Source organism: Electrophorus electricus, chromosome 6 (assembly GCF_013358815.1).
Source record: "Electrophorus electricus isolate fEleEle1 chromosome 6, fEleEle1.pri, whole genome shotgun sequence".
Lineage (NCBI taxonomy): Eukaryota > Metazoa > Chordata > Actinopteri > Gymnotiformes > Gymnotidae > Electrophorus > Electrophorus electricus.
Genome location: NC_049540.1, coordinates 4,504,926 through 4,642,464, shown reverse-complemented (window position 1 = coordinate 4,642,464; position 137,539 = coordinate 4,504,926). Strand labels below are relative to the sequence as shown.

General features: G+C 41.9%; 18 protein-coding genes across 23 annotated transcripts; 11 read left to right on the top strand and 7 right to left on the bottom strand.

Annotated features, from left to right (window-relative positions):
* Positions 1–16,884: 16,884 nt before the first annotated feature.
* btg4 (B-cell translocation gene 4) lies at positions 16,885–18,237 on the bottom strand. The gene is made up of 4 exons (XM_027031834.2): positions 18,065–18,237; positions 17,850–17,987; positions 17,520–17,763; positions 16,885–17,085 (listed from the first exon to the last, which is right to left on the bottom strand). Exons 1-4 carry the CDS (start codon positions 18,235–18,237, stop codon positions 16,885–16,887), a joined length of 756 nt encoding a protein of 251 aa, XP_026887635.1.
* Positions 18,238–22,541: 4,304 nt separating this feature from the next.
* Positions 22,542–28,936, top strand: hoatz (HOATZ cilia and flagella associated protein). Of its 2 annotated transcripts, XM_027031835.2 has the most exons (8): positions 22,542–22,643; positions 22,757–22,826; positions 23,035–23,070; positions 23,153–23,223; positions 25,846–25,893; positions 26,744–26,803; positions 27,376–27,428; positions 28,533–28,936. In XM_027031835.2, the coding sequence occupies exons 1-8, from the start codon at positions 22,632–22,634 to the stop codon at positions 28,597–28,599; spliced, it is 417 nt and encodes a 138-aa protein (XP_026887636.1). In that variant the 5' UTR covers positions 22,542–22,631; the 3' UTR covers positions 28,600–28,936. The 2 variants fall into 2 exon arrangements, with proteins under 2 accessions (XP_026887636.1, XP_026887637.1); XM_027031836.2 differs by lacking the exon at positions 25,846–25,893.
* Positions 28,937–29,427: 491 nt separating this feature from the next.
* On the top strand, positions 29,428–33,331 carry layna (layilin a). Of its 2 annotated transcripts, XM_035526710.1 has the most exons (8): positions 29,428–29,638; positions 30,134–30,151; positions 30,537–30,834; positions 31,069–31,226; positions 31,771–31,815; positions 32,316–32,405; positions 32,537–32,639; positions 32,952–33,331. In XM_035526710.1, the coding sequence occupies exons 1-8, from the start codon at positions 29,563–29,565 to the stop codon at positions 33,307–33,309; spliced, it is 1,146 nt and encodes a 381-aa protein (XP_035382603.1). In that variant the 5' UTR covers positions 29,428–29,562; the 3' UTR covers positions 33,310–33,331. The 2 variants fall into 2 exon arrangements, with proteins under 2 accessions (XP_035382603.1, XP_026887621.2); XM_027031820.2 differs by lacking the exon at positions 30,134–30,151.
* A 1,598-nt stretch (positions 33,332–34,929) lies between these two features.
* Positions 34,930–51,354, top strand: sik2a (salt-inducible kinase 2a). The gene is made up of 15 exons (XM_027031821.2): positions 34,930–35,350; positions 36,326–36,442; positions 38,118–38,181; positions 40,581–40,742; positions 43,926–44,050; positions 44,227–44,350; positions 44,851–45,080; positions 45,390–45,542; positions 45,878–46,021; positions 47,543–47,747; positions 47,965–48,237; positions 48,637–48,761; positions 48,938–49,057; positions 49,482–49,570; positions 49,744–51,354. The coding sequence occupies exons 1-15, from the start codon at positions 35,219–35,221 to the stop codon at positions 50,204–50,206; spliced, it is 2,526 nt and encodes an 841-aa protein (XP_026887622.2). The 5' UTR covers positions 34,930–35,218; the 3' UTR covers positions 50,207–51,354.
* Positions 51,355–52,360: 1,006 nt separating this feature from the next.
* ppp2r1ba (protein phosphatase 2, regulatory subunit A, beta a) lies at positions 52,361–61,252 on the bottom strand. Its single transcript, XM_027031830.2, has 15 exons — positions 61,143–61,252; positions 59,702–59,792; positions 59,497–59,597; positions 59,159–59,391; positions 58,454–58,601; positions 57,934–58,089; positions 57,258–57,372; positions 57,064–57,134; positions 56,016–56,150; positions 55,412–55,585; positions 55,056–55,116; positions 54,301–54,455; positions 53,913–54,055; positions 53,737–53,828; positions 52,361–53,635 (listed from the first exon to the last, which is right to left on the bottom strand). The coding sequence occupies exons 1-15, from the start codon at positions 61,218–61,220 to the stop codon at positions 53,619–53,621; spliced, it is 1,770 nt and encodes a 589-aa protein (XP_026887631.1). The 5' UTR covers positions 61,221–61,252; the 3' UTR covers positions 52,361–53,618.
* A 2,861-nt stretch (positions 61,253–64,113) lies between these two features.
* alg9 (ALG9 alpha-1,2-mannosyltransferase) lies at positions 64,114–72,635 on the bottom strand. Of its 2 annotated transcripts, XR_003412189.2 has the most exons (16): positions 72,254–72,635; positions 71,494–71,629; positions 71,148–71,282; positions 69,639–69,709; positions 69,395–69,483; positions 69,089–69,224; positions 68,604–68,691; positions 68,297–68,402; positions 68,017–68,139; positions 67,745–67,899; positions 67,474–67,603; positions 67,089–67,236; positions 66,675–66,804; positions 66,139–66,269; positions 65,182–65,421; positions 64,114–64,896 (listed from the first exon to the last, which is right to left on the bottom strand). XR_003412189.2 is itself a non-coding variant. In XM_027031839.2 (15 exons), exons 1-15 carry the CDS (start codon positions 72,451–72,453, stop codon positions 65,298–65,300), a joined length of 1,902 nt encoding a protein of 633 aa, XP_026887640.2. In that variant the 5' UTR covers positions 72,454–72,635; the 3' UTR covers positions 64,114–65,297. The 2 variants fall into 2 exon arrangements, 1 of the variants encoding a protein (XP_026887640.2); XM_027031839.2 differs by having other exon boundaries at positions 64,114–65,421.
* Positions 72,636–72,761: 126 nt separating this feature from the next.
* fdxacb1 (ferredoxin-fold anticodon binding domain containing 1) lies at positions 72,762–77,030 on the bottom strand. The gene is made up of 5 exons (XM_027031832.2): positions 76,081–77,030; positions 75,601–75,757; positions 75,261–75,464; positions 74,986–75,144; positions 72,762–74,599 (listed from the first exon to the last, which is right to left on the bottom strand). Exons 1-5 carry the CDS (start codon positions 76,253–76,255, stop codon positions 73,543–73,545), a joined length of 1,752 nt encoding a protein of 583 aa, XP_026887633.2. The 5' UTR covers positions 76,256–77,030; the 3' UTR covers positions 72,762–73,542.
* A 110-nt stretch (positions 77,031–77,140) lies between these two features.
* gig2p (grass carp reovirus (GCRV)-induced gene 2p) lies at positions 77,141–78,449 on the top strand. Its single transcript, XM_027031833.2, has 2 exons — positions 77,141–77,299; positions 77,599–78,449. Exon 2 carries the CDS (start codon positions 77,611–77,613, stop codon positions 78,259–78,261), a length of 651 nt encoding a protein of 216 aa, XP_026887634.1. The 5' UTR covers positions 77,141–77,299; positions 77,599–77,610; the 3' UTR covers positions 78,262–78,449.
* A 140-nt stretch (positions 78,450–78,589) lies between these two features.
* Positions 78,590–80,114, bottom strand: ufc1 (ubiquitin-fold modifier conjugating enzyme 1). Its single transcript, XM_027031838.2, has 6 exons — positions 79,968–80,114; positions 79,626–79,693; positions 79,491–79,554; positions 79,317–79,393; positions 79,141–79,231; positions 78,590–79,053 (listed from the first exon to the last, which is right to left on the bottom strand). Exons 1-6 carry the CDS (start codon positions 80,088–80,090, stop codon positions 78,973–78,975), a joined length of 504 nt encoding a protein of 167 aa, XP_026887639.1. The 5' UTR covers positions 80,091–80,114; the 3' UTR covers positions 78,590–78,972.
* A 203-nt stretch (positions 80,115–80,317) lies between these two features.
* si:dkey-71l1.1 (uncharacterized protein LOC569883 homolog) lies at positions 80,318–85,626 on the top strand. The gene is made up of 10 exons (XM_027031837.2): positions 80,318–80,502; positions 80,845–81,044; positions 81,458–81,525; positions 81,766–81,858; positions 81,956–82,057; positions 82,142–82,247; positions 83,494–83,616; positions 83,776–83,852; positions 84,033–84,135; positions 84,222–85,626. The coding sequence occupies exons 2-10, from the start codon at positions 80,900–80,902 to the stop codon at positions 84,359–84,361; spliced, it is 957 nt and encodes a 318-aa protein (XP_026887638.1). The 5' UTR covers positions 80,318–80,502; positions 80,845–80,899; the 3' UTR covers positions 84,362–85,626.
* A 5,193-nt stretch (positions 85,627–90,819) lies between these two features.
* On the bottom strand, positions 90,820–98,923 carry bicdl2 (BICD family like cargo adaptor 2). 2 transcript variants are annotated; one of them, XM_027031824.2, is made up of 10 exons: positions 98,870–98,923; positions 94,704–96,249; positions 94,052–94,267; positions 93,397–93,513; positions 92,888–93,034; positions 92,335–92,481; positions 91,839–91,913; positions 91,675–91,757; positions 91,360–91,474; positions 90,820–91,222 (listed from the first exon to the last, which is right to left on the bottom strand). In XM_027031824.2, exons 2-10 carry the CDS (start codon positions 94,965–94,967, stop codon positions 91,040–91,042), a joined length of 1,347 nt encoding a protein of 448 aa, XP_026887625.2. In that variant the 5' UTR covers positions 94,968–96,249; positions 98,870–98,923; the 3' UTR covers positions 90,820–91,039. The 2 variants fall into 2 exon arrangements, with proteins under 2 accessions (XP_026887625.2, XP_026887624.2); XM_027031823.2 differs by lacking the exon at positions 98,870–98,923 and having other exon boundaries at positions 94,704–95,127; positions 96,000–96,812.
* mia (MIA SH3 domain containing) lies at positions 97,482–98,832 on the top strand. Its single transcript, XM_027031829.2, has 4 exons — positions 97,482–97,642; positions 97,890–98,023; positions 98,329–98,439; positions 98,553–98,832. Exons 1-4 carry the CDS (start codon positions 97,507–97,509, stop codon positions 98,574–98,576), a joined length of 405 nt encoding a protein of 134 aa, XP_026887630.2. The 5' UTR covers positions 97,482–97,506; the 3' UTR covers positions 98,577–98,832.
* Positions 98,924–99,416: 493 nt separating the features above from the next.
* On the top strand, positions 99,417–100,675 carry c6h11orf1 (chromosome 6 C11orf1 homolog). The gene is made up of 3 exons (XM_027031828.2): positions 99,417–99,656; positions 99,752–99,821; positions 99,941–100,675. The coding sequence occupies exons 1-3, from the start codon at positions 99,426–99,428 to the stop codon at positions 100,123–100,125; spliced, it is 486 nt and encodes a 161-aa protein (XP_026887629.1). The 5' UTR covers positions 99,417–99,425; the 3' UTR covers positions 100,126–100,675.
* Positions 100,305–103,640, bottom strand: cryabb (crystallin, alpha B, b). 2 transcript variants are annotated; one of them, XM_027031825.2, is made up of 3 exons: positions 103,315–103,640; positions 102,411–102,533; positions 100,305–102,210 (listed from the first exon to the last, which is right to left on the bottom strand). In XM_027031825.2, exons 1-3 carry the CDS (start codon positions 103,504–103,506, stop codon positions 102,019–102,021), a joined length of 507 nt encoding a protein of 168 aa, XP_026887626.1. In that variant the 5' UTR covers positions 103,507–103,640; the 3' UTR covers positions 100,305–102,018. The 2 variants fall into 2 exon arrangements, with proteins under 2 accessions (XP_026887626.1, XP_026887627.1); XM_027031826.2 differs by lacking the exon at positions 103,315–103,640 and adding an exon at positions 103,011–103,114.
* Positions 103,641–104,304: 664 nt separating this feature from the next.
* hspb2 (heat shock protein, alpha-crystallin-related, b2) lies at positions 104,305–106,993 on the top strand. Its single transcript, XM_027031831.2, has 2 exons — positions 104,305–104,744; positions 106,129–106,993. Exons 1-2 carry the CDS (start codon positions 104,651–104,653, stop codon positions 106,554–106,556), a joined length of 522 nt encoding a protein of 173 aa, XP_026887632.1. The 5' UTR covers positions 104,305–104,650; the 3' UTR covers positions 106,557–106,993.
* Positions 106,994–110,616: 3,623 nt separating this feature from the next.
* Positions 110,617–113,722, top strand: zgc:193711 (uncharacterized protein LOC569781 homolog). Its single transcript, XM_035527504.1, has 4 exons — positions 110,617–110,748; positions 111,680–111,729; positions 112,863–112,888; positions 113,371–113,722. Exons 1-4 carry the CDS (start codon positions 110,717–110,719, stop codon positions 113,698–113,700), a joined length of 438 nt encoding a protein of 145 aa, XP_035383397.1. The 5' UTR covers positions 110,617–110,716; the 3' UTR covers positions 113,701–113,722.
* A 290-nt stretch (positions 113,723–114,012) lies between these two features.
* fkbp6 (FKBP prolyl isomerase 6) lies at positions 114,013–117,673 on the top strand. The gene is made up of 10 exons (XM_035526873.1): positions 114,013–114,027; positions 114,803–114,850; positions 115,068–115,185; positions 115,330–115,419; positions 115,501–115,703; positions 115,938–116,057; positions 116,211–116,408; positions 117,183–117,292; positions 117,380–117,455; positions 117,627–117,673. The coding sequence occupies exons 1-9, from the start codon at positions 114,013–114,015 to the stop codon at positions 117,453–117,455; spliced, it is 978 nt and encodes a 325-aa protein (XP_035382766.1). The 3' UTR covers positions 117,627–117,673.
* A 10,951-nt stretch (positions 117,674–128,624) lies between these two features.
* Positions 128,625–131,366, top strand: fzd9a (frizzled class receptor 9a). Its single transcript, XM_026995941.2, has one exon. It carries the CDS (start codon positions 129,193–129,195, stop codon positions 130,930–130,932), a length of 1,740 nt encoding a protein of 579 aa, XP_026851742.1. The 5' UTR covers positions 128,625–129,192; the 3' UTR covers positions 130,933–131,366.
* Positions 131,367–137,539: the final 6,173 nt, after the last annotated feature.

Here is a 137,539-nt window from a genome sequence, read left to right as displayed (position 1 = left end):
CAGTCAAAGACAGTAACAGAATAGGTGCAAGAACCTTAAACAAAACACAAGCCAGATGGGAATTTAAAAAAAAAAAGTTACTGAAACAAGGAAGAACCACAAACACGTACATAAGCATGCTAACCACAAACAAACTCACAAGAGGTAATATAGAGAAAATATAAAAGACCAACAACCAGGCATAAAAACACAGGGCTTTAATAACAAACTAATGAGGTAATAACAAAGCACATGTGAAAGCAATAAGGAAACAAGACCAGGAAGACAACAAACAAAGAATGCGGAAAAGTGTCCCCATAGGAAGCGTAATGTCAGGGAGCGGTGACACAGGTGAACTCTGTCTATCTTAAAGCTTCACTAAAGTCCAGTTATATCCTGACGAATCCTGCTCTCAGCAGGCAATAGTTTTCCTTTTTGTTTTTGTTTACTTGTTTGTCCCTCACACTCCTCTGTATCTGCAGTTGGGTCCACCTCTGTTGATTTTTTAACCATCAGAGAGCTTACCATACATGGCCACTAACCCATCAGGAGTCCTTTCATGTTCTGCCCAGGGTTGTTGCTCCCTTGCAATACTGTCATTACATGTATGTCTGTAAATTTCTGTGTCGCAAGGTGTATGATCATGCTAAAAGTAGGTAATTTTGTGCTATAGTGTCGCTTGATTGCTGATCTAGCTCAAACTTGGCAGTCAACAATAAACTGTCATTGCATGCATGTCTGTCAATTTTTGTGTTGATATGAAATCATAAGGCCTGCTATTATATGCATTGTGCAATTATGTAGAGCATCTTGATGGCCTATTTTGCTCAAACTTGGCAGATCTCCTTAAAATGTTAATTTAAATAAATCTGTCAAAATCCATCAAAATCAGACAAACTCAAATTCATTTTCATGAATATATTTTAAAATTTAACGTGGTTGCAGAGAATACTTACTGAGACATACCATTTAAATTTCTTTATGACTGATCAATGTTAAGCTTGTGAAATGTCTGCTGAAGACCGATTGGCCAATGGTGATCACAGTTTTTGAAATGCTGGTTAATCATTAATTTTCTTCATATAATCTAGCTAAAAGAAGCATCATACAAAATAGCTTTCTAGGTTTTATAACACCCTACATACATTCACCAAAGTTAGAAGGCCTCCATAGAATCATGTGCCTAAAAGTTCTGTGAAGTTTCATCAAAACTGGATGAAGTAATAGTGAGTTTTAGCTGTTTATGCAAAATATGTGCATTTCCAGAAGGTTTAATTTGCAGTTATATTGTTTTGAAATGTCAAAATTATTTTTGCATATTATGCAAATTAGCAAAAACCTAAAAAAAAAAAAAAAAAGTCTCTGGAGCTTAATGGTTCTCTGTGCCTTTTTATTTTGGCTTGAGTCAAGGAATGCATTGAAAGTGGAATTTTGTCTCTATGCCTTATGGTGTCAGAGAAAATAATCAAAACTTTAAACAAAGTGATATACCGCCACCATCAAGCCAGTGCACCTTGTCGTCAAGTTTGATGTTTATGGGCCTTATGGTCTTTGCTGCAGATTTCATTTTAGCCAAGAGAAATTATCAGAAGAAAAATCATTAAATGCTTGGACCCTATATATGAAGATGTCACATTCCTAATGTTGTCCAAGTACTTAGATCAGTGAAGCGTGCATGAATGATATTTCACGCCATGGCTTCTTTATTGAATACATGCAGAACAAAGAATGCAAATTGGATAAAAAATGACTGACACTCCCTGCAGTAATGCCACCACATACCTTGTGTGATAGAAATGGTTGACTTGAAGCACCTCTTAAATCATCAGGGCTTACCTTGGAGTGTGATTTCATTTCATGCAGCTAACTTTATCTTACCAGTGTCTTGATGCTTTTTTGCAGTAGAGTTGCCCAGAAAGAACGCTTCCAGAGTTCTGCATATGTCATGGCACAGATAGACCTTGAAAAAGACTTTATGACGTTGCTCCGTTACTTTGAAGCTGTTGGTAGTGGTTAGCCTCACTCAACCTAGTGGAACAAAATGCAAAAGTTAGAAATGCAAAGCAGATGTAGCAGGAATAAGAACGAGATTTACAAATTGCAAACACAGTGCCTGCTTTTAAAAAATTATATGTATGTACATTTGTGTGTATGTTCATTGTTCACAGTGTTAGTGCTAGTGTTAGTGTAAATGTTCATGTGTATGCTCATGTTCATTGTTGTCATTTATTATTTACATCATGCTGCACTAGTGTGAGTGCCATCACGGTTGTAGTTTCCTCATGTTTTGTCTTGTCAAATAAATGTCTATGTTGAGAGACATTTCAGTATCCTGTTCCTTGCGCTAAGGCACTCAAGCTGTCACAGAATGACTGACCACCACAGGACTCTGACTCTCTCAACAAAAGGACTGTTCATGGGGTTACTCTCAAGGTTGAGTCTTCTAGACAGCACCAAACTCGTGCGCACCAAGAGGAAGCGATAGTCATGCACTAGTGGGTATTCCTCTAGCTATGGCTAGTCTAGAGGGAGGCAGTGGTAGCTCAGTAGTAAAGGTTCTTGACTTGTATTTGGAAGGTTGCTGGTTCAAGCCCTGCCACTGTTGGGCCCCTGAGCAAGGCCTCATTTGATTAAGTTGTACTCAGTCATAATTGCAAGTTGCTTTGGATAAAAGTGTCAGCTAAATGTAGAGGGATCCCTGTTTCTGTTACCCCAAGCTGCTTCTTGGGCCCCTGGATGCTGGGCATAGGACCTCAACCACCCTGGACTTTCTGGGGAGGGGCTAGTGTTCCCAGGCTGGGACCATGGGGAGCAGATTGGTTCCCATATACCACTACATGGGTGGCATAGTGGGCCTGGCTATTGTCTTAACCTTCTCTCTTCCAGGTGTTGGTAGCATGCACATAGCAGGTCCACATAAACATCTATTTAAATACAGACAAACAATACACACTAAACCATATGCAGGTGTGCACAGACACCAGAGGCGTGGCTACAAACAAGAATAATTACAATAAATTCCCACTGCATGCGGTGGGGTGACCAATGGAAAGAGGAGCAGTCCGTGACACACAGCTTTCAAAATGGGAACAAAGATGCAATCACAGACAATGGAGAATTAACCAAAGAAATAAAAGAGCCACTGCGAGGATAAAACTAAGTATAGAATTATATATCTACAAACACCCCCTTAGATCTCAATTTCCTACAGGTCCAACAAAATCAAAGTGATACTCCACACTCTACACACTAGAGTTGCCTACACAAGCAAATTTGTGTTGTCTCTCTGTTCAATACCTTCCTTAAAGAGGCATGACTTCAGACATATGGGCACTCTGGGCAGAGTGTGATGCTTGTGATGCCAATCTCTCACCTGTGCTGTCTTGCATTAAAGAGCAAGCCCCATCAGGAACCAAACTTCACATCATTAGTGATTGCCCCACAACACAGTACCGATCAAAGAAGGATTTCTACTTGTTCTAAACTTTTCCATTTGAGTTTGGATTCCAAAGGCTGAGTTGGAATCTCCTAGAAGCTGGACATGGCAAGAGCCCTGAGGATGGGGTAGGGGCAGCTGTTAAAAGAACAGCACATGCCTTTGTTGCAAGAGGAATAGAGCTGCCAAATTCAGAGGTCCTTTTAAAGATGTTATTCAATGAGCAGACAAAAGTAAAATTCTTCTGTCACAGATGATGTCATTGCAAAGAAAGATGGCTTAATTCCCCAACAGCTGGACACTGTCCACGGAACCATGAAGATTAATGAGTTATATAATTATAGTTATATGTTGTTGACATATTGTGGATAATCTGTAACACATCACTAACATACAGCCTTTCCCTACTGAAACACATTTTCACCAATACTCCAGGGCACATCAGTTGATGAGTACTCAGCTGCTTTTGTTCAGCTTCAGATGAATGAAAGTGCTACAATCCACAGTCACTGACCATGCACCAAGAGCCCACTACATCCAATTTCCTTTAGTGAAAGCACACAGAACAAAGAAGGAAAATGGACGGGCAAACTACTGGTGCTCCTCACAGCAACGCCACCACGTACCTGGCCTGGTCCATCCTTAACACCATATTCTGCTGCCTTCCCCTGGGAATTGCTGCGATTGTGTTCTCATGCCGAGTAAGTCATTGGAAGATACTTCTTAATTAATAATAGTAGTGAGAAACCTTTTCTGTTTGTTATGAAAATTTGTTTCTGTAAAACAAAAATCAGAAAACAACCTTTGATTGAGAAAAACAAAACTTTTCCATCATAGACTGACACGGCTAACACTATTGGAGATGGCGCGAGAGCAGAAGAACTACATCCAATAAAGCTTTGATGGATGCACAAGCAACCTTTCTCTGGTCACCAAGATCAGAGACAAACTCAAAGAACATTGGGGTGTTGTAAAATATGACAGGTATGTGGATCCAGGAATAATTCAACTCGTAGATGCAGAAGACTGCAGTCTTGTCAAAAGTATGAGCCGTGTAGGCTCCTCTCTCTCCCTTTCTCACATGCACCTATCTTTAGGATTTAGTTACGTGTCATGTTTGAAAGCAACTGTTTTGCCGAGCATTGTTTAGCTAAAGCATTAACCTAAAAATGATCATCTTTGTCCTAAGTGTCTTTGTGAGTGTACTATGTTTAGATATTTTTTCTGCTCTTTTAGTTTGCTCTTTTTCGAAATTGAATTGTCCACATATTAAGCAAAATTAAGTTCAAATTACCTGCTTATCTCCTTTTATGATAAATGTGATGGGAATATTTTGTTAGGTCACTTGGCAAATAAATATCAAATATTTAAATTATATATAATTAATTAAGAGGAGGATGGGCCCTCCTTTGAGTCTTGGTTGCTCTCAAGGTTTCTTCCTCATGCTTTAGGGAGTTTTCCCTTTCCACTATTGCCTTTGGCTTTCTCACTGGGGGCTTGCACTTGGACAATTTTTAAAGCTGCTTTGTGACAACATCTGTTGCAAAAAGCGCTATATAAATAAATCTGATTTTATTTGATATAAAGTCAGTTTTGGCCATCACTGAGTCTTTAATTCAAAGCATATAAAGGTTTAACAAAAGATTGTCATATCACAAAATTATTACAAAATTTAAAGATGGTGAAAAGAGCCCCCAATTGAAGAATCACATAACTTTAGTTCTTACCGTTCTTACTGGCAAGTTTGCAAATTGCAGATTGCATAAATCCTTAATTGTCGTTCTGAATAGTCAAAACGCATATTCAAAAACTATTGTGGATAGTCAGACGAAAGCCATTTTATATTAAAACCGCCCGCAATATACTCTGCTACGAAGGCTACACTTTTGTCCTGAAAATCAGATACACCTTACAACTGTTCAGTTCTCGGTCCTGTGCGCGTGTGCCCATGAAGTGTATTTATAATTCCAGGCTATTTCCCAGAGAGAGCATTGCCATGATGGGATCTTTCCAAGCCACTTCTCCGCCATTCTTACGCCCTTTCCTGGTCTACGTATGCTTGGCCAAGCAGCGATAAGGCCTACTGGGTATTTCGGTGATGTGAAGACACTCCACGCCCCCCCAGCTCTGTTCACAACCCACCTCGTATATCTAGACTTGCAGCCTGTTCCCTACCCACATTCCTTACTGGACCTTTTGCGCACTCGGTTCCTTTAGTGAAAGCACGCAGAACAAAGAAGGAAAATGGACGGGAAAACTACTGGCGCTCCTCGCAGCAACGCCACCACGTACCTGGCCTGGTCCATCCTTAACACCATATTCTGCTGCCTTCCCCTGGGAATTGCTGCGATTGTGTTCTCATGCCGAGTAAGTCATTGGAAGATACTTCTTAATTAATAATAGTAGTGAGAAACCTTTTCTGTTTGTTATGAAAATTTGTTTCTGTAAAACAAAAATCAGAAAACAACCTTTGATTGAGAAAAACAAAACTTTTTCATCATAGACTGACACGGCTAACACTATTGGAGATGGCTCGAGAGCAGAAGAACACTCCAGAACTGCCCGAAACTTGAATATAGCCTCGCTGGTCCTTGGGATAGTTTTTCTCATTATTTTTATTGTCTTCAAAGTGGTTGTCGAATCTAACGCTTGAGAAATTTTTAAAAATCTGTACGTTTGGAGAATTATTTTCTACTATCTTCTTTTAATACGATTGAATATTTTAAAAATTTTATCCTAAACTGTACGTGATACTACACAAAGAAACTGAACTCGTGCCTTTTTCCTGTTTGATAATGTTTGGAGCAAGCAAAGATTAAGGTGGATTTCTGTTCAGAAATTTTTTTTTATATATCATTTGTCAAAAAAAGGTTTTAAAAATGTACTCTATAATAAACTATAACGTACTGTATAATCAGTTTATTTTCAAAAGGACAAATGTGGATATGAGTGGATTTTGAATTTGTTCGATTCTTTATCCTTTTTAAAAGAAAACCTTGTATCTTAAAGTGTATTACATTTTATATATACATATACTCCAAATAAAGCTAGTAAAGTTTTCCACTATATTTTCAGTGTTTTTCTTCCTTCTGTGCGATTTCAGCGCGAAGTGGGGCATGAGTGGGCGGGGGATTGTTGAAAAAGAATGTAGACCTACAGAACTCGCAAGTAATTTTTTTTATGTTTGAAAGCGGCATCAACTGTCTTGTGGGGGTTGTGTTTGTTTTTGTTAGTTTTGTTTGGATTGTGGTTGTTTTTTTTCTGAAATACAGAGCAATGATGCTCGCGAGATTAATTTATTTTTAAATCTTATTCGTTTATTATTAAATGTCGATCCTATGTCTCTAATGTTCGCAAGGCACCTTATTCGTTTATTCTTACACGCGGAGCCTTTGTTCTAATGCTGGACGGTTCTGTGCAAGGCTAAATCAGCTTTCATGGTTGGTTTTTATTGTTATGTCAAGTGAAATAGTATTACCAACAGTTAATTTTATATATTTTTGCAGAAACAAACAAAAAATTTAATCTTTTGCACTGTCCAGCATAGAAAAACTAATTAGTACATGTACTTCAGCCAGTAATATAAAGACATACGTTTTCCCAACACAACGTGCTGTGGTCAACAGCTCCAGTTCTAGAGGTATGTATTAATTCAAAACAGCCCATCACTCACTGCTAACAGTACATCATGAAAAGTTGCAAGGTTAGATGCAAAGATTGGTTCCTGCAGTTCACAAATGTGTTTCTTACATCTCACATCCCACAAGTACGGAGATGCCAAAACAGCTTGAGTACATAAACCAATAGAAACCCCTGGTCTTGATGGAAGTGTATGAAGTGTATGAGTGAAGCCAGCCATCCCTGAACACAGCAGGGCAGTGCAGGACAATGCGGTCTGGCAGGGTCAGGGTCATGGTGGGTTTGATTAGCCTCTTCTGAATACCACATGAGATCAGAAAATTGTTGCCAATCCAGCGTACATTGTCGTGGAAGCAGAGATGTTGTCCAGGGATGTTTCAACAGCAACAGCCCTTACAAAATGAAAAAAAATAAAACGCAACTCCAGATTAAGAATTTCCTGCTGAAGCCCAACAATGATCCGCTAATTCAGGACTGTTTCAGAATGATCTATTGTTATTAATAGTTATGATTTATTTAGTTGTCTGTTTTATCCTTATCCCAGTTTATCACAATTTCCCTTTGTCTTATTGGCTTTTGTTCTATTTATTGCTTCAGTTTTATATTTGGCCAGTTATTGCATGGGCTATTTATCAGGTGGAAACAATTATTTAACTATCACTATTTAATTATTATTTAATAATAATAATAATAATTATTATTATTATTATTATTATTTAACACTCTCTTCCTGTGGGAAGGGGGCAGGGGTTGTTGACAATGTTGTTAAGGACCCATCTCATATATTTATATAGTGAAAGGACCGGCTGGGTCCTCAGGCTCCATTGGAGGGGCTATGATGAGCTCCAGATGTTTTTAGCAAACAGTGTTTAATTATATATTGAGAATTTGTTGTAAATGGAGTTCTTTGCAAAAAAAAAAAATAGATCTTTAGGAATGCAGAAACCTGTAGTCAAGTCTGTTTCATTTATTCTGAGAAACACATTTAATATTGACAGTACAATATATCAAATGTACTGAATCAAATTATATGTTAAAACAGTGTGTGTATCTATATATAATATAGACAACATACTACATAAATGCTATATATTCCATCAACCATTTGCAAACACACAAATACAGACAATCACACTGTAACTTAAACCTGTCTGGCTTGCATATGCCTAAATTGCCACCTCAACACCTGTCAAGACCTGATGCACAACAAGCTCTGTTCTTCTGATTACATGTGAGATGGGAGGGAGCAAGACAATTAGCCAACAATCTCAGTGGAACATGTAGGAACACATAACACAGCAAATCCAGGATATATGTATTATAAACAACTTTGGAGTAATGCATAACTAGGTCAATTAAATCTTAATAGAAAATGTCCCTTAGTTAATTTTTATGGTTCAGCATAACATCTTAATTTATACATTTTGAAATGGGTTTTCCAGTCTTGAACAACTGTAGCACTAGATCATGTTTTAACCCAGTGAGAAAGTTCTCCAAACTAAAAGCTATTGACAAGGCTATGGCAAAATCATAATTACAAAATAAAGCCACGAGCTTCAATTTCGGGTCTAAGCATGGGTCTTGCAAGTCTGACAGGAAGCAATGTGGGTTCAGAAACCACCTGCCATGGACATATGACATTCTATCTTTGTATACTATTTCCTGACGATGCCGTGGAAAAAGGACGACAATAAAATAAAGTAATTAAAATCAGAAGTAGGTCATTGTGCATGGTACAGACTCCCAATGGGCTATCTGCCTCATACTTTGCATGCAACATCAGACTTTGATCATGCTCAAAAATATATGCGATTTTGGATATTAGTGCAAATTAGCTCAAAATCTAAGTGGTAGGAGCTTATGGGTTCTTGAAGCTTTTTTGTAGATTGGAAGACTAGTAATTACTGGAAAAAATAATTTTGTCTGTATGACATACAGTGTAGGAGTTATGGACCGGAACGCATTTGGATACGTCATAGCACCACCTATAGACTGATCCAGCTGGCATCATGCACCTGAGTAGTGGAGTGCCTATTGACCAAGTTTCATGTCTGTAAGACTTATGTTTTGTTTCAAGTTTCAAGTTTGGTTTATTTGTCACATACATAGTCATAAACAGTATAACTCACAGTGAAATGGTTGAGAAAGAAAACAGGGGTGCATAGAGAAATATATATATTCTATATATGTACAAAATATATTAACAATGTATGTACAATATATGTATATTATGTTTATATAAACAATGTACAATGTATATGGTTGTGTATATATATGTACACAATGTACAGAATGTACAGATCCATTTTGTAAAATGACATATTTACAGTTTTTATGTTACATGGTGGTAATCGAATATATATATATATATATATATATATATATATATATATATATATATATATATATATATATATATATATATATATATACAGAGTTATGTTACATGGTGGTGGTGGTCCCCACAGTTTATCAGGGCCCGAATGGCCTGTGGGAAGAAGCTTCTCTTCAGTCTCTCTGTCTTGGTCTTCAGGGAGTGAAAGCGCCTCCCTGACCTCAACAGAGAGAAGAGCCTATTGTTGGGATGGGTGGGGTCCTTCACAATCCTGGCCTTGGTCTGGCACCGCTTGTGGTAGATGGTCTGCAGGTCAGGAAGTTCTGTGTGAGTGATGCGCTCTGTTGAACGCACTACCCTTTGGAGTGCTTGTGTGTCCTTGGTGCTATTCCCAAACCAGACTGTGATGTTCCCCGTGAGGATGCTCTCGATAGTGCAGGTCTGCAAGATTCATTTTAAAGGAGGAAAAGAAGGGAGAAAATGAATCCTAACAAAAATAAAAGGGTTCCAGGTACTGAAATGCTTGGACCCCAATGCTTTTGTAGGTCTGGGTTGAGTGTTTCTAAGCAATTAAACATTGGACACTCAGTGCATCAAGCCACAATAATTTCTGAACGTTTCACATGTTGTATGTACAGAAACACTGACTTCACTGCAAAGTTTAACTTTAAGTCACATTTGAATGTAACCAGTAAGCTGTTTGGCCAGACAGAACGTGTAACAGCTCTTGAAAATGTTCTTACAAACTTTCCTCTACAAGCTTACTTTACTATGGCTGCTGTATTGGTGGTGGGGGCAGGGGGCTGTAAGATGATCCCCCAGTCAAATATGCTGTTCACAAAAGCGGCCCCTTTCCATGACCCCTCGGGTGAAGGCGTTGGCTAAAGTTCGCCCTCCTCTCGTGCGCATCGGGGTCGGCAAGCAGACAGTGAAGGTGCTGCTTGGTCAGGCCCACAGACACCATATTTACAGAAAACTGCTTGAAGTGAAGGAGCACAAAAGCCCTGTGTGCATGCAGCCTGTGCCTGTTTTCAGGAGGGCATTGGTTGGACTTCACTGTTTCGGGATTTGATATTGGGGCAGAATGTTTCTGTGTATCTATGTATATAGATAAAATGTTTATGAACTTATAAAACTTTATGAGTAATTAGCAAGTGCAAGTGCAGAATCAAGTACAGTAAAATATAAATGAGAGACCAAAAAACAATGCCTTTCAAGGCAGCTAAGCATGAGTGGTCTGTTTTTTTTCAAGTTCTCTGTGTTCTGGCATGACTTCACTGCCCTAAAATGAACAGAAGGATGAAGTGTCTGACCTGTGTCCTATGCTTCTAACCAATCGCTGTACAAACCTCCAGGTGGCCCCCATCACCCTTCCCCCTCCAGGAACAGCCAATCAAGAGGTTTGTTTACAGAGGCCTCGACAACTCCATTTCAAGAAATTACCCAGATGTTTGTAAAGCACAGCAGACTGCAGACTGATAGTGAACTTCTTCTCTGAATAAACCTTATTGGAATCACGTATCCACAGACAATACTAAATAAATATGTGGTATAGAACAAGCATGCACATTTCATAATTAAATGACAGACACATACAGCCATACTGTATATGGTATTTAATATTGCAAACATATAGTAAAATATGTGTGTTAATTACAAATAATCAAAATCACATGTTTTTACAGACATGTGGCTCATGCATCCCATTCATGTTCAGTTGTATTGAGATTCAGTACTTTGTACTTTTGTGGGTCTTTTGGCACTGTGAGGTGCTCAAATATTAGCTGATGACATCAGTCTTTATCTGTGAGTTTTTTTGAGCTTCTGCTATACCAGCAGTGCACCCAACCCCACCCCCGTACCCTTTCAGTGATGAAAAGTGTAAAAAGACTCTTTTTCCCCCACTTGTCTAAAGGACTGAAAATGCTTGGACTGTTCTTCTCTGTGCCTTTTCATAAGCATGGGAACTTTGGCCACTTTTATTAGTGAAACTGAAGTGAAACTACTTTTTGTGACACTCATTTCTTCACTTGAATATGTGGCACTGTTTACATCAGATAGAGGCTTCTTGTATATAAACTGCTACATATTTGTTTATTGAGGTCCTGATTTTGAATTGGTGTCTATTAAATAGTTTTGGATTAAGTGGTAACTTCCAGTATCCATATCATACATTGGCTCTAGCTTTTAATGCATTGTGAACCCTCTCAGCATAAATCTACATTTCAAGGCTGGTTTTGTAAACCATTTACATTTTTTTTAAAATTGCTTGCTATGCCAAGTTTCTCAACTTCTAAATTATTTAACCATTACACAGGACCACCACTCTCTATGAAAGGGACATCAGGTTCCTCAAGATCTTGACAATGGCAGCACTCCTTGAGGAGACCAAAGGGACGAGACACGGGAGAAGATGGCCACAGTAGTGGCACCTCTTCGCATACACAAGGCTTGAAGCATTCCAAAATTATCCCACCACTGTCTTGTCTCCCTCCATCTTGGGTGTCAAGCCAGCAGATCTGGAAAGAGGTTAGAGTTAGGTTTCAGACCACAACACTACTCTTGGCTGGATATTTCTGGGTGGCAGACCACTTAGCAGTGACACCACGTCATGTAAAAACTTCAGCCACACTATTATACTAGTGTAACACAAGCTACCATGCTACTACAGTGTTTGCTTCCAAATTTCCGCCAGTGTTAAAGCTGCTGTAAGTGACTTCTTGAAGGTCACATAATAGTCCCCCTTAACAACCATTTATTTTGCATGTGCATACTGCACATAGAAAAGCACTAAGCGAGCCTGTAGTTGGGAGCAGAAGCTTTAGAGAAAGATTTGGATGAAAGGAGTGAGATTGCAAATAGCAAAAATGTAATATATATTAGATGGTCCCCAGCAGCTTTCAGCCATTCATATTGCATTGCACTCCTATAATGGCTCATAGACCATTATCACTTCCTTTATAGATGTTAAGACAGTGGTGTACAAACCTCCACAGCCAGCATAGGCCAAATGACTTTTCCTATTAGCTGACTTTTTGATACAAAAAAAAAACCCTTATTTTGGATTGCTGGTGTGAAGGATCTGGTTTAAGGCACTGAGGAACAGAAAGATGATTTCAGAAACAGGAATAGGATGGTTCTTTATTATCACAGGCACAAGTAGGATGCAATATGGATAAAATAGAATAAACATTATCAAATAGAATATATAAAGAATTAGAACACATACAGTACATAACACACCTGCGATGAACACAAAGCCATAGTCTCATCATGAGCATGGTAAGGGCTGGGAGTTCCTGGGATGTACAGAAGTTCAGTTTTACTGGGGTTGAGCTTCAAGTGATGGGCTGTTATCCATGACACAATGTCAGTCAGGCATGCTGAGATATGCCTGAAAATCTGAGTGTCAGAGGATGGGAAGATGTCATCATCATAGCAGTGGTAGGAGAAGCCATGAGAAGATAGTGATATTCTAAGAGATTGAGTATAGAAAGAGAAGAGAAGCGGGCATAACACTGATCCCTGGGGGACACCAGTGGCGAGTCTACATTTATTGGATGGGGATCCTCTCCATGTTACCCAATAGGCTGACCAGACTGAGATCATGGAGGTAGTTCTGGATGAGGAAGAGAGAGAATTGATTGCATACTCGTTCAAGAACCTTTGAGAGGAAAGAGAGAAGCAATACCGGTCTGTAATTACTCATGTTGTTGAGTGTCGCCTTCTTTAAGATTGGCAGTGTGGAACACAGTTGGCACATGTCCAGAGGATAAGGAGTTGTTTATGACAGATGAAAGGAAGCAGATCTCTTGAGATTGTCTGGAACAGAGTGTAAGGAACATGCTCTACTGAACATGTAGTCAGACTAATTGAAGTCAGTTTCGAAATGTTTTTTTGGTCAGCTTTTGTGAACTTTCATTTACAGTAAGTCATGACATCTGGGGTTTTCCTTTTTGGGAAACCTCAGAAAAAAAGAAACACAAGTAACAAGTCACAGATGGATCCCTTACTCATAACCTCCCCCGCCCCTCACTTTACAAGTTTGCGCTCTGATGATGTCCCCTCACTCTGCCGTCTGTTTTCCCTGTTGTCACTGTTCATCTCTCGCCTTGACTCATGATATGTGGCTTTTTGCTCAGTGGTTAAAGTACTTGACTAGTAATCAAAAGGTTGCTGGTTCAAGCCCCACCACCAAGTTGCTACTGTTGTGCTCCTGTGCAAGGCCCTTAAGCCTCATGCATTATATAAATCAAACAAATCACCCTCTTGCCATGTAACACACATTCTTGGACTTGCATGCTTGCACATGCACATGCACACACACATACACATCATGTACCATATATTATCATTATCTTCAGGATTTACTGTATAAGAATGTATATCTAAATGTATATTGACCAGTTTAACAAAGTACACACTCACTGATCAGTTAACTGTCCATTAGAAGTAGTCCTCTTTAAAAAAAAAAAGAAAAAAAAAAGGGGGGTGGGTCAGTGGGAAGCAAAAACAATGTCAGAATGTCAGATTAGTCAGATCAGATAGAGCTACAATAAGTCTGCGTACAACACTTAAGCAATAGAAATTATTTTTTTTGGGGGGGGGGGGGGGGGGTTGACTACTGACTCCCTGAAGCGTACATGATTAATGGGAGAAAAAGATAATTTTACAGTAAAAAAAAAGTGTCAACTCTGCAGACTACATATTTTTGCTAGATTTAATTCATAACATAGCTCTGATATGCATGATATATTCTTGTTTTCCAGGTACCTTTAAGGGCACAGCATTCAGTAAGTCACTAAGTAGCTGCAACTGTGTATGGCTTCATATAGGCAAACTATTTGATTATCATGAAGATATCTTTATACAAAAATGCATCAAAAATGCTCTTTTTGCTCAGTATTAAGAAATATTGCATCATACAGCCACATACAGCTGAAGCCATCAAAGGTGCTACGACTACTTCAGGTTCAAGCAGACTGAATCAACCTGCGTGAATCAAGGAGACAGATGAACAATGACAACAAGCCAAAGAGACGGCAGAGTGAGCCAAAATCATCAGAGCACAAACTTGGAATGTGAGGGTTGGTGGGGGGGGATGATGAATAAGGGATCCATCTGAAATTAATTGACAGGAAGGGATGGTGTATAGTTGATGAGGCCAGGAGTGAGCCAGGCCTTTCCAAGTGAGCCTAACAGATTGTGTGAAAGTTTTCCCAACTGAATAATGGCCTCTGCAAGGCCATCCTACTCCCCATCTGATCTGTCTACTCATCTGTCTTTTAATAAATAAATGCTAACTAGTGGAGTTCCATTAGTAAAATCCTAAATGGAGTTTACCCATAAGAAATATACATAGATCCATACCAGGGGTAGAGCTTGCACTTTCAGGATACAGTTGCAAGTTAAAAAGCCTAAAATACAGGCTACAAAAACTGCTTAAAGCCTACACTAATGTACCCAAAGACATAGAACTGTAAATGTAACAAATGTAAAAATTGCCATATATATGAGCAGTCATGCAGTAAAAATTACTGGTGTACAGGGAGCACTGCAAAGTCAACGTGTCATATGCTTAAGAGGGGGCACAGAATGGTTAAGAGTAAGGTGAATGGGTTGATGATGAATTGAGGATTCAGGAACTGAGCATAATGTCACAAGCCAGGAAGTGGTTCACTTTCTGAGGCATGCTCTGATATTTTGATGATCTCACAGTATAGATTGAAATAAAGGAAATGACACATTTTTATTTAAGAGGAACTTGAGTTTTTGATTGGTTGGCAACTTGGGTAAGGGTTGATGGGGAAGTAGTGGTCTCTCTCATATAGAGGAAGTGAGAAAGTGGTTAGAAATGGTGTAACAGACTGCTGTAGCTGGAGGATACAAGATTACATTTAGATGTCCATAGCCACCAACCCATCCCCGCTGAACCCTTGTGAGATACACATACACTAATAGTTTTACATTTATACCCTAACCTTTGCCCCCATCTGCTGCTTTACATAAACACTGATAAGATTTATTTCTTACTGGACAGGATCCACTGCTAAAAGAATACCTAGCCAGTGCATCCACCAGAGCCTCTTCCTTTGTCTGTCCCTAAGGCCTTTAGAGAAGAAACAGATTGTAGACTCAAATGAGACATCCAGAGTGCATTTTCAATGTGGAAACACTCACCAAAAATCAGCTAGCATTCACTCAAATTGTCCAAAATGAAAGCAGGGGCATTCAAAAGTGGCAAAACAGCATATTTTAAACACCACAATTTATACTTCCTCAGATGTGGACTCCTGTGAGCTCTGCTTGACTCAAATTTGCTAGACTCTGGAAGTCATGCTCTGAACCAAAACATTCAAAAGGCATTGGTTATATAAACTTTTTTTTTTATGTTAGTCAGAAAAACAAGATCTGCCAAATTCCCTTTACATGAAGTGGTAGCTAGTGAATGGATTGTGGACAAAGCATTGATATTCATCTAAGCCATAGAAACTCCAACACATTGGCCACTCCTTGTAACTGGATCGAGGGGAAGAAAGGATTTGGTTTAAAATGAAATTTGCCAGAACAACCTCAGTGGTGATGGAGTAATAGCTCAGCAAGAAGTCACTCAGCCCACATCCTACCTCCACAAGTTTTTCTAGTTTACCAAACGGATTTCTGTGGGTTGCTTTTCAACTGAATGAGAACTCCCCCCTTAACCAAAACCACCTCAAGTGACTTAAAGCCTGCTTCATGTTGTGCATTAATTTAGACATGAGTTAACAGGGAGCCAGTTATAATTCATTTCATAAATCCACCAACTGTTGATTCACATTCTTCAACCATATCTATGTAAGCCTCTACACAACAGGGTCTTGTCCCAGCACAATATGCCAGCCAGCCACACTCAGAGCTTGAGAGAAAGAAGGGAAAAAAACAACCCCAATGCTAGCCTTCTCAGGGCATTTCCAGAAAATGTTCCTACACTTCCTTCACATATTGTGAATATGCCCACAAATTTAAGAGTTGGGCAGGGGGGGACTGCAGAGACAGTTGACAGCAAGTACAGCCTAAATGAAAGCAGAGGTTGTGTACAAAAACTGAACACTTTACACCATCAGCTGCACCTCAAATGTCAGAAGCAGCAGAGTAATCTTCTCCCATCACCCTTAGCTGGGCAACTCATGTTTAGGTGACCCCTGGAGGACACCCTCCCCTACACAAAGGGTCAGACTAAAGCAAAAGTAAAGGAATAAACTGACCTTGCTGCCATCTACTGGCAGCCATAACTTGCATTAAATACCAAAACTTTTTAAAAAAAAAAAAGACTTTATTTATAATGCTTTTCTTCATTTAATACATACACAAGTTATAAAATATGTATTTAAAAAAGTGCCTGGAAGGCAATGCATTAGATTCTCATAAATAACATATGTATAAACATTTAAATTAGTAGTATCCACAGCTGTGTGGGCACAACTGCATTGCACAAGACACACTGGAAATGGCTCCCCTATGAGCGGTTCTTGCTAACCCAGTGGTATTTGTCCACACGTGGCCCACAGAAAGAATAAGAAGGCCTGTAACCTTTGAAGGCACCATGTGGGGGGTACGGTGCACTTTGGGGCTGCTGATAGCAGTCTGGAGCATAGGGTTTCCTTTTCAGATAGGGTGCCCAGGATTGCATGGATGGCGGTTGGCCAAACTCGCTGAACTGCAAAGATTTGGGGTGAAGGGGAAAAAAAAAAGTACAAGCATAATTCACATCTGAAAGTTGACCTGACAATTGTGACATCAATTTTAAGCTTGAATATAAAGATTACATTTCATTTTCATGATTTAGCTGGGAAGACTAGTGATCAACACAAACTGGATAAATCACTAAACAGGACCAGCGAGTCAAGAACAGGGACCAATTTCCCCAAGACACACTTTGAAATAGTATATTCTTATGCACCACTGCAAATCCATCTATTCAGTCGCAAGAGGTTTTTGTTGGAAAAAATTAAAAAGGTGGCAAGACCACCCAGAGGGTGGCTAGAGAACCACTTTTACTGATGGAAGAGCAGAACTGAATGGATGGTCAAAAACCACAGCCAAAACCCAGGTCAAGCATATGCTTGAGAGGGCACAGAGCTCCCACCATACCTGGTAGACACTGTTTGGGTTGGACACAGTAGGGATGCACTTGGGTTCAGGAATTCCACCCCCACCTACACCACTGCTACTGCTGCTCATACTGCAGTCACAGCCTTCTTCATCTGATGAGGTTCCCGAGTGGTAGTCAGAGGAGGCACGCTCCACGGCGTTGTTGATCCGCCGCGAGAACTCACCATCACCTTTTGACCCCTCCAGCAGGGTCACACAGAACGGTGCCGTCTTCTCACCATACCTGTGGTAAAGGGGTGCGTCAACTCATGGCAAGGAAACACTAGCATTTAAGAGCAAAAGCAGCAGTGTCCTTCAAAAGAGTTTTACCGGCATGACACTTCTCCTGGGTCCACCCATATGGTCATCTCTTTTGGCAAACCAAGGTCGTCATAGTCAACGTCGACCTGTTTGCAGGCCCGCTCAATTATAGGGTCTCTTACTTGGGCTTTGTTCATCCTCAAACACCTGCAGAGATTTGGGGGGGTGGATCATTTAACAGAGCACTGAGGCGCTCATGTTTGCATTTTGTGCCTCTGCCTCACCGGAAAGCCTGTCCTTTGCATGGCTTCTCAGGGTACCAGTGGCTTTTGTAGGTTTCAAACAGGACTGAGGTCAAAGCTGCAGCAAACTTCTCCCTACCCAAACGGTCAAGCCTCCCATGTTTCTTTGCCAGCATTGCCACAAAGAAAACTGTGGCAGCAATCTCTTCCTTCATTTTTTTCCCCCACCAAGTTTACAAGGTTGCTAATGCAAAGCAAACTACAGTCCACCTTTATCCCCCTCTAAAAGTCAAATAAAACTATCCTAAAAAGAATGCCAAACAAGCAAACAGATTTACTCATTTAAAAATAAAAATCACAAACACTCATAACATACAGACGTGAAGGCACCCAGAGAATCCAAACTCAACCAGCAAAACACTAAAAAAACCCAAAATTAAACCCAAAACTAAACAAACAAACCAACCTCAGCCTCATAAAAAGCTCACACTAATGACCAATTAGGTGTCATAACAGGTGTTTCACATTGGGGGACCTTTTGATTTGAGTTACATGTCTTTACAAGTGTCGGCCAGAAGGGGGCGGAAAAGGAGACATTGCACTGGGGAAAAAATCCTCTATTAAGGAGCCATATACTGTGTAATGATTACACGCAGTTTAGGACAGCAAGTAAAGGAAACCAGTCATAGTACAATGCACCCTTTAAATGGTTTGTTTAGCCTGTTATACCCATAGAGAATTTGGTTTGGTTGCAGGAAGAGAGGTGTGAGATTAACTGTACCACTGGTCTTCACCAACATGCAAGACAGAAACACTATTTGAGTTATTTGAATTGTTGAGAATGTAACATACTTTTAAAATGGTTTTCATGTTTGCAGCCACACTGGTCTCCTGATTATATATATATATATATATATATATATATATATATATATATATATATATATATATATATATATATATATATATATATATATATATATCAGAAACATACACAATATAACCCGATAAATATAATATCTGTGCTTGCCTACTTTTGATATTCAAGTACATATAAAAGAAAGGACTGTCATTGTTTAACTGAAGTAGAAATATGAACAGAGGACTTTTATCACAGTAATAACATTTTTTCCAAGGATATCACGTACATAATTCATGTATGTTGTGCACACCTGCTCACAGAATGTGTTTTCTTCATGTAACACAATCAAATATGAGTGCATATTTTTATTAAACTGCACTAGATAAATAATTTGTGACTGTCCTAAATAGCAACTGCCTCCCACAGTATGCATATTCTTGTTTAGTAGACATACTCTTACTCCAAGCTTAGTACTACAAGCCAGTTTTACATCAACAATTATAAGTAAATGCAGAGACTACATGTGAGAGTGTGTTAAAATCTCAATGCAAGCCCACTTAATTATTATAGGTGACTTTCTTTCCGAGTCGACCTTCCCTACGTTCCTTTGTTAACTTCAGGATATGTTTGCTGATGTAGTGATATGTCATAGTGATGTTTTTCAATTAGTGCATGTGCATTTTGCTTCTTCAGATATGGCATTAGAGACATGAAACACACTAAGAGTATGTTCAATACAGGAGCTTTCGCTGTGATGAATAAGTCACTAAAATAACAGCAAATCCGTGAATTTTTGAAATGAAAAGACACATGAGCAGAAATATTTTTCTACTTTGGTGATACAAATGACTTGGCAAACAGATGTGAAGTCTATTTTTTCCAGAAAAGTTAAAAGCAATAATTTATAGAACAACAAGTGGTGAATTTACCAAACGGTACATGTTATGTTCCCGGGGCAAGTCCAGACCTGTCTTCAGTGGGGGCACAATACATGCAGAAAATGGTTTCTCTGGTAACCCTGTCCAACAAAGCTATTGTCCACTACGAACAGGTTGCGTGGGTTATAACGTAGCCTACCAACTGAAACATACCAAACATGGAGAAATGCTAAGGACAATGATGATCCTTTGTAGTTTGGGTATTTTGTATCTATGGAGTCGTTTTTATTTATTTATTTATTTACTTATTTATTTATTTATTTTCTGTTTGAACAATAGCAAAGGGTAGTCTACCTTACATCTTGGTTACCTTGATCCCCCGACCAAGGTGAGTTCCAGTGACGCAAGATAGCTATCTAGCTAGATGTTTAGGCCAACCTTAGCAGTCGGTACTTATTAACCAGTTACTTGTTCGCAAATAATGTCCAAAAGCTGCTAATACCTGTCTAAAAAGAGATTACCGGAATAATGGATTACTAAATTCATAACATTTTTTTTTTTTAATCATTAGCTAATATATGTCTAGTAATAGTTCATTGGCTGGTTTCCATAGGACATATCGGAAGTTATTTTACAGAATACAGGAATCTGTAGTATATAGGTTTTCTTTATTTTTAGTAGGCTACTAGGAGAGATCCGTTCTCTTTCTGTGACAATAACCGTGATATGTGTAAAATGACAGGGCCTATTTATGAAGCATCACCTAGACCAGAACTCCCACAGTACTGTGCTTTGGCGTGCGCGTGCGCGCCTTTCCTCGTACAACTGTGCGAGCAGCGCCCACGTTCCCGCGCGCAGTGGCTCCCGCCTCTGTGGGCGCTGAATTTAAAACGTGTCACAGCTATAAAACGTTTCGTGCTATAAAGCCCGAAAGTGTACCGTGGAGTCCGAGCGTCAAAGTCGAGGATGGCAAAGATGGCAACACGGACGGCCTTCAGCCTGCCCTGTTCATTTACGTTTTCTCTTCGCGTGGTAATTTGGTGAGTAGGTATGTGACCACTTTTGGCTACTTTTCTTGTTGGATCAGAACGACCAAAGCAAACAGGTGCATATGTAGGAAGTAGCCTCCTACTTTCTGTTCCGTTATTTTTGTCACCTTTTTTGTTTGTTTTGTTTGTTTGTTTGTTTGTTTGTTTATTGATTAATTTATTTTATGGACAGCAATTCATAACGTTAGAGTGGCTACTTAAGGTACTTTTTTTTGCAGAGGCAACTGGTCTGCTCACCTGAACCACTCCCAGTGATGTGACGCCACCTGGACCGTGACAACCAGATACACAGTACCGACAACAGAGATGAGAGACGCAATACTGTGGAATGACATTCCATCAGGTCAAGTCTTTTTTCAGGAGTAGTAGTTAGTCATTTTGGTCAACTCTTCCTGTGGATATATGTAAAATGTATCCACTTGGTTGTGCTTTTATTTTTTCTTTATTTTGCAATTAGAAGGCTATACTTATATTACTAAAGAATCTGACGTTTGTTTTTAAAAAATACATTTTATCCAGATACATAATGGTCTAAAACTTAATTGTTACTTAAAGTAATGTTCTTTAATTTAATTTTTATCACATTTTATGGATAACTGAACATGCTGTTTTTTTCTCTACTCCAGTCATCCTAAAAACTGGGAATTAAAGACAGGACTCAACATACTAAACAGATACAGTACATGGAGTTACTCAACTTGAGTTTTTCATTCTTTTCAAACTATTTATTTGCCAGAATATGTATCTATGTCTTTGTGTGTACATTTCATCTGTGCCTGAAAATACCTTAGGTTACTTATGAATGAAACTCCATATGGCAGAAGTGAACTTGCACACATTGTCTGTTTGGTGTACTTTTCTTGCTGCTGTTCTTACCAGGATCGTCTGTTGGGGTTGGTATGTAGGCAGTGTTGTTAGCTGATTGTTTTATACAGTCTGCAATCACTAACCATACTGCCAACACAACGGCCTTCAAGCAAACCTGGATCAACCCACTTCCTTTGCAGCCGCTGTATAGCCTAACATATGAGACAGAGTAATAACGTAGGCCTATTTGTTGTCATGGTTTAATGTCATGGTTTAATATGAGACTCTGAGACTGAAAAAGAGTAGCCGACTGTTTGGTCATCAGGCAGTGTAGTTAGCTGATTACAATGGTCAGTAATCACTAACCTCACTACCGGCTGAACAACAGGCATTGCACGTTTTAATTTATTTTTATTTTATAAGCTTGTAAAGAAATGCATATTCATAATAAATAAAAGCCTCGATTAATAAAGTGTTTGGCTTTTTCATTGTCTGTCTACATAGCCCGTGCGTGATGACATGTTTTAGTTAAGTCGCTAGTTTCAGTGAATGAACAGCTGCAGTCAGTGAATGAACAACAGAGATAGTCTAGATGGCAGAAATTCAGTTACTTTATTTGAACTATAGATAAGTCATAATTTTAGTTCTATTAAACCGTACGCACCTGTGTTATTTTAAACAAAGCATTGGCTGATTTAATTTATTGCTTCTAGTTAATATTTAGAATTTCTTGGCCACATTAATAGCGTCCCCTTAGCAAACTGCCATGTTTATTTCTCAGTTGCCCCATTCTGTCTCTAAGCAAATGCACGGACTAACAATAGCTTGCCACAAATAAACAAATTGAGCACGTCATTTGAAAACTATGCTTGCTTTGTGTTTCACATAATTTAAGCGCACTCTTTCCTTTGTCTTCAGGAAATTATCGTCTCCTTGACTACCGCGGCAAACAACGTTTGCTCGCCAACCATTTAGCGCTTGCAACTTGGTAACCGAGTAGAAAGACACCATGAATGAACAGCAAGGTATACACATTTCAGAACACCTTTCTGATTTTGAAAAACATATGATATTTGAAGGGTCATCGCAAGAAGACGTAGCTTACGCGAAGGTTTTCTGGAACTCTCTCTGCTTGCAGCCACCAATAGAGTCGAACTTGTTCTCTGTAGACATTAGACAGCGGCTGAAGATAGCCAAGGCAATGCGACGTGAGTGGCGACGTTCTGTGTGTTTGTTTTGTGTACCAGTGCGTAGATTGTCAAAAACAGCCCAAATATTTTAGATGGCTTGTATTAACCCCCTTTTGAGAATATATTAAGAAGGGTAGAGAAAAAATAGGGTAATTTAAAATTAGCCTGTTTTGGCCCTGTATGTAGGCCTAAATTAAATAGTACTTCTATTGTTTCTTTTTCTTAGCTACCCAAGAAAGTCTCAACCCCCCTACATACTCCAGTAAGTACCCTGTTTTCATCTAGGCTACATGTCCAGTCCCTTTTTTTGTTACTGCAGCTAATCTGACTATGTTCTCGACCAGAAAATGACGAGGTTCTTCAGAAGGCTTCCCTGAAACAGAGGCAGGACGAGAAGAAGAGATATATGGAAATGGTGAGGACTAGTCCCGCTCCAAAGCGCATCAGTCCGAGTTGAATTCCTTGATCAAGCGTTAAGTTTTATTAGGCTTGAATTGGCCCTAAGTGGAATGTCCGCGTCATGACTGCCTTAACGCTGACTCACGCAATAAATAGGATATGATGAGAAAATTCAAGAGAAAATGTTCCAAACTGCCGCCGCAGACCAAGTGATAACGTGGCAGATTGGCTCTTATTCCTAAATAGAGTACATCTGCATATCACTCTCAAGTGCTTCGTTATGTATCATAGTGCTCTTTCCTACTCTGTCCGAAAGAGGCCTCCATCACTTCTATATGAAAAGATGCAACGTAACAGTTATTTTGTTTTTCTCAAATATAAACGTTACAGTGGAAGTAAAAGAACATTTCAATTTGCATAAAATACGAACCTATTGAAGCAGGCCTATATTTATTTTAAAGTTAACCCAATTTTTATTCGAGTATTTAGAGAAACGAAATAACGTTCCTCCAGGACCATGGTGCAACGCAAAAGAACGCAAGTGCAGACAACAATAAAGACGTAATCAAGCACCAATAATCATTATAACATATAGGGCAACACCTACCAGGGCATGGTACTGAGTAAAATTAATTGATATGCAAAAGATTTAACATATATAAGTATTTAGCAGATATGAATACAGCAACAGCAGGCACTGAAGTAGCAGCCAGTACATCATGTAAGAATACACTATTTATTAAATGGAATACAATATTTATCAAAAGCTGTAGACTTTTAAAGCTTCAGTTATTTCTACAACTGACAACTAACAAACTAACTATAATACAGTTATAGACAGCCTACAGCATACAGCATATAGTCCAGTGAAAATTATGAAAATTATGTTTATATCATGCTGCATTACATAGTAAAAAGTAAGCATGTCGACCAGGATCATTTCTGAAAAAAAGAGCTTTTCTGGAAAATACAGCACTTTGCCATTAGATTGACTTGCAAGTTGAGCACATTATAGATGTGTAATTATACTGATGTAGCATAAGTCTAATTGCATTTTTCTTCTACTCTCCATAACTGCAGACAGCACTGATTGCTAGCCAGCATGCAGTGGGCAGTTATAAATCTGGGATGAAAGATGGTTTGAGATCAAAGGGGGGCATTTGCTGGGTGTAGACCTGGCAGGCAGAATCTGCTGCCTTTAGGCAAAAAAAAAGAGCCAGCGCACTGCATTAACAAAATGAGCCTCCTGCTGGCATAACGGCGCACTTAGGTCTACAGCATAAAGTGGCTTAGGCAGTATCATCCCCCCACACCCCTCCCACCGCCTCACCCCCCACCCCAGTGATTTAGGACAGCCCAGACTGGAACTGCCCTGGCTGGACTGGATTACAAACAGTGCTATGAATCCTTTTTTCAACTGTGGAACATGAGGACAGATAAGAAGATAATATCCAGCTTGCTCATATCTATCTTACACATCATGAACCATTGGCAGCCTTATTAAGTATAGCTCAGTGCAGATTCTGGGGAGGGTCGTCACTTTAAACAGCCTGATCCCCCTGTTTACGGCTCCTGATGTGCTGCTTGCCTCATGTTACAAGCTAATAAACATCCTCCCGACTGAGTGTCTATAGTCTGCGTGCACCTGATGCTTTTGCGACAAGACTAATGTGATAAAAGGAGTCTGGAGCGCTTTGATTTAGAGCACCCCATTGCTGTCTGTCCCATGTAAATTCTCCCTCTGCAGCACACCAGGGAGCCAATCCAGTAATGCTATCCCAGAGGCCGGCGTCTTTAACAGGCTCCTTAGCCCCACTTAGCCATGCGTTTGCATGGTGATTGATGTGCCTGTGGAGTCTCTGTCTCCGCAGCCTGCTAACCGCAGCCACTAATCGGATTAACGGGCCTAGGACTTGCAGCATGTGCTTACGGATCAGTCCATCTGAGAAGGACTGGGAGAATTTAGGAAGGTAGAGCTATCCTTCTGGGGCATTCCGCTAGAGTAAGAAGGTGAAGATCATTCTGGTTGAGACTGAAGCTTTAGAACAGATTCAGGATGCTGGCAGTGCCAAACAAGTGTACTTGAGCTCTGCTGGATTAAGAAAGGGCGCACAGAAAATCTTCCAGTGAAAATTGTATGCTTGAAAATGATTTGTGCCACCCTGAGTCAGGTGTTACTGTTATTCCTAACATTTAGCATGCCACCATCACAGTTCCTCTTGGCTCAGTAACAACTGAACCCCCAGTGTTGGTTGGATGTCCCAAAGGATCATGAAGTTCTAAAATTACTTAGTGTGAATGTTGAAATGTAACCTGCCTTGTATGCATTGATGTTAATTTCACACACTTTTAAGCTCCTGTTTTTTTTTTAACCTGATTGCGCCTTCATCAGCCAGCACAAGTCTGATACAATAAAAGGGAGTATTACTTTCAGAAGTAAATTAATAATAATAATAATAATAATAATAATAATAATAATAATAATAATATCACATAGCTAGATAGATAGAAAAATAGAAAACATATTTGGCTATGATACATCATCAGTGAGGATTCTCTATCAGATATAATTTTTGTTCAATGATTTGGTTTGAACAAAGTCTAAAATTTATTTGCTACATAAATGTTTCATTTTCAGGAGTCAGAATCTTATGTATTTGCCAGTGTGTTCTATATGGACCCATTGGTAAGTATCCCCTGGTCATTATCCATCATCTATCTCTCTTCTGTGCAACCCCCACCCCAACCGGATGATCAGCCTGGAAGTCCCTGGATGGATGGCCCTCTAGAGACCAGATTTGCTTCATACAACTGCTCTTAACTAATTGCTTCCCAAGCCCCTCAAAGGACAGAGCTATATAGAAATATGCAGGATTATTAGTAGGAGGAGCATTTTCCATCACTGAAACTCATCACTTGGTACTAGATCTAAAGACAATCATTTTAGCACCCAGTATAGAGAATCTGAATACGAAGATTTAGAACAAAAAGGTTTACACAGTAGATTCATGCTCAGATGGATGCATACTGTGTGTAATTTTATTCAAACAAGATGGTGAATGGAAGAACAGGTTTATTTCACTTTATGAGTGGTTTAGAGGAATGTACTATGAGTCTTATTTATAGCTAATGATATTATTATTTATAGCTAATGAATTTATAGCAAGTATTTTTGACATTGCATTACATTACTATAACTGATTAACCTGCTGTGAAATTATGTCTGCCTGACGAATGGCCACCGAGCTTGTATTAGGATTGGAATTAATCAAATGACATTAATTACAAGCCAGCCATGTAGCAAGAAACTGAGGATGTTAAATCAGTATTATAAGGCTTGTTTGGCAGTGGCAGCCAATGGCTGCCAGCAGAAGCTGGCTACTGCTTTCTTGGTATTGTGGAGATCACATGTACACAGGTCTGCGCTGGGCAGAGATACAGGTAGCTGAAATCAGCAGCTGTTATACAGCCCAGTGTTGATTTGTACTGTAGGTCTTACTGTGTGCCAGATCATTGCTTGCGTTTTTGTCTCAAAGGCGCAAAGACGAGATGTGATCATAGCGCTCTTAAGGAAGCAGAGAGAAGAACGAATTAAGGTAAGGTAGACTACAGATGTGAGACCCACTTGGGTCCTTTTATTTCTTTCTAGCTGCAAACTGAATGTGTGTGAAGCACTCAAGTGACTTTTCACTATAACAGCCTTTGCAGATTCTGAAGGAGCAGAAGAGTACTTATCTACAGATCAGAGTGTTTCATTTCTCTCCTGTCCATTAGAGTGTCCTCTCTCTCTCTCTCACACACACACGCACACACCACTTCTGTCTCTTTCTCTCTCTCCTCAGCACTTTTTCCTCAAAGCCTCAGCATTTCTGAGCGTGCCCGCCCCCATCTCAGTGTTGGGGGACGGAGTGGGCTAGAACATGTCTCTCTGCCAAGCTTTTATATTTCTCCCGTGAAAAGGGTAGTGGTTTGGAGCTTCTAGGCCTTATCATCTTGGTCACATGGAGTCGGAATGTCCAGAATAAACAGCACATGATCTTGCACACATTTTGTACATGTTTTAAGCCTTCTGCTGTTATCATATAAACAAGACATCTCTATTGTTACATGTTCCCAGCTAAACCTGTAAATGTCATGTTCATTCACACAACCATTTTGCTCTCCACAGAAAGAGATGATATCCCTTCAGAACAAGCCGAGACGATCTAAACCAACTGAGAGGTATAGCAGAAAGCCGACCATTAGACTCATTTAGAGACACTGCATCAGATAAATGATGCTTTAAATTGCTTACGATAAGAGGCATGGTGCATAATAGAGCCCTTCATTGATCGGGTAGATGTAGAAGCAGTAACTATACCCTGACTAGGAATTTACTGCTGGGGAAAGTGGGAGGAGAGAACTGTTATGCTGATACTGCTCCAATAAATCACTTGTAATTAAAAGAAAGGAAAACAAATAATACTCCTTTTTAATTCAGCATAGACATTGTTCACCTTTAACCGTACAGGTAATGGGAAAAGGGTTTGCATGTGTGTCTGTGCACATGCAAGAAACATAAAGAGACCATAATTTTTTTTTGCTAAGCACTAAATGTTTATTAAACAATTTTATTTCATTTAGCCATCCAGAGTCTTGAAATTTGCTGATTGATAGGGTGTTGTAAGATGAGTGATTCATTAAACTCATATTGATCATAAGTGTCTGATCTCCTCCCCTCTTTAGAGTTTCTCTCAAATGTAGAGCCCTGGGGAGTTGAGAGGAATCAGGATGGTTCAAACCTATTGATTTACTACAAGGACAGATAAAACATTAGTTGATTAATGTATGCTTCATATGGAAACACTTTTCCTCAGTTACCAAAGGTGGCAATACTAGTAGTGGTATTAGCTGGGAGCTAAAGCTTAGCACTTCTCAGCTGTTGTTAAAAATCTAATAGTGTATGTATATTTAACAGAGAGCCATGACAGTGCTGTATGAGGGGGGTACATAGGTTGTGGCAGTGGTTTCCAGTGCCAGTCATTTGGGCCCTATCCTGTTCACTTTTTTTGCATGTACTACACTCTATCTCAGTCGTTTGACGATGGGTTGAATGAATTGTGCTAGAGTAGGAAAATTAAAAAATATGCAAACGTGATAGAGTCCAGGCCTGGGTTATTGTCAGTGGTACGGGTGCCTGTACAGTGTACAAACAGTGCAGCACAGCAGCGAGTGGATAGACGACAGCATGGATTAGCTGGAATAGGGTAAAGCTTATTGATTATTTATGTCACTCAAGCAGCCTGCTTGCTGCTAACTGTGATCCATTGAATTGTGTTTTTATAGGCTTTCTCTGAAGACACCTGGAGAGATTCTGGATCAGAACATAGTGGATGTCCAAGAGCTAAAGTAATATGTTTCAGACATATGAAACAAACTAAAATGATTTTGTACAATGTGAGTTTGTACAGATATTTCTTGCCAACATCTCTATAAAATACATTTTTTAATTTAAAATATGCTATTCATGTGTAAGCCTGAGAGTAGAAGCCTTGTACCTGATAAGGTTGCCACTTTAATAACCTCTAAAGAGAGGATATCGCACTAACCAACAGGACATACGAGGGTTTGGGGATATGACACTACTACGCACAAAATTAAAACCATAACCTCCTAGCTAGATAACTGTAATTATTAAGTATTTCACCTGCTGATAAAATATATCATATAAATTAATGTTTCAATCACCAAGCTAGCACCTATTGCATTATTTAAGCCTGGCATAGTGGATATGGCAGGCATGAAATTCATCATTCCAAATCTTGTGGAAAAACTGAAGTAGTTTGTCTTTTTGGTAAGTTTACACTATTGCAAACATCCTAACAGACTAGCAATATTAATTAGTTAAAGCAATTAAACACAAGGTATTTACTTTGACGTGTATCACCTAGTCACACGATAAAATAATATTGATCGATAGAAAACAACTACCAGTTCACTCCAAAAGGATGGCAAAAAGGTTACCCGTCCAGGCAAAGGACAGGGCTTAGAAAAACAGTACTGTCCGGCCTAAAACGTCTGGCCACTATATCCTAGAAGCTCGCGATGTAGGCTGCTCGACAGTGACTTCGCACACGGTCAGTATTTGACCTGCTGATAGCTGATGACGTGGTGGTGATCGTCACTGAAGCCATCGTCGCTCGCCCGCGCATCATTCCAGCTTTCTGTGCGCTCGCAGAGATGCCAGCGACTGGCCAAAGAAGGGGTCTCAGTCTTCCATGAACAGAGCTCCCCCTTGGATATTCCCGGACTTAGGTTTAGTGCCAAGGTGTTCAGTGTTTTGTGTGTAACGGAGGCATGAGAAGAAACTAATGAAATGGATTTGATGACAGTGGTTGGTTTCGCTGTGCTGACAATCACTGTTCCAGCATTAGGAGCCAAAGTGCTCCGTGGTAAGTTCACATTTTCAAGCGTTTGTCCTAAATGGATTTATGTTCGAATATTCATCAGCATAGATATAAATCGCAGTTTTTAGTTTGTTTTATGCGTCTTGAATATAGAGTTTATTAAAAGTGTAACCTGTTGAAGACCCCTCCACTTACAGCAAATACTGCTGTTTGATTAGTAAAATAACGCAGACAAGTGGTTGATAAATAGACAGCGTGGATTATCTGGGTATGCAATACTGTGCGTGGTACTGCTTTGCTGCTGTAGCGTACGAAGCGCATTTTGCAACAAGTTGATATTAATTTTTATTAGGCTATATATTCACTTTATGCAGTCCATGTGTGTTTTTTCCATAATACCTGTAACCAAGCAGATGGTCCTTTCTGTAGACGTCCGAAATTGAATCTGGGAGTCGTGTGTGCTTCTTTTGATCATTAAAGAGTTTGTCCTTCCTTTACTGCACGTAAACCTGGCGTTTGGTCCATCCTCGTGTTTTGCAGAGATTTACGAGCCTAGAGGTAGGTCAGTGCAGACCGCTCTAATGAGAGATTAAAAATTGCATTCGTTGTATAGTGAGAATTTTTTTATTCTACAAGTAATGTAGAAATGGGTTTCTTTTAAAAATATTACATTGTCAGTTGTTCGAAAATATTGTTGTCGAAAATATACTGGTTTTTTTTCTCGATCTGTCCAGCTTTTAATTTAAATATTTAATTGTCATTAACATCCCAGTAATTGTCACACTCTGACAATGTTCTAACTTTAGGAAATCACTTTCCATAGGTTCATGTGTGCATGTGTACAACACAGCCTAAGGTAGCATGGAATTATCCATCTATTTCACATTACGTTGGACATTTTTGTGAATGAACACCGTGCGCACGCCTCTTCCCCTTTTTACAGGGCAACGGATCTGTAAGCGCGGCACTGATAAGCCCTGCTATAAAATCGCCTACTTCCAGGACATTCGTCGCAAAGTGAACTTCGAGGAGGCCACCCGATCTTGCAGAAGCGACGGAGGAGAGCTCCTGAGCATCGAATCGTCCACGGAACAGAGGCTGATCGAAGGTTTTATTCAGGAACTGAAAGCTTCGGACGGAGACTTCTGGATCGGCCTTCGCAGGGAGCCAAACTACGAAGAGACGATCGGAGACTGCGCATCTCAGTACTACTGGCTGGATAGCAGCCGATCGGATTTCAGGTCGGAGACATTTTCCACTGAGACTGCCAAGTTTCCATTCCAAAAACGATACAGAATAGAAGTCAGCAGATACGTTAGTTTAAAACAGTTAGAAACATTTCCTGCGGTGGAATAATTTTGCAGCGCCAGGGTTCTTGCTCTAATTTGTAGGGGTCTAAAATGGTCTTGAATGGTCTAATACTCATATATTAGTATATGTGTCATCGCTGAGTGCGATCGTTCTCCTGGGGGCAGGAATTGGCACCGGGACGAGCCCTCGTGTGGCTACGAAGTGTGCGTGGTAATGTATCACCAGCCGTCAGCTCCTCCGGGTCTCGGAGGCCTCTATATGTTCCAGTGGAACGACGACAACTGCGAGACCAAGAACAACTTCATCTGCAAGTATACCAAAGGTACGCAGCCCTTCGTATGCTTTTAGGAGCCACGTGTTTTTGTCGTCGTTGTTGTTGTTTGGGGGGGGGGGGGGGGGGGGGGGGGGGCGCATTAGTGCCTATTCCATTATGCATTTAGTAATAATTTTAATATTCAAATCAAAGTTGAGGTTATGCTTACACTGCCCCTTTAATAATTTCTGTTGTACTCTGAAGCAAATCTGCTTTTTGATCTGTAGATCTTCCATACACCTGAAACTGGAGGAGACCTAGTTAGCCCATAGTCCTGAGCACATTAATGTAATTCTGTATATCTCCAAAGCCCCATTCTAAGTTGTGGACTTCTGATTCTGGTATGAATCCCAGCCATATCACTGTGATGCACAGAGGACCATTATGTCACCCCCACAAAGAGTGCATTGGACACCCTGTGTAGGCGGAATAAAGATCAGCTCAGACCTTGACCTAGTCCAGACCCAACAACAAAATTCATAAAAGATTCAGCAGTCATAGGACTGTTCCAGGGTGTTTTCATGCAGTGATAGTTACTGTGATATGCTTTCAGATAGAGCTCCAGTCCCCACCACTGCAGGGAACAGAACACATGCAGGTAATTTGTTAGAGAGATTGGAATCACTGCAGATGTGTACTTGCAGTAAACATTATTGATGTTTTATGAATTCTGTCGCTGAGTTTTTAATTCACAACCTGCCAGTCAGTCCAGGGTTTTGCTCTGTCCCAGATCCTAAGACAGTAATAATAGTGAACACCTGGGACAAGTGTACTAGGATTACTGAGTTATAGCAAAAACATGGACTCTCTGAGTTAGAGTCTCATGAAACATGTACACCATGACTGAAAATCATAAGGCATGTCGCATAGGTGCAGGCAAATAAGGACACCTAGTGGTTGAAAGATTAATTTGGAAGTAATATTTGGAAATCTTGGCACCAACATTGTCGTCATATTCCGCACTTTGTGCTGTACTAGTTCTGTTCATCCTTTAGGTCCCTTTTTCTTGTTGTATGTAGGTTCAGTTTATTAGAAGAATATTAATGCACAGCCATGAGTTCTGATGCCTTACTGTATTATTTTCCTCTTTTGTTTCAGACACGTTGCCAACAGCAAAAGTACCTATGAACCCCTCGGTCACAGTCTCCGATGATGATAGGATGAAGGTCGTTGTTTCTGAACCTACAGGTACAAAAGTTACGGCTGAATATGTTATATGAATAAGGTGAATTTATTCTTGATATTGTTTAATTGTGTTTATTATAAGACAGCAGGGTGGTTTTATCCCTTAAAGCATAGCCTTTTTTCATTTCTTTCAGATAACGTTCTCAACGTTGCATACTTTGTCCTCCCCACAATACCACTACTACTGCTCCTTATAGTTGCAACCGGAGTTTTCTGCTTCAAGCTGTTCACAAAAAGGTTTGCCTTTTATATTTCTTTTGTAATAAATGTTGATTGGAAGTACAGGATGGTGCCAAAAATGTGTACATTAAAACATGTGATTGTAAAATGCAAACCCTTTGTAATGTATTCTAATCTGTCTGTTCTTTCTATCTCTAACAATAGGTAAAATAAGTAGGTATTGTAATCTACCTGTCTACCTGCTCTAATCCCAGATTAATGAATGTCTTAACGAATGGCTGAACATGTTCTTCCTGAGAATATGTTCAAAACACATTGTCGCAATAGGTGGTTTGTTCCAGCATGACATCATCATTGTTGCCTCTGCAGGAAAAAGGAGCGTGAGGAAACCTCAGTTCAGGAGCCTGGCTACTGGGCATCGAATGATCGCTGCCCCAGTCCCAGCCCGGACGTGTACAACGTGATCCGCAGGCAGCACGAGGCGGACCTGGCCGGCACGCGCCCGGACATCAAAAATACATCGTTCCTGGGCTCGTCGCCCGACACGCCCACTGCCGACTATGACAACCTGGCCGGCCATGACACGGAGAGCGGCTTTGTCACACTGGCCAGCACTGAGAGTGGCTTCGTCTCCAACGACATTTACGAAACGTGCACTGGTGGCCGCAGCGGCAGCAAGTACTACCGTGAGCATGGCTGGCTGGACAATGAGCTGTATGGCTACTGAAGAAGAGGGGGGCGTGTCGTTGGGGGCGGGGCTGGACAACAAGCTGTACAGCTACTGGATAAGAGGGAGGCGGGTCTTTGGGGGCGGGGCTCGGCAACAAGCTGTACAGCTACTGAATAAGAGGGAGGCGGGTCGTTGGGAGCGGGGCTGGATAGTTTGCCGCTCTGATTAATACAGTAATGCAGCAGACACTTGATCAAGCAGCTCTTTTCCTTCTCACTTCCTTTCCTTTCCTTGCCTCTTTTTTTGGCCCTGCACTGCTGTTTGAACTTGAATGTTCAGCCAGATGATGGATTGGATGCCACCTTTCATTAATGTGAAGTTTCCTAAAGGCAGGGATTGATGACCAAAGTGGCCCAGAATTTTGGATTTCTCTAAATCCGTTTTTTAAGGATTAAGCTCAAGGCAATCATGGATGAGCATGGACTCTGGCATTGGCATGAAATCAAAGACAATTAATGCAAAGAAAGATGACACACAACTGTTATAAGTCTGTTAGAGTTTCTCAGTATGTTCTTGTTAATTCATTTAAAGTTAATCCTTTAATGACTGTTTATGCAAAGGGCTTCTGTTGTTGTATGCTTGTCAGCATCTTTATGGATTCCCATTACCACATATACTGTAGGTACTGTATGTTTAAGGGGATGATGTTTTTGGTGTTCTCCATCCCCTAATATGATTCTTGTAGGAATACTTACCATCTTCTGGTACCAAATGCCCCTGACTGCAAACAGCTGAGTCAGACTAATGTCTAATGGGGCTGAGGCAACAGGAAGTGAATTTTGTGGAAGAGCTAAGAGCAAGATAGTTGTGTATGTGCTCGCCTCCTCACTGGTGGGGTTGCATGGTCTTGTAATGCTGATCCTTCCATGTTGCAATGTTTGTTGTTTTGGGCTTGAGGATTAAAATATGACCTTCTGTACAACGGCTTGTAGACTGCCTGAGACATGACCTAAATCCAAATATTCTCTGCATTCTCTTTCAGGAACACAGGCATGTGTCTGCAATAATGTTGATTAAAACTATGAATAAACAAATTAAATCAGGTTTTATATATATATATAAATTTTATTTATTTTAATTTTTTTTCTATTAGGAGCACAGTGGCTGCTCCTATTTATGTGCATGAAATTGTTATAGCAATTTGTACGCAGTACAACCAGTAGATGCCGCTGGACACACAAGCGTTCTCAGTTCCCTTATATATGTACGCATTATAAAGCCTTATTCCGAGTTGTAATATGTTCACAGTGCAGATACACAATATATAATTAGTATAGGGCCTTCTTTTTAATGCAAAAGTAAATATCCTGGCTTCAATGTTAAGAAAGGTGTTTGAGGTGAACGTTATATAGTGGTTAATGCTTAATGGCGTGCTTCAAAGCGCATATTTTAGACGTTAATGAAACAATCTAGTTGGCAAATATTCATACGTGCTCGTCTGCGCTCGCGAACTTACTGTCACCGAGGAGAAAGCAATAGCTGCTGATTGACGTATGAAGTGGATAAGGTTGTCTTGGTTACTAACTGCTCGTGGACTGTGGAACTGCTTCTGCGGGATCCGCCCCCTTTATAAAATCCCTTTAGCACTGACGTCAATACATGTGGAGCGCCAGAACGTCGCTGCTCACGCCGAGCATCGGGGCGGCATGCTTTCCCCGCTCATGATCGCTGTGAGTGAGGCATTCTGCGGGTGAGCGGAACCCGCGTCGGAAAGCGAATGTTGAAGGATCACCGGCACTGGTCGCGGCACATTCAGCATGCCTCATTCTGAAGTTAGCACAGACATGTGACATGTTGTTCAATTAGAAGGAATTCCATTTCCCCACCTCTCGTCTTCTGGAATCACAGGTGTATATGCCCAAGCACTTCACAACTCCATAGCTAAGGCCACAAGAAAACTACGGCCATGTCCGAGCCAGATCAGAAAGCGTGTCAGCGGGCCCCGGTTCGTGTCGGATTTTATGACATTGAGCGCACGCTGGGGAAAGGGAATTTCGCAGTTGTGAAGCTAGCGAGACACCGAATCACCAAATCGGAGGTAAGTGAATACGTCCACATTTTAAAATCTAGGCTATAGGTGCTGCTGTTTGCGTCAGCGTAAATACATCAAACTTCTTAGTTTACGAATATGTGAACAAGTGGCATTCTCAGGTTTACCGCAGCGCACAAAGGAATAATGAATAAACGAACTAACTTTATAAGCAGGATGTATTACCGAGTCGCGTGGTGTGACTGCTGTGTAGAATTCAAAGATAAATTTGCTGGAACCACAGCTGTTGCAAAGCTGCAACCACATTTCAAATGCTTTAGTCTCAGAGTGCGTGACCGTTTGGGTACTTTAGTTTTTTATTTGACCGTTTGCAATGGAAAAAAAAAAGCGAATATAAGAATAAGTAAACAAATCTGATATCGGTGTGTATGTCAAGGACTGACATTTCGGAGTAGGCAACTTGCCATGAAAAGCAACAGACACCTTTGTAAAGTTTTAGATTGACAGGCGATGCAGCCAACAACATTCATCAGAGGAAACTTAAAAATTCGTGCAGATTTCCTAAACATGCCACCGTCCGTGAATTTAACGTTCAAGTCAAAGTATGTCACCCGCTTAGGAAAAAAAAAAAAAACCCTACCTTGGAATGTCCTTAATACCTATTGGAATGTGGGAGCATTACAGACTACTGCGCGGCTTAATGGCATGACGTCAGCGCATTTGTCTTCAGGGGGAACTTGATGTTTCTCTGGTCTTGGTTCTATAGTGTGGCACTGCACGAGGTGCAAAACCAGCTGCCATATGTTTTTGCAAAGCTTACCATATGTGATCCTGATGAGCATTGCAACATCATACATACCTTTGCAATACCACTGTATTCTAAATTATGATGCCATGAACAAAATTAATGTAAGAGAGTGAATTCAAGCTCGTCTTGCTGGAAATTGGCTTTGCACATTGATAAGCAGGTAGCGACATGTCTGCAATGCTGAAGTGGTAATTAACATGTACGTCATCATGCAGGTGGCCATAAAGATCATAGACAAGACACAGCTAGACGCTGCAAACATGGAGAAGATCTACAGGGAGGTGGAGATCATGAAGCTGGTGGACCATCCGCACATCATAAAGCTTTACCAGGTGCATCAACGTCGCCACTCTTCAATGCTCCACCACCAACATCCTCCCGTTTCACTCCGCACCTGGTGGACAAGACTACCTTCAGCCCCAGGCCAGTTTTAAAAGAGGGATTTTAGTAGTTTTCCAAATTTTTCATTCATTCCTTGACCCAGGATTCTTTGCCCGGGTGTTTTGTTACTGCTCAGAGCCGAGTTTATTTTCCTAGTGCTGGAGAGATTATCCCTTCGTCATCAGTCAGTGACCTTGACACTTAACCTTCAGGGCTTTTCTCACATCTCATTGTGTGAGATTTGAAGGAGAAATGCAGGTTTCCTCTCCACAGATGCTGGCTACACAGCAGCAGGACCCACTAAGCAGGTGCTACTGTGGCATCTGTATCCTTAGCCATAATCACCTCACGTGCCCCCTACCCCCATGGGTGTCTAGGTTCTCTAGCTCCACAGGGCGGCAGGCATCGCTGCGTCACTGGCTTTCAGGTCTTGGGGAGGGTGGGTGTATACCAGTGGTGGTCAACAGAAATATTTGTATGCATGTGAAAAATCCACATGTGTGTCAAAGTTTTGCAGTTTGAAGTAGTCAAATGTGGGCCATGAAAAGCAGCAATTACCTTTGGCTGTGCAAACCTCTAGATTGACAGGCCATGAAGGGAACCACACAACAGATGTATTTAAGTATGCCACTTTACATGGATTGACTGAGTCAAAGTTTGTCACCCAAAAAACAAGGACAGCGTAGTAATGTTCTTAATACTTACTGGCATATGCTAACATCAGATACTACCGCTTGGCTTCATTCCATGGCATCACCTCACGGCGGTGTTGATCCTCACTGGACTCATTCAGTTGTGGCCCATATTGGATTCATATTCGTTGGATCCACCAAGAGCAAAGCGTTTACTGCCGCTGCCTCCTTACATTCTGCAGAGAAAGGTGTGGCTGTTTGAAGCCCTCAAAGGAGCTTGTGATGAGTTCAAAGCCTGTTGTTACGTTTGTGCTGGAATTTCTGACCGTACCCACCATGGGTGATATTTTAGGTGGGCCAGGGTGTAAAATGTATCGAAGCATTCTGATGTGTCAGTCCAAAGGTGGAAATTCAACTGCATTTTGTATTATTATAATCAATTATAATAGCATTCACTGAATTTTAAATTATGCAGTAATTTTTGTATTGTGCTTTCTTACACTAGATACTATACTCATTAGCTACATAAGGTGTCCACAACTAGTGCAAAATTCCTCTTGTGTTAACTGTTACACCAGCCTTGAACATACAAAATGATCATGCTCCCTGTTGAGCTTTGACGTCTGTCTGTATTGTGCTGTATTTCAGGACTCAACAGTCAAATATCACATCTAGCTTGTAAGCCAGCTCCCCATGGTGTAATAAAACACCATGTGGTATTATCACTGTTATGGTGAGGATTTGAGCTTTTTTTAATCCTACCATTTTCAGGGGCCTTACAAAACGTTTTCCCTCCCACCCGAGGGTTTTTCAGCATGCGAAATCCAGTTTCCATTAAAGCCAGACCTGCTCCCTCGATTATGATTGTTAAAGATGGTTTTGCGGTTTCATGCTAACATTTTTATTTTTACTGCTCCTTTGCGTCATTGGTTAGCATATCATGTCTGCACGAAACTTTCTGAGCACGAGTGGCACTTTTGCTCTCTTTTAACAGGTCATGGAGACCAAGAACATGCTCTACCTGGTCACGGAGTACGCCAAAAATGGGGAGATCTTTGGTAAGTGTTCCTCTTTATTCTGCACAGCCGATTAGAGGGAAGCCTTTAGGCAGGAGCTCACAGAGACCACGTGTTGATGCTCCTCAAGGCTGTCCAGTCGTCACACGTGCCCTGAACAGATGCCATGAGTTTGCCCCCAGTAATCAGTAGCGCCGCCAGAGAAAGGGTCGTGGTGCTCAAGCATGTTTGCTCTGTCCCTGTAGGCTGCTGCCCATTTTTGTTTATTGCTGTCCGGTCCCGTGCGGTTGTTAAATGGGTCAACTGAAAGTGTAGTTTTACACTCTGATACACAGACAAAGTGTTCACTGGTTGCTCTAACCAGATTGATGACTATCTTCTTTAAGATGAAAGGTCATACAGTAGCAGAAGTAGCAGATATAAAATGGGAAATGAAATACATAAATTGAAATGGAAACTTTTTCACAGAATGTTGCGTTTGATATTGGGAACCCGGCAAGTCAACCAGACTGGCCCTGTAGTGCTTGCCAAGCGTCATGACTGGTTTAGGTTAGCGCTAGCGTATCTTCAAAGCGCCTCACGTTCTTGGCCGGCTTCCCAAAAGCTGGTACAATAAGTCTGCCTAGGAACACAGTTCAAGGTGTCGCGGAGAATAGATCGTTATCAAATGTGGGTTTTGTAATACCCTGCAAGCGGGTGGATGTAGGGGGAAGGACGGGGGGATGAAAGGTTACCCAGAGAGGAGTCAGCTTCTCACGCCAGACTGTTGGGAAGTAGAGCAGTCGGGAACTGAAATGACGTTTGTGAGGCCGAAGTCCAAAAATAAGAGGGGGGGGAGCTGAGAGGAGGGAGTGTGTGCGTGAGAGAAGGGCTGCTTTGATTCAGCTGATGTACTGTCAGACGCTACCAACTTTGGCTCTCCCTGAATTGAAGAATCTTCTTATTTCTTCAAAGGACTTGCAGAGGGTGACTGCAAAGGGGAACGTGGCCTCCAGCACATGGAGCGTTCGTCCTTATTCAGTGTGGCACCATTATGAGGTGCCCATGAGCTAATGTTTGACAGCATAGTATGCAGGTGTGGATATAGCCTCATTTTTAGTTCATCAGAGATTAGCTGTTTTTGTTTTATATTTTAGCATACTTTGCTTGCTTATGTTTTGCTGTGTGTGTGTGTTTTCAATCCGAAAAATGAGCTTCCAGAATATTTGTGGCTTATTTGATCAATCTATCATGTGCATATGCAGACATGCTGTTCCAGCATGTCACCCCAAAAACATATGTTGATTTTTCTAACAGTCCTGATATATGCGTATTGTAATTTACGCTGGGAACATGTCCACACCACTTTCTGAAATGGATGACTTTTTGAAAGTATACTCCGCTTGTTTCCTCTGCAAGCAGTCTTTGCTTCATTTATTAAATAGTATTTTGAGTAATATGCTTGTTTTATTATGTTCAGTGAACATTCATGCTTATATCATATGATGCAGAGAGCGTGGCACAACTGACAAAATTTAATGAAATGAAACAAATGATTTTAATCAAAATGGATAGAAAACAGTTGTACTACAAATGTATCTTAAACCTTAATGCTGATGCTTATTTTGTTCAATGCTGATAGGTTTGACAAATGCAGTCCTAAAACTTTTTATGAACCTTTTCCTTTCCTGATTTGTTTTCAGTTAATGTGCTTGAATTTGAACATGCATTCCACTCATCTGCCCCTCAAATTCGTCACCTAGTCCTTTCTTGTCCCCAGCACTTTTCAAAGCAAAGTTATGCCCTTGTGTTCTGCTAATTTGAAGGACATGCTTTAGAGCATGTTTTGAAGCCCTGTCCCAGATCCTAACCTGGACCAGATGCTCTGTTCTTGGCTCGAGGTGTGGCGTGAATGATGCTTTTGGCATATACTTGTCATCTGTCAGCTGACCGTCATGCACTGTCCCATGCTTGACACACTCGTCAATCTTCTTGTCACACTGACGCAAGGCATATTCCCCCAAAGCCTCCCACACCTTAACACACACACTGGGCGCATACCCTGTGGCGCGCGCAGCGAGCGGCACACACGGCTGACAGCTGCAGGCTCACGCTGACTGTCGAAGCACAGAGAGCTGCTGTTTCATTAACGCCTGGCACGTATCTCTCGTTCTCACTGTTCACTCTTCCCCACCCCCCCCAACTCCCTCACTGCACCCTCTTGCGCTTTCTCCCCTGTGGCCTGATCTTCTGGCCTCTCACTTGCCCCAGTAATCAGCAGACTCTGATGGGCTCTGGAACAGGATTTGTTTGGAGCCCTATATCAACTTTTTGGTTTCCTGTTTCAACAAGATGCCCTGCTGCTGTCTTCCTGGACACATGTAGTGTGATTATCAACAAAAATATAAATTTTTTTCATGCTATCCACCCTGTAATGCCTGATCTGTGCATGGGTTCCCCAGACCACCTGGCCAGCCGTGGCCGGCTGAGCGAGGCAGACGCCCGTCGCAAGTTTTGGCAGATCCTGTCAGCGGTGGCGTACTGCCACGAACAGGGCATCGTCCACCGGGACCTGAAGGCCGAGAACCTCCTGCTGGATGCACACATGAATATCAAGATCGCAGGCAAGTAAGCACTGGTTTACACACACACACGCGCGCGTGCACACACACACACACACATACATACATATACATATATGCACTGTCAAGGTCACACAGCAGTTGAAGTGTCTGCTACAGAGCATAAGGGACATGTGACACTCCATAATCAAGCAAAACCAGAACTCATGAGGCAGGCCTGGTTAGATGTTCCAACAGATATCCATTCAATATGTTAAGCTAAGCAAAATGGTTCGGACTGGGCAGGGACAGAATAGTGTTTGCTGAGTGGAAGAATGGCATTCACTGTTGATTTTGGTTTAAAATTGTTTCCCTTTTTTCCACAAATATATGAATACAGGATTGAAAATGGATGTTCACTTTATTTTGGTGCACTAAATGTAGGTTAATAATATGTTGTGATTTGGATTATTAAATTGTCCCCATAATCTGGTTATATAGGGTGGTATTTACTGTAAAGATGCAGACCATTATGCATTAAAGACAAATCCCTAGCCATCTTCCTTCAGGCATACCACAGTACGTATGTACATGTGTATACACACACACACACACACACACACCAGCAGCAGACAGTCTCAGAGCCACTCTTGTATCTCATATTTACTCAGTGACGTCAAGTGGATGTGAGGCCAGCAGCACTGAGGAATGAACTAATATGCTGTGAGATCAAACGCACACACTTAGGCACGCACACACTTAGGCACGCACCAACACACACGCACACACACACACAAACTGAGCTTGGTGAATCACCGGGCCTCCCACAGTTTGTTTTATAATGATTTATTATATGCATCCTAGGGCTACATGCTACAGACAAGACTTAGCAATTGTTTTGCTATTAACTTGCAACATAATGGATCTCTTGAACACCATGGGGTCAAGATGAGGCTAAACAGTTGTGACATCGTTTAATTTACTTCGTCTTTGATTTGTTACTAGTTTTGGGACTTCTAAGATAATTTTTGTGCTCTAAGAAAAATTGTGGACTCTGTCAGTGAATCCTTTTCTGAGTGCCACTGCTGTAGCCAACAGTGTTTTGTTTAAATCTACTCTTAAACAAAATTCATTGTATTGCTTCCTTTTTTTGTTTTGTATTACAGATCAAGATGTAATGGTGTCACAGTAATGTTAAACATACAGGTGTGTGGGAGAGAACCATCAGGAGCAGCCAAGCTAGTTTTGTCCTGAAAACTTAACACACCATTTTTGAAAAAGATACATACAGTGGCTCCATAAATGCCTTCACACCTCAGCTATAATGTCCTCTCTGCACTAAAAAGATAAGTGTGAATAAGTAGACAATGCCATCTTCCATTGTGGATGGCTGACATACATGGCGATGTTGAGCCCCCGCTGTGATGTCACATGCCCCCCCCCCCCCCCCCCCCCCACACACACACACAGCCTGCTATAATTCTAATAACTATGCTATAACATAAAAAACTACATTTATTACTTGTTACTTACTTGGCAATGAACTTGATCCATAGAACTGAAGTGTTGAATCATTAATTGTTTGTAATCAGTTATTTTAATTTCTTTTTGGTTTTGTTTAGACTTTCATTATTCATGTAAGCATTTTAAAAATAATTCTTACAATAATGCTTTATATTATTGTTTTTACTTTGTAGAATATATATCTCCGGTATCAAAATAAATTCATAGCAGTGGAGATGCATTTTAATTTAAAACTATTGCCTATTAACTAGAAGAAACACTTTAGTAACCATGTTATTTTAAAATGAGGACGTCAAACAAGGTCATACCTGGTTTATGTGATTTTTTTACAAAAACAATCATGAATTTTTGATAAAGGGCTCAATTAATTAATAGTAATTGATGTATTGATGTAAATTGAAACATCATTGGAAAAAAAAGTATAACAAAGCATATAAAAAAATTATAGTACCTTTTGTAGGCCTCCCCCACAGCCCCCCACCATCATCCAACACAGCTTCCCTGTTGACATCTCCCAACCCTAGTGTGAGTCTGTCCCATTAACAAATTTGCTTTTAACCCATCTTTGCTCCACCCTCCACTAACCTCAACCATCAATCACTTCATCTAACCTAAATTCTCCTGCTCGGCTGAGACATGCTACATTTTATGCTTGCACATTTTCTCAAGCGGCAACCTGCATGATGTTTTCTAAGTAAATGACTGCTGTATTCTGACGTTAGAGGCTGTGCCTGACTGACCTGACGGAGTAAGCGGCGGGGAGCCACTGAGCATTGTTCCCTAGGAGTCGGTCCACAGCTGCAGTGTAGAGAAATTGTGTGTGTGTGTGTGTGTGTGTGTGTGTGTGTGTGTGTGTGTGTGTGTGTGTGTAGGAATGGTGGGGAAGACTGAATCTGTATTATAAGTGCATTATAAGGTTTATGGAGATTTATGAATGTATATACTTAAATATTTTTATCAGATAGCCTGTGGTATTTTTTTGCTTCCTCATCTCATTGCATTATTCTTATTGGCTGTTCAGTGTTGCTCAGTGCTTCAGAATAGTATAGATAGGGTTAACTGCCCCAGCATGCGCTGGAACACTCACATTGAACCTTGTGTGTCAATAAAATCTGCGACCTGCTAGCTCCGGACGCCATGACCTTCTTGGCAGCCTTATTCAGAGCAGTAAATGTCCCCCCACTGACTTTCACTCTGCTGCCCTTTCTCCCCTTCAACACCCCCCCACCCCCCCACCCCCCCAAAGGGTCCAGCTGTTATATGATGGGGCATGTTGGATGCCGTTATAATAGCATAACACCATGCCATCATTCAGTCCGTGTCAAATTCACCCTGACTGCTCCGACATGGTTCCTCATCAGCCCCAGCATTCCGACATGGTCAAGCCCACACCCGGACTATAATCCCTTCTCTTTGGCAGGAAGGTGTGTACCGTGTAGTGGGTCCAACACCCACTCTGGGTTATGTAATGAGTGGTGGCTCTTTGCCACCCTGTCAGTCACGTGTAAGAGGGTGTGTGACTGGTCTGTGCAGCTGTTTGGCTGGACTGGCCACAGACTGAAGAAAGTCTTGTGAAGCCTTCAGGTTCTTGCGCCCATCGGCTCCGCATGAGTCCTCTGCCCATCCCACTCAACTGCCAAGCCGAACTTCGTCCAAACAGTTGGCGCTTCTGTTCCATCGATTTGTACTGCTGACCACTCGTGTCCTGCTTTCCACTTTCAGACTTTGGCTTTGGGAACTTCTTCCGGCCCGGGGAGCCCCTGGCCACATGGTGCGGAAGCCCCCCCTACGCAGCCCCGGAGGTGTTCGAGGGACAGCAGTATGAAGGGCCACAACTGGACATCTGGGTAAGAGGGCACCCAAGAACTGCCGAAGTTCCATAAAAGACAAACCCAGAAGCACAAAGTGCCTGGTCCTATTCTCCATTTCGTCTGAGATAGGAGACTGAGAATTACAATACCCAAGCAGCACGCAGGCACCAGCTCTTAAATCCAGGGGTGCTTGCTGTGTTCTGTTGATGCAGAGCATGGGCGTGGTCTTATATGTGCTGGTGTGTGGAGCTCTACCATTTGACGGGCCCAGCCTGCCTGTTTTGAGACAGAGGGTCCTCGAAGGCCGATTCCGCATTCCTTACTTCATGAGTGAAGGTAAAGTAAGTGGTACCTCTCACTGTGCGTGCAGAAAAAACCCTAATCACGATCACTGTTCTTATTCAAGGCCCTGCTGGGCTTAGACCATTTAAGGCATATAACCAACAAAAATATAACTCAGTCTCAACTACATCAAATTGATTTAAAACAAGGTAAAGGTTCACAACGTTTTCAAAGCTTTGCCAATATGTTGTTAAGTATGTGTGATTGGTAGGGTCAAGCTTCATTCCTGGGCTTTGACGCCAGTGTTTCAACACGCTGAATTATTTGTGTTCAAATGGGAGTGAACTAGGCCAAGGTTTAGAGCCCAATCTTGGCTAACACACTCCTGTTATGTTAATAGTCCAAACACATGACTTCATTGTTCTTATATTTGCCTATTGATTAGCCTTAGGGTTGGTGAACATGGTTTTAAAAAAAAAGTGAACCCCGCCTTGCAAAACCCCACCCCTCCCACGCCATCCAAAGGAATCAGTCACTGACTGTCCCTCCCCCAGACTGCGAGCACCTGATTCGGAGGATGCTGGTGCTGGACCCCACCAAGAGGCTGTCCCTCAGCCAGATCCGTGAGCACCGCTGGATGGCGCATGAGGCGCTGCCCCAGAGGCCAGTGCTCTACCAGCAAGGGGGCGTGGCCACCACTGATAAGGCGGGGCCAGCAGAGCACAGCGAGCAGGTGCTCCGGCTCATGCATGGACTCGGCATCGATCAGCACAAGACCATGGAGGTGAGGGGCAGCTGGGATCAGGTCAGTACTGGCCTGGGATGATTTGTTAGAGGTCCTACCCAGTTGGAGATGTGTTGGCAATATGCCATAAACACAAATGGTCAGGAGCTATTTCAAATGCAGGGAAATACTGTAGCCTCTGTTTTGGGATTTTAGCTTAGATATAGGATGAGCCAGCCACTTCCATATAAATGTAGACTGTAAAAAGTGTGTAATATAACCTAGCAAAGGGTTTTTGCCTTAACTGAATTCCATGCAAAAATATATTCCAGTTTGATGTCTTCCAAATCCTTCCTCCCCATCCCAAAGTCTCTCCAAAACAAAAGCTACAACCATTTTGCTGCCATCTACTACCTCCTGGTGGAACGGCTGAAGGCGCACCGGAGCAGCTTCCTCGTGGAGCAGCAGCTCAGCGCTGACCAGCGCCGCCCAAGCACCATCGCCGAGCAGACCGTCGTCAAGGTAACCGTCACTCGCCAGACACTGTTGCAAGAGTGCAAATAAAAGTCCTGTGGAGGAAGTGCATCGTTCTTTTGATCCTGTTACAGGGATCAGTAATTGTACAAAGTGTGGATTTCTGGTTAGATTGGGATACATTTGCTGAAAACTAACAAAAGCTGTTATGCTGAATTGCTATCCCTTGCAATTGTAGAATTAAGTGTATTAGTAATTTGTTAATGGGGGAAAAAATTCTATTACATTTTTTATATATTTAAAATGTTTTATTTGAGATCATCATGCAGTCTTGATGGCTTGTCAGCTCTGGTATAACTGTTTCCCTTTCCTTTTCCCCATAGACCTCGGTTCTGGCCCAGACGGGAGTCCCTCCGCACCTGCGCTCCCCTGTCCTCCTGCAGACCTCCACCGACACGTTCGGCTTCTCACAGCAGCCAACTTCTTCAGAGCAAGCTTTTGCTGAGGAGGAGGGGGACACTCCCAAGGTGAGTGTGAAGCTTCTGGAATGGGTGTAGCATGCAGCCCAGAGAACCAGAGCTAAGCCAGTGCTCCTCAATGGGTACCGCCGGATGTTATCAGTTGGGCCTCATTTATCCATGGCTCTGAACATCCATTACTGCCACTCCATCCAGGGCTCTTCCTTGTGACTCGTCGTCGTCGTCATCATCATCATCATCATCATCATCATCATCAGTGGAGCATCAGCCCCTCTCCTGCTTCCTAAAATAACCCCGCCAGAGAGGCAGCGTTTAATGTGCGCACGCGCACACACGCACACACGCACACCTACCTAAATTTCCGGGACTTTCCATCCCAGCCTGGCCTGGCCTTCTAGTGGGGTTGGTGGATAGCTGTTTATTAGTCGATGGCAGGTGGAGGTCCCACTACCGCACCATGCCAGCTGCCAGCAATTACGCAATGCACCGCGTGGGGGTGACCCACCCATGTCTGGCCAGTGCAGCATGCTCGCTCGCATGTGCCTCTCTCTCTCTCTCTCTCTCTCTCTCTCTCTCTCTCTCTCTCTCTCTCTCTCTCTCTCTCTCTCTCTCTCTCTCTCTCTCTCTTGCGTGCGCTCTCTCTCTCTCTCTCTCTCTCTCTCTCTCCCCCACTCCCCCTTTCCCTCCCTCTCATTCCCTCCCCAGCTGTCAGTAGGTGCGACTGAGTACCACCTTTCCAGCTATATCAGGACCCTGGTTGTCACTAGGCAGTCGCCATAGTTACCACATATTTAATTCCTTGCACTGTGGCTCAGCCTTTTTAGCGATTCTCATAAGCATAAGCCTGTTTGTACTTAAAGGAGTACTTCACCCAAAGATGCCAACTAATCGTGCATGAAAGTTAGAACCAGTTAGCATTGTGCAAAGAAGACCGTGCTAGTTTATACAGTCTTTCATTCCATTCTCCTGCTAGTAAGAAGTAATAATGAGGTGGGTTGAAGGGTCCAGAGGTTTTGGTCGACCACAGAAACCAAAATGACACCAGAGCAAAGGATGCTCCACAGTCCCTGCCCCTGTCAAACGCATCGCCAGCCATCTGCTTCTCCAGAGACGGCCGGGTGCCAAAAGCCCAGGGGCATGTGGTGGCACATGGGAGCACTATACACATTCAGATTAACAGATCAGAAGTTATTAACTGGCCCAAGGTAAGAGTCATGGAATGGTTAACACAACTTTTTGGGATGCTTATTGGAATTCACAAAATGTAGGTGCTGATTCCACAGCGATTCATGAATCAGGCACCCTGCCCCCCCCCCCCCCCTTTTTTTTTTTCCTGATGCTTTTTATCTCTCTGTGTGTGATGCTATTGTGATGCAGATGGTGTGTGCGTGCACATTTCATCTGCTTGTTCATAATATAATGCTCTCCTCCTTGTCTGTCCTATTTGCATATTGTGTGAGGACGGCAGCATCTCTTTCCCAAGCACCGCCTATCTTCTGCTGTGGGCATGGCCATGTTTCCTGCACCACCTGACCTCCCACTGTCTCAGCATGTGATATCTCTCCACAGGTGGACGGTTGCCTACTGGACCCACAGCCACCAGATGCTGTGTGCAAGCCCAGTATCTCACTCCCGGCCGACGCCATGAAGACGTCCGTCGACAAGGGCATTGAGGCAGAGGAGGAACTGGCTGCACCCATTGCCGCACGACGAGCCGCCCGCTTCAGCCAGCGAAGGCACACGCTGGCAGAGGTCACCAACCAGCCCGCCACAGGTCTATCTGTGTGTGTGTGGTACAAATTCTGACAAAGTGAAATACACTGCATACTTGTATAAATGGAAATATGTATGGATAGATGAATAGATTTAAAAAATTGTATATTATTTAAATACATTTATAAATTAAAATCCAGAAATGCTGAAATCTATGGTAAAATATGATACCATAGAGGCAACCGTGCTCTGTTACCTGTATGCTGTTATAATTGCAGGGAAGCTGCTTTCTATGGGTCTCAACCCATCTCTCGGGAGCATGGACTCAGAGTATGATGCGCACAGTGACCTCAGCTTACCTGAAGAGACTCCTCCTCTTGGAATCCCATTAGTTGCTACGCCCGTCAGTCAAGCGGGCCCTACGTTCGTCTGCATGAAACCTACTAATCCTACCGTACAGACCTTGAGCTCAGGGGGGCGGAATACTCACAAACATTCACCAGCCAGCTTCTGTGAGGGACGCCGTGCCTCAGACACTTCTCTCACACAGGGTAGCTGTTTGTTTTTTTACCTCAACTGCACAGCCATACCACTGTTGTTTCTGCTGGTTTCGGTTTACTCACAAATTCGGCATCACCGTTCTTATCATTTTCTCTCCCTCTCCCTTTCTATCACTTGCAGTCGCTATAAAAACCCATCTGCGTCAGCCTGTCCAAGTCTATATTTTCAGGCCATTTCTGGATCATTTAAGAACCCTGTAGAGCCACCTTTCTCAGCCCACACTAAATGACACACTCAGATTGACTGACTCCTGACCTCCCATTCATAAATAAAGTGTGAATCAGGAAAGTGAGGGGTGTTGATGACTCATTTATTCACTATCAAGGCAGTATTTAAAACTGTGACTCAGCATAAAATCATTCGGCACTTGCGTCTCCATTGCTTCCTAGGTCTTGTGGCTTTCCGTCAGCACCTCCAGAACCTGGCCAGGACCAAGGGCATCCTGGAGCTGAACAAAGTCCAAATGGTACCAGGATCAGGGGCTGGAGATGCCAGCTTTCAGGCTCAGCCCCACGTGAGGACAGTCTCAGTCATCCTCACATACATACTGCCCTTTCCTTACCAGAACTAATTCAGCACAAATGCTTCTATCCTGAAGCTGAGCTCCACGTTCATGTCTGTACCAATAGAAGGCATTGACGATTATCGAGTAGCACTTCTACAAGTGGACCATTTTGTCTGGGCCTACAGGGAGAAGGACATCAGGTTTACAGTGGAAAGGACATGGCAGCGTTCTCTATTAAAATGCATCCTTATCTGCTGTCCAGAAGACAGTCATTGGAAACCCAGTATCTCGCTCAGAGACTGCAGGTATTCTCGCTTAGTGTACAGCTGCTAGACACTGGCATTTGTTGTTGTTTTTTTTGTTTGTTTGTTTATTGCCTACCTCTGGCTTAGATTAAACTCAAGTCGACATTCTTTTGCGTTCTTGGAGATGCATGTACAATCTGGTGTAAAACAGTGGTGGAAAATGAATCTGCTGCAACCACTCAAGTTACTGACCAAGATCTTGGCATCTAGAGTTCAAAAGATCGTCTGTCATGTTCATGCAACACAGAAGTAGTACACAACTAGAGGTCAAATATAATGAAGATTTGCTGGGCTGTGTAAGTATTCCATTTCGTAGATTCAAATCAAACTGCAGGTCCAGACCCATGGAGATTCTCTGAAAAATGACAGTGTAGTTTTTGGATTGATGAGGGGGTGTGTGTGTGTGTGGCTTTTTTCCTTCCAGAGGGCCAGTCTTCTGGCCAGTGGCAGTGGACAGATGTTCTGCAAGGAGCCTGCACCTCGTTCACTGGAGCAGCAGCTGCAGGAACACAGGTCAGGACTATGAGAATCTGCACTACAAATAGACTAGAACTTTAGCTTTTAGGAAATCTAAAGACCGACACTACTCATTAAAGTAAGATCACTTTCCAGTGCTAAGGCAAGACTTTGACCTGAGCTGTGGAAACCCCTGAAACATCATGGATGATTTGTCATCCTGTTGCCAGGCTACAGCAGAAGAGGCTCCATCTCCAGAAACAGTCACAGCTGCAGTCCTACATACACCAGATGCAGCTGGCTGAGGACCAGTACCCCCCTGGGCAGGACTGCTTGGACCCCCAGTACGGCACCCCGCTCCCCAGCTCACCCTTCTGCCGGACCCAACCACTTGCCCCGCTCTTGGAGCCCGCCGCCCCAACCCGCTCATACGGACCCCAACCAGGTCCCTACCCAGATATCAGCTTTCCCTCTGCGGCCCCCTCTTCGGACTGCCAGGCACAGTGCCTCTCAATGCACACTCCGCCTACTGGCACTGAGCCTCTGTACGCCTGGAGCCCGGCTCAGTTGCCGCTGCTCCCGCTCGACCAAGGCGACACCCCTGCAGCCCAGCCCACCCTGCAGACCCCCTATTTGGACTCTGAGATGATGGACACGGTGGAGGCCCAACAAGGCTGTGTGCTTGTGAACTAAATCATTTCTCATTCAGTTAGGAGCACAATGGGGCTAGATCTCAGGATGAGTGGGGCCGCTTGGCGCTGGCCCTCGGGCACAAATAAGATATTGTTGTAGTAATTTGAAATCGTATTGGTCCCACAGATCTTCCCCTTTTGTGGTCCTGATCCCAGAATGGGACAGGCTATGGAAAATGAATGTCTTGCGTTGTCTATTGTAACACCTGTAGTCTTTTAAAATGAGCACAAAGAGAACCTGAACATACTCTGCAGCACTGTTACAATAGATTTCTGAATCAGTATTAAAGCAATATGTTCTTCCTAAAATGCCCTGTTTAAAAGATGGGTTGTTTTTACCCAGTTCCATTTTACATCCTTAAACTGTTAGTTGATACTATTTCTGTCTGAAATTAAACAAAAGTTGGTTATTGAGACCTCCTTTGAAAACAAGAGCAGTATGAGAAGTGGGAATAAAAGGTAAAAAAAAACAAACAAACAAACAAACCAGTGATTCGAAGAAGTGAAGCCTTTTAGGCACTTTTAAATGGAGGAGGCATATGGGCTCATTTGTGAAGGATGACAACGTATAGTGAGAGTAAATAGATCTGCCCTCACAGTTCTATTTCACACACCTCTGAACAGATTCACTTTGGTTTCGTGGGAAGCATCAGTATGAGTCAACACAACAGAACAGTTTGATACTATTCTTACTGGCCAAAAAGGATGTTTAATGCATGTTAACACTATGGCTGTTGGATATGCTCTCTCCCCTTTTGAAGTTGGAGTGCTAGTGAGGTGCCTTTGTTTTCCTACTACTTTTAAATAGTTTAATCTTTTAATCGGGTACTTGCAATTTCCTGGTGGGGAGAGTAGTCTTATGATTCTCTGCCCCTGCCCCGAAGCCTGCCTATTTCCACTAGGTGGGGCTTGGGTGTAGAAGATGAAGCTACATGGTTAAAGTCCACATGCCGTCTAGAAGTATAATAGCAATATTTTGCAGCTCTAGTAATGTCTCTGGCTCCTAAAATAGGTGTCAGTAGTTAAACGTGTTTTAATTAGTTTGTACCATTTTGTCAGTCAGGAAAATCTCATCACTTTGTTAGAATTTATAGTCAAGCTTTTGTTGACTATACTTAGGTTGTGATTAAACCTGATGAACAAATTAAATTGGACTCTTGTCTTTTGTTGTCCTCCACCCACTGTGCCTAAAAGGTTCCTTCATATAAAGTGTGTCCAGTATACCATATCTATTCAAAAAAGGATTTTTGAAATGACATCATTTAGGGAATTGAAGGAGTAGCTAGACATTTACCCAGATTACAGTTCTCTCTGAGTTATACTCGTGTGCAGGAGCAAGAGCATGCACTGGAGAATAATTTCTTCCCAGCCCTGCTCAAAACTCCTAACACACCTTAAACCCACAAGAGTTGGATTTCTGATATTTTTCCCTTTGTCAGTGGTGCAAGAAAATAAACATTTCCTCATAAACCCTTTTTAAAATTAATTAAAAAATGTGTTGAGGGTTAGTTGGTTGAAAGAGCAGCTCAAAGTTTTCTTAAATAACCAGGGAGTGAAGCTTGGGGTCAGAAGGCCGCAGAACCCCCCCAAATCACAATCAGGACAAGGCTGATGAGTAAAGCAGTGTTGCCACTTAAAAGGTGTGTCGTGATGTTCTGGTGAAGCAGCTGTTCACCGCCAGACATGACAGCAGCTGGCACAGAATCCAAACCCAACAAATGATGGCCTTGTCACAAGCCCTTACCGCAACAATAATATATTAGACCTTGCTACTAGAGATCAGGGAGGAGGGGAGACCCATTGATCTCTAAAAATAAAGTTGTCAAAGCTCAGAAAACCTTTCCTGACAGCTTTTTTCCTCCCAAAGGTCTGATCAGGGCTCTTATGTATTGTCAAATTTAAATAAATGAATCCATTGTAAAACAAGCCATTCAGCAGTGTGACAAGATTGGTAGAAGGAAAATAACTCCTAAGCTGAAGTCAGAAGTGTTGTGTACTTGCATAAAAGCTGCATGGTGTTTCATTGTGACAGAAAAAGCAACACTGAACATATCACTTTTCTTCATCACCCAGCACTGGAGAAGTTCATTCAATGTGTTTAGACTGAAGTTTTGGGGAAAATATACAGTGTTAAAGGAGGCTCCGAGACCAAAGGTAAATTTGGGTTGTCGGGTTCTTTATTGAATCTCCCCTCGACAGAGGGGAGTGTGGGTTCATATAAAACCAAAAGCACAATCACAACAACAAAAGGGACTACTGTCTGCTGTCAGAAGCTTGGGAGAATGAGAGCGCTGGCAGAGCATTATTAGGGAACAAATGGCCTAGAGGGCGGGCTCGATGATCCACAACGGCCGTTCTGTTGCTAAGGAGGGTCTGCCTGCCACAGTGCAGTTTACCTCTGAGCAATAGGGACTCATGCAGAAGCTTGAGAACAACGTACAAAGGTCTCACTCAAATCTGTCCAACATGAACAAACCCAAACTACAATGAGAGGGGGGGAAAAAAAAAAAAAAAAAAATCATCTATGAAGACGTATGGTGTAACTGATGGCACAGAACAGCTGTGTGTGCCCTGAAAGAAAAACAGAGAGGACTACCATCCTTGACCGTCTGAACGGTTATGACCGTTACAAGACATCATCTGTAGTGGTCCCATTCAGCACAAGCCTTCTATCAGGGCTCTACTGCAGAGCTGGAATATGAATGGTATGGGATGGACATATTGCAGCCAATGTTTTCAAGAACCTGTCGAGGATTAGCAGCCACTTGAGAAGGGAACACAGAAGCTAAATGCAAACTGTGGTCAGCAATGGGAAGTCCAGACATTCAACATGCACAGGGCAAGCCATGCCAACTCAGTGAGTATTTCCTGGCCCTGTGCTTGTGTTCATGGCACAAAGGAACTAGAAAGGATATAGTTATAACTGTGACCTCCAATTTACCACGATGATCATCATCATGATGACTACCCTCTAAAAGACAGTCGTGTACATCATTTGGAACCTTGCACTATCTTTCAGATAAGTAATTCTCAGATAAGTTCACCAAGTAATAAGACGACATCTAAAAGTGCTGCCAATGGGGGAAGGTGTTAGCAAGTGAAGAGGGCAAATTAATAAAATATGAAAATAGTGTATGTATGTAGTAGGGAGAGGTTGGTGGTGTGTCAAAAGTATACGTTCATACAATTGGAACGAAGGGTGAAGTATTCAGGATCATTCACGGCTTTTTGAGAGAGAGAGAGAGAGAGAGAGAGAGATTTTCTAACAAGCCTAAACAAAGCAAAAGTTTCCTTTCCAACACCTCTATACAAGAATGCCAAACATAACAAGCATCCTTTCCTATAAACAGTCCATTGAATGATCCAGGATGATGGTCAGAGTAACATGGGTAATGAGGGCAGCAGGTGCTCCATTAGGCCAGGGCAAGAACTAGAGAAGAGAAGGAGAACACAACCATCAGTAGAGGCTACGATGCCAACACTCTGGCAAGTTGCATATAGGATCCTGACTGTGGTGGACTGGCCACTTACCGCTAATGGCTTCTTGGGCGAAGTATTTGACATCTATGTCTTGGTCTGCAGCTAGTTTCTCCAGAACTGGCTTCACCTCAGTCTGCAGAGAGCTGAGAGAGAGAAAAAAAGGCCCTGATGAGTCTGCTGTTTTTATGCGTGCCCATTTTTTTTAAGCTTTTACATCACACACGTACTTGCTGTCCAGAACGGGGCCGATCTTCTGCAGGGACTTGGCCACATTGAAGCGCACGTTGGCCACCTGGTCGTTGGACATCTTGAGGACGACAGGGAGCATGTGCTTGGTAGTGATCTCCTGGCCGCATGCCTCCGACAGGGCCTGAAAAAAGCCGCACGCACGCCCACCAAGAATGCTTATGTAAACGAGCTTGCATCTGCTCGAGGGGCAGTAATTGGGTGTGTGACAGAAGACACAGGAGGCCTGCTCACTTCAAACATCACTCACATTCTGCCCACGTTTTCATCAGAGCCACACGGGTCACTAAACAGACATCTTAAACTGCTTAAACTCCCCCAGCTTTGAGTCACTGCCACAGCAACTGTGGAGAGGGAGCAGGGACTCACGTTGATGCAAAAGAGAGTGGTCATCCGGTGCAGGTAGTTGGGGTCATTGGCCATGCCCAGTACTTTGGGCACGATGGTGTTCTGAGCCCACTCCGCTCCAAACTTCTCCACCAGCTTTGTGAGGTTGCAGGTGGCCGCCTCTCTGATGGCGTAGACTACAGAGCACAAGAGTGCATTATACATTAAACTGAGGATGTGTGACTGCTATTCCATTTATTGCAATGAATATACAGCCTAGGCAAAATAAGCTTTGGGGGGGGAAATGCCAGCTGGCAACGCAATTACAGGGTCTTCTGTGTCGTATATCTCAGTGACTGATTCACTGAAATGCAATATATAATTGTAATTTATCGTTTATTATAATTATCACTACTTTTATCTATTAATAATAATAATAATAATAATAATATTATTATTATAATTATAATTATAATTATTATTATTATTATTATTATTAACAGTAATAATTATTAATTAATTAACAAATCACCAACAACAATCATCATCGGTTACTACTACCACCACCCTGCCCAAATTCAGAATGCATCTGTAGGGGCAATCACTACTCCTGAAGCACATTTTCAAATGACAGGGAATGGATGCAATCTTTAATGTTCAATCTTCAGAACACCAACTGGAGTACTTAATAGCAGGTAGGAAGCGACCAAGGTTGCCACAGGTCTACAGGAAGCCACAAAGAAACAGTCAGCGGTGTCATGAATATGCATGAACAGAGGTCAGTGGAGAGGACATACCATGGTCGACCAGCCACGCCATGCACAAGGAATTCAGCTTCTCATCAAAGAACTCCACTCCCTGCAGAGGACAGGGGGAGAAGCGGTCAAACTCACGAGTCAGACTGCCGTGATCAATACAAGGTGTAGGAGCGGAGCCTACATGGAGGGGTCGGCCCAGTTCAACTGCCCCTCTCCAGGCGAGCGGCACCAAACATCAATTCACTCACAGACACCAAATTAACATAAGTGACCATCACAGCTGTCATTAAAGGCCTTTGCCTTTAATGTGCAAGATTACGCTGATGGAAAGTCTGGCATCAGGATTGGCCATATCGACTGAAGACAGCAGTGGGGCAGAGGGGAGCAGGACTCACAAGCTGGCCTGCCAGGAGGGGCATGTACTCGATGATGGCCAGCCGGACTCGCCACTTGGCGTCCTCGGCCAGCTCCACGATGGCGGGTAGAAGGGACTGGGAGAGCTGGCGGATGCCGATGACCTCATTCACGCAGTCCAGGTTTGAGATTATGTTCAGACGCACCTCTGGACACTGGAGGGGAAGGGGGTGTGGGGTTAAGAGAGCTCATGTGTAGTATCTGCTGAGAACATAAGAGGGGACATGGGTTACAATAATTATGGAAAATGAACCAAGCCAACAAAAGTAGCTTGGAGTCTTCTGAGAAGTTAGAGCAGCTTTTATTCTATTTCGCAATTCAGTCAGCAAGGTGGTCTGTGCCTTCAAAGACCCGGTTAAGAAGAACGAGCAATGCAGGTGTGCTGGCCAGAGAGTGGAAAAGAGAGATGAAACAGGAGAAAAGTGCAGTGCACTCGCCTATTCATCCCTCACTTCAAGGCTTCCTGCGAGCAGCAGGATCAAAGTAAGCAGTTATAACAACATGCTGGAAGATGACGCAGATCACCACCCAGAGGCCTGGTCCAGGTCAAGTACGTGCATGCACACAGGGATCCGAGCTCCCTACCTCATCTTTGAGCTGGGCCAGGAAGAGAGGAAGCAGATGCTCGATGGTGTTGTCCTTGCCCAGGATGGTCGATAAGCCCATGATCACAGAGGCCAGTGCTGATTTGACATGCTGATTTGTGTCTGAAACCAGTTCCTACCAACACACACACACACACACACACACACACACCTCAGGGGCGTTAATGAGATATGACATCTGTATAAAATCCAACGTGAACAAACCCCACAACTCAAATTGCAGGAGTCATTAGGACTAAATAAAATAATATAAACCCTGTAATTACAGAATTCATCCGTTTTAATTGTAACTATGAATACTACTGTACCATGGAGCTCATCAGTGGGGACGAGGGACCACAGGAAGCATTGGCTCAGGTGCTCTCTGATGGTGCATCCACCCAAACTTTGTTCAGGCTTTTTACTTAAACAATAGCACGGAGTCTAATTTCTTATTCTGATATTGGCATTTGAGAGTGAATCACACAAGAGGCATACAAGAGGCACCTAATCCCTTCCATCAATCCCACAAAAGATCTGACGTACTGCTACAGTGCCATGAGTCAACATGAGCTATGTGGGAACTGGCAGTGGCTGCCGTTACCAGCAGACTGGGAAAGATGAGGCAGCAGCTACAACAGCAGCAGCTATCAGCCTGTCAAATGCTGTCACCCACGTTTTTGCCAACAGTTTGGTCTGCACTTGCCATGTTAACAGAAGGTCAGGGCTGAGGCGGCGTATGCCAGACTTATTTGATCTCGACCATAGCCGCTTAAACCTGGGCACAGATGCAGAATGGGAGTGAGCGTTGTGCTTGCCAGAGGACCAAGAGACAGCTCCAGCTTCCTGAGCTAATAGCACACAATGTACAGCTTTGGGAGTGATGAATAAGCTGTGAATCGCAGGGAGGGGGTTAAGAATCTGTCAGCATAAGGCCTACAGAATCACAAAAGTACAAAACTCAGGGGTGGAACAGGTAAAATCAGAAACATGAATCTGGTAGTATACAGAAGGGATCCAGTTACTGTGTTAGTGGATGAGTAATGTACCTTGACGCAGGGAAGAATGTGAGTCATGATGATCGTCTCTCGGCTGTCTTCCGGTAAATTTTCACAGAATTCTGATGGCGAAAAGAAAAAGAAAAAGATAAAAACAAAACAGCTACAATAGAAACTTTGATTTATGGGCAGTTAATCTTAGTTAACTTTAGTTAAGAGTCAGGTTAACTGGTTCTTAGATTCACCTTTGACCTTATTGGCGGCAGCAGCCCGCACCTCAGCCTCACAGTCTTTGAGAAGATTCTGGAAAGCTGGTACAAGGTCATTCTTGGTGATTTCTGGACCAACTGCCTTTTGTAACTGAATTCACAGAAAACATCCATTAAAACACCAGCAATTACTATTACTGTATAGTCACTACTATTTCTATTAATAATAATAATAATCACAAAGACCATTAATTATTGCTAATAAGCAACAGACCATAGGTGCATCAAGAAAGGATCAGTAAGTTATGCATTACATAATGGGAATACAAAATAAATCATGAGGAGGTTCAGCAGCCTTTAACTGCTGCAAATATAGCCTGGTCTAGCAGCTGGTCGTTTGGCATTAAAATCGATTCAACATGGTCAAGAGTCAACATCATGCAAATCCCGAGCGTCTTTGAAGCAATGCCTTATGCATGCCGATGGCACTACAAGGAGAATGCATTAGAGAAGACGCTTTCATGGCGAGTCATGCATGTCCCTCATCTATAAATTTACCATTCCCGCTTTATCCATTTGTACATATTTGTGCATTTCCTTTTTAAATAATTTGTAATCATGCCAAAATGGTTAAACTGAATCAGATTTTTTGATGCGTTATAATCACCATCTAAACAAGTCGAGGCCAATGCTTTCCACTCTCGCCCCTTACCTCAGAGAACTTGTCAGCCACCATGTAGCGCACCCTCCAGGACTTGTCCTCGGCAGCCTGGCGCAGGGTGGGCATCACCAGCGTCTCGAGGTCCTCCTGGGGCAGCAGTGTGGCAATGCTCACACATGCTTCCACAGCCAGGAGGCGCACAGAATCCTGCAATCATCACCACCACCTGAGCTCAGCAGAACTGCTACACATGCAGACATGCTCAAACTGCTAATCACTAATGTGACTTAACCTGTGTTAAGATAGCCAACCCCAATGATTTTCATTTACTGTAAAGCTTATTAGCATGCTGGGTGACATACTCCTTTAACCTCAAGCTGGCTTGCGTGTCCCACTATGTGGTTCTCCACATGAAAGGCAACGGCCTTGGCCAAAAACATGTCAGTCAAGTCAGCCTGGGCTTATGAACGACACACAACTAAGGGGCAGTCATTCGCAGAGGTGCTGAGATTAACTGCCACACATCCTGCCACTTGTGCAGAGTGCACACAGGAAGGTGCGATGGCCTGACCTGTTCATCAGAAGCCAGCGCCGTGAAGAGGGAGATGATGTCGCTCTTGACGTAGTCTAGCTCCAGCACCTTGGCAAACTCGCCCAGCTTGGAGGCCGCTGCACGACGCACCATAGGGGTGTCATCAGAGCACAGGTTCCGGAAGTGTCTGGGACAGAATTTCATGATTGTGTTAAGTGTTTGACAACTAGTATATTCAGAAGCACAAAGCACTTTGCTTGCATGACTGATGAAGGACCTCTACATGTTTAGGACAGAAGTCTTTTATCAGCTGTGCAAACAAAGTGCTTATGATGTTCCAGAAGATGAAACTAGTGTCTATAAGCATCATATTGCGAGACACGAAACAGATAGCTGTAGCTGCAGATAAGGATGTAGAGATAGTAAAAAAAATGCAATGGAATATAGTGCAGCAAATGTTTCAAACTGCGTTCTCAGAGAGTCAAAGCACTCTGCTTTCTCTCATCTTATTTATCTTTTAAGGCAATTAACAGCTGAAGTAGTGTGTCAGAGCAGAGGAAACACTAAACACTGCTGTCAATGTCATCACTGCCAAAGTGTGACAGTCCTCTGTCTTACACAAACGTGACATAGCCATGACCGTTTTAGATAGTGGCACGGATTGCAGATTTAATACAGGTCACCTAAGCGTGAGAAGCATGTTGCTATCAAGAACAAAGGGTGGGGGGTGGAAGGCCAACTGACTGGCGGATCTCAGCCTTGACGGTACTGGACACGCGCGGGTAGCAGACGCTGAAGAGGCCGCAGGCAGAGGTGCGCGAGGTGAACCAGTCGCCGCTGGCCAGCCGCTTCACCAGTGGCTCAAAGTGCACCTCCAGGTCCACGGGCGAGTGCTCATGCGAGATCTTGCGCAGCGACTCCACCGCCTTGTCACGCACCACCGTCTCCTCCACCGTAGCAAGGCTCTCCAGGGGTGGCTGTGGGACAGAGGGGAAAGGAATTGTGGGGGTGACAATCAGATAAGACTTGGTGGAGAAAAGCTACATGTTTTGACCTGGCAAATGCCAGGGTTTAGGGCTTACAAGGAGGCAGTGGACGTATTCGGGACCTCCGACCAGCATGGTGAAGTTGCCCAGCTGCTCGGCAAGGGCAAGAAGCACTTCGTCCTCATCGTAGATAGTATCTGGTCATGACAGGGCACAAAATTAACCATGACAATTCATGCTGACGTGAGGCCAAAGTCTGATAAGATTTCTGGGTAAGTTACATAACTCATAAAGAGCCTACCTGTGAGGAAGGGAAGGAGCTCAGTGCGTGTCCTCTCCACACCCAGAGCCAGGGCAATTGTTGAGAGCTTCTTAATGCTATTCAGCCGCAACTGTTTTTTAGGAACATACACAGAGCTGTTAAAATACTAAACCAAACTATGCCACAATTAAGCCATGTTCCACCTAGTGAACCCAAACAAGCAACAATGAATGGCTGCTGAGTGAGTGAGCGAGCCACATGTCCTGATAATAGATGGAAGCACATTACATTCTGACTTATCTATGCACCTTGAAGAATGAATAATCACTCAGTTTTCATGGTTCAAAGTTTTTATGGTAACCTGAAACACGGTAATTTGAATCATGTTTAAATAACGTTAGTGTACTGTGTGGCTAACACATTACATATAGTTAACTGCTAAAAAAAAAAAGTCACTGACATTTCTTATGGCACAGTGAATGCAATTTTTGTAAGTCCTTGTGTTCTCAAGGAAATGTACAATTGTGTTGACAATTGTAAATACAAAAAAAAATAAAAAAATGTCCATGAACTTTTCACGTTGCCTTCGGGCAGATTTATATTTCCTGCGATAGGCTCAGCTAAAGAACACGGTGTGTGTGTGTGTGTGTGTGTATACACATACACACACACACACACACACACACACACACACACACACACACACACACACACCTCCTATGAAAGGGGTGAACACTCAATAGCAATGAAAGGTATAAGGCCTGTTAAGTTTAAGAAAACTAGCTAACTCTCTGACAATTTGGAATTACATCAGTAGAATGAAACGTTAAATTGCTTGTTTATTCAGTTTAATGTAGTTAGACACCTAGGCATTTATCTAACTTACTTTTCCTCACCATTTACAGATGAGATTGCGAAAACAGTTCCTGCAGTGATTCAGTATGGATGTTGTGCTTGCAGCTAGATGTTCGGTTAACAAAATAAATTAGCTGGCTAACTAGGTGCCATGAAGTTTTGACCACTGTCCATTTAGTTTATAAAAAGATAACAAACCAGCTAAGATAGCTAGCTAGAATAAAAAGTCAGTTCTTTAGCTAGTGTGTCATCAATTCATAATCTTAAGCATAGCTGGAAAGCTAGTCAAGGTTAGCAATCACAAGAACCTGGCCTGAATCATTATCTTAAAATTCAAGACAAACTAATAAAACTACTAAACATCCCTATTACTGAACCCAAAGACTCTGTTTTTGTTGTGAATAACCATTTAGCACTGCTAGCTAGCTACTAAATGCCGTATAATGTAGCTGTAGATAGCTGACCAAGCTAGCTATCTTAGCCAGTGCTAGCTATGTAGCAGACAGAAATATATAACGTTATCTTAGCTATGGGACAGGCCTGAGTAACAGTAACGTGACCACACATTAGTTCAACCTTAACTTCAGACTTAACAATTTAGGTTTTAAAATGCCCGAACACGTACCTGAACATCTTCATTCCTTAATTCATCAATAAGTACCGCAATGGGGTAAAGAGAGTCATCACCGTCAGCTCCCGCCATCTTGAATCAGGTTACGGTTGGTGCTGCGTCCGACTACGGGGTTTCCTCACAGGAGTCTATCTCAGACCTCGAGACAGGCGCAAAACACGCCGATTGGATGGTAGACCTGCGCGCTCCTTCGCAACAGCAGTCCCAATAAACTTCGTAATTTCTAAGACCTGTGATTCTAAATAAGAACAAATTGTATGCTACAATTTAGGACATAGTGTTTCTCGTATGAATTAATATGTTTTTCAGCCAAATCAACGAACACTGTGATCTTCAGCATATTTATTTCATATATACACATGGGTTATATGAAGCTATGTCAACGCTAAACCTGGCTGAAGAATACGATTTTAAAATAAGTAAATACATTTTAAGTGTAGTAAGCCAAGCTACAGCAAACATATCTTACAGAAGCCACAGATAACATATTGAGATGCTGTCCGTCTAATAGAGGAAACAGAGTTCTTTCCCTGACGCATTGTCCGCTATCGTTTTGCACTTTGGCAATAAAGCGGTCTACTGTAGGTTTGCCTCAGGGTCCGCGATTGGTCTAAATATGCATTGTCTATTAAAAGCCGATGCCTGACTGCGCATTAGCCTCATTTACTTCACAATTTTAAATTTGGGCAATATGTGTTTTATTTTCAGTTCAGACAGTTCAAATTGCATGACTAACATTTTTTTTATATGTTGTTATAATGACAAGGTCTGTGCCGTGTTTTAGGAATGAATCGGGTGGCTTTGAATCTCAAAGTCCCTTTTTTCTTTAAAATTTTCATTTTTGTATAAATCTGGCCCTCTGATTGTCCATCCACGACTATACAGACTGTTAGTTCTGCTAACACCTCGGAGGTTCCAAAACACTTTTTTTTTTTGCCTTAGTGGGGACAAATACAAAACAATGTACAAACTTGAAAAAGGTACATGTTACAAATAAACCTGGTCTGGAGTTCAAGGGTTTTTCTTTCCAAACCTCTCTCTCCTTATGTTTAGACTAGTAGAACATTACTTTTGTCCATATAGCTGATTCATTTTCTAACTTGCAATGGTCTGCCCTATAAGTTTGATTAACAGATCTCAATGTTGCAGGGTGCATGAATAAAAAGAAACCTTAAAATTAAAGCTCTTGTGTATGCCTTTCTAGGGAATATCCTGTGAGCCATATGACAAATTATGGTTGGTGCCAAGTGCAGTGTGCACATAAGAAGGTTATATGTTCTGACAGCTGATTGTTTTTCATTCTTTCCCATATGCAAAGTAATAAACACAGTGTGAAACCTGTTCATGAGCCTAAGATGCCACATCCATCAAATGAAACCAGGAGGTCACATAAAACAAATGGATCATAGACCCATTTAAAATATCCAGACAAGAATTTATGTGGGCCATCTGTCAGCCATTCATTTGCTAATTTTCACCCAATTAAAACATACTGAAATCCATTATTCAGGTTGCTATGCTTGCTTTCATTTGATGATTTTTAAAAATGAATTATTACACATCAACTCACACTCTGGTTTTAGTTGCCCTTCCACATGGTTGTAAGGGCTACTTTGCCGGTCCCACAATAGTGACAAAGATAAAAGTTTAGGTTGAGGAAACTGGGTCCCAGGATCAGCATAGCAAAAACAGGCTTTACCCAAAGCTCAAAAGAACACAGTGGGTCAGATTACAAGGGACCCAAGGAAGGTCTCCAAAGTCCCATGTGACACAAACAATACAACCAGTATCTTAACAGCTCGAGGCCTAGAGTAATTCCTGGGGCTGCGCTGATTCACACCAACAGAGCCAGGTGGCTGATCCTTTGAGGACAAGCTCATGAGCAAATGACACAATACACTTAATTCGTCTTGGTGACCTCTCTGACCTCCTGAACCCACTGCACGTCTCAGAGGAGGTCAGTGGTGCTCTGCTTGGCCAAAGTAAAGGACCACTGAGCTACTAATGATTTAGTAATTTGACCTCAGACAAAGCTACATTCAACAACCTGACAGGCTTGGAGGACTGAAAAGGCAATTCCTCATCACCACCATATTCATATTTTTGAATAAGATGTTTACTTTAAGATGTTTTTATACTGTTATTGACACACAAGTGTTTCTGGAAGGCCCCTTTGGAAAGGACAAGAGATAAAGTGACAAACGTGGATCAGCAACTCATTTAATAACTGCAAGTAATGGATTTATTGTGATGTCCTACTCCCAACATAAGCACTTCAGTTACTGCAAAAAGTGGGCGTGTCATGCCAGAAGGGTCATATTAATACTATAACATTGTTATGAGAATGTCAGGAAAGTATGCAAAGAAACATGTGGAAGTAATCTAGCCACTATTCATAAAACTTCACCCCATACACATTTCTCATCAGCAAAACCTGTTTATACCCAGAATGCCTTGTGTCATCCACAGTCGTACAGTGAGTAGACAAAGGAATTACATAATAAAAACAGTTATGACATTGTCCAGAGCTATGCTAGATTAAACACGTGACCTGAGTCAAATCATAAAACAACTATTGGTATATGCACATATTTGGAGAGGGTCCCTCCACTAAAGGCAGTAAATTATTCTGGCAGAAACAAACAGCAAGGGCCATGGGCTGGAAAATTTTTTCCCTCCATGTTGCAAAAGGGCACCTGCGTCACTGGCTACAGTGATAACGGCAGGATTTGAAAAGGATCCCAGATCCCTGTAGTGTCACAGGGCTTAATGTGTCATCGTTGTGTACATCTTAATAATCCCCAATCCCAAATGTATGCATCCCCCCCCCCACCCACACAGAAAGGCTTGTGCATGTTTACATACATGCACTTCCAAGCAAATTTTGCATATTTATGTCTAAGTGACAGTAGTGAATCATTAGGCCAATCTTTCCTCTAGAACCAACAAAGAGGGAGGGCTGTTAATCAGTGACAAACACGTTTATTCAGTAGCACTCAGGCATCTCATGGAAGTGACATTTCACTAGATCTTAAAAGAACTCTAGAACTTAAAGGAACAATGCTAACACTAATGCTAACTACAAATGTAACCTAATAGGCGACAGTATTATTCTAGTTGGCTCCAATCCAATTTTCATGTATCCTTTGCCATTTTAGAATGCTGGGTGACCTATTATTGTAAAAAATACTCAAATGTCAGCACTATAAACACTTTATGCTGACAAGATTTGTTTCCCTAATCCATAAAATCGACTGTTACAGAGAAGAAAACAGAGATATTCACACATTAGCACCTGGTGTTCATCAGTTCGAGGAACAGTCTTTGCTCACCATGCTCATCAAGATACTCTTTATTAGACTCCATGAAACACAACACTGACATGACTCTTATTGAGGACAAGACAACATCATGTGAACCACTCGAGCATCAGACCCTCGCTCATCATCCACTCTCCATGGACGCCAAATTATGGTCAGCCAGCGCGACTGGAGGAACCTGACACACTGTTGATGTTGCCAGTTTGGTGAAGTCGCAGTAGGGTATGGCAAGGGTGCATATGCACTGGGATCCAGGGAGGGCGGGGCTCCCTGGAGCGCCAGTGCCAGCTGGGTGAACACAGATGGCAGCTGAGACCAGTGGCAAGGTCCAAGACCTGCCGAGTTCGGTTCATCAGTCTGACATCAGGCCAAGATTGCGGGGATGCACATGCCCGGCCTGGTGAACAAGGAGATCTCCTTAAAGGGGGCTGCAGAATAAAGATCCTTTAGTCATAAGAGTACGGAAGAGGCCAGTAGGTCGAGATTGTCAGCAGTGGTGCATAATGGGAGGAGGCATGGTTGAGAAGGGAGTGGAGCTGAGGGGGTCAGTAGCAATGATCAGGGCAGCTAGTGGTAGACATAATATGGTTAGACACTGCATGGTTTGTTGCTTTTGCTCAAATGCACACGTGTGAGCACACAGAATTCAGAAGAAGGTGGACAGTGAAGGCAGGACAAGACATGACATCACAAAACATCAGGTTCTTGCTCACCTTCTAGTCATGAACTGAAACTGATGGAGGAAGAAGCCATGAAGGAATGTGAAAGTAGGGGAACAAAAACAAAAACAAACAAACAAAAAAACACCACAAGGTGAAGAGACAACGGGTCAGCCTGGTGTTTGCTTTCGGCCATGTTTTGTCCGCCGGGGTTTAAGGATTACATATCTGCTGTAGGTGGTGTGCTGCTCAGACAGGAATGGGACGAAGAACGCCCTGAAGAACCTAGACGACCTGTGGAAGACAGACATGTTAGAGGCAGATGCCTAATCTCTTGGGCTCTGCAGACACATAGGTACATGGAACATGAGGCCGGACTACAGTCTGCCTAGTTCTACGGGAGGCCTGTTGATTGCCTATTATTGCAGTGCCTCCTGCTGTGTTGGACTCTGTGACAAATGTATTTACTAGAATGGTGTAAGCTAGGTGAAAGACATTTCCAGACGGCAAGGCCATGGGCCAGGCCAGTCACCCAGCAGGAATGGTTGTACAGACCAGACACTCCCCTAAGTGATGATGTCATGGAACTCTAATGCTGGACTAGATCGCCATCTGTTGGACAAGGGCAGCCACTACAGTAGTTAATATCAAAGGCTACATGAAATGACACCTCAGCAGGATTTAATATTAAACCTAAAGTAACACAACTGTGAGTAAGATTCAGAGAGAGATCAACAATTTAGAAAGCTACCCACCCCCATGCCTGCATCTATAAAAACATCAGCAGTCAGCCAAATCATGGGAACCTGACACTTTCCAAATTAATTTATTTCAAACTTAGCTTGTACTGTGGAGAGCTACTTTAACTTCTCCATGAGACACGGCATCTAAAACAACACATTTGCCCGAGTATACTTTCAGACTGCTCGAACCACCTGAGCAGAAAAATGAACACAACCACAGGCTCGCTCTCTCACCACCCCCCTGCACACCCTTTCCTTAAAGGCTTACTTTGAGGAGTCCAGGAAGGGTTTCTCTGCGATGACGCTCCACTCATCTTTGTTGGCAGTGTAGCGAGGCTCGCGTGGGGACTCGGCATCAGTGGCCAGGTCCACCAGGTAGTGGCACTGCTTTAATTCCACCTGGGGGCGAGAGTGTCCCACCGGCCCACCAACAGTCACACCCATAGGCCCCTCTGCCACACAGTGCTTTTACAATATATTAAGTATTCACTGCCAATGAACCCCAAAAAAAGAGAAATTAAATCCTTGCCTGGAGGAAATTACTGAAAAAAATACTTAAGACACTGTACACTGAGCTGTTATACATGAAGAAACTTCACACTGTGTTGTGGTAGTACCATGTATTATAATACTGTTCAAATACTGTCATGTATAACAACACAGATCACTACTGTATGATAATACTGATGATAATACTGTCTTGTATTTTAGACCTCTTCACACAGCACTTTCCCAAATCTAGCATAGTGTTCTCTATCAGTAGATGGCACTCTAAGCGAGAACGGGGCTGAGGGGCCCACTCACATATCGGGACGGCTCTTCCCGGTTCTGGTCGTTCATGTCGGTAGGGAGGACGCGTGTAGCATCAGGGCCTGCGGCAAACTGCCTGGGCAGCTGCCCCCGGAACTCAGACTGGATGAACTGCAGCTGCCAACTGGTGCAACGGGCAGACAAATACATGAACGAACAAACAAACAAACAAACAAAAACAAACAGGTGAGTACAGAAAGAAACAAAGAAAAAAAAAACATGAGAACAGGAAGTAAACAAAAAAGAAAGAAAAACAGGAGAGAACTGAAGGAAAAAAGAAAGAAGGAAAGAAACAAACAAATGAAAAAGACAAATAGAACCAAAGAATCAAAAGCAGAAAAACAAAAAAACAAATGGGTGAGAACAAGGAAAAAAAAAAAAAAAAAAAAAAAAAAAGGTCACACTGACTTGTTGGGCAGCAGGAAGCTGCTGGGGAAGCGGTGCCACTCCTTGCCCACACAGACGCTCACAGGCCGGCCCTCGGGCACCGTGTGCATGCCCGGCTCTCTGGCGAGGCGGTGGAACTCAGGATACAAATCCAGTGGCGCGTGATAACCTGCAAGAAGCCGCCAGGCCAAACCCCCAAAAAAAGAACAAATGAATAAAAAATGTGCAGGTTTATGAGACCATGGGATACGAGCGCAAACATTTGAGGAGACACTTAGGCTTTGGGATGAAAAGTGTGTCCAACAAGGTTGTGAACACCAAAGACGAGAGGAGGGTTGAAATGATGCAGGGGAACAGCTGCAAAGATGGCAACGGTGTGGCAGTGGTGACGGTACGGCAGATTCACCTCGGAAGAGAGCGACCGAGCGGGAGAGGGAGAGGACAGCAAACAGCAGCACAGAGCTCAGGGCCAGCCAGCTGGAAGAGATGGTGTAGTGCTCCAAACGATAACGCTGGAACATGAAGTGGTAGCACTTCTGCCAGGAGCGCACACACACACAAACACACACACGTCAAGCTTATAGCGCCGAGGAAACATAATCTACAAAAACTCAAGTAAAGGGTTTTGTTGAGGTAGCTGGGACTGCTTAGGATAATGTCAGACTGTGCCATATTACCTGGAGGGAGGAGAGGGCCACAGCACCAGACAGGCAGATGAGGGGGTAGATAGGGAAAAGAAAGCGTTCCTCCTTGTGGGGGCGGGTGAAGAAAATGACCATCCACAGGTACATGGGTGACAGGGTCAGCCAATAGGGGCGGCCAAGGTTCTGCACTGCAGCCATGCGATGAAGCAACCATGGGATTTAGAGTTCACTCAGGAAATGTACATCACAGGGCAAAACAGTTTACACATCCATCTCTCTCTCCCTCACTCTCTCACCTTACTCACCGTTGAACCTAAGAAGCAGAGCCTCCATAAGTGCCGTGAGAGGAAGGGAAAACAGGGCCAACACAAACACGATGTTAAAGTTGAGGAAACCATTAACAAAATAGTAGTGCCATGGCTCAGTACCTACAAGAATCAGAATGAAAAATAATCTGTTTCATTATGACTTCTTCATGTCACATTCATAAGTAAAGGAGGTATAAATGAAGATCTTTTCTTTGCTGTCCATTTTGATCTCATTTCATAACAAACAATGCATGGGGGGATATTAAAAGGCGCTCACCATAGAGATCTGGCCCATGAGGAGTGAAGACATTGTAGAGTATTATATTGAGAGGAGCAACTACAACCTTGCCATAATAATAAGTGTCCACCACCACAACAGGAACCTGTGAGGAACATACATGGTCACAGAACAGCATCAACTTTTCAGAGTGTCAAATTTCTACCAGTACTAAAGAAGAAATTAATTTAAACCTGGAACACTTCCTATCCATGGAAGGAGTAGCCTCTCATGACTGTCAGCCACACAGCACTGAGCAAGCCATATAGGTATGAGGTGGTGGAGAGAACCATCTCAGGATCCTTACCAGAAAGAGCACTAGGGCCACTACTGCCCATGTTATGAAACTTTTCCACTTTCTCTTCACCAGCAGTAGGTCAAAAGCAATGGGTATTCTGCACAAGAAAAAAACAAAAAACAATCAATCATACAGGTTTGTTCAGAAAAGCATTACAGCAGAATCACCTTCAAATGTTATAAGAATACCTTCACTGTTAGGCTTTGTATTTTATTAAATCAACAATAAATAAGAAACTATTTGAATATTGTATGCATTGTACTGACAACATGCAAAACGCTTAGTGTAAATTACTGTTTGAACTCATCATTATTTCATTATATATTTCATATTTTTTGTGTCAAAGTTCTTTCTGGTGCAAACCATTGAATAGTCCAAATGCAAATTGCAAATGTCTGCTTTTTTCCTCCCCAACAAATCTACTTATTCCTGCTTCAGTTTCTCAACATCAAAGCTGTGCAGAAGGGACAGGGAGTCTGCTGTCCGGAGCTCACCCAAGCAGGGCACTGAAGGGCCAGCCCACGATGGTCCCTGCGGCAATGCCCAGGACTGCCAGGCTGGACCAACCCTGGAACCAGCCAGTCATAGCAACCAATGTGCTGTACATGCAGAAAGTACTGGGCAGAAACGCTGAAAGGATAATGAACACACGCACGCACGAACACAAATGCATCTCGAGTACAACATTTCTATATCCTTGCATCATCATGGCACTAAAATTCTCTCTCACCAATTCATAATTAACCTCCATCGTAGATGTAGTTTACTGGGTTTAATGTGTTTATGTTTGCCAAACACACCTGCAGAGGAGCAAAACATTCCCGCACTTAGGACCAAGAAGGCCAGCGTGAGGCGACCGACGTGCAGGCCAAACTTCTTGCACACAGCCCTTCAGTTAACAGGAAATCACAGCCTGATACAGTATCATCACAGCCTGATACAGTATCATCACAGCCAAACCAGTGGCAAGTAAATACAGAAAAACCCATCCAAGACATTGCTGCTACGTACAAAGTCAAACAGCGTACAGCATGTCACACTCACTTGTAGAAGTACAGCTCACATACGCAACACGTGAACGCCAGCACACAGCGGAGGAAATAAAACACCAGGACCTGAAACGAAATGGGAGTCAGCACCATAGCAAATGGGTCATGTAAAATGAGCAGAAAGCTAAATTCAAATAGACAATGATGTTAGAGCTGAAACTGCCTGGCAAAGAAGCTTCCAAACTGTGCTATCCTTCACTCTGTTTAGCTCCACAGGTTCAACTGGACATCAGTTCATCTACTTCTCAGGCGATTTTTGTTTTCCACAGATCAAGTATTGCATTTTCATGGCCTAACGGGATGATAAAATCAATGACAATACCTTAATTATAAATACAGACCATGCAATCTGAAGTAACCACAACAATATGTGAAACTAAGTTTTAAAGATCCTCCATCATGGAAAATTGAACTTCCCTTGCTGTCATGAAAAATAATTTTGAATTAATATGTAAATATTGTTTATGTTTCAAAACACACCATTCACTTCCCTAGTCCATACATAAAATCTAAGCTGCAAAAACAGCTTGTTTTGAAATCTCTCATGTCAAAAAAGAACAAACTCATTTTCATATCTCTACCTATTTAGCACAAAGCAGTGCAGCCCTGCCCACATACACTGGTGTGCTCAGGTACGTTATAGCTCAGATGCTACATTCTTGACAACTGGGAGCTCTAATTTTTCCAACTTGGAAATTCGTACTTAAAACATTTACATGTTTTTTTATTTGTTAAGACATTTCGATAATACATCATCAACTGCTCCAAAAATTGTGACATCACTTTGTTCAAAGAAATCTTGCAGAAAATTACCAAAGTACCAACCAGTAGTTTGTGATTTCATATATAATCTGAAACTTGAAAAAGTGCTTAAAAGTAAAAAAAAAAAAAAAAAAAAAAAAAAAAAAAAAAAAAAAAAAAAAAGCATTATTTGTTGTTCTTACTTTTTTACTGTGAGCACTGCCATTTTGAAGTGTTATAACAGAATCTCAAATCAGAAGTTGGAGTTCTCAAAAAAACCAAAAAAACAAAACAAAACCCACACCTGACTTTCTGTGTAGGAATTATGAGATGACTGGCTGTTCAAATAGATTTTTCCTGCTTGGGAGTCAGAAACATCCCATTTCCCACTTGATCTTGGATGCAGCATGAGGGCTTTTGGATTCAGGCACAGTACATGGCAGTCAATCAAAACAGAGCTCATTTATCTTATATCCGTCTTTAAGGTGCAGAAACAGGGATAAAGAGAGTTGGGAAAATTGTTGAATAAAAATGATCACTGGCTTTGGAACATAAAGCCTCACAAACTTTGCAAGTTGAAAACAGGGAAAATATGAAACAGAATAAAAGAAGAATATGGGCTCTTTGACTTCTGTAAAATGTCACAGACCCAAACAGCAGATCATATTCAGATCATATAACTGGACATAACAGAACAGAGAGAAGGCTTGCGGTATGTGGGGCATGTCACACCGGGATACAAACAAAGGCCCATTTCGTTCACCTTGTTGGTCTGCAAAATCTTGGCATGAAAGCAAGTAGGTAGGGCATGGAGCCACAGGTAGGCATAGGAGCGAATGGCATAAGCTGGAGAGTACTCCCACGTCTGCATGCCTTTCCCATACAACAGGTAATGAGTCTGAAAAAAATGGAGAAAAATGCTTCATAATGTCATATACAAACCGAAAATTAATGTATGGTCTAGTTTATCTCAGCCATACATTTTGACCCATCAAACAAACCAAAAGTCTCCATGTGCTAACTTAAAACCAGCTCGGTAGAGGGACTTTTACGTGAAGTAGAGAAAGGCCAGGTGCAAGGCCAAGTTGGGATTGGCCAGATCAGCTTACTGGCTCCCAGTAGTTGAAGGTCTCGTCGCAGTCCGAGATGTTGCTGAGCAAGGCTGCACAGAAACGGGCTGACACCAGACACTTAAAGGCCGTGGAGCCCTCAGGGGCCCACACCTGCCCTGCCTTGCTGGACGACCTGAAATGGTATACGGGTGGAGCATAGGAGGTGATATCTGGAGAAACTCTTAAGAATCAACCAGTGTAGTTTGCTAGCTAACAACGCAGGGGATCTCTAGAGCGTGTCTTTTGTATCGGATAAGCGTTGTATTTTTATTGTAACGCGTTTTAACTGACGCGTACTATAAAGGAAAATTCATCGTTCTAGCTACGATGTGTGCGCGCCCATCTAAGATTTCCAAGTACCTACATTATTTATGTTATTTTACATGTAATTTTTAATGTACAAACTGGTAAATTAATAAAATAAAGGACTGTGACATGGTCTCACGGGAAGTATACTACAAGCTAGGCTGTGACAGAATGAATGAATGAATGAAATAGCCGCGCTACCAGTGAAATTAACAATCCTAGAGAGATTTGAGAATTTGAGAGTGAGGAATGACTTATCGAATAAACAAATAGCTACGATATGCAGCTCTTTGACTTTGAGCAAGTTTCAGAGCGAAGTGTGCGTTTTCGGAGTTTGGTAGGTTACTAGCTAGCTAGGACACATCATTACACATTACTAGCAAGCTAGCACAGTCCTGTCAATCAAAATAATTCATGTTCAACGACAAACAGACTATTTTTCGTTACTCACTCATTTCGTAGATCATTTGATTTACTGTCATCGACACCCTTTTCGTCCTTTGCGATTCGGCTTTCACTGACAGCTGAAGTGTTCGCGTTGCTAGAATCTTGTTTGCTTCCCCGTCTATTTCGCTGACGGACTGCCTTGGTCGCCATGTTTTCTACTGGCAGCCCTTTCACGATTACCTTCAGTTTACCGCATTCGGCCATATTTGATTGGGGAATGTAACGACACGTTACACCGCCTCGAAATTTGAGCTAAAGTTCTTTTATCCTGCCAAAAATCTATATCGATTAACTGCACTCGTTCTTATACCATATACATTTAACTCAGAAGTGCACTTAAAGGTCCTATAGTAGGGACGTGTCCCCGGGACACTGGCTGTAACTAAACAGTGGGGACCGGCCATTCACATTCCGAAACCATACCATGCTGAATACTGGCACATAACATAAGCAGTCCCAGTTACTACAATTATAAATTAAAAGCATAATAATTCGATTTCAAATGGAGACTATTCCAAAGGTAAAATTTTATTATTTTGTATAGCAGGACATTCAATGTACACTTTTTGGTCATAAATTAATTAATTAAACTAAATCTCAACAAATGATCTTATTAATAACTCAAAGTCTCTTCTGACTAAGAAATGTAGTTATTCAGCATAAACATCTCTAATTATGCAGCATTAGCCTTCTGCTAAGATCTTCCAAAAAGTAACTGTTATTAAAGGGAACTTAAAAGTACATGACTATGTTACTCAATAGGTACAGTTAATAGGAATCAGCTGATTATTACAAAATTACTGCTGGTCACATGGGTTGCGATGTCAGCAAAATGAAAACTCAACTCCAACTTGCATATTATAAATTTAAATAATTTAAATAATTTAAATAAATTTTTAAACTTTTTTTCCCCTTTAAATTAGAACACCAAGATTCTAATCCTCACATTCCTCCTCATTCACTGACAAAGCCAATCACGTGCATTAACAGAGACTATTTTAACCATACGTCACTATACCAACCGTGAAGATGTTGGTAGTACAAAAATGAAAATGTCACAGTTGTACACGCCTGAGGACTGATGTAAGGAAAGGTATCAAGGTAGAGGTCTGCCTTTCAGCATTTCACAGTCTTAAGAAAGTCCTGTTATCTCATTTTGCTCAAAGATCACAAAACTGGTCTTTTAAAACATTATTTACATGTTAAAACAAACAGATTTTGGAATATCTGGAGCATAACCATGGTTGATTTGAAATATAAACATAGTGCCTTTGGATCGCCCTCTTCTGACGATTACCTGAGGGTGACCTGCAGACGAAGAGGCAGAAGTCTGCGCAGCTGGTTTTGCAGTTCCAGGACCTGACTGCGGGATAGTGCACGGTCGGGTGACTGGTATGTTAGCCGGTAGCACAGGCTAGCGTGGCCCATGTGCGGGTGTCGGAAGCGGTCCACTAGCTGCACGTCCTTCACAGCACCCCCTGTGGCCACCCGCACTGCAGCATGGAAGTCCAACTCATCGAAGGCATCTGGCTCCACCCAGAAGCTAACATCATGCCTGTAAATTGGTGGGTGCAGCGAGAACGGGCGGAAGGGCCCTGGCAGTGGGCGCTGTTCAAAGAATGCCAGGAAGCGTGGGTCGGTGCTCCAGAGCAGGCGCCACTCGGGCACCGCAAAGGTCAGAGCAGCCAGATGGTCCAGGTCAAGCAGCACCACACAGAGCTGGAGGGAGCCCCATCCCTCAGAGCCTGCCATGGGCACAGATGCTATCCTGCCCAATTCCTGCAGATCCTGGGAGTGGATAGTCACGCGGCACTCCTCCCCCAGCCTCTCTTCCTTGTAGGAGGCATCATAAGGCAAGAGCAATCCTTCCAAGCAGTTCCTGAGGCTCAGAAGGGGCAACTGTTCAGAGGGCAGAGCTCCCACCAGAAGGAGCTGGTGGAGGATGGGTGATTGGCTGTGCGAGATGGGGACTCTGTGGAAGACAAGGCCGCTCAGGGCATGAAGCGTCCCCGGGCTGAAGTCCTTGCTCTGCACGATCTCCTGCACGTGCAACAGCAGTGAAGGCCGCAAGCAGTAGCTGCCGCTGGAGTTTGCCACACTCTCTGCTGACCCGTAGTCTCTGTCCCTGCCTTTGCGCCAGCTGAGGGGCTGCATTTCCGTCTGTTTGATCCAGTAGACATCTGGGGGAGTGAGGTTCGAATCGCAGGTCCCAAGCTGTTCCTGCCGGCAGCTGACCAGCTCTGGGAAGCTACCGCTCACTATGCACACAGGCCACAAAGATTTGACCTCTCTAAGAAACTGCTCCAGCACGAGTTTTACAGGATGGCGTGACTGCTGGCCAAGGAAGTCCCTGATAAATGAAGATGGGTCAACAGCAATGAAGTGTTACAGCTCATACAAAAACAGTTATGCTAAGCATTATTATTAATTTTTGTCTGAAAGAAACAAAATCTAAAAACACCCATAAGTGAACAGCCAGGTTGGCCAGTTAAATGGATACATTTTGTGTATCCCTGCCACCAGCAGTGTAATGTGGGTTCTACTCCTCTTAAAGTGCATCCACAGCACATGAACAACCCAGAAGTTGGGATTTATCCCTACCCTTAAAAATATCCATCAGAATACCTGTTTGAGCAAAGATCTGATTAGGATTCATCTTAATAATGCAAATGGATTTTTTTTTTATCTAAACCTTCAAAGTGGAGTAGAGATGTATTAATGGATTAGCACATGTACCTGTTCACATATTCATTTAGCTCCTCTGGAAGCTCATATGTAATGGTCTCTTTCCCCATTATTGTTTCAATTTTAATCTTCTCTGGCATGGCGTATGGCAGGCTACGAGTGAAAATATGGTTCAGAGCCCCATCTACATGAAAACCTTTGTCCTGACTCCTGTAGAAAGTAAGTGTGTAATGAGTTAAGAGGCATCCCAACCATCATCACTTCAAAGAAATCAATAGTCATCATGAACTGAAATATGTCTGTTCCTTTAGAAAGCAACTCCTTACTTGTAACCTGTGCATCGGTAACCTTGACATTTATCACCGTCAAAGGGGCGGACCTCGCTGAGGATGAGGCCTGCCTCTGCTGCCATGGCAACTACCTGCCAGCTATTGTGCCACTCTCTCATTGGATTGTCGCGTGGTGTGCCGCCCTGGCCGTTGCACAGAGTCACGTGCACCTCCCCGCTGTCATCAAGTACTTCAGCTGAGCTAAAAGAGGCGAGCAACCTTTTAAATTAGTGTCGGTAATGGAAACGGTCGATTGTGTTTAGGCCTGCACTACTGGGCTACTCTTGTGTAACACGCAGTTTATATAAACACCCAGACTTGAGAGGGTTTCAGTTACCTAACAAAGAATTTAGCCAAGAGCGTCCGGTTCTTCTGGACTCCGCTTTTACGACCGCAGTGTGGGAAATTGAAGATGATGCAGTCGTAACGCTGGTGCCGAATGTGTTCGTGCTCCTTTAAACGCGTGCAGTCCACCTCAAAAAGTATCGTAGATCCTGCGAGAACACACGCACACACAGGTCTATGTTTTGTCTTTCATCCTACCCACAACCTGCAGCTGGGAGATCGAGAAGGCTATTTAGTTAGCCGCTTCATAGCGACCAACTCTCGGTCTATCGGTCTATATTCTCCCTTGGCCACAAGCATAAATCCACTGGGTAATGACACCATGAGTGGAAAGAATTATTTGCTAAATCACTTACAAATTGGACACAGTCTAAGCTTATAAATGAAAACAAGCGTAAACGTACGTGTCGAAACGTCTTTTCGTTAACACTTGGAACAGAAAGCACGATTCAACACTGCGAAGAAGCCTAACCTCTGTCCCGGAGTCGCCGGAGGTTGTTCGCGGCGTTTTCCTGGGCGAGCGCTCGCACCTCGGTCTGAACACACGTGGCCGTGATTCGTACGTCGTTCCCCGCGGTCTCAGAGAGAGCAGCCGAAAAGGAGAAGTTGCCTTCTCCAACTAGGAGCACTTCTTGCATCTTGGACATTGTATTTCGCTAGCAGATCTCCCTCGGATCACTCGGCTGCCACTTTATCAAAAGCGTAAAACTTTCCCGATCACAAGATTTTATAAGCATGGCATTTTAGGTTCGTAAAGAGAGCGGGTTTACAATTATGCGATACCTGTACTTAAACCTTAGAAGTGGATCAACATCACCTCCACGCCACGGCACAGGTTGAACGTAGTCAAATAATCCATTATTTAACATAATGCAAACCTCTGCCAGCGTTTTGATGACTTACCCATGACATTTGATTATCAATACAAAAGAATGGAGAACGGTTTTCATACCAGCAGATCTTTGTTTTATAGTCCAGTTGCGTAATAAGCCGATACAGGACAGAGGGCAAATGCAAATACGAAGCAAGGCTTGCTACCCATGATCTAAGTTTCATTCCCTGGGGATGTAGAACTGCAAACTGTAGACGGTGTCCGAACAACATATGTCAAAAACCATATCTTCACCAGAAACATACTCTGCAACTGACTTAAAATACTCATAAGTAATCCAATAGCTAGCAAATAATTTTTTAAAATTCAGTTGAGGAGTAACAGTCAAAGCAGTCCGGGGGAAACCATCAAGAACCAAGAGTGCGCATTTTATTAAACTGAGATAAAGTACTTACATAGCGCATAGTCAAAGTCAGGACCATGTAAATAAATCCCATACGCATTGTAGTTAAATAATTTAGTCAGTTGTTTTTATGTTGCCTCCTTTTCGGCATCGGAAATAAAACATCGACACCACGTTGAAACGTCAATTAGATTTAGGCCAATGAAATGACATTAGGAGTATGTGGAGCTTTAAGGGTTGGAGATTTGCCAAAAATAAAAATTAAAAATAAAGTTATGAAAACGCTACAGAAAATTGGTAATATCATAATTAGAACATGATACATAATAAAGTTCGTTCACATTATTGATAATTTAACAATAATAAAATATACAACAATATATATGGAAGAAGTAGATAGCCAAGTTTTAAAAACGAAAACGAAAGTTTGTCTATATTTACTCCGCTGTTGCAAAGGTAGGAACCACCAGAATTACCCTTTAAAACCGTACATATTTTCGTTTAGTTTTTATATATATTTTTAACAATCTGTTTTATGTCAATATCTGTGGAAAATAATGTGACGTAAATAAATCCTTCAGCGCACTCGGTTCTGTTTTACGATGATAAATTTGAATGAGTAGAGCAACATTGTTTGCGATTCTCATATGTAAACTCTTTTTTATCCTTATCTAACACACACATACACAAGCTTTGAAAATCTTCAATATCTTTATCCTGGGTTTATTTCGTGTGTCATTCTTTTGTGTGTACAGACCAAGAACAAGATGTCTTTTATCACTTTCTATGGTTGGGAAGTGGAATACGATGAGGAACGCTGCCTTAGTGCAGACCAAGAGCCAAAGTCAGGCAGGAGCTACACCATGTACCATGGCACCAAAGTCCAAACCGCACGACTCATTATCCAGAATGGCTTCCAGCAGTCCTCTGATGGCATGCTGGGACCTGGAGTTTATGTGAGTCGAAACCAGAAGAAAGCCGAGCGCTATCCAATAAACTCACACTTCACTAACAAAGTTGTGCTAAAGTTGAGCGTCAACTGTGGAAAAATCAAGCGTATCGATACGGACAACCACCCTATGCAGAAGACCTGGCATAACCACGGCTTCGACACTGCCTGGGTCCCACCCAATTGTGGCATGCTCGCTGTGCCCAGTGGCCTGGAGGAAGACTGTGTGTGGGACCCAAAGCGCATCAAAGTGATAGATGTTGCCCTGGCGCCCAGCACTGCCATCCAGGCCGAGCTGCAGCAGCTCATTCGCCAGAGCCAGATGGCCCCAGCTGCCACAACTAGCCCAGGAGTCTGTCAACTGTGCAAACGGAAACTCTGCCCGGCGCATAGCACCCAACCCTGCTGGGGCTGTGGGGAGACCATCTGCACACTCATGAACAAACATAAATGTGCTCGATGGGGTTAGGAATCTCTTTAGATAACTCCATGCCAAAATGAATTGAAAAAGATTAGAGATAAAAGATAAACCTTGTTTTACTGGTCTTTGGTCACTGGTGCACAGGACTTGTTTTACTGACACTGATTTCAGGTATTTTCTTGAATGGAGTGTATTATGCATAATATACACCTTGCAATAAAAAAGTGACAATCATATAAATGTATCCTAAAATGATTAATATTGATTAACTAATTCTTTTCATTAATGTTGGGTCTCTTGCAGTACTACAGGGGGAGAACTGACAATAATAATAATAATTAAAAAAAATTTAATTTACAAAGAACACAGACTAAAATGGGTTGACTTCTGTTTAATTTGTTGTCAATACATTACAATTAATCATGATAAACAGAAAAACATGTTTTACAATTTACAATGCACAAGTTTAGAAGCCTTTTAAACTAGAATGGTCCCTTATTTGGGCATTTAGTTTCTTTACTGATAGCAAACAGTATTCTACAACTGCTCTTACAGGTCTTGGATGTATGCTCAGCCAAAATGCACAGATATGCCATGCCATTTCTGAGAGCCATGGCCAATCAGATCATAACTGTAAGAATTCCCATCAATGCAAAGACAAAAAGCCTCATGTCAGTCTTTAGCTGGTCTGGGGTTAGCTTGTTAAGACAGCAAGGGGCCTTTCCCATCGTTCTCTTGGATAAAGTCTGCGGTCCCTTTTCAGCTGCTCTGCTGCTCTTTATGATGTATAAGGCCCTTAGAAATAAGGTCAGGTATCTCCACAGCAAGCCAGGGTCCAAGCTGAGGAACAGTACACACGTGTCATTTGTACACTGAAAGTAACTGGTTCTCAATATTGCATCAATCCTATGGAGATCTTTAACTTACTCCTAGGGCCATAAGATGAGCCAATCCAAATTTTGGCACATTTCTTGCCCAAAGTGGTTTGAAATGATCTGTCAAACAGATCTTGCCACCCCTTTAAAAGAAAAAAGCAAAACCATGCTCAAGACCCATAGTTAAACATTTAAACAAGGGAAAACAAGAATATATACAAAACCAACCTGTACATTTTTGCAGTCTTTCCATCTAGTTCAGGAATAGCCACTTCAGGTGCTGTTGCTGGATACGTAACTGGAATCTGTAAATGTTATTTTACATAAGCAGTTCATCAAGAAGTAAGATGTAGATAGAATATTCCCCCAACAATAAAATGGGGCCTTCTGTGCTGTACTTACATCGAATTCCATGTCAAATTCATACTTAAGAAGCTCATGGATATACCAGCATTTCCCAAACCACCTGAAAATAACAATGAGCGCTCAGATATCGATTCATCAGTGTACGGGAATCTATTATGAACGTAAGATTACCTCGTTCCCTCTTTGTTGGACTCCAAACGGAACCAATCGTTGTCAGCTTTCTTATTATTTTCAACGTACTACAACATATAAAACATGAGCTTCATCTTACAGATGTCCAGAAAGTTCTAAAATTAACAATGAACAAATCACATATTGTCAAAGAATTCTCATACTGTCTAGCCATAAATAAACGCTATCTAGTGGACTGTCCAAAGTGAAAAAATGACACGTATGGGTAGCTGTTAGCTAGACAGCTAGCAAACCCTAAGCAGTTTACCCAGCAATTCAGATAGGTTAGCATAAGTTAGCTATCTAAACAGAGCGCAGTGGACGCCTAAGAAAATATCTTACTTTGATCAGGGCCAGATATTCCTCTCTGAGTCTCTGAACCCATAACTCTTTGTCTCTTGGTCCAGAATTCGTTTTCAGCAATGGTATTTCAGAAACTACTTTCCTAGTGGCTTCATCTGCCATGTTGACAGCTAAGATAGTTAACCTGGGTAGCGTGCCTTCTGACGTCACATAGTATTTTACCCAAATTATCTTAGCTATAAAGAGTGAAATCTTGCGCAAAAATACTTAATATTTCAAAGACATGCTTATGAATGTTATTTTCAAAATTATCTCACCAGGCGTTTTGTTTAGCTCTCCAATTTCCATACACAGTTGTACATCGGAACCATGTTGCTACACGTAATTTCACCGGATTGAACGTTTAGTTGCACCGTTCAGTATAACAGACCTGTCATCTCTTTGGAACCTTTAAAATTGATTAGGTTTCCTTCCGTTTGTGGGTTTATTCAGGCTTCATGGTTCATTATAAGTTAAACAGATGCTCGCACATCAATATTTCCGATAGTGTTCATCCAAACCAGATTGATACAGAGTAAGTAACACTGGCAACCCAGTTCAAACTGCAGCATTGGCGGCGATTGGCATTCGAGCGATTGGCATTCAGCATTCGAGCGATTGGCAAAGAATGTATTGTCATTAATATTCTGTCATAGACGTATGAACACTGTACATACTATAGTTGCTAGATATTTTTTTTTCATTTTGGTTAGTAAGCATTATTGTCATTAGAAGTCATGTTTTCTTACGTTTATTCTAATTGTGCTATTCTTGCGTTTTAATTATTGTAAACGTTAATCTTGAAGTGTATCTGAGATTCAAAGATTTACACATTCTGAATGTACACCATCCTGACAATGTGACTTGCGTTTTACAGATAAGTAGTGGCTCAGTTAGGTTGGAAGCATCTCACCTTTGGCTCCCTGGTTCCCATGGGCAGTGTGCTGGCCTTGCCATCACGGCCAGGGCGGCAGAACTCCCCCTTTCCCCATGACAGGCCCTTCTCACGGTGGGACAGGAGGGATGGCCGGCTCCCAAACCCAGGCAGCTTTGATGGCCTCCACCGAAACTGCAAAGGTAAATAAATAAGAAAAAATTTTATAAAATGTTTATAAGATACAATAGTAAAGTATAAGGTATAATAAACATTAGCCCAATATCAAAGAGACCCTTCTGTAATGGTTGCTTTGATATTTGAATAATGCAGTCTGATGTTCCAGAAAAGACACACAACTATATTTTGGTCTGCATAAAGCTCTAGAAGGACAATGACCTTTGCTTTCTGCCTGTGTGTGTGTGTGTGTGTGTGTGTGTGTGTGTGTGTGTGTGTGTGTGTGTGCGCGCACGCGCACGCGCACGTGCGTGTGTGGTGGTGTGTTGTTGTTTTTTTTTGTGTTTCATATCTTATTTTTTCCAAATGTGACTTATAGATTATGTGACCAAGTGACATCACCATCACTCATGTCTGCAAATGGTTTGTGTTTGTTTAGATGTGTTTCCACAGCAAATTGAGGGTGTTAAAATGGTCATAAACAAAACTCTCAGCAGCTTTTTCAAGGTTTGGCCCTGCTTTTTTCAAGTATTAGCTAATTCTGATTCTTATTAATCATCTCACAGATAAACAGAGGGAAGTAATGTAGTTAATTTTGTCCTTATCATATTAAAACTTGGATCATGCTTTCCTGGAAGTATCATTTTAAGATGATAAACAAAACATAAATTAGTGCTCTGTCTGATGTTTATATCTACATTTGGGACTAATGAATTAGTGTGGCATTTAATCCTTCTTTTAATATAGGTCAGCCATACCTTTCACCTCAGTGCTGTTGCGCCATCAAGCTATCGCTTCCATGTTGAACACCTCCAATCAGATCCTGACAGTAAAGAAACAGTAGGTCTCTTATAGTTGCTATAATCTCTATAATCACCTTTTTTTTCTCTCTAAATGTGAAAGGATTTTGTGTTCTAAATGGCATGTCTCATCATAGAGTTCCCCTATGCTCATTGGGGAAATGGACTCTTCTGGTAGCTTGAATGCCCACTCCTTATTCCACCTGAGTGAGCGAATCAGAGCAAAAGCAGTATTTCAGGTAAGTCCTGGAAAGGTACACAATCTATTTCAGGCAAAAACAATTAAATGCAGAAGTTACTGTTGTCTGTGCATTTTTTTCCAGACACAGCAGTCCCAGTTTGTCACATGGCAGTTCGAGGCAGAGTACAGAGGACGCGACTTCACAGCTGCCTTCACTATGGCAAACCCAGACATCTTCAGAGAATCAGGTAAGGGCAAAGGACTGGCAAAGCCCCCACATCCATGCTTTAAATCACTGAAAAAACAACTGAATGAGGTTAAGTGAGTTCTAAATTCAGACTGGAGAAGACTGAAATAGTTTCTGGGGAACTGGTTTTCATAGTCTCATCAAACAAACACTGACATCCAAATAGATCCGATGTTTCAATGGCTAAGTTGCTCTCCAATTATGGTTTATTTAAATATGTTTTCCTAGTAAATAGTTAGTAATTTACGCCTTGGAATATAAGATGTAAGCTGTAGATAGAATATTTCCCAACAATAAAATAGGGCCTTCTGTGTTGTACTTGCATCAAGTTCCATGTCAAATTCATACTTAAGAAGCTCATGGATATACCAGCATTTCCCAAACCACCTGAAAATAACAATGACCACTCAGATATCGATTCTTCAGTGTCTGGGACTCTATTATGAATGCAAGCTTACCTCGTTCCCTCTCTGTTGGACTCCAAACAGAACCAGTCGTTGTCAGCTTTCTTTTTATTTTATGAGCTTTTATTTTATGAGCTTCATCTTACAGATGTCTACACAGTGCTAAAATGAACAATTAACAATTTAACAATCACATATTCACATACTGTTGAAGAATGCTGATAATGTCTATCCATAAATAAATGCTATATATTGGACAGATTAATTCCCAAGTGAAAAGTGAAAAAAATGACACGTATGGGTAGCTGTAGCTAGACAGCTAGCAAACCCTAAGCAGTTTACCCAGCAATTCAGATAGGTTAGCATAAGTTAGCTATCTAAACAGAGCGCAGTGGACGCCTAAGAAAATGTCTTACTTTGATCAGGACCAGCTATTCCTCTCTGAGTCTCTGAACCCATGACTCCTTGTCTTTTGGACCAGAATGTGTTTTCCTCAATGGTATTTCAGAAACTATTTTCCTAGTGGCTTCATCTACCATGTTGATAGTTAACCTAGGTAGTGTGCCTTCTGACGTCACGGAGTACTCTTACCCAAATTAACTTAGCTATAAAGAGTGAAATCTTGCACAAAAAATACTTAATATTTTAAAGACATGCTTATCAATGTTATTTTCAAAATTATCTCACCAGGCATTTTGTTTAGCTCTCCCATTTCCATTCACAGTTGTACATCGGAACCATCTTCATTATTTGCTTTCTAGTAAGGGATATTTAGTTTAGTAAATAGTTCGTAATTTCTGAGTTACTCCTTGAAATATATTTACTTGTTTCTTATGGGTACAGTTATCATGGTGGCACACTTCCTCCAGAGTGTCTCTCCACAGCTGGTTCTTGGAGGAGAGTTGGTGTATCACCGAGGAAGAGCTGAAGAAGGAGGCATCCTTACCTTGGCTGGCCAGTATTCAGGTTAGCAAGCAGGGCATTTACAACTGCTATATGTTAGCTTGTTTTGTTTATTTTACAGATCTATGGGAATGTTATTGTTATACAATAGTATACCCACAAATATATACATTATCTGAGATCTTAAGTGCTACTAAAAGAGAGATTCTTGTTTTACTCCAGGGCCCAACTGGGTGGCTACACTAAATGCTGGAAAAGGAGGTGCCCATGCTAGCTATTATCATAGAGCCAATAAGCAGGTATCATGGTGTCTAAAGACTATGACATATATGGTGGCCAGGAAATGTGTGTGTATGTGTGTGTGTATATATATATATATATATATATATATATATATATATATATATATATATATATATATATATATATATATATATATATATAAACACTTTTACAGTCTTCGAAATAATTCTTCCAAGATCCAGGTTGGAGTGGAATTTGAGGCCAGCACTAGGACCCAGGAGACTACATTCTCCTTTGGTTATCAGATGGAATTACCTGAAGCCAACATGGTCTTCAAAGGTAAGGATCTTAGGCTTCCTGCGCATTTCTCATGAGCAGAGATCTTTAAGAAACTGAGAGGCATTTATATGAAGTCCTTCTGTTAGGTATGCTGGACAGCCGATGCATCATTGGAGGTGTTCTCGAAAAGCGCCTGTGTCCACTTCCTGCCACGTTAATCATGGGTGCCTTCGTCAACCACAAAGGAGACAAGGTGCAGGTCGGCCTGGGGGTGAATGTGGGCTAGATCTTGTCATGCAACCGTTTGGACACTCCTGTGCCCTGCCATGATTTGGTGGAATGTTGAACTTCAAAAGACCCCTTCCAGATGTCCATTGAATGGTGCATCACAGACTGCAGCTAAACTGACAGAAGCCCCTTTTCGTTATTATGGATAACCACACTTTCTGTGACAAGCAGCAAATGGAAGGAACCATTCCAGATGGGAGAACAGCGGTGGTCCAAATACTTCCTTGTTGGTGCTGTCCTTCCTAATCAAATAATATATTTGTTGCTACAGCCTGAATGAGTCTCTTGTATTCAAAAGTCCTTAGGTACATTAATAATGACTGTTTAAAACATTCTTATGGGCTAATCATTAAACACATAATTATGGAAGAGCCAGAAGAATCATAAATTATATGCATTTTCCCCTTTTTAATGTGTTTGGGTAATTTCAGATTAAATATGGAACAAAAGAAAATTGGGTTCCACTTTTTGTCCTGGACTGGATACAACCCTGATGCAAAAACCCTTTTATTTAATAATTATGTTTATATATGCTATACTGCAAAGTGGCATTTGCATGCAGAAATCCTCTTTATGTTCTTGGATCTTTTGGTACTCTGATTTGAGATTATACTGCACATGTAAAATGTACATTGAAAAGACGAATGTATTTAAATGACAACTAATAAAAATCAGTTGTAGCATTTAGGCTGTAGTAGTACACAGTAAAAATAACAACCCAGAAGGCAGACTTGCAAGGAGGGAAAAAAATCCTAACTCATAAATGCTTTAAATATGAAGTGTGGAAGTGGCAGATTTCCACTCTTATAATAGGAATAATCAATTGTCAATCAACTTGTCAGTCGTTGTTCATCTTTTCCTGTTGGGTTTTACAGTTGGTTGTTTATTTACTGCATGTAATATGAAGAACACAGGCTTTGCTGTTCGTTACAGCATCCTGGAAAGTCAGATTTACAGGAGTTCTTTTAAAACAGTGGATGTAAAGTAAGTAAAGACTTTGCTTTGTGGCCAAACACACAAAATCAGCAAAATTTCAACTAAATCATGTATATGCACAGGATTTAACATGTATGTATGTATTTATTTATTTATTTATTTGTTTGTTTTTGTTTGTTTGTTTATGTGCTTGCTTATTTGTTTATTGTTTGAGTGGGCCTGTTGAACGTTTACCATAACTTGCTTGTTCCAAGGCATTATGCTACTCTGTAATGTGATTGGTAACCTGGTACTTAATTTCAAATTAATAAAATAAACATCTTTTTACCATGAGATGCAGTGTTCTGATGGTGCTTCTGAGGGCATCATATCTTGGTGTAAAAAAACAGTAAGTGCAATTATCACTACCATTTAAAGATCTTTGTTTTATGATGCTTATGGGAAAACTAGCCCAGATAATTTATTTTCTGATTCATCCAGTTCTTGGTAAGTCAAAAGTAGCTGCCAGCAATCTATTACACACTTACCAGACATTTTATTATAGACTTCCTCATAGAACCAATGTTTGGTTCAAGACTAGAGAGCATTTACACAGACTCCTATAAGGGCAGAGCTGTTGAGCAACTGCTTTAATGTCATGAGTTCATAAATCCATACTTAGCTCATGTACATTGTATAGAAAATGTATTCCATGTTATCCTTTGTATGTTTAGAGTACCTGCATGGCGATCTGGACAGGTAAGATCAAACCAAACTAACTAGAAATTCCTGTTTCTGTGTTATTATTCAGTACATGTGCCAAGGCTGGATATGAGAAATATGTTTTCTTTTGTCTTTGCTTTGTTTTATGAGGAAAATATTCTTTTCAAAAGTCTTTGTATAATTGTGTGATGTCTAATTCAAATGGCCTGTAGATGCTGATGCTTTTTATAAAAACCTTTTTGTTTTCTTTTGAAGAAGTGGGTGTGCTGAGAGACCGATACAAACAGGCTATCTGTCCCCACAGGTTAAAGGCCTGTCACGCCTCCTCTGGGTAGGCTTTAAGATGAATTTGGGAGTGATCATTTCATTTTTGCACTCTGGTGCCCATGATGAGGCTTAGCTGAGCAGAAGAACAGGAACGGTCTGGTGAGTATAAATTCGCTGGCTCCATTCTTTCTAGCTCAGGGACACTCAGCGTTTCTATTGCTAATTCTGTAAATCAGCTTTGGTGTTTGAAAGTGTGTGTCATTGTTTTTACTGAGAAGTTAAATTCTGGATCTTTTCTAAAAGAGTTTCTGTTCCCACTCAGCCTTATGTAGCTTTCTGTCTTGCCATGCTTCTTAAAGGTCTGAGGGAAAAAAAACAACAACAATTCATGTGCATTTTGACTTTTATATTCTGTCAGCCTTCTGCCTTGAAATGAATAGTTTGGGATTTTAGCAGAGTTTAAGACAACTTAGTGTACATTATATGTATTAAAGGGAAGGCTTACAATTCATTACCATCTGGGCATTCTGACCTCCCTTTTAAAGGATTAGAGGTTGGATGGAAGCCCTGCACGATGACATACTGCACAGCCTCTATTTTGACACTGCTCCTGAATTACTTGGCATCATCTGAAGGTAGTGGTGGGCAAGCAAAAATAATCCACTATATGACATGAAATTTTCTGAATTTTGTGAAAGAAAAAAATGATATCACAACTGGATGACTGTGACAAACAAATCAATTAGGGATGAATATTATCCTACTGGTTGTTTTTTTTTTGTTGTATTTTTATAATCTGATTGTTTATATTTCTTGAAATAAATGCTTATTTATTTTCAGTTTAGATTTTCAAAAGATTTGCAAAAAATGCAAAAAAAGTCCTTGTTTACATACCAAAAAGAAATCAGTGTACTACAGAATAGTGACCATACTATTTTTAGTTATATTACTCATCAGTCTGTAAAACTCAGTTAAATGTTGTGTATGACACTTTCATTTGTTCACTTATGAAATATGTACAGAGCACTTACAAGGGACTGTGGCAGTCTGTAATTAACCGAAAAGCTGAAACTATATGCAAAGCAGTTTTACCAGTCTACAATTTCAGTGTAGTCTACCATTTCAGATGCAGCAAAGGTTGAAGTGCTTGTGTTGTGGTAGGTGCCCTCTCAGCCCCACTCAACTTGACTGTGGACGTGCTGGATTTTCAGGCTTATGCTCAATGGAACCCTGGAGCAGACAACCCTGCTGGCACCAGATACTGTCTTGAATTCATTGACATTGAGCATTAGTAAGTTCAGTCTTTTTCCATCTAGACAAATACACTGGTCATTTATTTCTGAGCATTTTAAATGTCCCTAATGGCTAAATATAAAAATCTCTGACTGAGATGAGTTTCCTTTAGAAGGAAAGAATTGTTTGTTTCATTGTTTATGCAGTTCAAAACCAGTATGGAATTCACCGGAAGGCTGCACTAATATCACCTCTACGCATTGCCACTTGACTCTCCATATCCTCTGGTTACACTACTTCATAAGGGTCAGAGCAGAATGGGAACAGGAGAGGTCAAACTGGACATTATGGCCGATCACGATCCAGCCATACAAAGACAGTTAGTTCAAACCCATCCACAGCAACACATTAGAATGTGTATTGGCGAGTCACTTAGCATTTGTTATGCTATATCATGTGTAGCGGGAAGAGGTTTAAGAGCTGATTGGGAAGTCTCAAGTCTGTCTGGAGGTGGCAAAAACATATATCCTGACTCTAAATATGACATCAGATATTTAAAATCAGAAAGTTCCAAAAAGTACTATTTGAATTTGCCACATGCTAAGCACTATGCTGAATCCAAACTCTAGAGAGAAAGAGAAATGTATTTATATTTTCTCTATTTATAATTAGACTTTCTATATGTTCTTGTAATTTAAATATTATGTGTATATATACACACACAGAATATACAGGTGGGGGAGGTGGGGGGGGTTTGTGGTTTTGTCTGTTAAAGCTGATTTAACTTTGGTAGAATACATTAAATTAAATAGCACTTTAAATTTGATCTGTTTAATTGGAATTCAAATCTGAAATATGAGAGATCATCTGTTTAGAAAAGGTACTGTAGATATGGGCTTAATTCATCACCATGGCTCACTCTGCAGGTCGACTGAGTCCTCCAAATCTGGTGGTGTCCACCGACCAATACTCCATATACATTCAGCTGACCCACCCGGTACAGGGGCTCAAGGATGTGCCCCTAAGATTCTCCATTGATCTCTTTCAAGTGATTTCTGACAATACAACACAGGTGAAACAGCATTTCTGGATTTCTGATGTAATTTCTTGACCCAAATGTTCCTATAACTATTTTAAGCACAACATGAAACAGAATTAAAATGTAGTATTGTATTAGCATATAGTAGTATGGTTTAACAGACATTTCATTACTTTCTTATATATTCCAATTCTAAACTCCACTGATTGCTTTGTTTTGCTGATAGCAACCTTTAAGATGTACACAATTTCTAGAGATTCATGAGTTCATAATGAAAATCTTTATCTTGTTTCTATCTATTGAAGCATGTCGCACAAGACACAAGCACAGGGAATTGCAGCTTCTTGAACCTGCCACCAGGCAACTACTGCATTAACACTTCAGCCTTCTATGCGCAGTGGTCCCAGCGCGTCAATTACAACACCACCCATTGTTTTTCATTGGCTGAAGTCCACACTGGTACTAACCACATTAATAGGGAGCTTTTTGCTATCTCTCACTTACATAGAAAAACCTGTGCTTCATTGAAAGTTATTTAAAGGGACACTGAATTAATGCAGCTCTCGCAGTGAATGCTTGGGTGTCATTTGGAGATGTCAAATCAGCTGGAATCAGTTTTAGGAGAATGTTAGTCATCACCAAACCTGTAATTGGTGATAAGAAACAGGCAGGCCTTTCTTCTACACCTTTCATGTTTATATATATATATATATATATATATATATATATATATATATATAGTGTGTGTGTGTATAAAATATATATACATAATATTAAATATATTAATTATTATTTCTTATTTTCATTCGTAAATAGAATAAAATGTTTCTATTAAATGACCTTTTACAACTCCCTTGTTCTGCAGGAAGAGTAGTATATGTCATATGGATGGGTTTAGCTCTACTTCTGATTTTCACTACTGGAATTGCCCTGAGTGTCATATGCTGCAACGTGAAGCCCCAAAGTAATAGGAACTACACTCCCAAAGCTCTGGTGCGTTGAACAAATTCCTTCATGAATTTTTGAGGTGATGTTTTATACTGACACATAATGATAGTTATTCAAGGTTTACCTTAATGGTTCAAGGTTTCATTTTCATTCAAAATGCAAATATTCTGTTGAGTGGGTCTCTGTGTCTTTGTAATCACAAAGGCTTCTACAATTTATAAATATATTTGCATTATCAAAGTTACACTGGATAACACCAAAACTGGTATATCAAACAAAAAAACAGTTTCAATGTCTTACTTCTTGTGTTTTACAGTACATTATAGAAGGAACTGCCATGATCCTAACAGTCACTCCTGATGAATGCCACACTGTTTCTCACTCAAATACAGCTCATTCAGATACTGAAAGTGAGGAGGAAGATGACAGTAGCTTGAGTGGCTACATTGTGAACATGTATTCTGCAAGAATAGCTATCAGGCGTGGGTCCTCCACCAATGACCTGGAAGCTGCTCACTTTACCCCGAGAGTGGATGACTCAGAGAACGATCTGTCTCGTAACTCCGACCTATACAGTAAAGCTGTGAAAATAGAGGAACCCGAAGGAGATCTGTTACAGCAGGACCCCTACAGCTGTTTGCCAATGGAGCCCATACAGTTCTCAAGTGTCATCATCTCCAGTGTTGCAAGAGCCTCTTTTGACAAAGACAATCAAGAAACGGGGATTGAAAGTCCTTTGAGCAACCACGCCGACATGGATGCTGAGGAATGCGCAGAGACTAATTACCAGTCAGAGGGAACAAAATCATCTGAAGGAGTGACAGATTTTCTCTATCCTGAATTTGGATTAGGAAATTACGAGCCCAGGCCTGACCCCCGTTTTATAACATGGTCCAAGTAAGCTCACGGTGTTATTCCGCAAGTATACTGACAAATGTACAGTGAAGATGGACTGAATGTTGTGAAGAAATGTGCATACTATATTACAACTATACTGGTGTATAGGTAAATAAATGCAGCTAATTAATTCATCAACGAATGGGTGCATTTCAGACCTTGAACTGAAATCTCATTACCTGTGCAGAATTGACACTAAATGTTTTGTTTTTTGTTTTTTTGCTTTTTGTGATTTTAAAACATGTGCTTTTATAGTCATACAAATATTGTTTAAACCTGGTGCTATGAAGTGTCAGTTTTTTCACCAATTACTACCTCTTATTGTTTGAAATACAACAGTATTTAGTATAGTAAATTGTCAGCAGGTGCTGGTTACATCTGGGCAAAATGTAACTATAAAATAAATACATTTATCACTATTTTGAAAATGAGCATTTATGTGATACAATAAATTCCAAATAAATACAGATAATGAGTGAACTTCATGCCAAAATATACTATATTTGGTCCATTTAATCTTATTTACATTTTTGGTCACATACACACATAATATTTACAAAAAGTAAGAAAATGTTTGAAAATTTATTTCCCCCCCCACTTTGTTTAGTAGTTTTTCTCTTGTGGACTTGTTCCTTGTCATTGGATTGCTCACTCTCACTCTCCACCAAAGAGAGAGGAGAAAAATCCTCTCTTGCTCTCCTCTCGAGGTAAACGGAAGGACTTGGTCTGGCGAGTGCCTCTGTGCAGGGGCTGCTGCTGCTTCTCTCGCTCCTTCTCCTTCTCCTTCTCCCTCTCCTGCAGCTGCACCTGCTGGCAAATCACCAGCCGCATGTCCTCCTGAGCAGGGGAATCAAGAGGAGATGCAGGAAATGCAGGGATCGCATGGCACACTTTGAATATGTTGCGTGAAGCCCACGCACACTCCTCCTCTGAGTTCCTGGTGTGACGTTGCCAGCGAACAACATCTCACTCACCTGCCACGACTCCACTTCTTGAGACAGCGCCACCTTGTGCTTGATTGTGTTCAGGAGTTGCTGGTTAAGCGTGTCACGTTCCTGGCGTGCCAAAATGATCTCATTCTCCAAGGTACTATGCAAGGCGAACACACCAAAACAACACGTCTAAAGTATTGCCCAGTGGCAGCACCCCACCCATCATCACACATTAGTAAATTCTTTGTGAAACAGAGTTGCAACATCATTGCGATTTGGAAACAGTCATGCATAGAATTTAGGTGTATCTTATATGGTACCATGGCCACCGGCAGTTTCGCCAATGAGAGATTTCACCTGTATGCTGGCTTGCCTGGAGGATTGCGAAATGGCTTTAGCTCCTCCCTCACTGCTTCTAATTCAGCTTGACTGGCCTCCAGCTGTTAGAAAAACATTCAACAGCCGGGTTGGGAGTCAGCTGATCAGTCTTTTAACCATTAGGACACTGAAAATGGACCAACCTCTTTCTTCAGTTTATTAATCTCCTCTTCTTTTTCTTGTAGGGCAGCAGAATGGGCCAAGATGGTTTCCTTGGCCTGTTGGACCAAATTGCATGCAATTTTTAAATGTACCTCCCACAACTACCTAATCTAGGGAGAGAGAGCGAGAGAGACACTGGAGGAGGAGAGAGTAGTGTCCCTAGTAGTGTTGACAGTGCTAACAATTATAATTATGAAAATGAAAGTCCAAACACAAATATAGATAAATGCACATTATATATATCATATGTTTTACATGGTATGATGTATTAGTATCAGTACTGGTTGAAGATGGCTATTCCTACATAAAGCTACTAAAAGGTGTGAAAGAACAGTAAAGACACATCACACTTTCACTCTCACAGAAGTAAAGACAAGCTACTTCTCCATCACACCTTCTAAAGGACCGTCACACTGTTGCTAAGCTATCCAGGTGTATCAATGAGACACACACTCAACTTGCAGGAGTGAGTGCTACCTGGGACTGTTGAAGCTCATTCTGGAGGGACATAGGGAAGCACGTGCTCTCCTTGAGGCTGGCCTCATCGCCCAGGGTTTGGAGTCTCTGCTGGAAGCTCCGGTTGGCCGTGCGCAGCTGGAACACCACACTGTGTTCCTGATCCAGCTGTGGAAGACCATGCAGGCAGTGTGCAACAGGCCCAAATCCCAGATCAGACAAAAGCATACTTCCCCTTACAAGCTTGGGATATTCTGATGGTTTTTTTTAAAAAAACCAATAAAATAATAAATAAATAAAGGGCTTTGCAAGAAATTTTTATTTAAAGGCTTACTTATTCCTGTAGAGGGAGTCTTTAATAATCTGGGATTCCAGATTCTGCAAATATGGAGTCTATACTAAGACTCAGGTTGTTCACAGTAGGGATCATTAAAAACAGTGTAAGTGAGTCAGGTAATGCAGAGTCATGTTTCACTTCAGAAACACCCGATACATTAACCGGACACAGACGGCCTGAACAGGTTTTGCTCTGTTTCTCTTGTATCTTCCCCTCTGTCTTCATGTCTTCCATTACCTCGGCATCCCTTTCTTTCATTTCAGTCTGCAGCCCGATGACTCGTTCTCTGAGACCATCCCTCTCTGTCCTCAGTCTCTCATTATCCTCCTGTGCTGATGTCAGACGTTGGTCCGTGTTTGTGCAGCGCTCCTGTAAAACTCTGTTCTGTTCAACAAGAAAACTGTATGAGAAGAACAGAAATACGTTGCTATGTGATCCTTCACTTTATTCACATGGTCATCTCACATGACCGGCCTTAGGGGCTGATATCTGAGCAGGTTACTCTAGTTTGCTACAACTGGTGGTGGAGATATAACATGGGCCTTGAGCTTGGCTGGGTCCCTGGTTAAATGTGATGGCAAGCTGCCCGTGGTTAGCAGCTCATGCCACCGAAATAGGCAGGTCCGGGGCCACAGCATGGGCTTGCACTAAACCACGGGGGACCCTTTGCTGAAAATATTTTAAAAAAACTGGGCCTACACTTAATTTGAATGCAGGTGTGTGTGTGTGCGTATATATACACACACCTCAGCCTGCAGGCTATCCAGGCGAGCAGAGCTTATGGACCGACTAAAACTCGTGTCTTCCATCTCCTCTCTCAGAGAGCGCAGTTCAAGACGCAAAGAGTGCTCTAAAGACACTGCCTGAGAGAGAGACACACACACACACACACACACACACACACACACACACACACACACACACACACACACAGAGAGAGAGAGAGAGAGAGAGAGAGCGGAGAAAGAATTATTTTTTTATAAAGGCAAATATGCAAGGACTCATCTCTGATGCATATCTTCTTTTCAGAAACTTTGAAGAATGAAAACCAAACCTGCTTTTCTGCATTCTACCTTGTAGATGGTATTTATCCAAGCAACTGACTGAACACAACTTGAGCAATTGAGGGTTAAGGGCCGTGCTCAAGGGTCCCAACAGTGGCATCCTGGCTGTGGTGGAATTTGAACTGGCAAGCTTCTAATAACTAGTCAAGTACCTTAACCACTGAGCTAACACTGCCCTATTAGCACTGCTACCACTTCTGTAGATAGATAGATAGATAGAGAGATAGAGAGATAGAGAGATAGATAGAGAGATGCATACATACATGCATACACCAGCTTGATTATATTTTTAGTACATCTGTGACAGTGAATACTTTGAAGCATTCTGATTGGTCACCTCTGCTAGCTGCTCCACCAGCTTCTGGTTATGCTTAGAAAGTTGTGAGAGCTGCTCATTCTCCTCACGGCGCCGTTCACGGCCCTGACTGTGCTTCTGCTCCAGCTGCTCATGGAGTAACGTGATGTCAGCCTGCAACTCCACCTCCCGCTGCCCTGCCTCCAGTTCTCGCACTTCCAGGCGCCGCTGGAGAGTATGCTTCTCCTGCTGTAAGACCTGAAAGCACCCCCCACAACACACACACACACACACACACACGTACATCCACACACTTATTGCCACACTACAGCTAAATACCTTGTTTAAGTAGCCAATTGTCCAAATCCCAAAGATATAGTGAATCCCAATAACCTCCTGTAGTATAACTTGGTTGGGAATGGTTTCCCGTTACACATGCAAAATGGGTGTAACTGCATGCTCTTCTCTCTCTCACACAGACACAGACACACACACAGATAGACACTGGGTGTCCTATCTCTAATCATGTGCTCTGATGAACAGGAACTGCAGTGGGTCACAGGCATTGTGTTTCAGTTTTGCAGAGCCCAACTGCCCTGCCTCACTCTCTCATATGTGAAATTACCACTGCTGTGTTCATTTCTTTCTTTTTTATTTATTTTTTGGCAGAAAGAAAAGTGCCTGTGATCCTAACCTCCATGTCCTTCCTCATTTGCTCCAGCTGAGCCTCCACCTCCTCGTTCCTCTCCAGCAGGGCACGGCCCACCTCGGCAGCCAGGATTAGGTCCTTCTCCAGCATTGTCTGGCTGCTGTCGCCCCCGGGGGATGCCAGCAGGTCATCCTGCCTCATCCCCATGCCCAAGACATGATGCCTGGTGGAGGGCGTTGATGACAAGAAGGGGAAGAAGGAGTCCTCCAGGCTGGGAGAGGGCAAGCTCTCCTTCCTGGTTGAGATCATTGCTGCTTTGCGTCTGGTTCAAGTTGGACTGATGCCCCAAAGGCCCTGCTGGTTGCTTCAGGTCATTTGGTTGTCACAACATGCATAATACCATCTTCAGTTCTCAAGAGCAAGAAGTAATGCAGGCGTGCTGTGTCCGTGTTCTTTATCGGGTTGAAACCTTGAGCAATGACCAAAAGGTGGTGGTCCAAAAACCATTTCAATCTCAAATGTTAACAAATTACTATTTACTTGCTAGTCAGTTTAAAACCTTGAGTGCTTAAAATAATCACTGTCTCAGATTTCCTTCATTGTGTACATTTTCTGAACAAGGTATCCCAGAAAACATGTAATGAAAGGTAATATAACCAGGAAAGAGACCATTCCTATTGTTGTCTGTTTGCTACTTTTGTGAAGTGGGGAAGAACAACAAGAGCTGTAGTGTTTCCCCACATTCCCGGAGTCATTTAAGTCTCCTTGGTGGCCAGCTACACCCTTTTGAGTCACACCAGACTGGTTTTGTGTTTCTGAAAGCATGAGTGGCTAGGCTTGCTCAAGCCAAAACAACTCCTGATGCACTCATTTAAGCTTACTTTAAACAGCCACATAACAGATGATCAATATGAAATTGTCATGTTGAAAAAAGGAACTTTCTTGGAAAAGCCCAAACTGACATTCACATCATGAATAAGAAAGCAGGCTGTGGCAGATATGACTAACTGGCTATGATGTAAATCAGCTCCTGTTTGCTAACAGGTGCTTCAAAGTTGGTCTTCTGCAGCCTGGCTTTTGAACCTAGATCAATCCATTAACCATGCATGCAAGTTTTATCAGTGAGACTGATTAGAGCTTAATATTCCACCAAGACTCTCACTGTATCCTACCACTATCTGTCACAGGAGACACATTCAGCAACACAAAGTACAAGACCTACACCTCTTTCAGCACCTGCATTTAAATTCCACAAGCTTATCCAATTTTATAGTTTCATAAATAAAGAGAACACTGTCGTTTCACAAGTTGCTTTCCCACCTGTCATGTTGTTTTTCTTACCTGAGAAGTTCCGGCTTTGCTTCCAGCGTGTACAGCACTTGGGAGGCACTGCTGGTTGCCTTGTAACCAATGTTCCGCAATTAATGACCACGCCCCCACCCTCTGCTGATGACCTCATGCAGATGGGCGTGGTGTAGAGTTTCATGCAAATACAGTGGTGGTGGTGATGGGTGGGTGTTTCCCACAGGTAGCACAGAAATACAAAGCCTCTTCAGGTGAGATCCTTCAGCAAGAAAACCACACTGTAAAACTGTGAATCGAGAGCCATTATGCTTTGTTCATACCTAAGAAATATGGCTAAATAAGGGTCAATATTTGGATCATGACTGAAATCAATAAAAACAATGCATGATCTGCTTAGTTCAGACTGTATAATACTAATTCAATAAGTCTTGCCAATATGTTCAAAGCAATAGTTTAAAACAAACAAAAGTAGATTTTCATTACTTCTGCTGCTACTTGCTTACAACATGATCCCATTTGAGCTGCAAAAGCAAACACGCTTTTGACTGTCAAATAAATTGTTACTATATGACTGGTGACAAACCGCCTTCTGGTAATAAAACTGACATGCTCTATGCTGCCACTCAGTGGCTGAAGTAAACCTCTCTCTGTCGGAGCCACATCAAAAACAGTCATGTTTTTATACGGAAACAACCACCAAATAATACAGTTCTGCCATAAAAAACAAATTCTTTCTTAAGCATTCAGTATCATTTGCTACTCTGCTTCCAGAAAAAGTCATTAGTAGTTCAAATTAAGATATGTGTAACCAGAGAGACCACAGTAGCTCCCTTGAGAAGCCCGGTCTGTTTGTTTATTTTCTGGCTTGTAAAAAGGGTAGGTCATGTTCACTTCTTTTCATGGCCTCCAGACAGTGTGGCTAGGTGTTAGGGACCTGTGCTTCTGCCTCCCTACAGAAACAGTGGTGTCAGTGTGCGTCAGTGTGGGGTCACATAAAGTCAAACCTATCCACACAAGCAGGAGCCTGTGGAACCTTGCTGTGCTATTTCCTGTTTTCTGCTCAAAATATTTGACCTATGAGTGAAAGAGGCTAGTTACGTTTTAGGGACAAAGTCCAAGTGCTGGGTTAAAACTCGCTCTTCAGAAGGAAACAATAAAGTGGCTGATTTGGAAAATGTGTTATTTCACATAATGACTCAGGATGTTATAAACAATGGGCAAAGAGTTAAGTTACAGATAAACAGAGATTTATTTTGCAAGGTAACATGCAATCTCTTGTCCTGACATGCAATAGCTACAACATAATTTGTTTCCAGTAGCGGCTTCCTCAGTTACCAATGCAGCTGAGCCCAAACTAAATAGGACAGTGCTCTCTATATTCTGTTAGGCTAAAGCTGTACAGAAAACCCAGGGTTTACTTTATTCTGTGCTTGCAGCAGGAGCACGGGAGTGGTGTGGCATGGGGGGCAGGGCTCCAGCCAGAGCCCCTCCTCTGCCGGGATCCCTCCTACCCCAGAATCCCTGCGTGCTGTAGGGCAGAGGCATGCTGATGGAGGGACGCTACATTAACTGGGCCCTGCTCCTGGTGCTGGGTGGCCTGCTGCCACTGGATGTGGGCGCCGGCAGGCAGATGCCCAAGCTCGCTGACAAGAAACAGTGCGCCGACGCCGAATGCAGCCGTGAGTAACTGTGCCTGTATGCATGATGTGTTGTGTGATGCCCAAGAGTTAGTGCTATGTTGCATGTGCCTCTCACACACAGAATAGTTACAAACCATACATATATACTGTATGTCCACAACCATAAATTAATGATTTATTGAAAAACAAACCTATGATGGGGGCATGTCCTTAGCAAAAATAAAGTTTTGAAACCTCCTGCATTAAGTGCATAATGTGGATTAAATATGGATAATATGGTCCCCAGATCCCATCCTCATTGCGAGAGCCCTTCAGGATTATTATCCCCAAGACTGCCGCTTCATCCACATCCGGCAGGGCCAGCTCGTGTACGTCTATGCCATGCTGAAGGGCCGCGGCAACCTCTTCTGGGCAGGCAGCGTGAGTCGAGTCTCCACACAGAATCCCTTCGCCCGCTGTAGCAGGACGTGATGCCCAGAAACGCCTTTACTCATGGACAGTGGATTTTGTTCTTGAATGAATGTACTCAGAATGTAGTTCGGACTGTGTAATTTCATCAGGTACTAGCAGCGAGTGTAAAGGACGACTTTACATGGACCAGGCTAAGAATGACTCCTGTGGTTCCACCCTGGCAAAAGTTGCTAATCCTCTTGCTAAAATGAATAAGGTTTTGGAAGGTATTTGAAAGCTTTAAAAATGACCTGAAGATTTCTGTGCTTGACCAGGTCCAGGGGTCTTACTTCGGTGGGGAGGAGGCACAGTTAGGCCATTTCCCCAGCAGCGTGGTGGAGGAGACTCATGCTTTAATGCCAGCTGATGTTGAAGTCAAAACCGATGTGAGTGTCGCAAGATCATGTTTTGGTGCTTTTCTTAGGTTTTTAGTACTGGACAAACAATTGTATGTGAATGTATACTTATATGAGATTGCATGCTGTTTTTATCTCTTCAGAGATGGGACTTCTTCTGTCAGTGAGGCACTGACAGCTCAAAGAGTGGTTCACCTATTCAGCTGAGCATATCTGCACCCTTCTCTTTCATTTTAAAAGCTAATAAACTCAGATAGTGTTTGTTTTTATAACAGATGAAAGTCATACATTAAAATTCATTGAGAATACGCACAAATACACAAATCATAAACGATTTAGCAAATGAAATAGCTTATTAAAAAGCAGGAAAAGTAGTGCTTTTTACTATTGCTTTTAATCAATAAACTTGAGGTGCTACTTAAACGTTTCCTGTTTGTTGCTTGCGAAATTCAGCTATTACCTTTCAGCACGTGTAGGGGAGTTGAGAATATCATCTCGGCGTGTTGAGAAAAATATTTTCCTGTAATAAAACAATCAAATCCATTTTTTAAAATTATTATTTATAGTGTTATCTTATGGCCACGCTTGACTTATATAGGAAACGACGTCAAAATCGATATACTACATTCAACAAATGAGTATTGTCATACGAGTATGTACTGTCGTATCAGTTTATACATGGACAAATACCTTGGGCAGATTGAGGATAATATCTATAATACAGCATGAGGCAGAAAATCTGAATGGGATATTATTTTGGAATACTATTTAAAATGATAGCGCACACTTTCCTCGCGCTGTCGCGTAGTCATAGAAACGAGTAACTACACAAGAGGCGTGTATTGCGATGTGCAACTAGAGAGGTTTTGCTACGCGGGCATATCAAACTATACGCAACGTTTGTAATTTCGCACGTAACTTGGTCAAAGTGTTTTTTTTTCAGTGTTTCAAGACTGACCTAAAGAGACGAAATCTCCCTGGGGCGCTCGTTCCCCGTACACTGTCCTAATATTGATATGGAATCCTCATGGATGCAGAAAAGTCCACCTTTTCATTACATGCTTCGGGCCTCTGGACAAAGTGAGGTTTGGCACGATTTCACCGAGGAAGCCAAATTTCGCCAGTACGGCTGGCGTTGTTCTACAAACGAGGACACCTATTCAATTGCTACACTCATGGGAAACTGGTCCGAGAAGAAGCTTGACGTCAGGCGTGCTAAGTCAATTCATCGCCCATTGCTATCGCAGGTTAGTAGCTACTGCGGTATACAGAAAGGTTATATGCAACAGGGAAAAGACATGCCTTTATTTCAAAACGTCGCACGCATTATTTTTTTTCGCAGTTCTCTCACTACTTTGAGACAACGTACTCTTATGCTTATAATAAAGAAGAGAAACGCCCGATTTATAGAAGTGAGTAATCGCTTTATATATTCCAGTATCTTCTATCTTTTTTAAAATTGACGTATGCGCTGTAGCATGAAAAAATGCTACTTAATTTTGAAGAAGGTATCTGTTGTGTGTCGTTTCAGCTTTAAAGAGAGAGCCCAGAAGCTTTCCTGGTCATCAACCTGAACTGGACCCTCCCCACACCAAGTGTGCGCCAAACTCCTGCTACAGACTAAACTTCAGCTGCTCGACAAGACAGACCCCAGCGCTTGGGCAGACGAGCGCTAGAGATCCAGGCACTCTCACTGCTGAGGAGTCCCAACAGTAGATTCAAGTCCCCTTTCTGTTTCATACGTCAGTATGGTGTGCACGAAGCACTGCTGTGAATAACCCAATAGCAAGATCCTGTTAGGTGGTAAGCGTCTGTGTGGTGGTCTCACATAAATGCTGACAAGGTTGGATCACATGACACGTAAATCTATCAGAACAGATATGCAATATCAGATGTTGAAATGCTTATCAGATTTATTGGTATCAATGCTCAGACCTTAGCAATGCCTACATAGAGCAGTAAAACGACTACTTAAGTTCCATAAGAGTTATTAAACAGTTAACCAAGTTACCTGTTGTTTTTGAATTTTCACATGATTTTTAATATTTCATCACCGCTATTACGCAAACGTAGAGCTATCTTGGATACATATTGTTCGGCGCTATCAGCCATGAGGCCTGTTGATGCTGTGAACAGAAAGCGCCGAGGTTCTCACCACTGGGATATAGGCCTTTGGCACGATTCCGAGACAGGTTTTGCTGTTTACCCTATTTCTGGTTTATTGTAAGTGAATAAAATAAACTGGTCCTAGAACAGTGTATAAGGACAACTTCGATCCCGAGCATATGAAACGTCTACTTGTGCGCTCACTCCACTCACTTGCTCCACCTAGTGTTAAGAGTCCAATTGTATGAACAGATATTTTCTTCATATGTGGAGAATATATGAGGAAATAGTTTTTTAAAGTAGATGAAAACCTGTTTTAGTAAGTGTGCCTTGTTGAGAAATGGTACTGTTATTGAGTTTTATCAGCTTTGTGGATGGCAAATACACACAGACTTGAAATTAAAGTTATAAACATTCTTGCCTGCTCATACATGCTCTCACTCTTGGGCTGCTATAGTATTTTGAAATCACATTTATGTTTAGGAAACCCTAACACTTCTTGATCACCTCTGCCACTGATTTTGCAGTTTTACCATTTAGATCAGATTTCATGTCCCCTCTCCATTTTACTATACTGAGCCACATTATTGTTCATACACTCAGTCTGTTTTTCCTCAGGCTCACAATGACGTTTTCAGTCACCACAAATGTCAGGCTTGACCAGAAAACTAATATATCAGGAGAAACAGAAACCATCAACAGAAAGAGGTCACTTTTTTCATAAAAATTCTTATCCCTCACTACATGCACCCGATCTCTCTCTCTCTCTCTCTCTCTCTCTCTCTCTCTCTCTCACACACACACACTCACTCACTTTTTTCTTTTTTTATCTCTCTCTTTAATATATAGATATGTAATCTATAATTTATATTTACCCATTCTCTAGGCACAACTGCATCCTCCCATTAGATACAATTAAACAACATGTGACCCAGAACACATTTCTCACTTCTTTCAGAGTATGGGATTATGGTCTTAGGAATTCCATCACATTGTTTTTTCAGATGTGCTGATGTCTTTGCACCATTTCATCGCGGTCAATGCCCAAAAGGCCAGTCTTCCTACACCCAAACCCTCACAATATCCAGCTCCATGCATCTACTGTTTGTCACTGACTGGCTGCGGGAGACAAAGATCCCTTTTGTTTGTGCCATTTTGTGTGGTGGAGCAATAAGTTTTATAGTTAGTGGTCAAGGAACACAAATGGTGCTTATGTAGAATAACTGTGTTTCTCTACAAAAATGGTCAGTTTGTACTGCCCAACTGGACAATGTGGTTATCATTTGTGCGGTAATTTAATCCTTTGATGGGCATTAGCTTCTGTAGAGAGTATGCCTCTTTGCTTGTCAGAGACTAGATGGATGGTGATGAGTGTTCCTCCCCGAGGCCTGATCAGGCACACATGCAAAGATAAGGGGCGGGGCTTGGGTGGGGGTGTGTCAGCGTGGTGGGGATGGGGAAATGTGGGGTCAACAGGCTAGCATGATATGGTCTGTAGCAGATTTACTTCTTGATGGCAGGCTTGTCCTCCCGGGCGATGGGGATGGAGCGTTCTGGGGCTTCAGAGGGGCTGCGGGGGGCTGTGACAGTCAGCACGCCATCCGAGGAGAGTGAGGAGGTGACTTTGGCTGGGTCCACTCCAGCTGGGAGCCGGTACTTTCGGAGGAACTCCCGCGAGACAAAGCCATGGTCATCCTGAATGATAGGAGGCACGAATTTGACTTCTTGCATGGAGGCTTTAAACATACACTACTAGCCTGGTGTCTGAAATACACACCTAAATTTCAACTTAACATCTGCCTGACCAGCAAGGTCAGTGTTTCCAATAAATATTTATGTTCATGAGGAGAGAATGCTATGCTTGTTCGTGGTTACATGTTGGTGCAAGGATTTACCTGACGGTCCTCGTGTTTAGCATGAATCTCAATGTAATCTCCAATGATTTTTACTGCCAACTCCTCAGGGGAAAAGTGCTTCACATCCAGATTAACTATAAAATGGTCCTTTTCCATTTTCATCTAAAAGAGCAACATGAAAAAGACTTGCTGTGTATTATGACTTGTTGTTATAATAAAAGAATAGGCGTTTCGCTTGTTCTTGAAAAGCCTGCTGTACCACACTACCTTTATAACCCTCATACTGTTCTGACTTATGTCTCCAATTTACATGAATATGACAGTGATTTACATTTTCCACTGAGATAGATAAGCACACCTAAAGTTTTCTATGAACTAAAGAAACTGTCAAGCTACAATGTGTTCACTTAACGTAACGGTACATTTGGTTAAAATTTAGGAAGTATGTTGCTGCATTAGAAAGCATGCAACTAAAATATTTAAAATTATTTAATTCAATTTGGGGATCTATAGAGAATAAATAAGATCTATGAAATACTGTGATGGAGAAAAACAACTTTAAGTCTGTGTTTACTTTGGCTAGTAGCACAAGCCATCTCTTTGTCTGAAATATAAAAAATAATGTGGAGCTATATGTACATGTAATTCCAGAGATTTCCCAGATGTCCCCAGATTGACCACAGGTTGATTTGACAGGAAATAGCAACAATGAAAGGCTCCTCATTCCTATGATGACATGGAAAAACACTCACACTTTCCGATCTACTACTGCCAGGCACAGTGGCAGCAGAAGCAACTGTACCAAATAACTTTTACTTATTAGCCTGTAAGCACATCAAAGGAGAATGTTACTATCTCTTTTGCTCTGGCTCTGAAGTGGGTAAGGTTTGTTCTCATCTCATTAAGACTTGTTTGTGGTGAATCAATACAAAAGCCTGCTCACCTCTGAGAGCCCACTTGCCACCCAGCTGGGCCAGCGGAAGAAGGAAGATCGGGGGAAGTACAGCGAGGGGTAGGGGGTTAACGCATCACTCTCTGGGATATGTTCCCCGAAGTGCTGCTCAAAGATCCGGCTGGGGAAGAACGATGGCCAAAAGGAGCGGCGGAACCAAGGCTGCTGAATCGTAATGTCCATTTTGGCTTGTGACTCTAAACGATGCCACACTGCTTAAGAGAATCCTGGTGCCTGTCCTGCCACTGCACTTATATAAGCCATCAGTGATGGTCGCAGTGCCAGAGCCGGAAAGCTGGTGATTTATCTGGAACAATGATGTAAACTGTTTGCCTACCCCCCCATCCCTCCCACTCTTCTCTGCTAGCTGTCCTGTCCCTTTCTTCCAGACCCCTCCCTCTGTGTAGTTATCTAAACCAGTATTATGATTTCATTCAGTCAAATACCAGCTGGATTAAAGTGCAGGCTCTGGATAGTGGGCATTACCCCACCACCCACACATGTTCATGGAACTGGAAACTTTGCTGACCAAGACTTGCCATTGCTGAGGGAAAAGCCTCTGGATCTTTGGCTCCATTCTTGCAAATACCGAGGACCCAGTGAGCTATCTTTATGTCAGGGAAGATTAATTTAGATTATTTTCCATGCCCCAGTGCAGCCGTACACTTCTGAGGTCTGAGCCCCCAGTGGAGACCTTTTGTCTTTGGGGGAGCAGTGGATGAAAGACAAGTTTTTTCAGAGGCAGCTGGTAACCATTGCCGGGGTCATCTTGTGTGGCTGAGCCCCTTGCAGAGTCATGCACCTTCAGAAGGATGCATTACCCCACTGCCTGGCAGCAGTGGAGGACTTACACGAGCTGGCTCGAGTGCCAGGCACTGAAACCCTGGCCAGTTGGCATCAGAGCAGTCAGAGTCAGTGATTTATAAAGTCTCCAATGACTCAGTGTAAGAAACGAGAGAAAGATTAAATTTCATTAGTTAAAAATGTCTGCTTGTGCATCCGTTTTCCTGAGTCTCATATATGATGACACTTTATCCTTTAAGCTACAGAACAGGTGCCAGTCTGCTTTTCTTTAGGAGAAAAATGAGCACAGTGAATATTGTCATGTTAAACTGTTGTCTGTCCAAGTTCCAGTATTGTATCACTCTGTGTAAACCCCCTTGAAGCCACACAACACCAGCATGTGTGCCACAAGCTATTTCTAGACCCTCTCACTCTCCTGCCTTACTTGTACTCTTAACTGTTTGGTGCACTATAGCAAACTTTCAAGCAAGAAAGGTGCTACTTCCCTGTCCTTTCCATACTGCATACCTGCTACCGCTTCAATATGACTGACCGCACCGTTCCCCATGCCTACCCCATGAGCGTCAACTATGAGATGAGCACACCCGCTAGGATCTACGACCAGAACTTTGCAGAAGGTAAGTGAGCCTTTATGAGCATTAACACAAACACTACAACATGTAGTTTCAGGTAAGAATTTCAACAGGTTTTATTAGTTAAGCCAGTTTCACCTCCTAAACCTTTAGAAGTATTATGCTTACAAAGCTGAAGAAGGACCTCTGTCCAAAGCATCTTTTATCTTGAAAGTTTGTGTACTACACTGCAATTTTACTGCCTCTCTGTCTCTCTGCTCTGTGATGACAAGTTTATTCCAGCAATATAGTTCTTCAGAGGCTCACGTAAATCAAAGAGAAAATGTAAAAGAGAAAGACTGTAAATAAAATAATAACTTCTATACTTTAGAAGTTCTATACTTTTCTATACTTGTATACTTTGCTCTAATATAGCAAATCTCTTTAAGCTGTTAAATACATGTCTCTTTAAGATGTCAAATGAATGCTAAAAGTTCATGCAAGCTGTTTATTTGCCAGTGAACCAGCAAAACATGAGCCAAGTGAAGTGATGATTACCAGATCCACCATGACAGCATTTCATACTGGAGTGAAACACAAGGCCTGGGCTAAGATTTATATTTAGAATGCCATACATGACAAAGACTCCAGTGCCACCATATAAAAATAACCTGTTCCTCACTGCTGGACTAATCTTAAACAGACTGCTATATCCACAACTGACCAAGATTCAGTGGTAGTCATGTCATTATCTATAAATACTGGAAGATGTATCCCATAAAATAAGACCAAAATAAAATATTTCCTGAATGAAATCTGATTCTTGATCTAAGGCTTCCAGTGCTCATTGTAAACATTGTATGATGTAAGAGTTTGATGTAGGGGAGTGTAAGACTGTCTGTTTTCACCATGCTGGAAGGGAGAGAGTATGACGATGACACGGTTCATAGATTAAGGAACAGCACCCTAATCTGACACAAAGTTGCCTATTGTGGCCTCTGCCTTATGACACTGGCACATTTTTCTAAGCGTGCTGTAATCAAGGTGCATGCCTCAGAAAATCTTGATGCCTCCCATGGTCTTTCCGTGGATCTCTTCATTTTTTAAGATTAATGGGTATTTTACCCCCCCAAAAAAGACTAATTGTAGGTAGAAAACTGTATTGGTAAATTATCACAATAGCATAATGCTAACTTGTCCTTGCAGTCTTGAATTTATAGGTGAGGTATTTCTTCTCTTCAGTCGACACCAACTCTGAACTTCCACATTTGCCAAACTGAATGTTTTATTCCCACCCTTCTCCATCCACTTTTGGAGTATTCCAGCCAATGTAAAATCTAGCACGGGTTACAACTGTTAGAAGACACATTGTCACTTAGAGTATCATTATTACATGATGCGAACTCATGACTATTGGTCTTGCTTTTCACCCTGTACCTCTTCTGCACAGCATTGTCTCCTCAGGACCTAATGGTACCGGTCCTGTACCACGGTTACTACATCCGTCCCCGCATCACCAAGCAGCTGGACCGGGGCTTCTCCCAGGTGGAGATCGAGGATGACTGGTACCGTGTACAACTGGACGTGTGCCAATTCACCCCAGATGAAATGAGTGTGCGCACCGTGGACAACCTGCTGGAGGTGAGCGGGCGCCATGCGCAGAGGATAGACCAGCACGGATTCGTGAGCCGAGAGTTCACGCGCACCTACATCCTGCCCGTGGGCGTGGACCCACTGTTGCTTCAGGTCTCCCTCTCGCATGATGGGATACTGTGTGTGCAGGCGCCAAGGAAGGTGCAAGACGTGGAGCCTAAGATCAATCGGCTCAAGATTAAAATGGATGAGAAGGGAGAGAAGAGCTGCTCTAAAGTGGACTAAATTGGCCACACATACAAGTCATGTTCTGAAGTAGTTAACTGGCTTCTGGACAAAGACAATATTCAGCCATTTACTTGATCACACAGCCCCTGTTCACTTTTCCAAGCTTCTTGGCCTTGAGAAAATCCATGAAGGGTAAGGAGTTGACATTTTCCAGTGGTGCAGCCTCAGTTAATCCTGGGTAAAATAATTTGTCTGACAAATTAGAATTAGCAAAGTTTTAGGTGTACTCAAGATGTTTTTAAAGGAATGAGGACCAGGATCTCTCTTACTAGTAGATGTGTTACTCAACCCATAAATGGCCGCTTTTAAGAAAGTATCAACTGATTAAAGTGGCTTTCTTAATATTTTTTTGAGTGTAACATAATTTCTTCTTTTTGACAATAGCAGAAAAAACAATCAAACTTCAATAAACTACCAGAATTCCTGTCACCCATCATCTGACTATATCTGTCCTTCCATGCATCGGAAGTATTTTGCTTCATGATTTCTGTTATCCCTGAAAACCTGATTTTATTGAGATTAGGCACCTAAAGCACTGGGCCTACAGCCAGTGTGTTTAAGGAAAATCTGCTCATGCAGGGAGTAAAAAGACAAATACAAACTGAGCTAAAGCTGTTCTGACCATATAATCACTCTTCCATTTCAAACCCCATGTGCTGGAGTACAAAGCTAAATCAACAAAAGTCACTGTCTGATTACTCATGGACTGCACTGAATATAGATACAAATGACCGCAACTGCTGTTCCTACTTTTCTATTTAAAAAAAAAACCCTCCTTGACACTTCAGTTTATATTTCATCTTATTTTTTACAGAACCAAATGGTTGTGCATTAACTGACACCAAGCCTGGAACATTATGTTCTTTCTCTGATAAAGAAAATGCCAGTTGTTCAAAGAAATATATACACGGAATGGCCACTTTATTAGATACAACTACTATTTGCAGCTTCCCTATATGGAAAATAGACATGTGACCTCAGAATACAGAAATAAATCAAGTGAGCAATTTTCCATTGATAGGTTTCAATGCAAATCCACAATAAAAAGGGAAAATCAAGCGATTTGAGTGACTTTGAATGAGGCATGGTCATCGGTGCTAGACTAGCTGGGACAGGATTTCCTAAACTGCCAGCATTGTGGGTTTTTCTCATGCAATGGTGTAAAGAGTATACTGAGTATGGTGTGATCGTGGAAAAACATCAAGCGATAGGGGATCCTGTGCATGTAAACAACCTTTTGACAAAAGGTGTCAGGGGAGGATGCAATGAATTATTCTAGTGAACAGCCGTTGCACAATTAAGCAAATTGCATCTGAATACATCACTGGTGCTCCAATAAACATGTTGAATCACACAGTTTATTGTTGCTTAGCACAGATAGGCAATAACAGCAGATGAGCAGTTCGAGTGCCATTACTATATAAGCAAAATAGAAAGGCAAGACTCTAGTGTGCAAAAGAGTGCAAAGATTGGATCACTGAGCAGTGGAAAAACTTTATCGGATAAATCCAGGTTTCTGTTGATGCATGCTGATGGCAGGGTCAGAATTTGTAACAGCATGAACTGATGAGCCATTCCTGGCAGGTGTCAACAGTTCAGGCTGGTAGAGTAATGGTGTGAGGAATGTTTTCTTGGCACACCTTGGGTCCTCCGATACCTATTGATGGAAGTTTGGACAGTAGGGCTTACCTAATCATTGTGGCTGACCACATTCATCTCTTCATGGTAGATACTTAACCTATGTCAGAAGGACACTTTGAGCAGGACAATGCAGCACAAGGGATGTATAGTCATGGGTTGGTTCCAGGAACAAGACAGCAAGTTTTCCTTGTTCCTCTGGCCTTCATAGTTCCCAGATCTTAATCCTATAGACCATCTCTGGGACGAGGTAGAACAGGCTGTTCAAAGCATGTCAATACCTACATCCAATTTGTGGCAACTGCGATCTTGTCCACATTGGGCCAAGATTCCTGCAGAATGATTCCAACAGCTAGAAGAATCTATGCTATGAATAATTGCTGTAGTTCTGAAGGCCAAAGGCCCTGTATCTTTGCCAATATCACAACCACGTTCACCTACTAATAGGCAATGTCCAATTCCAGTGCTACATAGATCTGTTCCTATGCCACAACCTCCTGCTCCTGCACCTTGCTCCCTCCACACGTCTGTCGATGATGTTGCAGCAGTGCATCCTCCACTGACACAAGCACAATGACAGCAGCCTCTTTCAGACTGCATCACATGCCCTTCCCTGCTGAGGATTACCCCCATTGGCAAGTAGAGCATAAAGTAAAGAATACAGCAGAGCAAACTGTTTCTTCCAAGCAACATCTTCCTTCCTATGGCAGCAACTATATAGTTGCTCTATATTTGCCACTGATCAGGATCAACAAGAACATAAGACTGACTTTTTTTGGCTGCCTTACAGTTGATAACCCTCCTGTGCCATAGGTCACTCAGTTTAGCAGCTTCAAAAACTACACATGGCAGATAACCAAAGTGGTGACCCATCAGCAGAAATGCTGAGATTAGTCTTCTCAAACATGCTTAGTACACCAGCTTTCATTTTCACGAGATGAGATGAAAGCTTTACCAGCAGGGAATCCAGGGAATGTTGAGAAGAAGATACTGGATTCTAAGAGACTGATATGCAATGAAGCAACACCATCATAGTTGTGCTGAATGCAAAAAATGGCAGTGGAGTCAGTTGTGCCAAGAAGTAGAGGGGATATGTGTCATCTGATGAGATTGACACTGACTCCATTACAGCCATCAGCCTGTTAATGAGGGGGGCAGACTCAATCCTTCTGCAAGGCGTGTAAAATGCTCACCTGTAAAAGCTGGAAGTAGTCAAATTTCTGGTCACATTTCATCATGAGCCATTTGCCGTCTTCAGCCCAGAAACATGTAGACTATAAAAACTGAAGATCTCAAAGTATGACCTGTAGTCATGACTGTTGATCACACCTGCCTAGATTTATGTGGCCTGTAGATCTCGTGAATCACACTACATCTGGAGCTGGTTGGAAGATCGGCTCTGCAGCAATTCAAGTGAAAGACCAGGCCTAAGCCTGACCTGTCTCCTGGTTGGTTTGCCTGCCATCGATTCTTAATGTCACTTATTGATTAAGGTACTTGACTAGCAATCAGAAGGTTGCTAGTTTAATCCCCACTGCTGCCAAGTTATCAATCTTGGGCCCCTAAGCAAAACCCTTAAACTTCAGGGGCTTGCACTGAAGCATCAGGTAAATGGTAATTTTTTTTCAATAGTCAAATTTACTTTTTAAATTAGGTGGAGGGGAAGCAGTGTTAAAAAAGACATTACTTTGGTCAGGATAGTCAAGTGACCAATATGCATGATGTGAACCCTTCATTCCCTTTCGTCTTTTGATTTAGTCTCCTGCACATTGTGGAAATTAATAGGCTCTGTGCCAATTAGATATTTGTTACTTGTGTGCATCCATCGAAAAAGACCACACAAGAATGCATACTCTATAAAATCTTACAAACAAAATCTACTAAAATAATAAAACTTCTGAATCTTACTTTTTTTAAATTCTAAATGGTCACTCATGTGTTTTTATACTACTAGATGAGGTACCATGCCAACAAACTATTAGGAAGCTTTTCCAGAAGGCCCTGATAAAAAACTTTTAAATAAGCAAAACCCCAAATCCCCACTGCATGTAGTTTACTGAAGTGAGTGGTTTTGCCTGCATGATTTGAGACTGAATTGAGACTGATTTTAGAGTTCTCCCCACTTTCCCAGTAATATTACAGTAAGACTGTAGATACAATTTGAACAGAATTATAGACACTGAAATTGATCCACCACTGTTTAATATTACTTGCATCTTGAGCAAAGCTCTTCTTTACTTGTATTGCATTCAGTGTTATGGAAAAACAAACAAACAACCCCCCCCATGAAACAAAAAAGCCTAAGAATCAAACTAGGCAAACTACAGGTAGTTAAACGTTCACCAGGATTGCTTCAAGGTTGGCCAAGGGAAACCTCACCACTGAGGGGCGTTTCACAAAAGGACAAAGGTAGCACACATATTCCAGTACACCTGCAGCGCTCTGGTTACCTCGGAACAAGGAAATGAATCAGGCAACAAATAAACTGTAACTGTTAGTCTCTTAAAACATGAGCAACTATGGGAAACAGTGTAACGAAATCCTTGGATAAGTAAGTGGCCTGTGTTAAGTATTTTGTATATGTATTGCTAAATAGTGTTTTACAGTGTGGGAAGTTATCTGTTGCATAATTGAAATAGGCTGGCGACTGATTTCTTTTGCATTCGCCAGAGGAGAAATCGTCGATTTTAATTATAAACGGTACGCCAAGTTAAAGTCAAGCGTTTGTGGTCGCACTTATTATCTTATTTGTGCCGCGACAGTCTGGAACATTTTTCTGCGTACAAATGCCCTTGTTTGCAGGAACGTTACTCACATTTTTGTGCGTGATCCGTTATTTTCTTTATAAAAGAAAATTATACGAAACAAGACTCGACGGGTATCAACCACCAATAACCAGCTATTGGGGTGTTGATTTGCCCTAAAATATAATGTGATTAGATTGGTTAAGACATGTTTATGTATGGTATTTTTAAGGTAGGGAAGGGCTAATGAGAATCCCCAGATCACGGTCTATCAATGACCATTTCAGCAAACTTCAAAGCTCAACGGGTAATATGAGACATATGACGTGCATCCGCGCGAGAGTTTGGGCAGATCCTAGGATAGACACATTAATCATGCACAGAATACAAAGAGGAACACCGCTTCACTAGAATACACTGTCGTATGTGCCACAGTCGGATTTTATTACGAGACGATTTCAGGCCCATTTGTTTAACATCCATTTAAAACGTTTACTCCCCTACATCTCGCGTAATTCCAGACCCCCAGCAGTGTAGAATTTCCGGGCGGTTTTTGATCTAAGCCCACCTGTTCATTTAAAAAGCGGTAGCCAAGCGGCTCATTTAAATGGTCTGCTCACATACCTCCCAGTATTGGACACATGAGGGTTAAGCAGTGGTTCGAACTGAATTTTGCACATCTGGTCTGCTTGATGGCGCTAACAAATTTGATATTCTATTTTGTTTTTTCTTTGTTAGATGGGGTTTAAATTCAAGCAAATTCTCTCTGAAGCGGTCAGTGAGTAAAGGTAAGAAACGGTGCTCCGGGTAATCCACATTAGTGTACTTTTAGCCGAAATTAACCTCTAGTCAACCTGGGTGTTCCACCCATGATCCTTATATCTGATAGGTTATCAAATGGACTATATTGTGAAAAATGCCTTTCCTGTAACACGAAAATATCTAAAATCTGTACCTAGAGATGTTTCTCAATTCAGCAGGGATAGGATTAAAAAACAACTTTTTTTGTACATCACATGAGCTATATGTATTAATTTTTGCATAACGTGATTGTCGCCTTGTTGTGATAGGTTGGATAAAACATCGCAAACTGATTGGGTTTTTCCATCCACAATTTTCACATATACACAGTTGACACATGAATAGCAATAAGTTTGTTTTTCATATAAGCATAGGCTACTATGTTATTTGTTTTTCTTTAAATCTTAAAAATAGATTTAATATAGGTCAAGATACTCTTAATTCCTTTCAAATAGCTCGTTTATTGTTTGCTTGAATAGCCTACTTGGGCGTATTAGGTAGTTAGCCTATAAGTAAAACAAAAAAACTATGTTGGATGTTAATTGAGGGAAGGCTTCTGACTTGGGTTCATTCACCATTCAAGAGTCACAATGATGTGTTTGTCTCAAATTAGGTACTGAATTCGTGCATGTGTAACACCTAGGTAATTGGGGAATATCTACTTAGTTACCAAATAATCTTACTACTCAAACTTCATGCAGCCCTGGCCGTTAAAACCTTTTCTTCATATCCTGTCTAACTAATTTACACATAGGGTAGAATGGCATAAACCTTATTGAGGTACTTAAGCAAATCAACTAATGAACGTTAATGAGCACATGGGCTTGCTTATGAATAGTAATGAGCTCTGGGCATCCTCAGCAAAAAATGAACTATGAGTTAAGGTCGGAAGAGGAACCCTATGATTTAGTTAAATACATAAATAAACTTTTAAAATTTTTTTTATTTCACATTAGTTATTTTTCACAGGCACTAGAATAATAACAATAATGAAACATAGTATGGCCAAGGTCTGGATTGAAAATCTACACTTTACCTGTGTAAGGATAGACTTATGCCTTGTAATACCAATACAGTGGTGACTATAACATTAAAATATTTTTGTTTTTGCCTCCTTCAGCTCCACCTGCAGTCTCACCCCATCAGGTATCTACTCCTCAGACTGACTGACTGTTGGCTCATTTACAGTTACTGCAGCTGGTTTGTGTTTTCTTGGGGTTGTGTGTTGTTAACATTTGTGGGATAACCTTATTTTGCAAATCGGTGGGAGGGTAGGCAGTCTAAACTTGGTTTCTTGTTGTTTTCACCTTCTTGTCCTGTCTGAATTGCAACAGCATTTTCATCTGTCCAGTGAGGAGCTGTGTCCATTCTATAGCCTTATAAGCAATTTAATCCATAAATGAACACAAAGTCCTCTAGGTAATAAAAATAGACCTAGGATCACATAGCTAATGTGTTCATTTATGAACACTTGAGTGAGATGGATGAGGAACTGGTCTTAGATCATGCTTTCTCTCTGAAATGAACTAAATAATGACAATTGGAATGGTACACCTTTGTCATATTGACCAGACTACTGCAGTTATTTTGCACTCATGGAGAGCTTTTGTTTTTGGTTTTTGCATCAGGCTGCAGAGACACACATATATGACCCAGTGGCTGTGGACAGCAACAACGCTAAAGTCAACAGGAGGAGGGAGCCTGATACAGAGGGCTTACACTATGCCGATATCCAGGTGCTTCACTCTGCACGCCCGACCAAGCAAGAGAAGCAGAGGAGGGGCGTGGCCAATAAGAACACCACTGAGTATGCAACAATAGACTTTCTGAGGGGTGTTAAGACACCTGCGCCCCTAGAACCTGCAGATATACTCATCCCCCCTGGAGACCTGCAAAGACCGATGGCTAAGACTCGCTGCAAGAAGAGTGCTTCCTCAAAGCGTGCTGTATTGGTGTGAATCTTTTTTTTCTTCTTTTTTTTATGTTATAATAATAGATTTATTTATATATATATATATATATATATATTATATATATATATATTATATATATATATATATATATAACCGTTTGTCTGTGTTGTATCTGTATTTCCATTTACATAATTGCAAGTTTTCCAAATTCAAATTTATTCAGTATCTTGATTTGATCCCATATCCCACCATGTGCCACTTTGCATAATATATACAGGGAATACAAACTAACATTTTGAAAAGATGGCAGCATGAGATTTGTATTTATTTTTTGCATAAAACTATATTGTGCACACCATGTCAGAAGCGGAGGTATTAAAGGGGAAATAGACTTTTCGAAGGCTTGCATGCTGATTAGCTTGATAAATTGCTGTTTTTTTTTGTAAGTTTTTTTTTTCTTTTTTTTTTTCTTCAAAGCATTAATATGACAGGCTGAGGAACTTGATTTAGGAGATCAGTTGAATGATCCCATGAACTGTGTAATATGCTCTTACATCTAACTCTTATTAAATATATCCTGCACCTATACTTACTCTTAGCCCTAACCCTAACCAAGCATTATGAGTGCTAAACTCATATAACCAGTCTACCTTTTCAATATTAGGATTTCACTATCTAGGCTTTTTAAAAGGCGAATCAGGCTGTGATGCCTGAAGTGTGGATAGATAAACGGTGCCATGGCTATCGCAATTATTTTTTGTAAAGTTATTTAAAGTTATTTGAAGAATGAAGTCGTATCGTAATTTCGCATCATTGAGGAATATGTAAAAATTTAACAAAAAACCTAACTAATGACAAATTGAAAATCTACGCTAACGTATGCAGACCTTTTAATTGGACATTAAAACATGAGTAGTGATAGCTAACTTGATAACCATAAGAATGCATGCAGCTGGTAAATGGACATAAAAATGATTCACATTTATATTCAGTAGCTGTTTTGAGCCTTACGTTGTTGGGATAGCTAACCTTTTTTGTTATCTAAACTAGCTACATTTCAAAACGAGTGAGCTTCGATAAGATTAGCTAACGGATTCAGTCATTCATTTTGTTTAGGAAACATGCAGGCAAATAGTATTTCTCAAAGATTATGCAGTTCGTTGACCGAGAAGAGCGCCATCGGGTTGGAATTCAGGTAGTTATCTTACCTACGTTAACTAACGCTAGCTCGTACATTAGCTATGCTGTTGGCATTTAGTTGAAAAGACTTAGCTAAGATAGCTAACTATATCGGTTGTGGCTAACGTTTACCTGACTTTAGAGATTTAGGGAACCTTAAAATTAACCAACTTGCTGGGTACTCTAGCCAGATAGCTAGCTACTAATTCTAACTTCATAAGTGTGTGTTAAAGACACCTTTCCAGCGTCTTGCTCAGCAAATGCAAGACATTTTAGGAGATGGAGGAATTTTGAAGGAAGTGGTGCACGCAGGAGAGGGCCCACTTGTACCAAGGGATGGTTCAGTATGCAGTAAGCAACGTAACCTTAAATTATTATTGATAATATATAGTATTATTAATCCGTGATAGTCGATATCACTGTCAAAGTGATCGTGTGGATAATACAACTCTTTAAACCACTTTCTTCAAATGACTTATTCTATAAACCGAACAGTTAATTTTTCTGGATTCTTGGAGTACTCCGATGAGCCATTTGAGTCTACAACCCACGTTAAATATCCTAGAATGATGAAGCTAGGTAGAGGTAAGATGGCAGTCCTAATGTCATTGTCATCAATGTCACCATCAATATCATTAAAGTATTAAGGCCTGCCACCTTCATCAGATGTGACGGTGTGTGGCCTTGAGCTCGGCCTGCTGACCATGAGGAGGGGAGAGTTCTCCCGGTTTCTTCTGCAGCCCAGTTATGCGTATGGAGAGATGGGTTGCCCTCCTCTCATTCCTCCTGTAGCCACACTGCTGTATGAGGTGCACATCATTGACTTCCTCGACTCGGCCCAAGTGGATGAGTTCTTTGCTTTGTCACCGGTAAGATTATAGCTGTCGTGGTGCGTTTATGTACACCATCTTCATTTTGTTTTCTGCTGTTCTGCTCAGAGTACATTTCACGTGTTTTTACCCTTTTTAAAAATCCTTTTGTTTTCATCTTTTACCCTTAACCTTAATGTATACAGCCACACTTCAATAATTCTGAATAATTTTGCTTTTGGTTTCATTTTGTTTGATGAGTAAAAGAACTATCATTCTAAAACTATACCACAGGAAGAGCAGAACTGTGTTCCTCTGCCTACGCTGCTGAGTGTTGTGGACACAGAACGGAGCTTTGGCAACCGCTGCTTCAATCAGAGACGCTACGAAGATGCCAAAGACCGGTACAAGCAGGTGTGTTCAACATGTGTTTCTAATATCTTCGAGGTTCGGTTTCTGAATAGCCTACAGAGAGAGCGGTAAATTCAGCTGGCGAAATGGAGTCGCTCTCTCACATACTGGATCTGGGCTTGTTTTTCTCTGTTCTTATTTCCCACGGCTGCACAGGCCATGACCCTCCTGCGGAACCGCGAGCCGGCCTCCGAGGAGGAGAGACGGCATATTAGGGAGGCGAGTCTGCCGGTCTTGCTCAACCTCTCGTTCACCTACCTCCGCCTAGAGAGGCCACGGAAGGCCATGAACTATGGCCACAAGGCTCTGGAAGTCAGCCCAGGCAACACTAAAGCACTCTTCCGCTGCGGTCAGGTGAGAAAACCGCTCGTTTTGGGCTGACCTTCCCAGAGATGTAAGCTGATCTTGGGGCTGCTGTATAGGAAGGTGTGAAGAAACACTCAGAAAGCTATTGCTTGTCTTTGTGTGATATATGAACATGTTGAATGGATTTAAGGGGGCAGGACACTTACCAAATAATGCCCTGCACCCCAACCATTATCAAAATGTTTCACAACCTCCATCTTTTAAGACAAATATTCACTATTGGCCCTTTTCCATTACATGGTACTGGCTCATCTCTATTGTACTCACCTTTTTGGTTTTCCATTGGGAAAAGTAATACCTTGTACTTTTGTCTCTGTCGAATTTTTTTTGCCTCTGTCAATAAAGCTGAGGCAATAATTAGAACACTGAAAACTACTGATTGGGCAGACAGAATCGTCAATACAATGAAGCATGTTGTGTGAAAGGTGTCACAGCTAAGGTTAGCTAGCTGGTGCTATTGTTCATTCTCTATTCAGCATTGACACTCAGTAACGTTATGTATTTTTGCAAGTAATTCAACCTCTCCTCTTTGTCAAAATTTGAATTATGCTGTAACCTAGATGTATTTTCGAATGCAAAGTAGCCAGGGGGATGTTCACTTACTCTGACAATAAGAGGTTATTATATTTTCTTTAAATTAGCTAACAAATTTGAATAATTCCTTTATGCTGTGGCTGCAAGATGTATGACTGACCATGTCAAAACCCCATGTTTAAAATGAAGATATCATGATTTAATGTATTTGCCTCATTTTCTGCCTAGGCTTATTTGGAAATGAAGGATTATGAGAAGGCGCAAGACTATCTAACAATGGCACAGGCTAAGAAGCCATTTGACCCCAACATTAATGACTCATTAAGGAAGCTGGCAAGGTAGGTTTTCAGGAAGTTCCTGAATTCTGTGTGGAGTGCTCAGTTTGCCCTCATTTAGAAAGCGGAAACCTTTTTGTGTGCTTGAAGTTGTTACAAGGACTGCCTAGACAAAGAAAAAGAGATGTGCACCAAGATGTTTTCTGGTTTCAAGCCAGACAAGTGAGTAAGCAAGCAAATTTATTTGTGCCTTTGCTCATACTTACCACAAGGGGGCAGTGAAAGTGCAACTGGTGGCACAGTTAAACCTGATGTTAACTGTGTACTTAAACAGGCTCCATATTAATATGTGGTTTACTTTTTCCCCCTCTCTCATTCCGTCTTGCTTATGGAAAACAGGGTTTATGTATGTACAGTTTGGTGAGGTGACTGAAGAGTGTGAAGACTGTCGGTCATCTGAGTTAGTAAATAAAGATGGCAGAAATGTGACCTCCCAAACTGAATTGTCTTCTGTTTATTTGTGTATATTATGTGCATAAACATTAACGTGTAGTACACTGATTTTTATATAAAAATCAGTGTACTACACGTTAATGTTTATGCACGGGCTTAACCTGTTTTCTATTCTGTTTAGAACCACACAACACTCTCTGTGTGTGTGTGGTGTGTGTGTGTGTGTGTGTGTGTGTATATGTGTGTGTATGTATGTATGTTATGTATGTATGTATGTGTGTATATATATATATATATATAGATATATATATATATATATATATATATATATATATATATATATATATATATATACAAATAAAAATATGAAACATTATATCAGCAGGCATCAAATTACACAGTATACATAACCCATATCTATGCGAGGAAACCGCGGCACTTTGTGTGCATCCATTAATTTGGGCTTAATCCATATGCAATGGAAAATACTATAATACCAAAGCTAAACAAAATGTAATAATACTGTATACTACAACTGCATAATTGTACACAAAATATGACTGCACACTACCACAAATGCTCAATGTCCTTGGCATTAATTAGAATTTTACTCTCGATGTAAGAACTTGCGCCTCTATGCACAACTATAAAGTCAACTTACCTATATGCACACAAGTAATAAATGGGAAAGAAAGTCAAAAAGGAGTGGGATTAGTTCTCACATGTATTATAATCATGTGACTGTATTGACCAGTCAATGCAATGTCCTTTTTAACAGGGCATATAATCTTTAACATGCCCTATTTGCTCAGAAGCTACTTTATTAGAAACACTAACCTATGTTTGTACATGCTGTAGGTGATCGGTTCAAGATTAAAACTCACCTAGTACTTTACACAGTTGGTGTTGGCCCTCCTCAACAGTTTGCCAGTTCCAACCACAGTATTACATAGTTACCTTAAGGCTGACCACTGTGAACTCAGGCACTGTCATATAAAACCCCACCAACAGCATTGTGCCTGACAGTTATACCAGCTCATATACCACAGCCATGCCCTGTTATGGTAATGTTACCGCTTTGTTTAATTGATCCACCACCCAAATTAGTTCTAGACAGCAATGATTCAAAACACAGTACCAAGTTAGTCTAAGTGTAAGGTATATGTTTATAACAAGAAAAGAGGAAATTCAACAAGGAGGCACAATTGGATTGGATGTGTATTTTCTACACCAAAGGTAACTTTTGTTGGTACCCTACCATGGGTACATGTAACTATTAGCTATTGCTTTTTATGCTTTGTTTGTTGTTATTTTTAACTTGCCAATTTGGTTAACAAATGTTTATATATGAATTTTAGAAGATGTATATAATCATTCTTGTATAAAGATTTCATTACTTACTGTATTATTGTATCTGTGTAACTTTGTAAACTTGCCTCCATTTATGTAGACACACTGGACATGTTCTCCTTTTTAATGTAGCATAACCTTTCTGCTTCTATTCTCTGTGGATTACTGCATGCCTTTCTGACAGGCTTCACCTGTATAAAATGGTTAGTCTCCGTTTGACAGCAAATAATCTCTGAATGCAAGAAAACCACTGCTCCAGGCACTCACTGTGGCAATGCATTATCACAACATACAGCCAGTTATCATCACTGTTTCAGGGCCTGTAAACCAGTGTAATCCATTAGTAATTGCTTCAAGCTGACCCAGCAGTTTGTGCTCAAAGGATGACTAAGTCAAGGCAGAATGGATGGACTTGAGCAAATTGTGTTTAGGCCATGTTTGCAACTTTTGTTATGGTAAACTCAGAATTTCATGTTATATCCAGCACAGACATTTTTAGATGGAATGCTTCATTCAGAAATGTTAATATAGCTGATCATGAATGAAAACAAGTAGGACCAGGTTAGCATTAAGCAGATGAGGTCATGGTAGCCGGCTGACACCAATTTTCATTCATTGTTGGCCATGTTCGTGTCAGTATTCCACTAACGGGATCTTAAGCCATTTTATGCCCCCCCCTCTGCTGGGCTGCATGTCTTGGCAAGTCTGAGGCCTTCCCTCCCTTGAGTAAAAAAAACATTTAAAAGAACCCCAAAATGAACAGCCAGCAGAGCTGTGTGTGCTACGAGCAGTATACTGATATGAGTTTTTAAGGTGTTCTTAAGTAAGCCACCGTGGGGCTCCAGAAACTTCCCATGTCGACATCGGTTACAGAGCCAATCCAGTCACTGGTTACTTTATGTTTGTTATGTTCTGCCCAGCTCCCAACCTTCCTGAACCAGAAATCAAGTACACCGAATCCCTGTTCAGTGCTGCTTGAGCTGGGATAAAATCTGGCTCGTCTAGGGGTCCTTGAGGAGCGAGTTAGGAAACACTGTTTTAGTGTGTTCTGTATCCACTTTGCAGATAGTTCATGGCCAACTTGGACAAAAGCCAAAAAAAAAGAATAAATGACAGACATAAAAGTCTTAGTTTAATTCTTCCACCTGCAGATGGAGTTTTTAATGCTGTTCTCACTGAGGTTCTACTCATGGCAGTAGCACAGTGTTATGGCCCAGTCTGGGTTGAATCTGTAGCAGGGGTGGTAGAGGTGTACCAGTGTAAGTGGGGGTCAGTCTGTTCAGCTCATCCTCCTGCATGTAAATGCTGTGTTTTCCCCTCTTCCCCACAGCTTCAGCCTCTTGATGAGCATGGCGTGTCAGCATAATTATGAAGTGAAGTTTATTATTCTAGACCCTTGTGTCGGTGTTTCGGGCTCTGCATAGGTGGGGGTTGTTGACGGTGCTGGGCTGCACTTGCTCAGTTCAAAGCCAAAACAGTGTGTGTCAGCTCTGCTGTTCTTGCGCTGCCTGGCAGGGTGCAGGGTGTAAGGGGGCCTCATGTAGGCCTGTGCCTGCTCCGTCCTCAGACAATTAAGTCCAGGAATGGGGTATGTAAAAAGACTGTTCTCAATAGCAGTTCTAACACTAAACATTTGAGCTTGGGATACGTGTGGCCCAGGGTTTTGAGAGAAAACATTTTTCCCTCAAAATGTATGTTTTTGAGAGAGACAAAGTTTATATTTCAAGGGATATATATTGAGCATAATGTATGAAAAGTCTCTTCAGGCCATGTATGTATATGATGGAGAAGAGACTGTTGCCAGACTGACATGCAAACATGTTAGAGTGTGAATGTGGCGCCACTGTTTAGCGGTCTGTTTTAGAGACCGTCGTGTTTAGACAGCGTAGCAACAGAGACGCTGTCCTTTTGTTTGTCTGCAGGGTTCTGCGTGCAAATGCATAGCAGATAGCATCTCAAAATAGAGACAGGAGACGGGGCTGAACACAATGGTCCTCACTGTCTTTGCTAGCCCTAGCACGTTCCTGAACAGGGGAAAATTCGTGTGTCTGTGTTTGATCCGACGAGGATCCGGAGGAAGGGTTGACCTGATAAGGTGATGTTGCACGACATCACTACAACACAGACAGATTTAGTGAGGCCACCCATCAGTACAGATATTATCAGAGCCAGAATTCCATCAGCCAAATCTGGAAATGAGACACTGCCTTAGCAGGCCGACACTTGAACTGTACATATAATTATACTACCTTCCTAGAGAGACTTGGGGGGGGGGGGGGGGGGGGAGGGGGGGGGGGGGGGGGGAAACACCATTTTTCACCATGCCTGATCTCTACTCTTCCATCCATACTGTATAGACATTATACCCATAAACCCAATGACCAGTGTCACCTATCACCTTGCCCTTTAAGTAAGCACCCAGTCGTGATTGTGTGAGTGATGACAGCTGGTTTGCCTATGAATTCAAGGAGGCTGAACATTAGCGTGAGGAGCAGGACGATGCGGCTCAGCGGGACCCTCCAGGTGTCTGCCTGCTCGCCGGCGAGGCCACCTTGTGCTCTGCCAAGCTTTGGGATTTTACAGCCAAGCCCTTTGGCTGGTGACTATGTCGGGACTGCAGGCCTTGGCCTGGCTGACTGTAGCTGGTGTGGAGTTGAAAGTAGTGGTGGTTGTAGTGGTGGTGGGGTACAAAGCAGGGGGAAAAGGTCTTAAAATCATAGTTGTCGTCTCAGTGTGGCCATAACTATGATTCATGCTCCAGTAACTTCTATGAACACTGCTTTCTATTTATTCCCTCATCTCTGGCCTTGCAGATCAATGTCCTATTCATAACATTGCCCCTGATGGCAGAAGTCCTGTCTTTTTCTTTCTTTTCTTTCATTTTAGCCTTATAGAAGGTAAGTCTTTCTCATTCTTAAGTTGTCTTTTTCTCCTTTTGAAACTTTATACTATATGAAAGGTGTTTTTTAATGTATTCCTTTTTCTCTGTCTCTGTCTTTCTGAGTGTTTAGATTAAATGTACTCCCTGAAGTCGAGAGTAACAGAAGGCTACATTTAGAGTAGGCAGAGAGGGACAACAAGGAAAGAAGGTGAACATTTTTCCCTTCCCCTGAGACACAAAAGAGGGTTTCTCAGCGAATGGGTTGCCTCTACTCTTATCTCCCAGTATGAGTTCCGGTTGGGCTGTACTTTTTTTTTTTTTAAAGCTGTTTTTGCCATCAGTACATTACAGCTACTTTCAGGTCTCAAAGCATTTCTATTTTTTTCTACTGTACATTTTTCTACTGTATTTCTTGCATAAAATGAATCTTATTAATTTTTTTTAAAACTTGGAGAATATTGAAGAGGGCTTTGTGGGATTGGAGGAGGCTGAGATATCTAGCAGGGCATAGTGCTTCTTTGTTGATGGAAGCTAAGAGCCTAAGGTGTGTGAATATTCAGTTGGGACATTATACACTTTGGTCCTCTAATGCAGATCTCTCCATCCCCAAATTTAGACTGGTGTCTGTAAGAGGCAGATCCTTTAGTGTCATGGCCCCAAAACTATGGAACACTTTACCTCAATCTCTCAGTCTCTGCTCCACACTCTCCTCCTTCAAATCTCAACATAAAACATACCTCTTCTCCCAACGCTTTTCATAACCTCTTTTCTTATCTGTATTTGTTAATTATTGTGTTGTCAATTTGTGTCAATTTTATTTGTTTACTTATTTATTTTATTTTTACATTTTTTCCCCCGATATCATTGTAAAGCAACCTTGTGTCTATGAAAGGTGCTATATAAATTGAACTTAATAATAATAATAATAATAATAATAATAATAATAATAATAATATTGGGACCCGTGAGGACAGACTAGTGTGAGCAGTGAGGGGAACCCATGCTGTATTGATGTTTTGCAGCTTAGGGTGTTGGTGGAAGAATTGCTTAAGTCGGTGGTGATAAAATATGGACTGAAAGTGGGATGAGATCTTGCGTTCAAAATCACTGCTCTTTCACAACATGAGCCTTTGTTCCTGTGACTCGGTTAAACAGTCCCTACGGTGGCCCCTGATTGGGCGGCTACCCTGCTGCTCTGCCAGGAACACAACGGCTCAGCAGAGACTTAACAAGCTGGTGGAGACCATCGCCTGGCAGAGAAATGCCCCTGTGTCTCAGCCCCCCCCCCCCCCCCCCCCCCCCCCCAAAAAAAACAAAAAAACAAAAACAACACAGAATAAACTGACTTGAATTCTGCCTGGGGTTGATTTTCATTTGATTGTCATCTCCAAACTACTACTGCTGTGTTTATGTGCCCCTGGTAACATAGATAGCTTTTACATCCTGGCTTGGTGTGAATGTATACCTTTGTGTTGTACCTAAAAGACCACGAAACATTGATGGTTAATTCTAGTAAACAGTGATTAAATGTAATATAACCAAGAATTTGCCAAAAATGTCCACACTGTAATTCAATTTATATCCATGGTTAGGGGGGTTATTCTGTGCTAAAAACAAAAGACACACAAAATGATTGAGTGCCTATAATAATGGCACAACACCTCAAGCTGAAAAAAAATGTTAATAGTAGTATTATTTCGTTACATAGATTGTAACCACTTCCGATTAATCACTGGGGAAAAGCCTGCCTTATAACAGATGCTTTCTCTAGTGTGCCTCACCTAATCACATTATCATAATGGTGACTAATGTATTAAAACTGATGTCTGATGTTTTCATCTTCAGGAAGTAGGCTGTCAGGTACCAGTGCCACCTCGAGCTTGCTGGGGCAGGATATGGCAACTTTAGGGTATTGCTTTTTTTTTTTGTTGTTTACATTTTTTTTTCTTAATGGTATAGTGTTTCTTATGTGCTGCACATCAGTATTCTGTTGTGGGTGGTTTCTCCACCTTAGTTTATGTCACTGACGTCCTGATGTCTGAGCTTCTTGCGCGATTTCTTGGTTCTTGCCAGTGTAGTTCAGATATTATTACCCTACGCGGAGGTCGATGCCCTTGCCAGTTCTTTTCTTTTTCTTTTTTTTCTTTGCTTTCAGCACAGACCAATTTACATGGGAAGTGTTCGTTTAATTTCACATCATAATTCCTCACAAAGATACTTTTTTAGAACAAAGGCTGGTACTGTGCGGCAGTCGCTGCCTTTGCCAAAATCGTCTCCGTGTTTTTCCATCTGTGTCCCATCCCGTTGTTGTTGTCTCTCCCCATCCACCCCCCCCCCCCCCCCCCCCCCCCCCCCCCCGGAATGATGGGGGGAACCTGAGCTGTGTGTGTGTGAGCTTTGGTTTACGCTAGACTACCAGCAAAGGGAACAAAGGCAGATTATGGTAAGATGGAGGGTTGGGGGGGGTTGGGGGAGAGAGAGAGAACGAGAGAGAGTTGGATAGATAGAGATATCATCCTGGTCCACACTTAACACCTATACCATGCTCATGTAAGATACCAGTAGTCTACAGTGCCATTCATAACATTTGCAACAAACATAATTTATTATTTGATTTCATTGCATAGTTTTACATTTGCACTGAACCAATTTATATAATGTTAACAAGCACATTCTCCAATTTTAGAAAAAGGATATTTATATACATTTTAATTTTTACAATGCGGAAATGACAGTTGCTTCATTACTGCAGATAGAAGAAAGCTTTGAATATGTAGTCTTGACTAGTCTCTTGGTCCTCTTGGAAGTCTACTTTTGCTGTTTGTCCACATGGTGCTAGAGGTGGGCCAGTGAAAGTCAAGAAAATAATTGTAAACCTGATCAAACAGCACAGAAAGCAGAGCAAAACAGTAATAAACATCTTCCCAACCTTAAGCTTAGCAATATCAACTGTTTGCACTATTAAAAGGAAAGAGAGAAGTGGTGAGTGTAGTGACCATACAAGTTGGCTATGGAATACCTTCACCGCTTGTAGTGGGAATTCTCATACTAAAAAGTGCTGTAATTTCTAAATGGTAAAACTAAACAGTTTACAAATCTGAAAATGTACACATTAAACACATGTGACTCATTTAATTACAAATTTAAAACAAATTAAAAGCAGAAGCAAATAATAAATTATAGCTTTGTTTTAAATATTATGGAATGCATTGTATTTATTTTTTAATGTAATGTCAAATTTAAAAGAATAAAGAAATCGGTACCAACTCCCTGCTGGTATGTAAAATGTGTCGCTTTGGTAAAAAAATTATTAATACATTTTCTGGCCTGCATAATTAGCAGTTTAAACAATGCAATTAATTTAAGACAACATATAATGAGCTTGTGACAGAGTATTTATACGGGTCAGTGATTTGCTTAACAGGGATGTGCTGTAGCCACTGCTTTGGCTTCACCTGCTAGGTTGGCGCAGAAGCGTACAGAGCGATGGCCCTCCATCACAAAGGCGTCCCGGTCATGCGGTCCAGGCACTCGGCTGCGGTCTGGAGCCAAACTATCCCCACGAAACCTATAAAGAACTCTGGCTGAGTGAGATGCCACCTGATTCCTCCAGCCGTCCGCGCCGTATTAATAGGAGTCATTAGGTCCTCATGACTTGCTGGCGATCCAGTGCCATGGTGGGCAGAGCCAGAAAAGTGGCGGTGCGGGGCTGGGGGCGGGTTGGTTAAGGCTCGCCAATTTATTTTGATAAGCCAATAATGGCTGGCATCTTTCATGCTGTCAGGATTGCGTTTTTAGCGCACAAGTGACCTGGTCACGGGCTCATGCTTTTTGTGTGTCACATTGTTTGAATACAAAGGCCAGTTGTCAATTTTGCTCTGCAAGTGCCTGATGCTTCACAATGCACAGAGACATTCAAGAGTGACTGTTTTGGATCGGCACTGGCTGCGATTCCTTGTTTTACATCCTGTCGACTAAATTGGCTAGTATTTGCATGTCTATTGGTGGTCGGTTTATAGCCCTGGTTAGAATGTGCAGGCTTTGCACACAGGGTGTCCGTTTGAGTGCTGCATGAGGTTCATCTCTAAAATAAAGTGGAAAATGATCCCTACTTGGCGTACAAGTGATTTTCCATCAAGTATAGATGCCCTTCGTAGATGAATGACTCCATCACCGACCACTCCTTGTCTGTTAATCAGAGAAAGTATCCATCTGCTGAAACCTAATGAAGGGACGACAGGCATGTACTCACGGAGTGGGCAAGTGTCCCATTTGAGTGCACTGGAGGTGGGAATGCAGGACTGTGTGATGATCATGGGAATGCATGAAAATATGAGGTCTTTAAAGACTGCAAGGCGTCATCACAATTTGCTAGAAGCTGGCCTGTGCTCTGGTCTGCTTCTCCCCACCACTTTGATGACTGCTCTGGGCAGTGATTGGCTGTCACTCAAGCGAACACATGTCTGTCCAGAGAGCTGCGGTCGAATGACGGATCAAACCTCAGTGGGGAATTCTATCTGAGTGTTGTTGTTTTTTTTTCTCCCCCTCAGTGGTGAAAAATGTAGATTTTTTTCTTTAATGGTCAAAGTTGCAGGGATTTAAAAACAAATTTTTCTGTAAATATGTTTTTTATGGAGCATCCAGTTGTAGGAGAGTAAATGGAGCAAATTGAGCTCAACGGCCTCTGCCATTTATATTCATACAGTGTTTGCTTTCCTTGGCGCTGTGTGCAGTGTTCACGGCTTTGGCCTGCCTGACTGGGTACTGCCGTCCGCTGCCAGAGTGGCAGTGTGATGAGCCTCTGCTGCTCCCAACCCGCTAACGCTTGCATCGGGCTCATTCATGATCGTCGCCCTCTCACGGCAACAACTAGAGCCAGCAGTGTCACTCTCCACCTCCGGTGCTTTGGTCTATGGACCTCTGAGCGTTTTTGTGCCACAAATTATAGCCCTCAGGACTCTGCCCATTTCTTCACTTTTGGGTGTTAACATGATGGTTGCATGTGTCTGTATTTCAGATTTATGACCAGCTTCTGTCTTCCTTATCAATGTAGTTGACAGCAAAGTTTTCCTTCATTATTTATAAATCCCATTTGCCTTGTAAGACCATGCTTTGTTTATACACGTGGCTTATAGTCATAATTTGAAGCAGGTTTTAACGATTGGATCAGCCAAGGCCATTTCCGAAGAACACCTCAAGGTTTCTCTTAATCTTCCAGCTTGGTCCTGCTCCTCGTGCCACGTGGACAGTGTTGTCCAGGCCACGTCTCCTTAATGAGACCATAGAGAAGATCCAGGAAGAAAGTGCAGAGCGTGGTTGGCAGAGAGGCTTTCAAGTCCTACATTTGTAACTTTGACTGATTGCCCTTGTAGATGCAGTTTCCCTGCCTTTATTTTTACCCTATTCACTAAGCACGAAGAATAGGCTCTTTCACGGCCGAGCGGCGGATGCTTGTGGTAGGGGGCTCAAAGAGCCTCTCTCAGACACTTCTCAGCCCAAACAAAAACAGAAGGGAAAATTAATCATATTTCATTTATCAGAGCAGGAAACTGACCACCCACGGTGTAAAAACAGCATAAAATTGTGAGAATCGATCCTCATTTGATTGTTTTTTTTTCTCCCCCTGCAAGAATGAGAAGTATGTGGCCCGCTCCCTTAGTGCACTAGCTGAAGGCTCAGTTTAAGGGCTAATGAATCCCCACCACAAGTGGTTCAGGGTACTCCGTTCCGTGCTTAGCATGAGAATGACGCAGAGGGGTCGGGCGATGTAGCACAGGTGCTGATCCCCTCACCTCCGACCTCGACTGGGGCAGTGCCAGCAGGTACTAAATGGGGGTAAAAAAGAGGCTACAACAGCCCTGAGGATGAACCTTCAGGTTTGTATTTGGGATGAGAGAGGGATTCATATGGAAATGACATCGGTGGCACTGCACAAAAGAAGATGTGGCAGATGGAGAATCACTGTAGAGTGGGGAAATCTGAGACAACTCGCTTCTGCCTACGGTTTTAATGACACCACTATGTTGAGAAAAACGTCATGGCCTGAGGGCATATTTTAGCACACTCGTACACACAAAGCAGTATTGCTTGACCTGGAAAAAAAAAAAAAAAAAAAAAAAAACTCCAGTAGGCAGAGGGATGTAAAAACGCTGCTTGGTTTATGACCACTAGATGGGAACAGCAGGCTTCTGTGCCCTGGAGTGGTTTTATGGATACCTGAGCATTCACAGATGTTGCAAAATTACATACATTCTTTAAAACACTGTCAAGTAAAGGAAATATATCTGGTTTAATGAACTAAAATGTATAATATTGATTAATGTTGCTTTAATTATTGTTATTTTTTAATGTTGTAATGAAAGAGTATACATTTTATACTTCGTTAACAACCCAGCTTAGTTGATCCCATGAGTGACAGCTGTCCAATATTTGCTGTAATTTTAATTAAATAGAACCAGTTCCAATCAAACTACGAAGTATAGTCAGGTTATCCAGCATTTCAACCTCGGTCCAGTGTATTGCACCATCTAGCTATTTTCAACTCAGTTTTGCATATTATTTGGCTTATAAATGAATTCCCTGACAATCCTTGGCCATGAAGAGAAAGTGACTGTATGCCTAGAATATTTTGGATGAGCGCTGCGTCCAGGGAGGAGCTTGTCGCTTCGATACCTTACTCCCACCCAGCGTTTGAGGATACAGCTACGGGAGAGGAGAAAGTTTAGTCTTGCCATGCGCTCTACTGCGAGAGCGTGACAAAGTTTCGACGCATGGATAATGTACACTAAAACGGCGTGGGACACACATTATTTGTTCGTAAGATCCAGGAACGCCGCAGTTGTAACGGATAAAACGCATACAACGTCGAATGTAAAAAGCAACACATGCGTATCGATAGAGGGAAAAGTTTAATATGCGTTACCGGTACACGGCTTGTTTTCGGTTTGACATTCAACGAACGGAGTACTTACCGTTGTAAATAAATATAGTGAGATCTTTTTGTGTGAAAGTCGCGCCTGGGAACCTCGTGGAGCCAATTTTGGATTAAATGACGTAGGTTGTGGATGTTTTACCCAAAATATTATTGTTATTACTGCGCAACTTTATCCTATCTTTGAAAATGGACCTTTGTTTTAAACCTGACAGACTATGAAAAAGGTTTTTGCCTAATATGCATGGATAGAATGATCTACTGATTTATTTTATTATGTGGAGGACTTTATAAACTACTTTGTCTACTAATGATTGCTGTGGAATGCTTTAATTCAGTGTCATTATTATGGCCTATTACGTGAAGATTGTGATATTATTGTGGTGCCAGCTAATTGATGTTGCATCATTACTGGAGATCGGAGCTTATGATATTGAGCGAGGCAGACCAGTGAAATGTGAACCCATTACCATTCCCATGTGCCAAGGCATAGGCTACAACATGACGCGAATGCCTAACTTCATGAAGTATGAAAGTCAGGAGGAGGCAAGCATCAAACTGAACGAATTCGACCCCTTGGTGAAGTATGGCTGTGATGTGCACCTCCGTTTCTTCCTGTGTTCCCTTTACGTCCCCATGTGCACGGACCAGGTGTCCACAACTATTCCGGCTTGCCGTGCTATGTGTGAGCAGGCACGGCAGAAGTGCTCTCCCATCATGGAGAAGTTCAGTTTCAGTTGGCCAGACTCCTTGGATTGTTCAAAGCTACCCACCAACAACGATCCTAATGCACTGTGCATCGAGGCTCCGGAGAATGACACCATGCCCGAGACAAAAAAAGGGGAGGGTATGCTCCCAGTGCCCACACGGCCCAGGCAGCCTGGTGGTGGGAGCGGGCGATTAGCTGGCAGCGGGTCCTGTGAGAACCAGGAGAAGTTCCAGTATGTGGAGAAGAGTGAATCGTGTGCCCCCAGATGTTCCCCCATGGTAGATGTGTTCTGGTCTCGACAAGACAAGGACTTCGCCTTCATCTGGATGGCTGTGTGGTCTGTCCTGTGCTTCATCTCCACGGCCTTCACTGTCCTTACCTTCCTCCTGGACCCCCAGCGGTTCCAGTACCCCGAGAGACCCATCATCTTCCTCTCCATGTGCTACAATGTCTACTCCGTGGCTTTTATCATCCGCTCTGTGGCCGGTGCCGAGAACATCGCCTGCGACAGGGAGAATGGGCAGCTGTATATTATACAAGAGGGCTTGGAGAGTACTGGCTGCACCATAGTCTTCCTCATCCTCTATTACTTTGGCATGGCTAGCTCTATCTGGTGGGTGATTCTCACATTGACCTGGTTCCTGGCAGCTGGCAGAAAATGGGGCCATGAGGCCATCGAGGCACATGGAAGCTACTTCCACATGGTCGCCTGGGGTGTCCCTGCTATGAAGACCATAGTCATCCTAACCATGCGCAAAGTGGCAGGAGACGAGCTGACTGGACTGTGCTATGTGGGCAGCATGGACAACGGTGCCCTGACTGGCTTTGTTCTCGTCCCCCTCTCCTGTTACCTGGTCGTGGGCACCTCGTTCATTCTGACTGGCTTTGTAGCTTTGTTCCACATCCGCAAGATCATGAAGACAGGAGGCACCAACACAGAAAAGCTGGAGAAGCTCATGGTTAAGATCGGGGTCTTCTCCATTCTTTACACAGTGCCCGCCACCTGTGTGATCATCTGCTACGTCTATGAGAGGCTCAACATGGACTACTGGAAGTTCCGAGCCCTGGAGACCAAGTGCGTCTCATTCCCTGGCCGCAGGACAGAGGACTGCTCCCTGGATTCCTCAGTGCCCAACGTGGCTGTGTTCATGCTAAAGATCTTCATGTCCCTGGTGGTGGGCATCACTAGCGGTGTCTGGGTGTGGAGTTCCAAGACTCTGCAGACATGGCAGGGCCTGTGCGCTAGGAAGCTGTCGATGCGGCCCACCCGCAAGCCCTGCCCCGATGTTGGCTGCCACTGCCACTACAAAGCAGCTGCGGCGACAGTGCATCATACGATCAAAATGGACCCATACACAGACAGCCCCACGTGTGTCTGAGACTGCACCTGTGTGCAAAGGAAAGTGTTTGGTTGGGGGGGTGGTCTGCTATGGCCGTGCCGAGACCAAACAGACAACGTGACCCAGCGGGAAGCTCGGGTGGGACCATAGGACAAGTTGCTACACCTGTCAGTGGCACCATTTGTCAGGATTCAGGCAGGACACACGCATGCACATTTCCTTAATGGGAAAGACTGTAGCACAACATTCTGTGGCACTTAGGTTCCTGCAAGTGTAAATTCAGACATTTATGTATAATCCCCCAGCAAATGTTTATTTATTAAGACTATTTAAATGTCTTAGATCTGGTAGGTTTGTACGGAATTGTACATAAGAGCAGATATTAAGCAAAGTTGGATTTAAGGGATTTGAAAGTATGGCAGATTCATAATTTTTTTTGGACAGAAGAATAATAAAACTATATTTTTCACAAAGTCCTTGTAAAAGTTTATTTATTGGCACATATTTTAGGGGGAAAATGGCATGCAGTAAATTTCTTAAAGTTATGTGTAAAGAGGGTCTCTGCATGCTCTGTTACCCCAAGTGGAAATGAGTTTTGGGTGCTTTCTCAAAATTCTTATTTTGTTAGCACTTCTGGAGGAAATGGATTTTGGCATTGCTAGAGAGACAGAGAGAATGAGCATACTTGTAGTGCAAAACCACACTGAATCTAAGCAAAAAGATCATATTTCTCATAAGTGTGGTGGAAAGTAGTTTCTGAATGATCCCAAATTCCAAATGAATACAGTTGGTACACCAATACAGTTCAATAATCTACTGAAAAAAAAATCCTTAGTGTTTCACTGTATGTTACATTCTAATGTTCATTTCATTACCCATTATTTTTCCCTTATTAATATCTATCATAAAATGCCAAAAAAACAAACAAACAGTGGTTGTGAAATTGCATTTTGGTATTATTCCTAACAGTGGAGTGTAGCCATTACTTTGGGATGGGATACGTTTTTTTGTATCCATCTCCAGCAGACAGGGTCACACTTTCTTATGTGACATCAACTTATTCCAAGGGCCACTTTTTATTTTAATTCTATCACAAGGCTGTTATCAGCTGATCCCAGCTTTGGCTACTATATGCCTTAGAGTGATGTGGTCAGAGCAGTTCTGTACAGCATTCCGGTCCGGTAGTGCACTTTGTAAAACCTTTGGCTGTCTTTAAGGGTGACTGTAAATTCTCATGGATCGTTAAGGTGTTTATGAAGTTCTCTTTGGATTCTCTGCTGGCTTACAATTTACCTTTAGAATGATTGATTGCATGGGATAAACTTCAGATTTCCATGGGTAGGTGAGAGAGGGAGGGTAAAGGGACTTGCAACAGTTGCATTTCAGTCAACTTTCCGGAACTGGTCCTTGAATTTTATTTCAGATAATTTAGGTCTTACACATAGCAACGGGAACACATATGTATTAATAGATTTAGCTATTACAGATTTAGCCATAATTAGGCTCAGAATTTCCAGTTTAATTTAGTCCATGATTAGGATTATTATGTGTTTTTTCCTCATTTTCTTTCAGCAAAATACCTTCCTGATGAGCTCCTGGTCAGAAATGTAAATATTTATTCTATCTAGTGTTCTGCATTGTCTGGGTCACCTCTGTATCTGATTGTACCAACTTTGTCCACAGCTTGGCAGCACTCCTACCTTGGATCCAAACCCACTGTTAAATTTGCCAAAAAAAGAGCCTTGTTTGTCTTGGCCACTGTAGCTGGAATTCAATGGTGCATAAACCTCATGTACAAGTCTTCATAAAGTTCAATTAATTCTTGACTGTTTTCTGGTTTCAAGTTATACACCAACAGAATACACAAACACCTGGTGCTTGTGTCAAGAACAGCTAATGGTTAAAGCTTCTGTAAGCTTTTATGTTGTTGGTTTTAAGGAAACCTTGGCTAAATTGGCTTTACATCCAGATAGTTATCATCAAAAGAGTTTCTCTGAGAGAAAAAAAGTCTGTTACTGCCATGGGATCTGTAACCAGCAACTACGCATTTTGACATGGTCCCACTGTATTAACCAATCAGGAAACCTTTATACAAAGAGGAGGTTGTTAATGTCTGTCAGTTATTTGGTGTCTACACATATGTAAGTATAGAAGGGTAGGCTAAATTTGGCAGATACTGAAGTTTATTTATCCATATTTCCATATACTTTACATGGCATAAATGATATGAAGTTTGGACCTGCCTTGTGTAATGTTGCAGAATTAATGCGGCAACTGTTAACGTAAACTCCAACAAACTGTTGGTTCAATGCAGCAATATTTTTGTGGATTGCTTGTAGGCCTACAATCAAGTATATTACTAGCTTACAAATAAGTTTACTACTAGCTCATAGGCATATAAACAGCTTAGAGCCATATTGGCATCAAAAAGTAACCTGACACTGGTTTATTGTCTATTTTCCTCCCTCACATGCCATATCACATAAACTTGCAATTCTGCCTACCTACCCTTAGTGATAGCTGTTTTCATCAAAACATAATGGAATGCATATTGTATATTAAATTCAGTAAAATAATACACAGACTTTAAGATATGCAATTATACTATAAGATATGCAATTGAAGGTATGATTAGCATATTTATCCCATAAGTATATCGGGGTCTGTTTGTTCCAAACTGCAATATATTCTTGTACATATTTTACAGGAGCAATTTGAAAGCAAAGCTATAAATTGGTATGGATCCTGTGCATCCGATTCTCGTTAATTATAGTTTTCTCTAATCACACACTCATCAGCTCATTATCAAGACCTTGGCAAGTTAGGTTCTGTCAGTGCAGAGAAGAGATCCATCTTTGAGATGGATTCACCTCTGTACCACCTGTTTTAACAAACAGTGAGTCTGATGACCCACACAGTTCTCAGTTTTCATGCATGACCGTTTCCCCAGTCTCGGCTGAGAGGGAACTCCTTCCTAAACCCTCACAGAGATATTTCTCATGCAGATTGCAGCAGGGTGTATGCCGCTAGCATGGCAGCTTTAGGTCGAAGTGGTCACCTGACGCTGCAGCGTTACCACTGAGTGAGTGCTTCGTTTATACAGCAACAGACTTCATTATTTCTCCTGTCCGAAAAGCTGAGCATAAAGGGTCCATTGTACACCTCAATGTTTAAGGTTCGCAATTCTATTTTATGGAAAGCGTTGCTCAAAGAATCCTCTTTTGCTGCCGTTGAATGAATGTTAATGACCTTGTAAGTGAGCATGAGAACTGGACAAGATAGAATAGTGTTGTAATTGTCCAGTAGCTTGGAAGAGAAGCCATGTTTCTGTTTAAAGGAGGATCATTAAAGCACCAGGGACTTTCCCTCCTCTTTCAAAGGAACAGAGGGAAGGAAGAAAGGGCCGGTGCTCATTACCCCTACCCCACGGGTAGGATCCCTTTCCCTGAATGTTTGAAGTGGAAATAAGGGCCATGGTGAAAGTCTATCGAGGAGCTGTTGCCACTATATGGGCTTTTTTAGCTAAAAGATTCGGCTCAAGCTGTGAGTGTTGTCCACATGGTCCCACCTGCCCATACACACTCGCATTCATTTAGGGTCTTTCTCTCTCACACACACACACACACACACACACACACACACACTCACACACACACACACACACACTATTTGTTTTTGATAAATAGTAGACATTGGACTTGAAAGCCTAAGGTAAGAGGCATGTCGGGCTTTGTATTTGCAAACCTGCTAATGTGTAACATCTCATACTGTTCGAGGTCAAGGGGAGTAAGGGAGTTTGCGCAACAGGTGTTTGGCTGGTGTCTAACAAAGAATGGTACTCATTTTCTGGTAGGCTCAATCTATGAGGGAGAGGTCCTTCGACTGTATTCACCTAGATCTTTAAGCCTTCTGTGGTTGCAGTATTGCAAGGAGGGTTTTCAGGTGTGACATCAATCCTACAGATTAGAAGCATGTAGGTATTGATGAGACCATACACCAGAAACATTTGGATTTAGGCATTAATTTATGAAGACCAGAAGCCATAATGCACACAGACTGACTGGAGTAGTGTTTTAGGTTGGATGGTACTAATATCTACTAATATCTAAGATGTATGTAAAGAGTACATACATTTTTATCTGTTGGCCTCTTCTTTATAAAATATGACCATAACCTGGAGATGAAGCTCTTGATGTTTCATGTCTAGCTATGAGATCCAAAGAAAGTGAAATGGATTTCTGAGTGAGTACCTAGAGTGAGTACCTAGACAGCCTGAATTCAAGGCTGCACCATACAGAAACGAGACCAGTTTTAAATGAGTTCATTCTATACTCGTATTGGGAATAACCCAATGTCCAAATTAGTCTCTGGACCATGTGTTCCTGGAAAGGTATTTAGAAATTTTTATGGTGTTTTCTTGAAATAGGGCTGCAGCCCCTCTGGCCATGCTTGTTTGTTTGACAGCTAAGCACAGCCCCACTGTCGGATTCCGACGGTCCTCAAACCTCCAGACAGTTTCACCTGACAAAAGAGCCTTTGCTGGGCCTTGGCTTGGGGATGTGCGGCACAGAGAGGGCTTTGTGCAGCGCCTGGGCGCTGGAGACATGCAGTGCACCTCTGCTCTCCAAACCATCAGGGCCCCTTCAAACACAAATGAAAAAAGCACCTTTTTAAATCAGCCTGTTTTTTGAGCCTGTCATGATCGACATGAATCAGGTTGCTTCTAATGAAAAACCTCTGAAGCCCGCAGTAAACACGAAACAATCTTTGGTTTCATTTTGGTTTCAGCACAGTCAAGTGAATGAAGTGTTGACGGCTATCCATTCTCTGTTAAGCCCTGGCAGAGTCCAGCATGCCCCTGTTAAAACAGAGTCAGCTCATGGTAAGGAAAAAGGCCTCATTATCAGTATTAGCAACAGCCTACTGGGTTTTTATATCAAACTCTGTTTACAATTGAACACTGGCCTCGTAAACCGGCTATCCCACGGGGGTCATGTCAGTGCTCCTGTTATTAGCTGAGATGAATCACTCAGGTCTAGTAAATCACTAGGCCCCATCTGAACCATGTGCTGATAGTTAGCCCCCCTCACACTAGCTATGCTAACGGGCTAGCTCCCTTGGATGCCCCTCCCCCCCAGAGAACTCGGGCCTGGCTGGCGTCATCTATCCTGGCCCATGAGGCATTCATGTAAAGTGTTTAGCAGTGTCTCAAATAGCTCCCCTCCCCAGCTTGGCTAGACAGTTGGCTTCATTTGCTTGCACGAGGAAGCTCATAAAGGTAATTAAGGTGTCTCTGAATGAGCAAGCTAGTCAGTTTGATGGTGGCCAAGGGGATTGTGAAGGCTTGTTTTCTTGGCGTCATTTGGCGGTGGACTGCAATTATGTTTTCCATGATCATTTCGTAGAAGAATAATGAACGCTATGATTGTGTGGACAGTTACTTTTAAAAGGATGTCAGACATTTACTTGTGATAGAGAGCATGTCACAGTGCTGCATTCACACAATATTTGCAGACGTCATTTAAAAGATGGTATTTTAATTCTCCCTTTTACACAGTACATAAGCGATGTACTGTGTAAAAACAGCTATTTTATTTCTCCTTTTCATATGACATTATTTTACATTTGGATAGCTTTTTCCAGCCATACAAAAGATTAATATTTTGTTCCTAGCTTCATTGTTCATATATCAGATGTCAAATATGTTTTACTAAGTAGCTATTTACATGTTACACAACATATGAGAGGTGCCCGGAATGCCTCTGTGCTCAGTCTAACATCGGAAGTATAACGATGTAGGTCTCAGAAAGACACAGTAATTGTGCCAGGAAGGAAAGCAAACATTACTGTTGGATATTTATCTTAAGCTGAAGGCCATATGGCAATAAGCCTCTCTGGTTCAGGGTGGAATAGTAGCACCCGGAGTCCAAACTGTTATTTTTATCAGCTTTTAATGAAATGTGGAGTGGATGCTAGACATTGGTGTGAGGAGTGGCAAACTAGCTGTGCCTGCAGTAAAGTGCAGGCAAAACTGCATTTGTGCAGCCATTACTGCACTGACCAAAGATCAGTTTCATGGTGTCTTTTATATGATGCCTACCATTTCGGGCTTGGATAACTGAAACTAGCCTGAGATCAGGGAACGAAAGCCCACTATCTTAATCCATAGCATAAGTGCCAGTGCCTTGGACATAGTCACCCACGCTATTGGAGGTCCTGATACCTTGTCTTCTCCTTCCATCTGGATTGCATTCATTTAGATGTATTGCGCATTGGTCATACACTCCTTTGCCTGACCCCAGTGCTCAGCGTAGTGCATTGGAGTGAACACTGCCACTCCCACCACAAGGATGCGAGCCAGAAGCCTCGCCCAGACCCCTGCCCAGACCCCCACTGTTCTTGAGCAGCTGCGCTCACTGATTCATCTGTCTTCAGGATGAGCCAGGGGAGAACCGTGCTCCCACTCATGCTCAGCAGATGACGTCAAGTAAATGATTGGTGACTGTACCTCCTCTGGATCTTTTATTGCTGCGTTCCATCCACTGAATTACAATCAACCATGCTGTGTTTTGACATGGTGACTGGGAGTTCTCTTAGGACCCCACTTTATAGTTTCCGCAGGAAATTTGCACTTTAATTCATTTTG

Excerpts from the sequence above, each read along its gene's own strand:
- btg4 (XM_027031834.2), bottom strand. The coding sequence starts at position 18,237 with ATGAAGGAAGAGATTGCTGCCACAGTTTTCTTTGTGGCAATGCTGGCA. Across the intron at positions 17,764-17,849 it reads CCAGGAGAAGTGTCATGCCG|GTATGGTGAGAAGACGGCAC; the intron begins GTAAAACTCTTT and ends CCTTTACCACAG. Across the intron at positions 17,086-17,519 it reads ACCCAAACAGTGTCTACCAG|TTCAGCGAGTTTGGCCAACC; the intron begins GTATGGTGGGAG and ends AAATCTTTGCAG.
- hoatz (XM_027031835.2), top strand. Across the intron at positions 23,071-23,152 it reads CAACCCCCCTACATACTCCA|AAAATGACGAGGTTCTTCAG; the intron begins GTAAGTACCCTG and ends GTTCTCGACCAG. Across the intron at positions 23,224-25,845 it reads AGAAGAGATATATGGAAATG|GAGTCAGAATCTTATGTATT; the intron begins GTGAGGACTAGT and ends TTTCATTTTCAG.
- layna (XM_035526710.1), top strand. The coding sequence starts at position 29,563 with ATGGATTTGATGACAGTGGTTGGTTTCGCTGTGCTGACAATCACTGTT. Across the intron at positions 32,406-32,536 it reads CGTTGTTTCTGAACCTACAG|ATAACGTTCTCAACGTTGCA; the intron begins GTACAAAAGTTA and ends CATTTCTTTCAG. Across the intron at positions 32,640-32,951 it reads TTCAAGCTGTTCACAAAAAG|GAAAAAGGAGCGTGAGGAAA; the intron begins GTTTGCCTTTTA and ends TTGCCTCTGCAG.
- sik2a (XM_027031821.2), top strand. The coding sequence starts at position 35,219 with ATGTCCGAGCCAGATCAGAAAGCGTGTCAGCGGGCCCCGGTTCGTGTC. Across the intron at positions 38,182-40,580 it reads CAAAAATGGGGAGATCTTTG|ACCACCTGGCCAGCCGTGGC; the intron begins GTAAGTGTTCCT and ends TGGGTTCCCCAG. Across the intron at positions 48,238-48,636 it reads AGACACTTCTCTCACACAGG|GTCTTGTGGCTTTCCGTCAG; the intron begins GTAGCTGTTTGT and ends ATTGCTTCCTAG.
- ppp2r1ba (XM_027031830.2), bottom strand. The coding sequence starts at position 61,220 with ATGGCGGGAGCTGACGGTGATGACTCTCTTTACCCCATTGCGGTACTT. Across the intron at positions 58,090-58,453 it reads CGCTGGCTTCTGATGAACAG|GATTCTGTGCGCCTCCTGGC; the intron begins GTCAGGCCATCG and ends TGATGATTGCAG. Across the intron at positions 53,829-53,912 it reads GGCCCCGTTCTGGACAGCAA|CTCTCTGCAGACTGAGGTGA; the intron begins GTACGTGTGTGA and ends TCTCTCTCTCAG.
- alg9 (XM_027031839.2), bottom strand. The coding sequence starts at position 72,453 with ATGGCCGAATGCGGTAAACTGAAGGTAATCGTGAAAGGGCTGCCAGTA. Across the intron at positions 69,225-69,394 it reads AATGTTTTGCTCCTCTGCAG|CGTTTCTGCCCAGTACTTTC; the intron begins GTGTGTTTGGCA and ends TTATCCTTTCAG. Across the intron at positions 67,900-68,016 it reads TCTGCTTCTTAGGTTCAACG|TGCAGAACCTTGGCCGCCCC; the intron begins GTGAGTAAGGTG and ends GCATGGCTGCAG.
- fdxacb1 (XM_027031832.2), bottom strand. The coding sequence starts at position 76,255 with ATGTCCAAGATGCAAGAAGTGCTCCTAGTTGGAGAAGGCAACTTCTCC. Across the intron at positions 75,758-76,080 it reads CCGGCGACTCCGGGACAGAG|GATCTACGATACTTTTTGAG; the intron begins GTTAGGCTTCTT and ends GTGTTCTCGCAG. Across the intron at positions 75,465-75,600 it reads TTGGCTAAATTCTTTGTTAG|CTCAGCTGAAGTACTTGATG; the intron begins GTAACTGAAACC and ends CGCCTCTTTTAG.
- gig2p (XM_027031833.2), top strand. The coding sequence starts at position 77,611 with ATGTCTTTTATCACTTTCTATGGTTGGGAAGTGGAATACGATGAGGAA.
- ufc1 (XM_027031838.2), bottom strand. The coding sequence starts at position 80,090 with ATGGCAGATGAAGCCACTAGGAAAGTAGTTTCTGAAATACCATTGCTG. Across the intron at positions 79,694-79,967 it reads AATATCTGGCCCTGATCAAA|TACGTTGAAAATAATAAGAA; the intron begins GTAAGATATTTT and ends TATATGTTGTAG. Across the intron at positions 79,555-79,625 it reads TCCAACAAAGAGGGAACGAG|GTGGTTTGGGAAATGCTGGT; the intron begins GTAATCTTACGT and ends TGTTATTTTCAG.
- si:dkey-71l1.1 (XM_027031837.2), top strand. The coding sequence starts at position 80,900 with ATGGGCAGTGTGCTGGCCTTGCCATCACGGCCAGGGCGGCAGAACTCC. Across the intron at positions 81,526-81,765 it reads CTCTCAGCAGCTTTTTCAAG|GTCAGCCATACCTTTCACCT; the intron begins GTTTGGCCCTGC and ends CTTTTAATATAG. Across the intron at positions 82,248-83,493 it reads AGACATCTTCAGAGAATCAG|TTATCATGGTGGCACACTTC; the intron begins GTAAGGGCAAAG and ends TTATGGGTACAG.
- bicdl2 (XM_027031824.2), bottom strand. The coding sequence starts at position 94,967 with ATGATCTCAACCAGGAAGGAGAGCTTGCCCTCTCCCAGCCTGGAGGAC. Across the intron at positions 93,514-94,051 it reads TGGTGGAGCAGCTAGCAGAG|GCAGTGTCTTTAGAGCACTC; the intron begins GTGACCAATCAG and ends TCTCTCTCTCAG. Across the intron at positions 93,035-93,396 it reads TGGATAGCCTGCAGGCTGAG|AACAGAGTTTTACAGGAGCG; the intron begins GTGTGTGTATAT and ends CTTGTTGAACAG.
- mia (XM_027031829.2), top strand. The coding sequence starts at position 97,507 with ATGCTGATGGAGGGACGCTACATTAACTGGGCCCTGCTCCTGGTGCTG. Across the intron at positions 97,643-97,889 it reads CGCCGACGCCGAATGCAGCC|ATCCCATCCTCATTGCGAGA; the intron begins GTGAGTAACTGT and ends TATGGTCCCCAG. Across the intron at positions 98,440-98,552 it reads ATGTTGAAGTCAAAACCGAT|AGATGGGACTTCTTCTGTCA; the intron begins GTGAGTGTCGCA and ends TTATCTCTTCAG.
- c6h11orf1 (XM_027031828.2), top strand. The coding sequence starts at position 99,426 with ATGGAATCCTCATGGATGCAGAAAAGTCCACCTTTTCATTACATGCTT. Across the intron at positions 99,657-99,751 it reads ATCGCCCATTGCTATCGCAG|TTCTCTCACTACTTTGAGAC; the intron begins GTTAGTAGCTAC and ends TTTTTTTCGCAG. Across the intron at positions 99,822-99,940 it reads GAAACGCCCGATTTATAGAA|CTTTAAAGAGAGAGCCCAGA; the intron begins GTGAGTAATCGC and ends GTGTCGTTTCAG.
- cryabb (XM_027031825.2), bottom strand. The coding sequence starts at position 103,506 with ATGGACATTACGATTCAGCAGCCTTGGTTCCGCCGCTCCTTTTGGCCA. Across the intron at positions 102,534-103,314 it reads TGGCAAGTGGGCTCTCAGAG|ATGAAAATGGAAAAGGACCA; the intron begins GTGAGCAGGCTT and ends TTGCTCTTTTAG. Across the intron at positions 102,211-102,410 it reads CTAAACACGAGGACCGTCAG|GATGACCATGGCTTTGTCTC; the intron begins GTAAATCCTTGC and ends CCTATCATTCAG.
- hspb2 (XM_027031831.2), top strand. The coding sequence starts at position 104,651 with ATGACTGACCGCACCGTTCCCCATGCCTACCCCATGAGCGTCAACTAT. Across the intron at positions 104,745-106,128 it reads CGACCAGAACTTTGCAGAAG|CATTGTCTCCTCAGGACCTA; the intron begins GTAAGTGAGCCT and ends TCTTCTGCACAG.
- zgc:193711 (XM_035527504.1), top strand. The coding sequence starts at position 110,717 with ATGGGAAACAGTGTAACGAAATCCTTGGATAA. Across the intron at positions 110,749-111,679 it reads GTAACGAAATCCTTGGATAA|ATGGGGTTTAAATTCAAGCA; the intron begins GTAAGTGGCCTG and ends TTTCTTTGTTAG. Across the intron at positions 111,730-112,862 it reads GAAGCGGTCAGTGAGTAAAG|CTCCACCTGCAGTCTCACCC; the intron begins GTAAGAAACGGT and ends TGCCTCCTTCAG.
- fkbp6 (XM_035526873.1), top strand. Across the intron at positions 115,420-115,500 it reads AATGATGAAGCTAGGTAGAG|ATGTGACGGTGTGTGGCCTT; the intron begins GTAAGATGGCAG and ends CACCTTCATCAG. Across the intron at positions 116,409-117,182 it reads CACTCTTCCGCTGCGGTCAG|GCTTATTTGGAAATGAAGGA; the intron begins GTGAGAAAACCG and ends TTTTCTGCCTAG.
- fzd9a (XM_026995941.2), top strand. The coding sequence starts at position 129,193 with ATGGCCTATTACGTGAAGATTGTGATATTATTGTGGTGCCAGCTAATT.